Source organism: Notothenia rossii (assembly GCF_949606895.1).
Source record: "Notothenia rossii genome assembly, chromosome: 1".
In the NCBI taxonomy this organism is placed as follows: Eukaryota; Metazoa; Chordata; class Actinopteri; order Perciformes; family Nototheniidae; genus Notothenia; species Notothenia rossii.
The window spans coordinates 40,215,043-40,359,221 of NC_136912.1; the positions used below are offsets into that span (position 1 = coordinate 40,215,043).

Consider the following 144,179-nt stretch of genomic DNA (forward strand, 5'->3'; position numbering starts at 1 on the left):
CTGTCTCCCGGGTCGTGCAATTGGGTCCCACCTCCTAAGTGTCTGAGTTCGTAACAGAGAGTTACGACAGCGGAGGTCCAAAATGCTTGATCGTCACGTGGTTCATAGAGACTCAGAAAGTTCCCGGAAGTTTGTGGCGGGCCATTTGAATGCATTAATACCAGGATAGAAATGCAATTTGTGGTAATTACTGGTCAATAAAGCTTTTGATTTGCAATATTTATACAACATATCGATATTTGTATGTAGTTACATCAATATTTTGTTTTTTTGAAAGTATAATTTGCTAATATTTGAGGATTAAGATAAAATAAGAAGTACTTTATTGATACCAAGTGGGGAAATGTTTACGCTGCAGCAGCAAAAGACATGGCATTGTACATTAGACAGTTAAAAGACTAGAATTAAACAATCGAAAATGTAAACATCTTAAATGGAAATAAAATAGCAAAATTACAAAAAGTAGAAAATATACATAGTGTGAACAGCTATCTTACCTGTTAACATATACATGTTAGGCTAACGTTGCCTTGGTTAAAGAGCCTGTTGTGTATTGCTTTGAATTCTTTAACAAATATATTATCTTCTTAAACCTGTATGGTAGTCAGGAGCATCACATCCTAATGTTTATTGATATATTTAGAGGGAGGGGAGGAAGGTTTAAAAATTCTGATTAGATTAACTTCTACCATTTCTTTAATTCATTGTGGTTTCAGTAATCCCATGGTAATTGAGGACATAAGTAATCCATATGACTAATGTCATCATTATGACTTTCAGAAAGGACAGGAAACCCACAGGTGCCTATCAATGATTGTCAACTGACAGCACAATGAGTCAAAGGACTAGCAGCAGCAGCATGATGATGTTAAATGTGTTGTTTTAGGAACATCCATTGTAAATAAATGGAATTCAATAAACATTGAATAGCATGCATACAGTTTGTCTGTGCCTTTTCCTCTGTGTCGTCCTGGCATATAGTCTCCCCAATTGTTTGCTGTGCTGCCAGGGGATGCTCCAATCGTTCAGAGAAAGGAGTACAAATGTAAGGTTTCCCCACTGACACAGAGAGGAGGAAAGAATGGCTGGCTCAAGTCAACAGGAGCAATTTAACTATCACAAAAGACAGCAACAGCAACACAATATGTGAGGTAATCATATGTTTCACAAAACGAAGACCACACCATTGGGAAGCTTAATGTCTGTTTAATCAAAAATAAGGAACAGGGAGAGGCTTGCAGAACTCTGGGAGTTGAGACTCAGGTGCAGGGTGAGGGTCTCATTGCAGGTCTTCAGACTCCATTGAATCCCCCTGGGGTTCTTGTGCTGAAAGAGGGAGACAGGAGAAAGGGTTAGATACATTTAGCAACCTATAGGATAGGAAATTGCTGACCTAATTTAAACATACCTTGTGTTTTCACTCTCACTTAAGTCCCTCTCCCTTTGCCATCAATCCAAAATCAGCTGAGCTGCAACATAATACAGAGAGGTAATAATCAACAGAATCAAAAGGACATCATATGACTCTGCTAAAAACACTCGCTCATAAGTAACATTTTTGTTTACTATTTAGAAGTCTCAAATATCCACTCTAAATCCATATCAATAGCAATGTATCACAAAAATAGTTCTCTTCCTTATTATTGTGTAACGTTAACTATAATATACTAGCTTGAACTCCAAAATGGATATCCTAATTTCACCACCTCCACCCACTACAATCACATGCCCCAATGTTATATTTAACTAATATTTAACTCCCTCCACCCCGGATAAAAGCACGTTAAGAAGCCCTTTTTCTCTAATTCCACAACGTTGGATTAAATAACATTAGGAGAATGGATTAATAGGCGGTTCATGGTTAACGTGTGTTGCTAACTTTATCCTAATCTGTTATCTGTAAACGTTCCCTAAATCTACTGATTTAGGGATAATCCACTACATCCTTTAATACACATATTAATTTGACTCAGATGTGCTGGTAATATCCGCAATATAAATCTTTAAACGTCTTCTTACCTTTAAAAGTCCATCACGAACGGTCTATTATGCTGCAACTCTACTGCGCTGCTAGCCGCAGATAACCTCAATAGTTCCCCCCGGAAGTCTGCGGCAAGCTAACTTCCGGGGTACTATTGAGGGCTCCACGATCCGCCATTGCTGTAAAAAAAAACTGGTCCATTGGAGTGAACGGAGATGTCGTAACTCTTCTATCTATATGGCACTGACATGGCCCAACCAGTGGAGATATACCCGGAAATGCCAAGCAAATGCTTCCCCGACGGTCGGTTGTTATTGTCAATATTAATATAAAAATGGTTTATTTTTTAATAGTTACACTCAATTACGCCGATTTTCTTGTTGCCCGAGCTTGTTGACACCTCTTTTAGCAGAAACAAAGGCTACATTAATGTATTAAATCGATGTTAATCCATGCGTGTGGATGTGGAATTAACGGACGTGACGTTGTGCGATTGCGTTGCCAGGCAACAGCTTCGGTTCATGTTAATTTACAAACTCTTCAACTAGAACCGTAGTTATATTTAAAAACATTTTAGAAGGCCTCACTAAATACTTTAATGTAAATTCAAATGTAAATGTGAAGTAATGTGTGTGTAACAAAACATATCCGTCATAAAAAATACCGGAAACAGACGTAGGCAAGGTCCTCAGCGCGGTGATTCGATGGTTTAGCCGCAATGCACGTTGGGAAATGGTGTTTATGCGATGTGAAATCTGAATTTTTTTTTAAAATAAAATGAATACTTTATTCCGAGTGTGCTTGCTTTTCTCTTTGAAAGTCATCACATAACGGCATTGTAATACACAGTTCGGCTGCATTAAATATTAAATATCTGCCGTAGTTCTCTATTTATATAGCCCTGATGAGAAGACTTCTAGACAAACAGGAAGAGCTTCCGCCAAAACTGAAAATGTGCGTGGATCATAAATATATCGTTAATAAACAACATCTTACATTTTATTTTCACACAATACGTCTCCTTGCAGTATCAACACTAATTCGGCTGACTTTTATATTTGATCCAATTTGTAGATAGGCTGTATTTACACCATAACGGTGCACAGCTGATATAAAGGGACACCTAGTGGTTAAAGCACGTTATTGCATTTTATTATTTTATTATTTTTTAGTGTTTTTTGGTTGTTAAATAGATTAATAGTGATCTAAAAAAAAAGATTGAGTGATTTATAAAAATAAATATGGATAAAATCAGATAAATGTTAAAAATTGTACAACACACTATAAGATTGTACCCACGTAGATATGTGCAGTTGAAAATTGAAAGGTATAATACAGAAATGTAATTGCCTGAAGAAAGTTTGCATGTTGTAACTAGAGTGGGAGGTTGACAGAGACAACAGCAGCGTAGAGTTTATTATAGCTTTAATGTATTTAATTCCAATAATGATGTGGACAAACCAGACCCTTGTAGATTGGGTGAATAACACAAATATTAACAAGATTCTCAAAAGGATCTCAATACTACATTAACCAAGTTTACTTTTGTCCATTTCCAATAGTTCATATAGCTCAGGCTGCTCTTCCCTGTGACATGCTCTATAGCCTCTAGCTTCAGGCCACAGTCAACACTGTGGTGTCTGAGATTGAGGGCCGTGAGGTCACCATGGATACGTGATGACAGCTCAAGTCAGAGGCCTGACTCCTGAGGGGTCACCCAGTCTGTCTGCCAGGGGCCTGAGGCACATCAGGAAGTACGAGAGGTGAAAGAGTGAGTGCTGAGAGCAAAGAATGTGACCACTCGCTCTACGGTGCTTCTGGAGCCACGCTTAGCTTGTAGCTTCTTTATTTTCCCAAGTTTTGAAGAAGCCTTCCTGTTTATTGTGCTCTATCTTATCATTTATTTTTTCGTAAAATCATTTTTTTTTTGGGGGGGGGGGGATGTCGTGTTCTTGACTGCTAGGGTTTTATCCAAAAGACCACTCATTGATTATAGTCGGAATTGTCCAGTTTTGATTGCTGACCACCAGTTTCAGAGTGATCCAGTTTAGGCTCATTCAGTCAGTCTGCATTTTTAACTTGTGGAGGAACTTACTGCCTCAACTGTTTTATGTATTCATGTAATTGCTTGTTATGACCTAAAAGGATTACATTTAATACATGCAGGCTTGGGTAGTAACATAATACAGGATTGCGTTGTCAGGATAAAAACAAAAGCAGCTGTATTCTCTTACGGTCATAGAACGAAAATACAGATTACAATTACTTCTTTTTTTTAATTGGGATTATTAGCATTATTGCTTTTCTGTATAGGTCTAACTTTATCTGGCATTTTAAATTTACCTTTTTAAAGGTTTTTTAATAAACGATGATTCATAAACTGTAGTAGACACATATTCTGTTTCTATGAATTTGTCATTTGTGTGATTTTTGTTATTTGTATTCGGTAGGTGAACCTATATATTCAGTGTGTGTGAACTTATTACATTACAATTATTCTGTTTGCTCCATTTTTATTTTGTTTTTTAAACTGTACCTTATTTATTTTTTATTTATTTTTTTCCAAGTAACACTTGGAACACACAAAATATCTTGTTTTCTTCCTTTCAAATGTTGCATTGTTCTCTTGTTTTACATAATAAACAATATTTTAAGCCATCATATTATTTATTTTCACTTATTGAATAGATATGATATTATGTGTATTGCATTAAATATGGAAGTAATCCGTAAGTAACGGAAAGTAATCAAGCTGCATTTCTTTTATTATCAGATTCAGAAATACTTGTTTATCGTGGCAGTTGTTTCTTTGTTGAATGAAATAAAAAAAACTATATAAAAATAATGTGTAAAACCAAAAAGTTAGAATGTGCAATGAAAGGACACAATTAAAGTAAATAAAAAAAGATCTTATAATTATAAGAACTGTAAGTAAATATTTTCCACCCAAAAAAAAAAATATGGCATATATATATATATATATATATATATTACAAAAAATTGGTAAATGTAAGTAAGGTTAATAATTACATTACATTAACTTACAAATATAAAATCAATTACATGACCCCTCCCAACCCTGAATTCAGTTCATCTCTGCTGTAGAATAACATGTTCTTTCTGGTCACCCCCACACCTCCAGAAATAGCCCAGCAGTGGCAGCTCTGTGCGGCGGCAGTGACAGCGTTAAACGCGCTCCGTCAGTCTCCACCTTTTATGTAAATGACAGTGTGAGTGAGTGGGACCCGAGACGGAGAAAGCGCTCAGTGAATGAGGGGTGGGGGCGGTGGGGGGGGGGGGAGTTGCCTGCTGCCTGCTGCCTTCACGGATGTGGCCCTGCGCTCACAACAAGGAGTAGGTGCGGGTCTCTGTCTCCGGTGTTTGCATCTGTTCGGAGGACAGGAGCGCGAGGAGGCTGCTTTTGGACGCGAAAGTGCAATCATGTCAGGAGCACACAGAGAGCGTGCAACGGGAGCATCCGAATAATCCATACAGGCGATAAACCGACTATACAGGAATAAAGCAATGGGTGGCCAGATAACGCGAAATGCCTTTTACGGTAAGAAATCAATATTTGTGGCTTTATATTTTTGCGTCCGTATGATATTTGAACCTGTGTTGTTACATCCAGGTACGGTCGTTCGGTTGTAAATTGTGTTTTATTCACGCTATCCTCACAGCACTGGCTGTTATCAGGTACCACAGATTTGCTCCAGCCTATTCTTCGCTCACAGTTACGTCACTCCGGTAGCCTAATTAGAATAGGGGGCTCCAGACGCGCAGCTTAAAAAATCTACATACACACGGTTACAGTTCAATTAAAAAAAATGTTTTAAAGGAACAAAAGTTTGATCCCATTTTTCAGTATTCTGTTGAACGATATGCACCCTTTTCTGTATCATATTTTTTTCACTTTAGGTCACAAATATCTTCTTTCTGTTGCATATCAAGTTCTATAATTGGAAATGAGGGAAAACCCTTTCCCATAATATCTGGCTGTGTTCACTTTTGATTAATGTCACCACCTCCCAGGTCTTTTACAAGGACATGCTATGTATGTCCCATATTAAACTGTTGTAAACTGTTTACATTGTGTGGGCTGAAGTCAGTTTCAGTGAGGGATGGAAAGTGTTCAGGGTTTACCTCCTCTGTGTTTTGAATTCCCCTCATTAATAAAGAGACACAGCTGGGCTTTAGGAAATCAATGTACTGATTTTCTTCTGCATTATCCTCTATCGTGACATAAAGGTCGAGGCAGCATGGTGAATTGTAGCTATTGAAAACAATAGTATTTGATAGTTTGATTTAGTCTAGAAGTGGGATAGTGTTTGATTTGTTTGATAATGACAAATGGTCTTCAGGGTTTTTGTGGAATACATAACATTTAATTTAGCTGATGCTTTTAGCCAATGCGACTTACAGTCAGCGCAATAAACCATAAAGATCCAGAACAGCAAGAAACAGGCAGGTACACTGCTTCAAGCCATTAAACCATAAAGATTCAAAACAGCAAGAAACAGGCAGGTACACTGCTTCAAGCCACTAAACCATAAAGATTCAAAACAGCAAGAAACAGGCAGGTACACTGCTTCAAGCCATTTACATTAGCTTGAAATTGGCTTAACCTTGTGATACATATTGTTATTAGCTAGGCCAAGCAGGTGGGATGCAACATTCTCTAGAACTTCAGATGTATTGGAGAGCTTCCAGGGACTTGGTGGCTATAGTAAATAAACTGTGTTAGTCAAAAGTAAAGCTTCTGTCGCAGTTCTTGGGCAAACTATAGACTAGCTTCAAACTTTGTGTGTCTTGTACAAAAAAACAATATCCATGATGAGTTTTTATACTCTAAAAGCAGAGATAGAGGTTGAGGCCAACTATTATACTCGTTTTAAACACCACGCAAGAAGTTATTTGCAACACTAGTGAACAACAATAACGCACAGCACATGATCTTCAGGGGGCTGAATGTTGTGCTAATGAATTCTGATGCAACAAACAAATTACAGAAAAAACGAGATCCAAATAGTCGGTCTAATATGTTAACATTACATCCTTGCAACAAAGGTTACTTATCGTTTGTCATTATTCATCCATGCAAACAAAACCACTGAATTTGTGAATGTACACATGAAATGTAGCGTTTAAAACAATCAAAAACCATGATCTAAATCATTATCACTACAGAAAGTATCTGTGGTTTTACTAAATACTGTTGTTGTGACCCATAGGAATAGTAATGCAGGGCCATGTATTCTTCATTACCCACCAGCCATGGATAAAAGTAAAAGTCTGCCTATTATAAGTGTGTAATAGCAGTCCAGGAGATAAGCAATGATAATACTATACTTCTGAATTAATGGCTATTGTTATATAGCATGTCATGATATGTATTTGTTGTCTCAATATAAATAAGTGAACCTATGGGAGTTACAGTAAGTCCCTGTTCCTACAGCCTGTTCCGGTGTTGACCACCTTATCGTTCTAATTAAAGCCCCAAGAGTAATCCTATTAGCTAAAGAGGGTCAGATTAAGACAGAAGAGGAAGCTAGTGCCCCTTCTCCTTAGTAGGAAGGTTTAACACCTCATGGAAATTCAAACACAATATGCATTAATATGCAAATATTGCCTGGATCTCTAAGAGCTAATATTGATTTCAGCAAAATAGTGGTATGATTTGTTATGAAGTGTAAGGGTATTTAATAGTTTTTTTATTTGCATAACACCACTGAACTACAGTTTATAGGCCATTTGGTCAATTTTCAGATACAAAATGATTCCTTAGAGATATCTGGTCCACCTATTTCTGAGACCGCAGTCTGAGCTAGTTCTGTACCAGTGTACACGTGATAGGTAATCCACTTTTCCAGATCATAAACATTTAAAATGGTTACTACCCTGCCTGTTTCAGTGTATAAATAAACTTAAACTTTGAGCTGTTTCCTTGCCACCCAGTTCTGATGGAATGGGTTGTATCACAATCACCTTGTAAAACGAGAACGCCTCTACCATCACGTTTTACAGTTTGCCTTTGCAACTGATTGCCATTATCTAAATTTGGCGATGTTGTTTATCTCTGGTTCCTCCCTTTTGTTTACGTGCCAGACATCCATGACAGAGCTGTTAAATACCAATTCCTTTTATGTCTCAATGGTCTGGTTAATTAACGTTTTGATTAGACCTTCTTCTTGCCCTGCTATGGCAAACCAAAATGGCTGCTTTGAAAACAATCACTTACTTGCCCTATTTTCAGTTTAGCCAGCACCTGTGTAGTGTATTCTTGTAAACATTTTCTGGATCATCTATTGTCCCCGGTTTCGCATGATAAGGATATTTCCCTGAACTTAATCTGTACCTCAATTTTCATTGATTATTTGGCTAGCAAGTGGTTATTATAAGTTATTATTGCAACATATTTTGAACCAAACATCTGTGCTTAGTCCCGATTATTACATCACTTATTGGGAAAGTTATTTGAACGCAATTTAGGGATTAGGAAATTGACTATTAACTTAAAGGAGTATGATATTATAATAGATTCTTATACTTACTGCATTCATAGTTAAATAAAATATAGCATGCCAGCTAAATCTTGACTGGAGCTTTTGTTCTTATGACATCATAACAAAAGATATGTAGTTTCTTAGTGTTTTTAGTTATATACAGAGTGAAGTGATTATCAAACAGACAAATCTGACCTGATTTGTTCTTCCAGAGTGATATAACTGGGTATGAAGCATCCGTATCAACAGTCAGCCATTCACAACTATGGCTAGTTATAAATAAACATAGCGCTGCTGCCCGCTTTAAACCACCAAATAGAATGATCTGTTCAAAAGCTGTTGGATAATCGCTGCTGATTCACATTCAGTTGTGAATGGAAAGGGTTTAAAAAATGGTGTTTAACTGAAGTTGATATTTAAGTACAATCGTTGCTATGGTAAGCCATTCACAGAAACCACTGAATTGTTCTGATTCTTCTTTCTGGAACAGAGAAGAAAGGCTAATTTAAGAAACTCGTATTATATTTAAACCCCTCAACGAATGTTTAACTTCAAAATAATAAAAGCTACCTAAAGTGAAATCTATTTTCCAGAAAACTGCCCGTGCTGTTATTATGTACACAGTGTTTACATGTAGAAAGGTGTGACTTACTGAGGAACAGATATTGCTTCCTAAAGTCGCACCTCCAGAGGTTGTTTTGTTTAGGTGAAAAGCAATAGAGCGCATCCAAACAATGTTTTTTTTTTAATGGTTGCATAATAGAGTCTGCCGAGTATGTGGGAGCTCCACTTCTCTACTCCAGATTGACTGAATGTGGGCCAGTGTCTGAGCTGCACAGGCTGATTGGATGGAGCGTCTGGCTCGCTTGATGTGAATTGGATTCACTATTCAAATGCAAGGCTCGACTGAGCTGAAGAGATGCCACATAACAAAGTATCATTTTCTAAATTCCTAGAATCAGACACAACTGCAGTCTAGTCACGGGATATGGCCTCAGGTTATTGAATGCTGACCAACATTGAAAATACTTTCAGAAATACATTTCTCAAATTATTTAAACTTTCACCTCAGTTCACACTGTTAGATTGGAGCAGGAAGGAGTCCTAAAACCCATACATGACTTAAAGCATGAATAAAATATGTTACCAAGCCAACATTTTGTTGATTGTGTTTGTTGTCAGAAGCCTGAAAATGGTCTGTAGTTAAAACAAGCCTGAGAGATTTTCATGTTTTTGTCCGAAGCTTCTATTTTTCATATAAACTGCGGTTTCCAACTAAGTGACTAAATATATTACTAAACGTCATCACGCCGACGAGCCCGCCTTTAGCTTAGCGGTGGTGATGACATGCCTTGGGAATCATGTGAAAGCAGTTTATGAGTGCAAAATGCTGTGCTTCAAGTTCAAATTATTTAAGCTTTGACATTGATTGCCCCAACCAAATCAGATGATAGGTGTACAGTATGAGGCAAGCTAGCAGGGGAGGTAACCAAAGAACATGTCCAACTGTTTTCCCCGAAAGGCTCTGCGCCCAACCTCTATGTGAGCCAACCCTAACCCTATTCTTAAAGTAGCTTGTGAGTGCAAGAGCCAGGAAGATGGAGCTTTGATCACGCAACAACAGTTGCTAAAAAAAAATGTCTCAGGGTCTCATACATGCATCCCTAACCTTCCTTTGTCAGGCCGTGTGTGTGTGTGTGTGTGTGTGTGTGTGTGTGTGTGTGTGTGTGTGTGTGTGTGTGTGTGTGTGTGTGTGTGTGTGTGTGTGTGTGTGTGTGTGTGTGTGTGTGTGTGTGTGTGTGTGTGTGTGTGTGTGTGTGTGGTAACCAGCTCTTTCATCCTCATCCTCACGCAAGGTCACCTTCAAGGCAGCGCCCCCATTATGACTTGCAGCCAGTACTGAATAGCACCCTGCCAGCTGTCAGTCAATACACCTTGCATATCATTACGACTCTCCACCAGCCTGCTCTCTTTCACTGCCAAGGAAGCATCATTACATTACATTTCATTTAGCTGACGCTTTTATCCAAAGCGACTTACAATTACCTAGTAACTAAGGACTAAATTCCTAACTCAAGGGCACACTAGTGGTGGTGTTCCCGGCGGGATTTCTAACTCATAACCTTCGAATCTTCAGCCCACCTCACTATCCATTAGACCACCACTATCCCATCATTGGATCGTTGGATTACATTTTGCTCCAGTAATCCTGCTCGTGAAGAGAACGCGCTAACAGCCGGGAGACTAATGGTCCGTAACGGGTGACGTCAGCCAGAATTCATCATCTGCGCTGTCTCAACTTAAACTGCCATGTCATCGCGATGTGAAATATTGATAACACAGGATAAGAAACAAGAAACAGATGTTCATTTAAGGTAAAAAATACTAGTTGGTTTTGACTGTTCATAACACTCTATGAATCTAATGTAATGTAAGACCTGGAAAAACTCTCATCGAGAACCATCAAAAATATTTTCCTATGAGCGTTTAATGGAATATAGTTCTTGAACCTTACTAGAGCTGTTGAAGTATAGTACAACCAAGACGGTACCACTTTACAATAGGACTACCCTTATAAAGGATTCATAAAGGGTTTATAATTAGGTTATTCATTAGGTTGTAAACACTTTATTAATCAATAATAACCATTTATAAACCAGTTCTAACATAGTTTTCATGCATCAACACAGGCTCACTATTTGGCAAGATGACCAAGCCTTATATTGGCACTAGCTTACTTCGTCTTCTTCATCAGCCAGCATCCTTGGTATCTGTTGTTGACTGAGTTGATTCTCCAACCCATCCATCTTTATGTTTATTGGCATCTCTTGTGACCATTTATTTATGAGTTACTAACATTTATAACTGCCAAAAGGGAGCCTTATTGTAAAGTGTAAAACACATTCCCATTTATGAATGAGTTACTACCATTTATAATTTGTTTAAGTTATATTAAGACTTAACGTTATGCATAAATTAGGGCACATTGAGTCACATGTCATTCCAGGGACCACTGCTGTTAGCTTCCTGTCTCTCTGCTAGCAGCTCCATGATGTTACAGGGGCTCTGCCTGCTCAGCTCATCCGGGGAACATAACTTGAACTTGGCCGTGTTTGTTGTGCTGGTGCCTTGTGGACTATTCTTCATGCTTATATCGGAATATTCTGACTCGCTCTTTGGTTAAAACAGACGGTGCATGAATACGGTTTTGCAGTAAGTGAAATTTGAGTACTTTATTTAGGTATTGCTTATGTTTTTAGTCATCTAACGTTAATGAATATTAAGGCTGTTAGTATGTAAGCAAGTGGTAGCTACATCTGTGCTAATGATGCTAATCGTAGCCTCCAAGTTAAAACTTAATAGAGAAGTGTTAAGCATTAAGTGGGGATTTTTAGTGTAATTTTTGTGCATTTTTTTGTTGTGATTTTTGTTTTGTTAGTATGCACATGGACGCTTTGGGCATACCTGGAGAAGGAATTAATGGGTCTTCGGAATGATGGGAGTTAAAAACAAAAAGCGAGACTAGTGTTGAAACTAGTGGAGAAACGATCAAGATGCCACCTTGTCCCTCTGAATAGACGGCATGTTAAGTCAGAAAGTAGCATTATTAGTGATTAGTGGAGGGGATACAGGAAGTGTGCGGAGTAACATGGGGTAGAACCACTACACCATAAACCACAGCAGAGGCCTGTACTACGAAGCCGGTTCAACATAACCTGGATATGTTCCGGCTTACCTAATCCAAAACAAACGCGTTCTCGCTAAACAGTCCTACGACGCTGGTTATCAACTCGTTAACTCAAGCCATGATTTCTCTGTCCGGCTGAGTGCGCGTTCACACGAAAGGTGCGGGATTTTCAACATTTGACCAATCACAAACATGGAGAAGCGTACTGACAGCGCGTTGTCATACTTCCTGAATGTAAAGTAAATTATAATATTAGACAGAAGAAGTTAAACTTTAAACATCTATGACTTAAACACTTTATCCAGGATAAAAGCCACATAGCTGCACCTGCAAGGTGAATACAGCTGGTAAAAAACAAAGTGTTTGAATGCGTTCATTAACAGGTTTATGATATCACTGCTGCCCCGTCTAAGACAATAGTGGATCTGACTTTAATTACATTTGACTCAAGTGTTTCGTGAACTTAATGCGTTGCTTAAAATAGTTCTGCATAAAGTATGTGACACTGTAAGTGTTGCACGGCCAGATACGGCTCAAGAAGCTGACTCAGATAAGAACATATATGATACATTATGATGTGATATCATGTAATAGGAATGATAATGAGACATGCATCGACGACATCTGCACTCACAGTGCCACGGACTGGCTACGTAATGCTACTTTGATCCGGTTACTTATGGTATGGCAGATATTTAAGTAAGCTTTCTTAACGCTAATGTTATAATAGTCAGATTGCTCTGAAGATGGGAGGTGATATTCTATACATTTTCACGTTCACAGAGTCAGAGATTTTGGCCGGCCGTCTCTCCTGCAACGGCAGTTTAAACTGTATTTCCTCCGCACACTGAGCTCTGATTGGTCAGCAGGCGGTGCTTTCACTTTTCACTGCTCCGGAGCAGGCTAGCCGTTCAGAATAAGTTATCTAGCCTGCTAAGAAGTGAACCAGCGTCGTAGGACCGGAATTCCAGGAAGTTAGCTCGCTAAGCGAATATCCGGCTTCGTAGTACAGGCCTCTGGTTAGCCGTTAAGCATAAGTTACCATGGAGATCTAGCCCGCTAAGAAGTGAACCAGCGTCGTAGGACCGGAAACCCAGAGTTTTCCCTGAAGTTAACTCGCTAAGCAAAAATCCGGCTTCGTAGTACAGGCCTCTGGTAGTTTGTGAACCATATCCAACATATAGAAAGAGCTAGGTCGACCGTCAAAGGACATATCCGTAGACTGAGAGGAAACCGAACAGAGAGTTTGTCGGAGGAACACCTCAAGGTTCTTGAATGGTCATCTTGGCTTGGCTCTGCTCACCCTGATGGACTGCTTGGACGCTTGTTCAAGGATATACACAAAGCCTTTCCAGTCTGAGTACAATTATTTCTTACCAAGTCTTTCATTTATGTCTGAGAAAAGCTTTTATGTTTAAATATGTGTATCTGTCATACTAAACAGTCATTACTTCATGTGTGAATAACATGTTTTGCTTGGTTCTGTTGCATTTTACTTTGCATTTCATGTAAAAATGTGTATTAGGTAAGCGTGAATGTTATAACCCATTCATAGATTGACATGTGTATTAAACTTAAAAACAACCAATTATAAATGGTAGTAACTCATTAATAAATGGGAATGTGTTTTACACTTTACAATAAGGCTCCCTTTTGGCATTTATAAATGTTGATAACTCATTCATAAATGGTCATAAGAGATGACAAGAAACATCAAGATGGAAGGGGGAGAATCAACTCAGTGAACAACAGATACCAAGGATACTGGCTGATGAAGAAGACGAAGTAAGCTAAGTAGCCAATATAAGGCTTAGCAGTACAGATACATGTGTGCTCACTATTTGGCAAACAACCGGTCACAGTTACCCTTTTTATCTCACGTCTTACAAATGCTTATTAATGATTTATAAAGTGTTCACAACCTAATTAATAAATTAATTACAAACTATTCGTGAACCCGTTATAAGGGTAGTCTTATTGTAAAGTGGTACCGAATGTTTTTGTCATCAGTTTGATCTTTAGCCATCTCCTCTCCTGCTCCCTTCTCTTCTCTTCTCTTAATTTTCCTCTCCCTGCCTCCTCTTTTCTTTCTTCTTACCTGTCCCTCCCTCAGGGTAGATGGATGGCACAAATAGAAACTGGACCTTCACCTATAGACCGCTGTCAGTGTCTTGTCTGACACCAAAACTTGACACGTTAATATACTTTAAGTTATGTAGCATAATCAACAAAGAAATACTTAACATCAGTAAAATAAGTATCATAAAAACATATAATAATTTGTGTTGCCTTAACCTGAAAACAGGTCTTCTGTTTCGATTCCCAATGTTTATCACCTTTTAACAACTGTGACCATTCATTTTCAAATTCACTTTTGCAATATAAGTGCAGCTTGCCCATTTTTCTCTGTCTGAAGCAATAGAATGTGTCGTTAAATCAACTCATAACAGCCATTAAATGTGCTGTTAACATAAAAAATGGGTGCATTTGACCATTCCGGGCAGAATGTAATATGTGAGATTTTCTAAATTCCTCTCTAAAGCCAATCTTCTGCTAGACAACACAATTTCCAACATAAAGACAATGTAAGGGTAAATATAAAAAGAAAATCTAAATGGCAGATGAGCCTTTTATTTTAGGCTGCTACAACTTAAGCAACAATAAGGAAATAGTCACAAAATATCAGCTGAGCAACCTGATGCTGCTTTTACCAGTGTCATTATTAAAACCCCCCACTATGAAACATCATCATGGACACGAAACACCTACAGTACACTTAACCAATAGATTTGTCATGATGTTGCCTAGCAGCACGTCAAGCCCTTTGGTTTCCACCAACATATAGACCGTTATGAATCGTCACTATAATTGTGTGATTCATTTCCGAGTTGGTGTTGCATCTGGCTGGAATGCCATTTTGCCATGAGTCAGTGGGACTGAATACATCATCCAGACACTGCTATGTAAACATCATTAAGATGTTGTTTCTCATCTCCCTCCAGGATGATTGGCGGCGTTGTAAATGACACTGAGAGCTAAATCAAATAAAGAACTTAAGAGTAACATTTATTGAAATACATGCTTTATCCTCATGAGATGGTAATGACTGCAATTACTCAAAGAGAACAGAATTAGGGTACTTAGTAATTAGTGTAATCAGCACAAGAGTCAACAAGACATGAAAATAATGCTAAATATGGTTTCTTAATATGGTTTATTTTTTTGTTGATGGATCTAAAGTACACCAGTACATTCTAAATAATAACTAATGGCTACACAGTGACAGCAATGCAAATATTGAAGAAATTTGTATTCATCTTTCACCCAACACTAGCCTGCAGGCTTGCTAATCCCAAAAATGTGTGTGTGTGTGTGTGTGTGTGTGTGTGTGTGTGTGTGTGTGTGTGTGTGTGTGTGTGTGTGTGTGTGTGTGTGTGTGTGTGTGTGTGTGTGTGTGTGTGTGTGTGTGTGTGTGTGTGTGTGTGTGTGTGTGTGTGTGTGTGTGCATGTGTGTGTGTGCGCGCATGTGTGTGTGTGCACGCATGTGTGTGTGTGCGTGTTTGTGTGAGTTTTTGGCAGGGTTTTACCTAGGGAGTGACAGTAACAATGCTGCTGTTGTGAATAGTTCCTAAATTACAATTAATGGTTATACTGTACATGGTTGCAATCTGGGTTAAAGGGTCCACATTATGGTCATGTTCAGGTTTATATTTATATTTAGTGTCTCTACAGTGACATGTCTCCAAGCTTTAATATTCAAAAAGCTCTTTATTCTTCTCAAAAAGCTCTTTATTCTTCTCATACACCTCTTTTCACCCTCTGTCTGAAGCCAGAGCCCAGTCTGCTCTGATTAGCTGGCCTCTGTTGTGATTGGTTAACCACTAAGAGATGTCTCGCTCCTTAGTCTATCACGTACAATGTGTTGGAGTGCTAGCCAATAGGAGTGCAAGCAGTACGTAGTGATGTCACTATGTTACAGAAGTAAACAAAGGAGTCCAATAGAGACGTTTCAGGCAGGGGGGGCAGTGTGTGGGAGAGAAAGTCACTCTGGAGGGGACACAGGGATTGTAGTCTTTGCAGACCATTTACATGCACAGAAACCTATAAAACACACGACAGGACGGGGAAAACCCCAAACGCAGAATAGGGCCTCTTTAATGGTATATGCAAATACAAGTCAATAGAGTTTAGAGTGAAGAAAAAAAGACCTCCTGGTAAAACATACCAAGAATGTAATATTTGCAAATGATATTCAACCTAATTCCATATAATACAGCTTAACTCATGTGACCGTTTCATTTGGAGTTTACACTTGTTCCCCAGAACCAGGAAGTCATTTCGCAAGCAAATACTGAGCAAATATTTCAACCGTTTTTTTCCCACCAACAAAATCCTATTTGCATGGTAAACCACTTAGGTTAGTCAGTGATGGCTACACGGCTCTAGATAAAGATTACACATACAGGAACACTCCCTCTCCCTCTATCTCACACACACACACGCAACCACGTCGCCTCTGAGCCATCAGCCAAATGAAATGGTAAGAGATTAGTGTTGCTGCTCCATAGAGATATTCGTTGGCGTATGACAGGTATAAGTCTCAAACAAGCCTGTATTGTTACAAGTTGGATAAAGAACTCTAACGCAGCTTTTCACACTGTTTGTTAATAATAAAACGTCCTTGACCTTTGGCGAAATGGCTCCTGTGAGTCTGTTCAATTGCTATTTCTCTAGATAACACACGCATTAAGCCGTGTGCACAAAATCAAAGAGGTTTTTTAAGAGGCAGCTGTCAGATTGATGTTAACAGCAGCCATTTCCAAGCTGTTTACATCAAGGGGGCGCATCTCAGCTCCGTGGACATGATAGGATGTGTGTTGCTGAAGTAATTGGAGGACTGAGTGCAGGCAGCAGGCAAGAAGCTGCTTTGGTGTTTCCAATAACTTAAAACTACGGGATGCAAGAGTACATACTGAATCTAAAACTGTTTAACTGCTGTTTGGTATAAATCGATTTGTTTTCTACAAAGTAAACATAAAGCAATTTTTCTGTCACAATCGTGTAAGCTATGTTCAGACAAACAATAACCCTCAGGCTAATAATTTTTTGGGCTGTATGTGTATATATACTGTATCGTTTTGCTCACAGTCAATCAACGCACAATTCCAAGATCTAATGTGACATGTGATTGGAACAAAACGTCAGCAGCTTCAACCAATACAGGCAGTGGTGTGATAATATAAGCGAGATGCCACTAAAACGTGAAAAGTATAATATATATATGGGAAGGATCTTTACAGGAAACCCTATTAAAATGAGTAATATGATAAAGCACATCATTATAAACATATGATATGTTGACTAGAGAAGCCAGGGATAGAACTGATCATTATTGGAGCACCAGTTTTACAGTTGTCACATCTAGCAACATTCACATTTATTTTGAGTTTTGGTTTACCTGATTAATGTGACTGCTATAATCTCTTACTCTCTGTTTCACTGTCCACTAAATGCTAAAGGAAATGTTTAAGAATAAGAAATAAAGAATGTCAGAAACAATAGAGTTAGATGATACTGATATCAAAATAACAACAATAGAATGATGGGTAACTGTTTATATATATTATATATATATATATAGAGAGATAAATAATCATGGCAATTATAAATAAATGTCTGTTTATTCCTCGTAGGTAGTGGACAATCGTTTTTTTCAGATGTTTTGTTTGCTGAAAACACATCACTGCATCTCACTTTCAATTTGTCTTTGATTTATTTTTTTCAAAGTATTTTTTATAGTGTTTTTGGAAGTAATTCAACTTTGTAACAGATTCATTTTAGTCACTCAGTAAAAATACAATTATACAAATAAAAAAAGGCGAAACATCTCTGCTGCAACACATGAAGTGAAAGTACTAAGAGTTCCAGTTATTTTTACTGTAAGTGTAATTTGTCTTAAACGACCTAACATGTTTATTTTGATAGCAGAAAGGTACAACTGTGGAGTCTTTAAGATGTTGTTGGTGAAAATATTTGTCAAAAGGGTGGAAGAAAAAAGAGATCTATCAAAATGATAGAAAGGCGTTATCTCTGCTCTGTAGACGGATATTCTCTTTTGTTTGAATTGACTCCCAAACAAGCTTAGTAGCAAAAAAGGCACGATCTAAGACTATAAATATCTTGTTGTGTCTGAGTAAACAAAAGGCATCTGTCGTTTTCTAGCTGATAGCCGCAGAGTGAAAGAGTGCGCTGATCAGGACCTTTAGATACGAGGGGTTGCTAAGGAACATGAATTCACACATAGCCTGTTTTCCTCTACAGCAGCTGCACCTCTTTAGAGCCCAGTAATGCATTCAGCTCAATCTGCCCAGGACCATGTGCGAACACACTCAACAACCGCTCTCCTGTGGCTCTGCCTAAGACAAAAGGGCCTCAACGGTGCTCTTAGATCGGGGCCATAATGAATGGCACACACACGTACAGCAGGGTGAAACACTGCCAGGGTCATTACTAGATAAACACAGATGAGAGGGAGAGGACAGAGACAAAGAAAGAAAGTGAAAACAAAGCGTTCAGATTTTTAGAAAAAGGCTGCTTGGTCTTATCAGGACTCCACAGGACATCTGCTGCTGTTGGCTTTCATCAGTTTGTTTGTCAAACAGTCCTCTGGCAATCCAAAGCGCAATAAACTGAATAATAACTCAAATTTTACTTTGACATTTTCAATTATAGCCATTGATATTTATTTTGAAGTGCGCACCTGATATTAGCCGTAATGCAGCTTAACATCGTACTCTCTAAAACAACGTGTGTGTTTTTTAAAAGTGTGGCGGTAGCTCAGTAGGTTTTGGAACTGGAGGGTAGCTGGTTGGAGTCCGAGAACGGAACAGGTAGCCCAGTCTGTGTGGGAAATGGAGGGTTGCTGGTTCAGCTCCCAAAACTGACCAAGTAGCCCAGTCAGTTTGGGAAGCAGATGGTTGCCAGTTCTAATCCCAGATGGGACCAAGTACGGATAGTGATCTGGTACTAGAAAGGATATGTTAGAAGCAGAAATGCATCTCACATATTGATGGACAGTTTGTGGCCTAACATTTGGTGTTGAAATGTCTCCAACATAGCTGGCTGGAGCTTGATTGAAAAAAAAACATAAAGTAACTGATACATCAGGATAAACATTGGGTTTTCCTGATGTTTATGCTGATGTAACAGTTCCTCTGATTTTAAGCGCCAGGGTTTATTTCTAGACAGTAAATCGCAGGGAGGAATCAATCGAGGAAGAGACGGACATCCCAGTCCACTGACAGCAGCTTAGTCCATAATGCAACACAGCTGAGAGAAAAGTAATGATTTGAGTTCGGAATGGGATTCTGTTTCTCAACCTGTAATCACAGTTGCTATCACTTGGTTAAACACTCCAGATGAAATATCCAGGTAAAAAAATGTGGATCATGTAGAGCCAGAGTAGACCACGAAAGTTGAGAGAAAGGGGGCACAGCAAAAACATAAATTAAACTGGCCTCACCACAAAATACTGAAATGTTCTAACACAAATACTAAAACTTCTGGAAATCATTTAACATCCCAGAATGATGATGTATTGGATAACAAATCAAAGGAGTGTTAGAAGGTGGAGGTTTTAGAATTCTCTGTCACATTCTCCAGCTCACTTATAGAATACTAATTTAGCTATTTTAAACTGGCACTTATAGCTTTCGGGAAAATCTGTGAAATTGCTCAAATGGATGTTAATTCCAGTAGCACCTCAAGTGCTGTGGTCAAACTCATCAGCCAATCTGACACTTTTACTGGATCTGAATGTATCTAATTATAAAGTCAGTCGAGCTGTACCAAGCAAGATCACATTATTTGGCTGCTTAGTATTGGTATCTTTGACAACGTTTGAATGTAGCTGAATGGATGATTTTGTTAATATGAATGAAAGGGTTAGGGTTAGTGTGTTAACATCACTATATTTACCAGCATGGCTTCTACTAAGACTTGAGTTTACTGGTGCCAAACCAAAACTGCTTCCAGTCCACATGAAACATCACAAGGTCAAAACGTTGGTCCCTTGGTCTGAGAACTGTTCATTTTGTGATTAACTGAAGAGGATCATTTCAGTTTTTTCGATTAGTGTTGCAATCTATACCTGCATCGAGCTTTGAATTTCACCCTGCAGGGCCAAATTTGATTATGGCTGATTAGTTAATTACCCCATTGCTCACAAATAATCAGCAAAGAAGCCAAATGCAAGAACTCAGATTATGTGATATGCTATTTTCTGTGATGCTAGGTTTTTTTCAAAACTTGAAACACTAATTATAGTTACTTAACTGAACCTCCTGCTCCTAATTAGGACATTTTTGTTTCACAGAAGAGCTCAACTCCCTCTTTTTTTTTCCTCCTCAGACTCCCTCGGTGGCCCATTCCCGTCCACGTCACACCGATGCCACCACAAACCCAAGAGGTGCCTGCCTATTCAGTATGGCAGTGCTGGTGGCCCCCTTCCCCTCAGCCCACTTCTCTTTCATCCTAACGCCAAGGGATCCCAAATCGTCATGGACCTCACCCAGAAGACGGTTAAGAGGCAGGCCAGTTTCTGCAACGCCATCACCTTCAGCAACAGGCCCATAGTGCTGTATGAGCAAGTCCGCCTCAAGGTACTTAATGTCCGAATGGAGAACTTAAGCTCCTTAGTGTCTGGGAGCATTTAAACTGTCAAACTATCGGACTGCTTATTATTTTACTTTAATTCAAATATGATGTAGTAGTTGAATGTCGTGGTTGATATACAGCCTCATGTCTGTCATCATCCTAGTTTTTAGTTTATCAGTTTACTTTTTTATTTAAAAAAGTTCCCCTATGATATGTCAGTTTTACTTCCTTTTCTTGTTTTCCCGCCAGTTTTATTTTGTCTCTCCTGGCCTTATTAGTTCCGACGGTTCCCCATTAGACCTTCAATCCCCTTCTGTACACCTGCACTTTATCCCCCCATTAGTTCTGCATGCATTTCTGGTATTCTTGCCGCCTTGCCTGGATAAAAGCTGAAGTCTTTTATGTCAAAAGTTCCTCTTGCTAGTACTCTCCTGCATATGGGTCCTTCCCAGCTCTTCTTCCTGTGAAACTGTCAAAGGGCCTTACTATTTGTATCATATTTCTTGGAAATAAGCAAATAATACCAATAAAGCCATATTTGGTTCTCTTCTTCCTAGATTACTAAAAAGCAGTGTTGCTGGAGCGGGGCTCTACGTCTTGGTTTCTGCGCCAAAGACCCCTCAAGGATAAACCCAGACAACCTGCCCAAATATGCCTGCCCTGACCTGGTGGCCCAGAGTGGCTTCTGGGCCAAGGCCCTGCCTGAAGAGTTTGCCAATGAGGGCAGCGTTATCGCCTTCTGGGTTGACAAGAAGGGCCGAGTTTTCTACCGCATTAATGAGTCCAGTCCCATGCTGTTCTTCAGTGGAGTCCGCACAGCTGAGCCTCTCTGGGCCCTCATTGATGTTTACGGCCTGACCCGCGGAGTGCAGTTGCTAGGTAAGATTGTTAAAAAAACATAAAGTGAAAAGCTGAATTACCAACCAGGCAAAGCTAAACTACCTTGGGGACCCATACCCTTGGGGTCCCTTTCCCCAAGTAGTATCAGACAATTTGATTTACTGATTATATATAATACAGTACCAGTCAAAAGTTTGGACGCATCTTCTCATTACATTACATGTCATTTGTTAATAATAATAATAATAATAATAATAACTTTTATTTATATAGCGCTTTTCAATAACCCAAAGTCGCTTACAAAAAAAATTAAAAGTACAGAAAGGGGGTGAACAGGCAGAAGACAACATATTGGACAAGAAAATTGAACATGAACATTACATGAACAGGCAAAGGACAACACAGGGGGGGAGCAAGCATAGGACAACGAGCAAAAGACAACATAATGGAAAAGAGGAAAGAAAAAGTTGATGAATGTATGAATAAGAGATGCAGCGTGGGGTGAATAAGAGATACAGCGTATCTAGACACTTTTATCCAAAGCGACTTACATATATTCAGTACTGTGGACATTCCCCACCCAAGCAATTTGGGGTGAAGTGTCTTGCACAGGGACACAACGACATGCTGACTGCAGTGGGACTCAAACTTGCTACTTTCTGATTCAAAGTCCAGCACTCCAGCCACTGAGCCACAGCCGCCATTCAATGTCATTCAGTGTTCTACTTTGTAGATTAATACTGAAGACATCAAAACTATGAAATAACACATGGAATTATCTAGTTAACAAAAAAGTGTTAAACAGTACAGAATATGATTTTTATTTTAGATTCTTCAAAGTAGCCTCCTTTTGCCTTGATGACAGCTTTGAACCCTCTTGGCTTCTCAGTCAGCTTCATGAGGTCGTCACCTGGAATGGTTTTCAATTAACACGTGTGCCTTGTCAAGAGTCAATTTGTGGAATGACTTGCCTTCTGAATGTGTTTGAGACCATCAGTTGTGTTGTGCTGAGGTAGGGTTAGTGCAAAGTGGAAAACCCTATTTGACTGCTGTTGTAATCCATATTATGGCAAGAATCACTCAACTCTTTAAAGAGAAAAGACCGTCCATCATCACTTTAAGAAATGAAGTTGAGAAAATGTCAAGAACTTTGAATGTATCCTCAAGTGCAGTCGCAAAAACCATCAAACGCTATGATGAAACTGGCTCTCATGTGGACCCCCCCGGGAAAGGAAGAGTAAAAGTTACCTCTGCTGCAGAGGATAAATACAAATACAAATACAGAGGATAAATACATAAGATTTTCCAGTTTCAGCCTCAGAAACTGCAAATTAAAGCACCTCAGATTAGAGCCAACATCAATTATTACAGAGCTCAAGTAGCAGACAATCTCAGCATCCACTGTTCAGAGGAGACTGCCTGAATCAGGCCTTCATGGTCCAATCGCTTGTTTGGGCCAAGAAACACAAGGATTAGACATTAGACTTTGACCAAATTAGAGATTTTGGTTCCAACCTCCGGGTCTTTGTGAGACGATGAGGGGGGGCGGATGATTTCTGCATGTGTGATTCTCACCGTGAAGCCTGGAGGAGGAAGTGTGATGGTGTGGGGGGGGGGGGGCTTTGCTGGTGTCACTGTTGGTGATTTATTCAGAATTCAAGGCACACTTAACCACCATGGCTACCACAGCATTTTGCAGTAGCCAGCAACATATAAATCATATTCTGGATGTGTTAACACTTTGTTGTTTACTAGATAATTCCATGTGTTATTTTTATAGTTCTGATGTCTTCAGTATAAATCTACAATGTAGAAACAAATTAAATAAATAAAAAACTTCGAATGAGAAGGTGTGTCCAAACTTTTGACTGGTAGTGTATATGAATAAAAATGGGTTTGTGTTAGTATGTAGCAAGGGGAAAGGGATATGATAGGTTGATCAGAGATAACTGAGGCATCAACATCCAGGGCAACCTAACCTACATATGTGCAGGTTTCATGAAAAAAAAATGGACCTCAACACTTTTCATTTCATTTTTTTTTGTACTTAAACTTTGCTCATACTGTTGGTATTTCTGATCCGACTGGATCCAGGCATATGCATTACTAGATTATGTCCATTGCTGTAGGGTTACACATATCACATCACGCTACCATCACATAGCATCTTACTTGTTTTAAGAGCTTGTGAGTTTTCATAGAAGACAAGATGGTAAATGGACTGTACTTATATAGATAGTAAGTTAGCATCCAACATGTAAACAACGTGCAAGGAGGAATATGGAGGAATATGATATTCCCCTGGATGAACGCCCGGGCAGATTATTTTGTTTACTTTTGGTCGGACTCAGAGACAAATGTTTGAAATGATTCATATAAAAACATGTTTATTTGGAAAGTTTTAGGGAGGTTTGCCGAACTCGCTTTGATATTTGTTTTGATTTAGTTTCACATTATTATTGGGATATTTGCCAAAAAATAAAATTATTGTGTTCCAATACATACACGGTTTTTAGAGAATGCAGTCAACTCGACAGTACTTTGGGGCCTACTTACAATCCATCTCTGACAGACTGAGGAACACAAGACTTCTTTAACAAGAACATTAAAGCCTGTGGGACTATACATCTTATGTGTGATCACAAAAGCTGGTATTCTTCCAATAAAATGAGACAGGGGTCTGATGTAAAATGACCAGCCAGAGACAACATTCTTGGTTGTAGACAATTTCAAGCATTTGACCTGCAATCTTAAAGCCGATCAGTAACAGTGGGGCCAATCTAGCTTTAACCTGAACAAAGGGGGAAAAGAGAACATGCTTTTATTCCATACTTCACTACACCCTGCATTATAGATTGGAAAGATAACACTAAATTATGTTTGTTTGCTCCCAATGATCTCAGCCTCCAGAGAAAGTACATGTGTTGCTGCAGATATATACTATATACAGATATAAACTATACTATATGTGCACTCCAAAATAAAGCAGCATCCTCATAAATGCCTAAAGATAGTGTTCAATGTGTTTATATTGACAGAAACAGGTGGAGGATACGAGTTCACTGGAGGATACACACATATTGTATTGGGTAATAAGTGCACCACTCCACTAATCCATACGTGCAATACTGGGATAATCTTTAGTGTCCAACCAACAAAGTTGTATCATCTGAAAACTTCAATGCATTTGAATATCAGTTTTAAAAAAGTATATAAGAAGACTAGGGGGAGCTCACACCAAAATGGGGTGGCGTTTTTTTTGTCCCCTCAACCGCTGCAACCAACAGCCCATTGTGCTTCAAATGCCTGCTTTGCAAATGATAAGTAAATGGTGCCCTAGAAGAATACCTTTCTATACGTTTTCTGCTCACAACAACTGGACAATTAAACATTTTTTAAAGCCTCGTCTTTAACTTTACCAGATAATTGACATAACAAAAATACGTAGGTTGACGACTGCCCAGCATTTTAATCATTTGTGTCTCGTTCCACAAATTGAGATGATGTCCTGCATTTGATTGACAGTGGCCCTTCTAAGACTTGACTTTTATCCAATGGCTGTTTAGAAAGCAAGAGAGAGCAATCCAAATGAGCTGCGTCAGACGTCAATCAATCAAACAAACTCTGGAAATGTATTGACACAAGGGGTTAGCTGATGGAGGGCGATTCCCAGGGTTTTTTGTGCAATTTCTGTGCGAGTTCTTTTTCAATCACGAATAGAGGTGATGACAATTTGAAGTGACACTGCATGTGAGACTCTGTCTCGTAAAGAAAAATGACGATCAATGGATACATTCATACTAGTTGTTTGTTAGGAAAGAAATCAATTCAAACCAAGTATAATTAAGTCCATTACTTGCAAAGGTGCTGCAAACAAATCAAACAAAAGTGAAGCGTTGTTATTAATATCTGAAATCTTGTAATTTCAATGTTTATTTTTAAGGGTTAGAAGAACATTATATCGAAATCTAAACTTAGCAGCACAGTAACATTTCCCACATTGTCCCACACAAACATACTCTTTGTCCCACATGTGGCTTGTCGGCACCTGGTCACCCTAATAATACATTATGTCAGGTCTATGTCTTTGTGACAATCATATACCAAACAACAATTGTGATTATTTGTGTTATTGCCATTGCTATTTTTTCCTTTAAGGCAGTATTTGCTGTGTTCTTTTCTGCAGATGGCAAAACAGGTTTATGTGTGTCCTCATGTTTACTGTAAACAGGTCCTTCTTAGAGGTTACCCCCTCTGTTTTTGTGTACTAAAGCCTTCCATGAAGCAATGGAAGAACAACGGCTATCTATATCTGACCAAAATGTGGCCCTTATGTTTACCCAAAAGCAGCTTGGGATGGGGGGGGATGGCTTCTGTGTATTATCAAGGTATGCTGTGTGTAGTTTAACAAGCATGCCACAAAGGCATAGCTCAGGATAGTATTGCCCAGGCTTTGATGTGAGAGAATGTATACACATATTCCTTTTCCCTAGAGGTCCAATGCTGTCATCCCCTCTGCTGGTGTAAAAATAGACCATGGGGTCACATGTTCTAGAGATTTGATTGTTATGTGTAGTGTAACGATAGATTTTTTCAGGTGGATGTTTAGTGTCTTAAATATGCGGGATATTCTATTTTTCAGTTTATACCCTTCCCTTGATGACAAGTGGCACTTATAACTCAGAGTCCTGTTGCCATAATCAACAGTCCTTATAAATTATTGTTGGCAGATAGGAAAAGAATATATCAAATAATGAGACGTGCAGAAAATGGTTCAAATATCAAAAATAGCAGAAGTAAAGCTTTCTTCCCTAAGGTTGGCTCTGATTGAAGCCATGTTTTAAAAGATGTCTGACCCCTTTGAAACTCTTCTTCAAGCCCCATTTACATCAAAACTGGGGCTTCTCCTACTTAAGTCATTTGCACTGTCTTTTTACAGCCGTGCCATATGCAGGGCGGCTAACAGAGGAGTGCTCATGTTCCTCAGGGGGCCAACTGACTGACGTCTGCCCCCGCAAACAGGGCCCTGCTCAGAGGGGTGGAACGCCTCCGAAGGTCGAGATAGAAACACATCATCCAGACTATAGACACGGCCCTTTGTGACGCTGAATGGCCAATTGTGTCCGCTCTGTGCATCACGTTTCTGTGCGCAACGCTCCATGAACCTTTCCCTATCCTCGGATAAGCCCTTGGGCTTCCGCATCTGAGGCCTTTTTCCTCGCTTTTTGAGAATACTTGAGAAGCTGATGTTTTTTTATCCAGTCTTAGATTATCAATTTATCTCGGGGGGCAACATGTAGAGCATTAGAAGTGGGAAAACTGCAGCTTTTTCCTCATAACTTTATTTGTCTTTTAACACTAAATACCCATCTTAAAATAAATTGGGCTTTAGCCTTTTTTTTTAACAATTTTATCTATAAACCGTTTTTAGTTAAACTCTTTGTGACATTTTTTCTTGATTCTTCTATTTCCTTGAGCCTTCGCCTCTATTCTTTGCCGAAGTGATGATCACATTTCACCTTTAGGATCAATAACATATATATTCTCTCTGTTTCAGCATTTGTCAGCAGTTAGTGAGATTATTCATTGTGCCTCCTCGGAAATCCTTGCTACATAAAGATTGAATTACAATTCTACGCCGGATTAAGTTTCTCGATCAAAGACATTCTGTAGAGCTTGTGTATTAAGGCCTTTCTCAATGTACATTTAGGGGCCTCTGGATGTATCTCTAGTGTCTTCATTCATCAGGGATAGTACTGACACATGCGTAGCTTCCATTGCCTGTCCAAATGAGCTATTATATCGTCTTCATATCACTTAATATGCTTCTTCTTCCAGCTCATTCCATCTCATACATTTAAGTTAATGGCTCCTTTATATTTTCAGCTCACTGACAGTATTTATTTGGGGTATTTTTATTTTTGTTATTTTAATGAACTGGGTGTTTTGCTTGAATATGGTCTGACAAGTAGAAGGCAAGTCTTGTCACAGGGGCGCGCAGCATGGTATTCTACAGCTCAGTGTTTCCTCTTCTATTAAAACCCACAGGAATTTTATTTTATCCTTCTTTGTCCTTCACTAAATAAAAATTAATATGGAGCTACTAAAACACATCTATTAAAAATAAATGAGGGTTTAAGAATTACTTAACTCAAGCAACTAAAAGCAAGATGCTGGATTATAATCCTATCAGTACGTATAAAGACTGTCACTGTGATGTCACCAGTGGACTACCATTTTTTTGCCTGTTAACCTTGGCAGTCTCCACCTTGTTTTGTTTTTCCAGAAGTTACCTTATTTGGACAGGACTGTGGAGGTGGAAGAGTGAGGAAAACCACAAGTTGGTTAGCAATGTGCATTCATCATTTACATTAACTCTGATGTTCATTGGAATGCAATTTTCTTTCGCCAGCAAAAAAACATGCCTGAACAAAATGTGTTTACAGGAACAAATGAACAGCTTGCTCCTTATAAGTGTGTTTGAATAAAACTGAATGCTAAACAACATGGTAGCGAGCTCTCAATCACAAGGAAGCCCCTTCCTAGAGCATATCCTGCTGTATTGTTTAGTGAGGTAATAAATCAATGGAGTTGTAGGATCATTTCCCAATGGCATTCTACAAGTAGTCATGATCCATTGTTAATATGAAAATATCATATAAATACTTTTTTTTTATCTTGTTATTCACGTGTTCAGAGCAACGACTTGCATGTGCCTTTGTATCTTGAGATGTATCATCTGTTCAGCATCCTGAGGCTGTTCTGAGGTCAGCGAGAGTTAGAGAGCAAAGGATGAGCCCCGGGCGACATTTGAAAAGGCTTTGATGTAGAAAGATTGGAATAGTATAGCTATATCATGTGATAATCCACCCCCAAAGGATGTCACAGGGACACATCATACATGACAGGAACAAGAAGTGCAAGGATCATTTAGTGGTGTCACACCCCCATGAGCAGGATGACAGCAATTTAAGAATTGTCCCTCCTACATTCCAACCTGCTAATGAAGTTGAACAGAAAAGTTATGTGGCATTGGCAGCAACTGCATAAATGAATGAAAATAGGCAAGTATACTTGAACGCATTCATGTTTAATGCCTCTGCTGAGGTGCCTGAGGTAGCAGGTCCAGGCCTTCAACGGGTAAATACAATATTGTGCCGGTTTGGCAGGATGATCTTTGGGGCAGACTGAAGCGGTCCCCATAGGCTTGAATTCTAACAAGCCAGAAAAGCTAGCTTAATATATACCAATGTCCCGGCCCCTAAGGTTATCTGTCAGTCTCATATGTACACACACACACACACACACACACACACACACACACACACACATACACACACACACACACACACACACACACACACACACACACACACACACACACACACACACACACACACACACACACCCCCCCCCACACACACACACACACACACACACACACACACACACACACACACACACACACACACACACGCACACGCACACGCACACGCAGGCACGCAGGCACGCAGCAGAACTTTACTTGACATCGGGAGAGAGGCTGAGTTACTGAGTAATTCCAGCTGTTGTGAAGCCAGCAGGACTCAGATTGTATGAGTCAGTCAGAGTGGAGCTTTAATCAAGAGGGGCCCCGTGTGGGACTTCCCTGAAGGACCAGAGAATAAAGTCTGATTGCAAAGCCTTGAGGCTACTAACACCTTTCAACTGGGCAGATTCAGAGAAAAGCTTTGCCAATCTAGCTGTCAACCCAGCAGCAAAGCTGTTCATTTAGTCCATACAAAACATAGTGTCCTGGAAGAGAGGCCATCTCTGTAGTCCATCAGGAAAACTGTGTGTTAGAAACACGAGAGCTTCTGACATCTGCACTGTTATGAGTGATCCCCAGGTGATGGATTGAATTACACGTTAGATCTTGACAGAGGAATGAGGTCCCATTGCACCATTAGGAAGCCATTTTTTTTGCTGTCACTCTATATGATTGTCGGGCTCATTTTATGAGGGAAGTTTTGTAAAATACAAATTTTTATCAAATAAATCAATCAGAAAATAGGATGCATTTTTCTTGCAAGCATTACCTGACACTCAAAGCTCTTTCTTTAAAAATAACTCTGCCTGTATTTATGACACCCCAACCTCCTCCTCTCTTTTCATGTAACTTTTCATTGTTTGCAGGACGATTCACCATTGATTGTATCAATGTGCCTTTGTGTAAAGATGACTAATGTGGGCTAGGGGAAAAGAAAACGATTCCTGGAATCTGAAGGGCTTCAGCGAGAGTAAAACAATGTGTGAAGGCTTGATGGATGAAGGCGCGGCCGTCCCCGACTCTTTGTTTACGTTTCTCACAAGACGTGTGAGGAGAGCTAGCTTATCTCTGGCAGCGAGATGTGGTCGTCCTGTTCGAACCTTTCACAATGTGTCAGTGTTGGCGAGGCTAAAGTGAAAGATGTCATCTCTGATAGAAATGACATCAATCCCGTGTTCTCGTGGCAGCCGGTTTGGTCAAAAGCAGTTTTTACTTGTGCTTTGATGTTTCCCTTTACGGATTCTGCAGGTGCAGAAAACAGCGATCAAGAACTAATCCAATGTAGGACTTGTCAAGCAGCATTTAGCGCTGAACATGTTAAAGCCTGGAGCCAACAAATACAGTTAAACAATATAAGGAAGACAGGTTTAAATATTGTTATATACATGAAACTTCTTGTAGCAAGTGATAGTATTGCAGTCCTTTTATAAACCCTCAGACATATTATGCATGACTAGCTAATCAATCAAAATCAGCTATAGAGCATTGTTGTATTAATGACATGACGTTTGCACTAAACCTGCCAGTTAGGGTTAGCTTCCTGGTGTGAGGATGGACTGAAATGGGGTGAGATAACAGGAGAGTGTGTGAGTGACTAAGCACAGCCTTCCTCAGTGGCATAATTTGGTTTACTTTTCTCTTCACACGTCAGTTGAAACTGTTTTCTTTAGCCCCCAGCTACAGACTAATTACCATGAAAAACTTACTGAATATCTAATGACAATTAGAAGAACTTAGCAAGGGACAAGATGAGAGAAATTTTAAATTCAAACCTAATTAGGAAAGTCCCCAAGTGTTCAGAGAAACTAACACTTTTTAAATGTCACTAAATTCTAGGCTGGTAAAAAATATAGCAGGTTTTCTAAGGACACTTCACAAAGAATATTTGCAAAAAAAGAACATTTAATAACTTCTGAAATACTTGTGTTTTTGTACTTTGGGTCACTGGCTGTGCTTTGGCCCTCTCTCAGTACTATGCTCTGGCTCCTCTCCAAGGACTCCACTAACATGAAGTCATCTGGAATGTAGGAAGTCTATTAGGAACGTCTGTTGTGTTATCCAGCGCCGAGAGGGAGAGGCAGTCCAAGGTTCCCATACTTTTGTGATAAACCAATTACTTTCAGCGAAATGATGATTTGATTACTGCGCACACTTGACTGGCACTCGTGTTTAACTTGGCAGAACTCAGCCTCCCAGCACTTGCAAATCCTGACACTTCACATCGACCCTCCAAGAAAAACACACAAAGCAGGAAAGATGGTGTAAATCTTTATTTTTTGAGGAAATGTAGCTTATGTTGTGAAGGCATCAAGCAAAGCAGGGTTGGTAACGTAGTGTTTCTTGGCTCATGTTTGTCTACATATAATTTATGATGGCTGTTGGTCCGGGGGGAAAAAGGCCAAGAAGAATAAACTGCATTTGTATTGTTTGGCATTGAGAATTTAGCATCACTGTGGCTTGGCTGGATACTCTAAATTACTCTTCAAAGAATCATATCAGAAGCTATTATTGTAATAGTTCCATTTTGAACTGCACGAGTAGTGAGGAATTCAACAGATTTAAATTGGTGGTAAACTAGAGATAACTTTAGGATTTGTGTGGAGTTTCCTGTTTTCTCCCAGGCTCAACTTATTTAAAATCAAAGTTCAAAGTGTGATGTTTCGTGAAGATCCTCTGAAACATCCAGGCATTACATATCTGTCCCCCTCTTTCAGGGCAATGAATTCCATATGAGCTGTTCCTGCATTAACACATTTAGACTGAGACTAAACAAGTCACATGGTGTATTATTTTACTTTATGACTCAGTTCAAGCAAGTGGGTTAACCGTCATTAGTCCTGGTCACAAATATGATTACAAAATAAGGCAGACCTGTCATTCATGTGCTTCTATTTAAGAAGCACGTTTTATTCCTTTATTTTAACGTGGTTCGTTTTTTCATTTATTTTTGGACATCATTTCCATCCTATTGCCAATAATAATCATGTTCTCACTGAGCTAAGCACTACCTTTTGGGAACATTACAACATCAAAATAATAATCCTGATGGGGCAATCATAAAGGTTTAAAACGAACCCTGATGCTAGTCAAACTTGTATATTAGAACACATTTGAATAGAATCAACCGCTAACTTCTACTAGCTAAGCCTGCGCTATGTATGGGGTGCAAGGTCTCCAAGCAAATCAAATAAATCTATTTTTCCATTATTCCCATAAGAAATTAACCAGATGAATCTATATGTTGTAAAATTGTAAAAACAAATGTTGGCAAGTCTGAGATTACAATGTCGAAAGTAATATTAAAAGGGTTATAAAACCAAAACATTGAGCAAAAAGACTCGGTTAACTAAGGAGGAATTGCAAAGTAGGGTGACGGTCACTATCCATTGTTATTGTTGTTGACCTGCAGTTTTCTATAAATATGAATAATAGCAAAGCTGTGGACACTGTGTTGACATGTCAGCCTTCTCCTAGTAATAACTATATCAGCCAAATGGTGCTTGTGCACAGGAATAAAACAGGGGGGCTTTAATGTAAGAACCTTATGATGGATGTTATTAACGCGGAGGTCCTGGCATGCCGATTGGCAGAGGAGGGGCTGCACATGCTGTATTCTGCTGATGACCTAAGGGACAGGGCTTCTGTGACTTGACGGGCATTCAGCCTGGCTCTTTGTTGGGGCCATGTGTCGCCTCGGGGGCCTGCTGCTCTTTTCTAAAGACCCGGGTTCAAAGCTGCCGGGCCGGATCAGGGACTGGGGATTGGGCCAACGCCAGGGAATACAGAACATCCCAAACATGTAGCACAAAGACTCCTCTGACTCCATCTCTCTTTCCACCACCCTTTTCTCTGTCTTAGTAGTGTTCTGTCTCGGCCCCTCACTCGCTTGATTGGTCAATTTGCATTTCATAAACCCCTGGTTGGTCACTGAGCTATACACTGCCTGTTTCTCTCTCCCTGTGCTGTGTCCCTGATTTCTTGCTTTATCTGTTCATAGCAGCCTTCTTGTCCATCTCTACCCTCTTGATCGTTTTTTGCGGCCACTTTGCCTCTCCCTTTTTTATTTTCTCTTCCTAGTTCCAGCTATCTCTTCACCTTTGCTGACAGATAAATCCCCCAGAGACTATGGATAAAGATAAGCCCTGTGAGATAGATTGTGAGTAAATCCTGCCCTCAACCCCCCCTCTCCAACACTGGCTCAAACCCTGTGCACGTTACGTCTGCTCGGGCTAGAAAAGCCACTAAGCCAGCCTCTGCCTCTATCCAGCTCCCCATGCACAGCATTAGCTAACCTGCTTTCCTGCTATTCCCTAATCAAAAACACTTTCAGCACGAGCCAATGCATGTGTGGGCCAGAACAGACAGACCCCCCCCCCCCCCCCCCCATGTATTTGCAATGGATTAGCCCAACAGGTGCTCAATTATTCTAATCAAAAGCGGTCCGAGGAGAGAAAAGGCTTTCCAAATGGGTTTCAATTTTTTAAATGTCCGTTAAAATAGCTGACCCATATGTCTCACACTCCCCTGCATGAATTAATTAATGGTTCAGCCCAACAGGTGCTACATTTAGTTTGAAATTCAATCAGTGGATGAGTGAAGAATCAGGTGATGAATCCCCCCCTCCCCTTCCTCAGCCCACCCCAAAGGCTCACAGTGTCAGCAGCTGCATCTTCCATGGCCCCATTACAATGTCCTCCTACATGAGAGAAGTGAACACACACACACACACACACACACACACACACACACACACACACACACACACACACACACACACACACACACACACACACACACACACACACACACACACACACACACACACACACTGTGTAATGCAAAGTGCAAAGTTCTGGCTTGGGCCAATGGGAGTGAGCATCTGTTAGAGGTGGGTTTGAAAGGGACCAATAGGACAAAGGGATTGTATCAGCTAAAAACGCAGGTGCACCACGATTAGCGGGCAGCAGCTGGTGAGGTCACAAACAGATCTGAACACACACACATGAGTACACACACACACGATTACACACACTCACAAGGTTTTTCAAATGCAAGATAATGTCTGTCCTCCATGATGACAATAAGCATTAGGAAGTCGTAGTGCCTCCATCCCACAGGCCTTTGAGGAATAGAGAAGCAAAATGCACAAGCCAATATGGGTTTGAAATGACGACTCTTTGAAATGGGAGCAAAGAAAAGGGAAAGGGAAGGCTTTTTCAAAATACCTAATAAAAGACACACACACACGCAGCGAGATGATTTGAGCTTGTTTGGAAGCTCTCTCTCCGAATCATTTCAACATAAATCCAGCGTTGTCACAGGCCGCCATCCCTCGCCTCTTGGCTTTACCTCTCCTCCCCTGAGACGTGTCATCATCCTCTCAGCAGCTCTGGTCCTCTCGATGTCCCGGAGGTCTAACAGCAGCGTCTGTCCTATCGTAATCCAATTTTGGATGGAGCGATGGGCAGCAGAGAAATGGCTGGCTCTGGAAAACACTCGCACACACACAAATGCAATTTTATTGGGTGATGTCATTCAAATCCTCCAATAACTCTGAGCGAGTTGGCTGCCGCCAGCTCGGGCATCAAAATGGGTTTGTGCTTGAGCAGTTAGCATGCCCGCTCCTCTGTCTGCGGCCAAAGGAGCAGCCTTCCCTAATCATCAAAAAGCCAGAGCCACATTAAGGTTTCTCTACTTCATTAAAGGCCTCCCTTCAGCAAATGGCGTTCTGATCGCAGAACTGGCATACAATCAAGAAATGGACTACATGGAAGATTGAGCCGTTCTATTACAACTTTACAGCCATACGTTGGAGGCTCTTTTCATTTCCTCTTAGTTCTGGCGTGGGTTTTCATGCAGTCCATAAGGGAATTGATAGCAGAGGAAATAGTAGATGAAATCCAAGCTGGCTGGCCATCTTCGGCTAGCCTCTGGGACGCACGGCTAACTGCTGCACACTTCTGAGTAGAGAGGTGTTTAATGGTTGATTAGCAGTCTTTGTGAGTTGCCCTCTGCACCAAAGGCACTGTCCTCTCCAGTTGATGCCTCTCTGAAAAAATCAATTAGCACAATTACAAGGCCCTAGTTCCATTAAACATTAATCACAAAGTGCCGTGCTCGGGGCGAAGCAGCCAACATGAATTGACGGCTGACATGACTTTGAGGCAGCAGCAATACCATCTCTGATATAGAGTGTACAAGGGCTCATCAGACAGCAGTTCAGTGATGGTGCAAAACCGCAGACACTTCACTGCCATGGGATCAAAAACTTAGGATGTCGCTGTCATCTCCAGTTAAGTTGAACACATTTGCAGCTTGATGCTTGATGTCAGCCACTGTCTTTTTTTATTTAAATACCTATAGGGGACTGTAGAGTTTTGGTTTTACGACGTGGAGTTGGAGCTTTGATTCTGGAATGACTCCTCTAGGGCTATATGGTACAATGGGAATTGGTATTTCATCCAAAAGTGACACAAAATGTGTACAGAAATGTTGGTGTTATCGACCTGTTTATACTTTCCTTTCTTTATGATTTGTTGTCTAAAGACTAGTTTTGACTTTTCAAATACATATATTTGTTGTGCAGTTGCTCGTAGTTTATTTAGTTTAACTTTGACATTAGTTAGTCATATATGGGCTGGCTGCCTACAGAACTACCTTTACTCACTGAGAAGCTAAAATTCCCTGGATGTCATAAGTCTTTGAAGTCTTATTGAACACGCCCTTCAGGGTAATACCTTAGGATGAAAAATATATACATAACATTGCATTTAGCTGACGCTTTTATCCAAAGCGACTTACAATAAATGCACTCGACCAAGAAGATACAACCATGAAGAAAACAGAATCATATAAGTACATCAGGTTTCATAGAACCAAACATTTCAAGTGCTACTCAACTGGCTTTTGATAAGCCCGTCCTTTATTAGTATATAAGGGCTTTGTTAGTATTTCTTTGTTAGTACACTGAACAAAAATATAAACGCAACACTTTTGTTTTTGCTCCCATTTTTCATGAGATGAACTCAAAGATCTAAAACATTTTCTATACAGATGTAGCACTGAATTTCAGACTCCAGCTTACAGTTTCCTGCCTACAACCTGCCTAAGACCAGTATAGAGGAATGTTAAGCCCTCCCACTATTTTCCAAGAGGGCGTTGCCAGATTTTCAATTTCAGGTTTTAACCAGGAGCATTTGAACACATCAATATTTTAGATCAACTAAAGTATATCTAATCTTGTAATTCAATAATATATAGTCTTTATATATTAAATAATCATCATTATAATGTAAATGTTTACATTACACTTCTTTATTTGTTATGCTCATACTTTAGCCTTTACAATCGTTTGCTTTAATATGCAGTATATTTTTTGTATATTTTTGTTTGCTTCCTCCTGCTCCCTTTCGGACACTTACTGTATGATTTATTATTATTATTAATATGAAGATATTATTAAGATAAGATAAGATGTTACTTTATTGATTGAACATTTTAGTTTAGAATGTGCTGTCCCACGGTAATTCAGAAGGCTCACAGGTCACATTCCGACCATTATTTAAAACAATAGGTGCTTTCACACCGTCAACAGTTTGATTTGTATAGAGGGACCTCTGTGGCTGAATGGCCAGCGATTAGGTGTGGCGCATTTATCATAGGTGATCAGAGCTAACTGCCTGCCGTCAGATTTCATTTAAAAAACAGATCTGATTTTAAGACTACTTCAGCGCTCATAAAGAATGATAAGAATAAGAATAATACATATTGAACTGGTTTAATTAATTAGTGAGTTTATTTAACACTAGAACCGCCAATCGGGTCAATTTGTGTGAAGTGTGTTGTGTGTGTGCAATATAACTTTTTTTCAATAAAATATTAAAGTCTCCCAGTCCGTGACTTTTCCTGAAAGTGTGTTATGTAGCACCCTATGTTGTTAAAAATTGCATTCTAATAGCGGGATTTGACTGGTTTAGGTAGGCCTATACAAAAACCTCTGGCGGTTCTAGTGTTAAGGTAATTAGGTACAGTAGAAGCCCTTTTTTATCAGTAACGAATTTAGCAGTTGAACATAAAAGTCAACTAACTGAGGGTCACTTGCAATGACAGTGTTGTGTCTAACTGTAAGCTTGTCACTCAGAGTAACCTACAGTTAATTTAGCTGCTGGAGAAGAAAGATCAGGGGGGGAGGGGGGGAGAGAGCTGTGGTTAATGGGCCATTAGTTGTGTAAATACACAGCTGAGAACTGCCGTTTCATTCAGACTGTTTAAAAAACGGTAACAACGGACTATTTTTCTTAGCGGATGCATTACAATTTAAATCAACACATAGGCCTACAACTATTTTTTAAATCAATAAAAACATTTTCTAAATCCATAAAAGCATTTAAATTAATATTGGGAGTCATGTCGTTACTTTGTTGAGAATGTGGCCATGTAATAAGCGGGATAATTTGCAGCGACTTGTTCCTTATGGGGAAAATAACACCCGTCATGTGTTTGTAGAGGTGTGTGTGGTTAAAACACTTTCATGAAGTGAAGGAGGTTTTCCTTCTATAAAACAGCTGTGTGCAGCAGTGAGTGTCACGGACATGAATTCATAGATCATGGCAGACTGGTGCACACACTCTCCTGTCCCTCCAGGCGACACGCCCGTTCTAAGCCGTGTCCCTCACTCCTCACATCCCAAGCTGCATCCCCACAAGTGTATTATGTTGTTACATCGTTTCAGATGTTATGTTTCAGTTGTGCTCTGTCTATGTTCAGTGATGCAAACTTGTCACCTTTCGGCGAAATTCGCCGTTTTGAATCCAAAATAGGTCGTTTGTGTGATTCATGTAGATCTGCAATAAAAATATTTTTGGGGTATGGGGGGGTCTGGGACCCGGAGTAATCTGCGGCCATGAGCTGTTATGTGCCATCATGACACGCATGGTGTTCTTTTTTATATATATTATAATGAAGTGCGAGCTGTGTGCACGAGTCTTCCTGCCTGTCGGCTCTGCTCATGGTGGATGTATAATAAGGCTCTGCTGCTCCAACATGATGGTCTAGCTTCAGCAGCTACATTACCTACGGGTGCGTTCGTTAATATTAACTGTGCGTCCGGAGTCACTGTGGCACAGACTGGACCGCTGGTGAACAGCTGCTAGAACGGGCCGTTCAGGTGTTCAGAGCAGAGCTCCCTGTTGGAGCGGCAGAGCGTGATGTGAACTGAAAAGTTTTTCTGTGGCAATATTATTTAAGGAATCGTTGAGCTAGCTAGCTAGCATACATTGTCACTATCTGCTAACGTTAACTTTAGCTTTCTATTTCTAATAGTTTTTTCATAGGCTATAAACAGAGGTGGTATAAGTATATATATATATTGTACTTGAGTAAAAGTAGAAGTACTCAGATCTTGTACTTGAGTAAAAGTAGAAGCACATAGATCTTGTACTTGAGTAAAAGTAGAAGCACTCAGGTCTTGTACTTGAGTAAAAGTAGAAGCACACAGATCTTGTACTTGAGTAAAAGGAGAAGTACTCAGATCTTGTACTTGAGTAAAATTAGAAGTACTCAGATCTTGTACTAGAGTAAAAGTAAAAGTACTCAGATCTTGTACTTGAGTAAAAGTAGAAGTACCAGAGTGTAGGAATACTCTGTTACAGTAAAAGTATTGCATTCAAAATGTTCCTCAAGTAAAAGTAGAAAAGTATTCTCATCCAAATATAGTGAAAGTAGCAGTGACAGTAAAAGTAGTCATTGTGCAGATTGGTCCATTTCAGAATAATATATATGATATGTTTTATAATGATTGATCATGAAAGTGTTCTCAAAGCTGGTAAAGGTGCAGCTAGTTTGAATGACTTTGTATACTGCAGGGAAGCTTGTGGATTTGCTCCAGGAGGAACTAAAGTCTGATTTAACACTTGATTATATTTCACATCATTCATCCACATCTGTAAAATAACTAAAGGTATTAAATACATGGAGTGGAGTAGAAGTACACCATGTACCTCTGAACTGTAGTGGGGTAGAAGAATAAAGTAGCAAAACATTGAAATACTTAAATAAAGTACAAGTATCTCAAAATGGTGCCCAAGTATAGTACTTGTTGAGTTTATGAACTTAGTTACTTTACACCATGTGGCTATAAAGATAGAAAGACTAAGCCTTGCACAGAGGCATGAAAATACATTTTCAAAATGCTCAACAGTGCTGCCAAAATTATAAACTGACTGCTCCACAATTTAAAATAAATGCTTTTATATATTTGTATTAGATGTGAGTCTTTGGCGTTTCTGTTATTATTAACACTGCTGCTTTAGTTGTTCTGACTGCTAAAATCCTCTGTCATTCCGTGGGGTGGGGGAGCCGGGGGCTCGGATCCTTGTCACCTTTTTCATACCTGATGAGTTTGCATCCCTGTATGTTAAAAAGCCTCAGTCACCTTAATTCATGTAATAAAAACATCTCAGGTCAGTAACACTCAAAGCTAAATGTGCAATACCATGTTCAGCTATGTTACTATTTATAATGTTATTGTTGTTACATCCGAAGATGTACATATTGGAATGATTTCTTAACTTACAGTAGGCTATTTTTTACAATGTGTGTTGGAAGGATTTATTAAATTACTATGAATATTGTCATTGTTGAAGGCTTTTAGAGAAGGGTGAACTATAAGCCTGAATTACATAACATGTTATACCTAAAAACATAAAAGCCACAATAAATGAATCACAATTATTCTAGTTATTTTTACCTCCCGTATTGCTTTCAACCCACCAGCTTTTATGGTGTTGTTACGTCACTAACTGTAAGCTTGTCACATACAGTCTATGGTCACTCAGAGTAACCTACAGTTAATTTAGCTGCTGGAGAAGAAAAATCAGGGGGGGAGGGGGGGATAGAGCTGTGGTTGATGGGCCATTAGTTGTGTAAATACACAGCTGAGAGCTGCCGTTTCATTCAGACTGTTTAAAAAAGGGTAACAACAGATTATAACTATTTTTCTTAGCGGATGCATGTCAATTTAAATCAATACATACAACAAGTTTTTAAGTCAATAAAAACATTTTCTAAATCCATAAAAGCAACTCAATTAATATTGGGAGTCCTGTCGTTACTTTGTTGAGAATGTGGCCGTGTAATAAGCGGGATAATTTGCAGCGACTTGTTCCTTATGGGGAAAATAGCACCCGTCATGCAGATCAGGATCCATCCGCCACGCTTTGGGATCCTGATCTGCCGACGAGGCTCCATTAAAATATACATATTTTTAGTGAATTACTGAGTTTAGGCACGTTAATAACGTTTTAATGAAGTTGAATACAGTATATTCATATGTGTCAGTGATTTCATGTCAATTCGGCGAACATAAGCATAAATGATCGTGGTGAAGATGATGATTAAATTAGGATTAAAAATCGAGAGCCGGGCTGCATTTCCTCCTGTTCGTTTTTTTCGACTAAACAACATTATTTTGTTAAATAACAACATGGTGATGTTTTGTAAATGATTACATGTCTCTTATTTAGCACATTAGTATGATACCCGTGACATATGGATCTTAACAAAGTTCCACTGGACATCCAGCGTACTGTATCTGACTTTATTTCACATGAGCTCCAGTATGGAACCCCACTGCACCCCCTGGTGGATCAATGATCCATTGCAGCTGGCTTCATTATAATTACATTTATCTATCACGGGGCGGTCTCAAGTCAAGCTGGAGGTTTTCCCTTGAGCGAGGGCAGATCACGTACCAATCACGGCCCTCGCGTTTCAAACTGTCTGAAATGAATCGCTACATCTGTATACACAAAATAACCATTTCTCTCAAATAATGTTCACAAATCTGAAAAAATCTGTGATAGTGAGCACTTCTCCTTTGCCGAGATAATCCATCCCACCTCACAGGTGTGGCATATCAAGATGCTGATTAGACAGCATGATTATTGCACAGGTGTGCCTTAGGCTGGCCAAAATAAAAAGCCACTCTGAAACATGCATTTTTGCTTTATTGGGGGGGTCTGGGGGGGTCAGAAAACCAGTCAGTATCTTTTTTTAGGGTTAGGATTAGGGTTAGGGTTAGGGTTAGGGTAATTTTGTGAATCGAGTGGCCTGTGTTCATCTTCCATAACATACGCCTGCCCATACCATAACCCCACCACCACCATGGGCCACTCGATTCACAACATTACCCTAACCCTAACCCTAACCCTATATAAAAATAAAAATCCCTCTTTGCAATGTTTACCAGCCTCCTTAGGCTTTTCAATCACAATCATTAAACTGGAATAAATGCAATATTGTTAACATGAAAATATGATTTTATGTTCGTTGTTTAGAGTTATTCTAAGGCTTTACTCATTGGGAACTTGGTATGAGAGAGCACACTGTTGAGATGTCAAACCTGCCTTTTTTACACACTTTGACCAACAGGGGGTTTGTGTTCAGATGAAGCCCATGATGATTGGCTGGAAAGCTGGAAAGCTTCAAAGCTTCATAAGGCTTCATCTCGCCATCACTGTATCATCATTGCAAGTAGCAGGGAGAGTTCTAATGTGTTAATAAAATATAACTTACTGTGTTAGTCAAAAACAGGCCAGCAACTGAATTTCATCCAACACAAACTAGGAATACTGAACAAAGAAAATGTAAAAACTAAAGAGGATCATTAGGCACAAGATTGCTCAATACACAGCACAACAATCAACAAAGGAACTGGGCTAATGTGAACAGTGAGTAGGGATGGGTATCGTCTGAAATTTACCGATTATCGATTCCGGTTCTTATCGATTCCCCGTTTCGATTCCAAAATTATAAAAGAAAGAGGTCAAACGTTTAGATAACAAAAATATCTTTATTCTTTTAAGCTTTAACTGACATATTTACAAATGAAAAAATACATGCAATACAAATGTATTGCACAATAGCTGTGCTTTATTTTAACTGAGTTATGCCTGTGGCAAGCTATTAACAGGCATTATACTGTGCCTTGTCTTTTTCTTTCTTAGTGTAGTGGAGCCTCACTTTAGAGCGTTTACCGCGATCCATCTTTGGTGTTATTAAGTGACTGAGCTCGTGAACTGTCTACAGGAGGGTGGGGGGAGCCTCGCTGCGGGGCAACTGTGGACCCCTGCCGCCTGTCAGCACAACTTACATGAAGCCGCTAAAAGAAACTAAGGGCGGTGTCGGCCATCAGCGAACCGAGCCGGCCGTCAACGGCCCGCTGACGACCGGCCGTTCTGTGATTCTCCAGAACACACAGATGGCCAGTCCACCCCTGTCACCGGGTCACCGCAGCGCAGACGGACCCGGTGGAATACAGGGTCTACCACGTTTAGGAACTGTTAAGCAGAACCGAAATTGTGTATTTTGTATGGGTACCCGGTACCAAGCATTTTCTTATCGGTTCTCATCTGGAACCGAGTTTCGGTTCCCAACCCTAACAGTGAGTGACTAATGGGGGAGTGGGAGCAGGTGTGCAGGAGGTCAGGTGACTGCAGGGCTAACGAGGGACAGGTGGGTAACCCCCCCCCCCCCCATGCATACCCACTGTTAATTGAAACTAAGAGGTTTATGTTGATCCAGGCTCTCAATTCGTGGTCAGATAGAGGGGCCTAAAGTTGACCAGGACTCCAGAGACTCTCCAGAGACAGTGAGCGGCTGGTCGCTGTCTTTCATCATTCCCCCAGCCTCCCCTTTTTTGGTCTCAATCGCTCTACTCCATCTCTTGCTTTGACTGAGGAGGGTCTCTTAGTATCTCCATGACCTCCTGTGTGGGGGGGAGAAGAGGTCATCATCTCTTTTGTCCCCGTCTCTTGGTTCCTCTAGCTGGCAGTCCTTGAGTACATTCATCACACAACTCACTCCCACCAAAACTCAGAGTAAGTGGGGTCTCTGTGAGAATGACAGGCTAATTTTACCCCCGCAACCAGGCCCAGAAGGGGGAGGTGGGGCCGTGAGGGAGAGCACATTTAGAGTTGTTATTTTGAGCAACTGTGTCGAAGCGTAGGATGAGTTTTTAGGTAACCTGAGGGTAGCTTTATCAGGGGTGAAGTCATGTGTGTGAGTTTATTCCTGTGCAGGTGACTCCTACTCATGCTATTACAGGCTGATATCATTGGGTAGCTGTAGAGTGATCCGTACTATGGATTGCCAATAATGCAATCAACACTCACCTTAACATCAGTGACAAATGTATTTTTTGCTAATCGACACCACGCAGCTTTTTCTGTCTCAAACTACTGTCTACGATTCAGCCCTCTGCAGGAATAGGAGCAACATATTTTATCTTTAAACACACATTCTGACAGTCTCATTTGCAGCAGCACTTGGTAATTACAAGTAGACAACTCGTGCGAGTGAAGTTAAATTGCTCTCTCTTTTTTGATCATTATCTTCTTGTCAGACTAGCAGCACTTTCAGCTCTTCTTAGAACTGTATGCTCTCTATTGGGATTCAGCTGACTGCTAACTTCATCATTCGCCACAGGGCTCGGGCAAATTGCTAATCAAAGTGAAACACGGAAAGCAATATTAACTGTTGTTCTTGCTCATTGCCATGTCCTCTTCTCTTCCCTCTCTCCAGACAGTGAGATTGTTCCTCCCGACTGCCTACGCCCACGCTCCTTCACCACGGTGCGCTCGTCCTCTCTCCGCCGAGAAGCAGACGACTCCCGCCTGTCCGTCAGCCTATGTGACCTCAACCTTCAGCAGGAGGATGGACGCAACGGCCACAATCACTCCCACCGCCACACCCTCCACCTGGCCTCAGCCTCCACATCCTCCACCTGCCCCATACCCCAGAACTCCCTCAACTCCCAGCAGTCCTCTCTGCTGCCATCCGCCCTGGAGAGCGACCTCCACTTCCACCAGCTGCGTGGCGCCCATATTAAGACGCTGGACGAGCAGACGGTGGCGCGATCAGAGCACACACGAGAGGAGCGCACCCTCGTCTTCACCAACCGGCCCCTGCGCACTGGAGAAACCGTCTTCATCAAAGTCACCAAGTCCAGCCCTGCACGTTCAGGGTCTTTGTCCTACGGCGTGACTTCCTGCGACCCGGCGGTGCTGCGGCCCAGCGACTTGCCCTACAACCCCGAGGCTCTGGTGGACAGGAAGGAGTTCTGGGCGGTATGTCGGGTGCCCACGCCCCTTCAAAGCAGTGACATCCTGGGCTTCTTGGTCAACCAGGAAGGGGAGGTCATCCTCAGCCACAACGGCACCAATGTGGGCATGCAGGTGTGTGTGGACAACTCCCGCCCACTCTGGATGTTCTTTGGTCTCCATGGGGCTGTGACTCAGCTGAGGATTCTGGGTAAGCAAGCATCACATGATACAAATTAGATACTAAACTAGGGCTGCAGTCGAATAGTCAGTTTAGCTTAGGAACCTTCCTAACGGAGTGAAATGACCAGGAAGTACCTCAGTGGCAGCCATGATAAGAGCCGTTCTAATTCTCTAGATCAGGGGTGGGGAACCTCCGGCCCCCGGGCCGTATACGGCCCGCGAGACCATTTGGTGCGGCCCTCAAGGTAATTTATAAACACACGCAAAAAAGAAAGAAATGTAAGAAATCTAGACTGCAAAAAAATTAAACAAGCGAGTGCCTGTTTTTCCTGGCCAAGGTCAGGGTTCTTGAAAACAACACGAGCCCGTCCACACAGCGGCGTGCGTTGAAGCTTCAACGCTTCGGCCCATTCACTTTGAATGGGGTGACGTCACGCTTCGCCGAACTGCATTGTGGGGAGCGTAGCTACGCGTTGCTCAGAAGCGTTGACGGAAGCGTCAGCCAATCAAATCCCGTTTATGAAAATCTGCCAGTACAACTGCTAGCCAATCAAACCCCGTGTATGCTGCGAGTAGTGAATCACCCGGTGCTGTATGATCAGTCTCTGTTCATCTACCGGGATACAAACCGGAGGAACCAGGCATGGAGGGAGGTGGCAGAGATAGTGGGTGAAACTGGTAGGTTTTCGCCTGTTTGGGGAGTTTATATCCAGTGTACCTCGTTTAAACATTGAATGGACAGCTAGCAGGCATAGACAGTATATATAGCTAGCATGGAATGCTAGCATTTTGCTTTGTATGTCGGGGACGGGAGATTCATGTGATTGGTTGTTGGTCGCGTTGCTCGCGTTGACTCCCCAAGCTTCAGACACGCCCACCGCCAAGCGTCAACGCACGCTGCTGTGTGGACCAGAGTTCCCGTTAGAATATTTTTTCGCCGGTCAACATGTCCGTTAAAGTTTAAATCTTCCGGACTAAATGAGAAAAGTGCCGGTCAAAGGTCTTCTTTGTTATTTATTGTGCTTTAAAACAAATTGATATGATTCGATATTAAACAAACTAATTATAGTAGATTAACTACATTATTCAAAAGTGAACAGTAACTTACAATAACACGGGAATAATAAACGGAGCGCTCTCTCCCTCTCCTGACAGCCCGTCAGTATCATGCAGCTCGCGGATCAGTAATAAGTGACCCGACAGTAAAACTAAACATATCTATAACTAGTTTAGGTAGTTTGAGAGGTAATTAAAATAGCTACGTGTGATATTCTAACCTGAAGTGTGTGTTTTGTTCTGCTCACCGCTGCATGTGATCATGCAGGGCTGCGTGTCGACTCGTCAGCAGCAGCTGATCTCTCTCTCCCGTCAGATTAGACTTCACTCGCGTTTATGTCCATATCGATCAGATCTAGCTAGTTCTAGCTAATGATAGGACTACCTGCTTATCAAAAGACACCTAAACAATAAGCGTCGCTATGCAACCGGGTGAGGCCGCAAAGTATAGCGCAGCATTATGCATTTGTTTACATGCCCACCTGAAACCCGAGGCATTACCAACAGATCAGCATATTTTACCGGTCGTAGTCCGGTAATTACCGGCTAAAGGGAACTCTGGTGTGGACGCTCTGTAACGTGTCATCACGTGGTATATGTCTCGTCTGACAGGAGTGCAGTTCTGCCGGAGAGCACCAGAACGTCGTTCCGCCACTTCCAAAAATTGCAGTACCCATAAGGAGCCGTACACATGCCGCAGTGTTTGCGTGGCTGTGTCTTTAGTTGAAAGGCCATTGGCGATCTGTTCATCTGTCATACTGATCATACAGTCAATAACTTTGTTGTTATATTAGCATCTGGTTAGCTAGCTATGCTAACGAATATAAGAAGCTTTTTCTACAACCAGTGAGGAAAAGGAACATCTTTATATGATCATTATAGTTATAAAAAAATAAGAGAATAAAGTAAACAGGTATAAAATACTATATGAGAGTAAAAAAAAGATGTTATAAATAAACAAGAATAGAGTTTAAAAGGGGAGTGATTTCTAAAATATCCATAAATAAAAATAAATCTGCTTACAGTTCTGTTTCATATGGATGTTGAGAGATGTATCCATAGATCTCCTAATGTTGCTCTCAAAGTGCACCAGATTGATGCTTTTAACTTCAACATTTAAAAAAAAATCACCTGAATCTCCTCCTAGAGCACCATTTTGTTCTTTTTAACCAACTATCTCTCAGAGAGGTGTGGGGAGAGGCTCCTTATTTTCATCTAAAGTAACAGACACAGAATCAGCTCTTTTGAAACAGGGCTGAAACAGAGGGTTTCTACAATGATCTGTTTGGTATTGCGAGCCAAACACTTCAGAGACATGTTTTGTATATATCTGAGACCTATAATATACTGATGAAAAACAGTATAATAGGGGACCTTTAAAACATGATATAGTTTTGGATTGTGGGGGAAAGTAAAAAATGGTCAATATCGATACAGAAGAGGCTAAGATATCCAGACATTTAGATAAAGGACTGAGTTACACACTCCCCAGAATGCAACCACTAGCTTGTGTTTGCTATACCATCTCTGCCTGATAAATGCCTTGCATCTGTTAAACTCCCTTAGTGGCTTTCTAACTGTTAGTTTATTCTGTTCTAAAGCCTGTTAGAAAAATGTGCCAGATATTGGATTTTAAACACACAAATATTGATCGTGAGCTTCTACAAATCCAGGATCAGTCAGGCCATCTGTTGTTACCAAGCCCAAGCTAACATAACCCTAAAGACATCATCATGGGTTATTTTCTCAAACTTTAGAAAGCTCCTCCAGAGTCACAGAAAACATTATATAATCTCCTTATGTGGTATTCTTTCGGAAGAGAAAACGTTTAAACTTTAACACACTAAGGCTGGTTAAAACGACCCTGACAGCCCATCCATTTCATAAGGGGTGTTTACCACCAGAGACTCAACTTTTGTATACATCCGCGTCCGTGCATATGCGTTGCTCATCTTGACTAGTTGACTTGACCCATAACATTATTATTATGTTTAGTTTATTTCTACGTAGCATAAAGGTGCAAAACCTGCATTTTGTTTGAAATACTTTGTTCTACAATGAACATTTAACCTTGAACATTCCTGCCTGTAATAGAACAACTTAATTGTTTTGTTGACTTTGAGACAGAGGTAGCACAAAGTCAGCCCACCCCCCTAAATTGGAGGCAGGTGTATACACAGACGAATAAATGACCCCAAAGTAGTAGTAGCATTGAAGAGATGTTTACATTCTACTTACAGTATAATGCTCAATAGGGAATAAAGTAAAGTTTTACTTGAATGTTGCAAAGCAGCAAACAGAGATAAAGTCAGTTGGAGCAGTCTCATGATGATAAATGTCAGACACAGATTAAGTAAAGTGAAACTCTTGTAGTGTTAACTTCCTTTGATATACCCCTTCTGTCCTTAAATGAGTAATGAGCCCCTTTTAGTTCCTTAACCACATGTTTTATCGTGTGATTAATTCCTCTTCAAAGAGTGATTTATTGTGAATATAATCATCCATTCAGCCAAGGATGGATGGGGTCAGGAACCAGCAGATCAGGGTATTGATCTTTATGTGGCTGGTGAACTTTGCTTAATTTGCTTCAATTAAATGTTTTTTACTAAGTGTTCATTGTTTTAAAAGAATGCCAATTGAGGCCAACCATGTCTTCCCATTTAGAAAATACAGCCACGGACAGGACAAAGGGGTCAAGAGGTTGTTACTTTGTTTGTCTCAGTATTTACCGCAGGTGTCTTGAGACAGGAAGCGTCTACGCACATTAGTAGAGAGAAGTAAAAGCTCACGAGATGAAAAACAGGAAACAGAGGTGGAGAGGCTGCAGGAGGGAGGGCTGTGACCCGCACACAACAGGGACAACAAGATGTATCTGCAGGGGGGGACACTTTGCCTGTCAGTGGTGGGCTGTGATGCTTCATTCACGCCCCGCCAAGCATATTGCCTCCCAACCAGGTGCAGGCAGCTGTTGGTGATCCTGCTATGTTCATGTGTGCCTTTCTGAATTTCAATTGTTACGTTACATTACTGTCGTTAAGCTTGAATCCAAGGCGATTTACATAATCTTCAATAGCCTACTGTAGAAATGCCTACTGGACCAATATGGGGTTAAGGACAATTTGACATGTTGACTACATGGCTGGTGATTGAACCACCGAACCACTGATTGGTAGATGCCCATTTATCCCAGAGTTTGAGAAAGTCTGTAGAATCCTTTTTTATTGGCTGTTTTGTAGGCACTTTTTTACACATGCAAAAATATTCTTGAATTTCTTAACATTTCTTTTATATTCAGTGACAGCAAAGGGTTGGCAGTAACAAGGCAGTATCTTTGTCAGCTCTATAATGCAAACTGGCATGCAACAGTGAATGCCGTCTTCTATTAATGCAGCTCTTAAGGCACACAACAGCTCCGGCCTTTTAAAGATGTCACAAGTGTTTGTCTGTGGAGGAAGAGGCATCTATAAATACATCCTGTGAGTCTTCAGTGACAGCGGAGGAAAAGGAAGCGGAGGTTAAAATATGTTAGAAAGGAACCATCTTAGCTTTAACTAGACGTGCAGGAGAGAGAGAGAAACACTTAAGACAAAGTAATTACACTTTATCTTGTTGCAGGTCTTGCAACATAGTGTGCAAGGATTTTAAACATGGCCCTTTGCATGTTAAACAAGTTAATTCACTACGTTCATTTTTGGGCTAATGCTACGCTATGTTAGCTTGCCCCACTTAACAGCAACTGGCAGAATACTATCCATGCAGCCATTTCAATAAAAACTAAGTCAGTAAAAATGTGTTGCAACATAATGTGAAAGGGGTTTAAACTTGGCCCTTTGCATGTTAAATAAGTTGATTCACTACTTTGAAGTTGGGCTAATGTTACGCTATGTTAGCTTGACCCACTTAGCATCAACTAAGAGTAAAGTGACCATGCAGCCACCTCTATAAAAATGACAGTTAGCTTTAATGTACACTTTAAATGTGCAACTCAGCAATTCAGCTTTTAAGTGTTTTCTCACCTAAACCTAACATCTTTTCATTTGCAAAGCTAATGTCTCGGTTGCACCGCTATCACACAAAGAGATCATCTCTTTTACCTTACTGTTAAATTACATTTTGGCTTGGCAGCCGTGCATCACAGACCACCTGGTTTTTCTCTGTACATTTCTAACAATCATTACTGAAATCAAAGAGCCTTGGCAAAACACCAGCGCCGGAATAGCAGAACAATGAAAGCGATCTGAGGCACATCTTCCTTAACAGAGCAAAATCTTGGAATTTCCACTGAGGTGTGAATCATCTTTACTTTCTGGCTGCTTTGAATTAGGAAGCATCTCTAATCTCGCCTTTGCAGCTCTTGATCTATTGCTTTGTGTTGACTGGAGAGCAATTTAGCTTTCAGTTGAGCTGAATTGGACCCTCAGACTTGGAGTGAGGGATGTTAAACTTGAAGGCTCGCCTCACCCAGTGGGCTTCTGCTTTCAGGATGGCAAGATAAAGCGCTCATCACAGAGGCCTCTCACTTCAAACAAAGCATGAAGTGAGGGGGCTTTGTAATAGGAACAGGCAAAGTGAACATCAGGGCAGCCAAGAGTGCTGGGACAGGGTAGTGATATTGATACTTCATTATTAATACCTACTTCATCATGGTGAATTAAAATGTCTGGCTTATTGCTTGAATCTATTTGAAGAAAAGTATTCTGTATGATCTGCGGACTGAGGAGAACAGGGTGGATAAACAACCTGTATTACCCACAAGGCCATTGTTGTGTCTGGTTCAAAACCAAAAGTCACCATTTACTTTTTTAAATGTGCTGGAATGACATTACAGAAACAAATATTTCTTCTTATGTTTTTAGGATCAATTTATTATATTTTATCCCACTGGACATTTTACTTTATCAAATCAAAACGTTAGTGGTATTTTACTTGGATTGGAACGTAGTTTTAAGACATTGTCGATATACCAGCCCATTGTCTTCAGTCTGCGTACAAATGACACAACTTTGCAAAGGCGTGCAATAGATACGCAGAAGTCCAATTTTGCGTGCATATGATACTCCCACGTTACGTTTGTTATGAACGCATGTCAAGTACGTTTTTTTTTCTACAATTTTCTCCCACGTTAAGTTTGTTATGAACGTATCTTAAATGAGTTTATTTTCTACATATCTTTGCCATTTATTTAACCCTAACCATAACCCAATAAGCTGCTGTCTCGTTCATTGCACTGCAAACATTAAAACTGTCATTGGAATGGCCTGAAGCCACAGAGCTCTTTGTTTTCATGTTTGAGGTGCAATATCAGCGTATCATATGCACGCAAAATCGGACTTCTGCGTATCTATTGCACGCCTTTGCAAAGTCGTGTCATTTGTACGCAGACTGTGAGACCGGGTTGGGATATACTGTAGTGTATGACTTAGGGGTATCATGTTATGCCAGTGTTAAAGATAACTCTGAAGTATTTGTTTTAGCTAAATCAAAAACGCCAAAGTATATTGTCATACTCAATTTAGTTTTTATTTTGACAGAATTTAAGATTAGTCTTTCTAAAAGGTAATTCCTCAGCCTCAGATTTGGTTTGAGCAGAATGCTAAGTGAACATTAGCTGACCTTTAGCTAGTGATGAGAGTGCCAAACACACAATATACTGTGTGTCAGTGTTATAAATCATACACACATACAAACAGGCAGAATGTGTGTTTCCTAAACTCTCCATGCATGTGACCTACAGTTTAACCCTGCGATACAGCAGCTAATAGACTGCATGGCACAGTTTTGTTTGGCCATATCCAAATATCTCCTATTAGAGTGATTATAGCACAGAAAGCTGAAAACAGTGCGGCTGAACTGTGTGCCTCGTTGCGTAGAAATAGGACACCCATCCAGTGACCAACTTCGCGTGTATTATAGATTCTATTAAAATGTCAGCGCGCTCATGCTGAAGTGAAACGTCGCACCACCCACATCCTTATACACTGCAGCTGCCACGCTCCTCTCTTCTCTTCCCACCTTCTGCCGTCTTGGCTGGTGTCTTCTCTTTCAAATGTTCCTGTTTTTACTCAGCATTATGGTCGTTTATGTACAATATGTCTTAGTCGATTATCACACATGTATCCCTGCAAAAATACATATTGGAATCCCGCACTAACAGGCTCACTAGACATCTATAATCAAGCCTAAGGGGCAGCATTTATGACCTGATCATTTTGTGTTGTCTGCTATTCTCAAATATTCTCATAACTTTCTGCTATGTGTGGATACATGCACACATACACATTTAAAAAATGTAATTTAGATATTTATTTAAAGCCAAAAATTGAAATACTTATCAGGTTTTCCATTTTGTAGTAGTTTTGAAAACAATGTAAATTGCTTTATTATTAATGGACTAACATTACTTTGAAGTTTACCTTAGCTAATACTTTATGATACATTTATATTTAGTGTCTCCTTTCCTGTATTGCCCTATCTTTGACTGATAATACAGAGTTAGTACCACTCTTACATCCCTAAATAGATTCTTTCATTTAATTTAATTTCAAACCTTTATTTATGCAGGTGAATCCCATTGAGATCCTTGATCTCTTTTTCAATGGTGACCTGCTGCAAGTAGGTTCCACATGAATACATATAAACATAACAGAAAAACAAAAAGGACATCATACAGCATATTTACAGCGACTACAATTTACATAGCTAGTAACATTTACAGGTTACAACAGTTTCCGACTGGATAGCAACTATCCTTGCTTTAAAGACATTTTGTGGAACCAAATTGCTCAGCTTCCATTCCGCAGGTGTTTCAGCCTGAGAGGTGAAACCCAGATGAAACTCACTAATCCTTTTAAAGCATACTGCAATATGAATGTTCCTGATTCAATCAAACTAAAGCCTTTTATGTGATTGAGACACAAAATGTTATTCTGAAATGTGAAAGAAAGAAACATTCAGAAACATTTTCCAATACCAACAACACGTATATTTCTATTTCTTTAACTCCCTCTATCATTTTCAGAAAGCTGCATGCATGCCATGTATACACATGTTCATACAGCACACTCTCCTCTATACACATGTCGAAGAGATAAACAACTCAGGGATGAATGGCCTTGTCCTCCCTCCTAAACAGCCCTTTTGTCTCTGAAGATAGTATCTCCGTCGTATACAGAAGGAGACTTTTAACATTTAATACAGCATGGTAAGCCATGACCTTAAACTAGTTCCCTCAGAGCCGCTTTCCTCTCATCCACTCTAAACACACATACAAAGAGCCCAGCTAAGTGCACATTTGAGCTGATGGCACTTCAGAGCAAGAAATCCTCTGCAATCAGATGGACAGCCAGCTGTTTCGAAACGATTTGTGATTGTGGATAGTGTTTCATCAATTTAAATGTAAACTATTTTCAATAGAGATTTTGCTCCTCTTCTTTTGTTCTTGCTATACAGTGGTGCAGGGATGACGCATCTTTGTTGTCCGATGGGAAGTTAGAATCAGAAGGGGTCCGTCAACAAGGCCACGGGATTGTTCCACATATTAACACAACACTAGGGACTTTTGAAGCGTAAATGCAATCGACAGAAGTTGAAAGCATGTTGCATGACTTCATGTAAACACCGCCAAGTTAAAGGCTACTAATATTTAGCATGAGGCCGTTTAGTAGTTTCATTTAGTAACTTGTTAGCAACCGCGGTTTTAATGACACGTCTAAGATATAAAAGAAATTCTCCAAAAAATATTTACCACCACTTCTATGATTCTTGAAGTGTTATGCAATCACCACAGGTAAAATATGTGTATATATATATATTTATTTATTATGACACATAGAAGCTTTGGACATTCACCAGTGGGGTAGTTACTGAAGTATATTATGCAATAGAACAGACGTGAACATCTCATTTCAACTTGTGAAGTGGCTGAGGTAAAGTGTCAGTGGGGGTCCCGGGGCTTGTTGATGAGGCCGGTAGCGGAGGGGAAGAAACTGTTCAGGTGAGAGATGAGATGCCTCATTTATTAACAGGCCTGGAAGATGGCCATTCAACCCCTCCCCTCACGTTGTATTTCAGAAACTACCCAAATATGTGCCTCACCCCAATATCTGAATGCTATCAAATGTGATCCTTATAGACGCTGCCCCTAACCCGCGCCTTCCACAGTCCTGCTTCATCCTCAGCCACCTCCCTCATCACATACTCTGCATACCTCCCCAGCCTTCTCCATAGATATACTGGTGTGCTAAAGATTGATGGATGGTAGTGAGCTGCAGAGATGTGTCCACAGAGAGACAGCCTGCCGCTCACAGCTGTTCACACAGGTCCCTTTAATCTAGTGGGGAACAGGCTGGATCAGGGCTGGGCACCACGGATCCTGCCTATGCTGCCCGCCTGCCATGGAGGATTACCAGGGAGGGAGGGACAAAGTGAGGGGAGGGATGAGGGGCGTGGGGAGGATTCAGATGGGAAGCAGTCATGCTCCAGGGCTGCAGGGTGATCAGGCTTGAGTAAGCCGATGATTGGTGAAACGTGGCGACTGCAGTAACACCTTGAAGGGTTGGCATGGTGATTTACTGATCAACACTCAAAGCAGGATGGTTTAATCTGGAGCCTTTGTATTGTTAGGGTTAGGGTCACAAGTTGTACGAGTGATTGTTGGGTCCTTCTGTGGAAGTTGGGGGCTTTATCCAACCATTTGCATTACCTTCCCAAACAATCCTACAATCATGCAACCTCGACTGGATTGCATATTTGAATCTCTCTTTGCCATTCTTTGCTCTTTTAGACACTTATGAGTGCAGCACCATGGATGCATTCATAGCAGGACTTTAATGAAGCTTGTGTCCTAATATGAGTGATTATCGCTTTTCTGTGAAAGCGGGTTTACCCCACGTTTGAGGTAGCCATAGCTATAAGAAGTTTTGATCAGAAAAAGAAAGGGAAAGAAAAGAGCTAAAACATTTTGGTCTTTACACAACAAAATCAGTTTATGGCCCAGAAATACATACCATAGTAACCAAACTAGATTTTCAAGTATTGTAGTTCATGTTGATTGGTCAAATGTGGTAGTCGGAGAGGCTAGCTACAGAACCCTATCCTTCAGATAGTTTTTTTATGGTTTGTAACGAAAACATTTATGCTTGTTAGCATTACTAGCTTTGGTGAGTACTGTGTTAATATAACTGACACATGCAATGGCAAAACAAATATGACTGAAACTTTAATACACAGTTGTTTTCCTTAGGTTCGCCAAAAATTTGTTCAGGTTTACCCTAGAACAAATATTATTTGAAAAGAATCATTTTGAATTCTAAGTCACAGACCCTAATTTAAGCATTTGCTTGTGAGGAAGTAGGAATGCATCGATGGTTTTTCCTTTCCTTATGCACATTATGTGCTTATACTGGTGGCCAGACTTGTATCTATACATAGACAATGGTGTAGAGCATCTCACGCACACCGCCTGGATAAGGGGTGCCCGGGGCGTACCCTGCTAAAAATATGTTCACTACAGCTGCAGATCACATGTTACATCATCACTGAACATTGAACCGTACACGCGTTGAGGCGCCAGGAGCACCAGGGCAACCCCTGGTATGCAAACAAAATATATTCTTGATTACTCCTCCCCCGACAGCACCACCCTGCAAAATGCCAAATCAGACAGCTCCTGATAGTGGAGAGTCATGAGCAGCGGTGGTGTAATGACACACCAGCTGAGACCAAAACACTGCTACTGCTTATGACCTGCTTATTGGACATTTTCCCTAAAATCCAATGACCCTGTGCCCTAGAACGAATTGGGCCCCGGGGCATCAGTCTGATTGATCAGAGTGCCGGTGCAGATGGCAGATGCAGACTGAGCGAGGCTGCCATAACCAAGTTTTACTGGTCAGTGCCACAGCAGATGACTCCGATTTCACTCCTCTTTTTCCTCTGTCAGCTGTCCAGGAGAACATGAAGTGTTTCTCAGTGTGGGTATGCTTTGAGAAAAGTAGCCATTCCTGAAATAGCACGGTTTAATATATAATGTGCAGACAGCAGCTGATTTCTGATGCAGTTGTTAGTGTGCTATTTTTTGACAGCAAGCTTCAGGGAAGGTAATTAAAGTAATCTGCATTTACGCTGAGAAGCAGCAAAGCATTTGATGGGAATTCTTTGTTGCTGATTAAACGCTTGCTCTTCAAGACAGCTAATTTGCATCTTAATTTGTTGGGTATTTTTGGCATTAAAGCCCTACCTGTGATTGTTAACTATAACATTGTTGTTTCCCCTCGCAATGTCCTCCCGATTACTATGCACCTTGTGCCCTCTGGGGTAAAAAATGACCCCATCTGGCTTGTTTGATATTTAATGCATAAAGTATAAAATGTGAATAAATGTTGTGTTACACCTTTAGTTCTACTTCAGTACGACCCATTACCACACATGTCTCCCTCAGTTTGGGAATTTAGTGCTGATATACCCTTATTTATATGAAATTATACCATTTTCTGATAAAAAAAAAAGTGAAACAATGAATTAATTTGACCATATTGTATTGTGACTATTTGTCTTATCAGAGACTGGTATATGTCAAAGTTTAGTAAGGATGCCCTTTTTGAATAATTTATATATTTTTAATGACAACACATTATCACACCTTGTGACCTCTGGGGTCATTTTTGACCCCGTCTTGCTTGAATCTTATTTCAAGCATAAAGTATGAAATGTCAATCCATTTTGTGTTACACCTTTAGTTTTGCTTCAGTCCAACTCAATACCATACATTTTTCCCTTTGTTTTGGAATTTAGGGCCAAATGATCTTTTTTATATGAAATGTTACCGTTTTCTGAGTTAAAATATAAATGAAACTATTTAATAATTTGAACATATCGTATTGTGACTATTTGTCTTATCAGAGACTGGTATATGTCGAAGTTTAGTAAGGATGCCCTTTTTTAATAATTTATATTTTTTTAATGACAACACATAATCACACCTTGTGCCCTCTGGGGTCATTTTTGACCCTGTCTTGCTTGACTGTTATTTCAAGAATTTAAAGTGGAAACCTCACGCATTTCTGTGTTACACATTTAATGTGCCCTCAGTTGTATGCAGGGCAGGTAACAATGGTGTGATCTTTGCAGATGTATGCATTGCATCTTTGGCACATTTTCTTGGTTTTGACATCAATCTGGCGAGGGCAGAATTTGCACCTGCTCCTTTTGGGTGATGGGTCAGGAGGGGGAGCTTGGCGAGCGGGAGCTGGGCAAGTGGGAGCTGGGTGACGGGTAGCTGCTGCAGAGGTAGAGCTGGATCAGAACTGCTGGACCTCCATAACCAAAATGGCAGCGGCTGGCGTGCGGGGAAGAACCTGTCAAGTCAAGTCAAACTTTATTATAATAAATCATAGTGCAAATACAAAAAGTACAAATTGTGAGGACACTACAGAAGGAAGAGCAACAGAAATGAAGCTTAATGCTGACCTTGTGTCGCTGGATGTGATCACAAGTTGTCGTCCAAGCTCCTCCATGAACAGCCTCCTCTTGTTGCACTTCCCCTGATTCCAGGCTGGGTTGATCTCAGACCACAGGACAAAGGAATTGTATGCAGACACGTCGAGAATGTTGAAGAAGACAACTAGGGGCCAACGGGCTGTCATTCTTTTGCACGTGTACACACTGGTAACCTTGAAACAAAATAAACAAACCAAAACATATTCAGAAATGTATGTTTATTTCCTACTCACAAATTCAATGCATTATCCTTTCCATAAATAATATTATTAACATTATGAACAATAAATGTGAAATACCTTGTCAAGGTTATCGACACCCCCTTTGTTGTGATTGTAATCTTCGATGATTTTGGGCTTTTTTGTCATCCCTGTCGCTCACAGCTGCATCCCGATGCAGAGTGCTTATCAGAAGAACATTTATCTGTTTTTTGGGGAGATAGGACACCAGAGCATGGGTCTCGGTGAAACCAAACTTCGATGAGAAACGAGCCCTGTCCGCTTTTGACACCAGTGCAGGGGGAAGCTCAGGTTTATTTCTCCTTACTGTTCCCACCATGAACAGCTTTATTTTCAGCAGCGCCAGGCCAAGGGCATGTGAAGTAAAGAAGTTGTCACAGGTTATCATTTTTCCCTGGAGGCCTTCTGTCATGTCAAGGACAACTCGCATGCCCTGATTTTTTTCTGAGATCCCACCAGCAGGTTTGCCAGTGAATATCTGCATATTCCATGCATAGCTTGACCTGGCATCGCATGCTGCCCATATTTTTAACCCATATTTCCCTGGTTTGCTTGGGATATACTGTTTGAATGGACAGCGACCTCTGAATGGGACCAGGCGCTCATCGACAGTCACATTAGTGCCTGGATTGTACATCATTGGCAGGAGAGACACCCACGTGTCCCAAACGTCTCGAATTGGAGCAAGTTTGTCTCGTGCCCGGCGATCTTTTCTTGTGTCTTTGTCATCAAATCTTATGACTCTGGAGATTTTATGAAACATTTTAAGTGTCATGGTAGCACGGAAAATTGCCCTACCAGACTCTGCATTCCATAGACTTGCTGTAGCCTCTTTGCTGGATCGGTACACTACAGCTAGAACCAACAAACCCACGTATGCCTGCAGGTCCATTTGATCCATCTTTCTCCATTTTTTCCCATAAACACACTGCCCCTCCTTGTTAGTCATGTTCAGCACTGACTCTTCGATGGCCTTGGGCAGAAACAGATAAAAAGCGGACCTTATGTCCTCAATACGAGACCTTGCATACAGGGTTGGACCCTGGCGGCTTGTCTCTCGCTCTGCTTTCTCTGCTGTTACCATGCGACGTCCGTCACTAGGAGGGATGGAAGACCAGATCATTTTTTCATTCTTAGATTGGAAATATTCTTCCATCTCTGGGTCCTCTTCCTCAGATTCTTCCTCATCAGTGGATTCTTCTACTTCCTCAAAATAAGTGCGGTCCTCCACTTCTGGCACTTCTTCCATTTCTGATTCTACCTCTTCATATTCATTTTCCTCCATTTCAAAACCTTCTTCCATTTCAGAAGTGGGCGATGTGGGGGCTTCTTCAGAGGAAGAATTTGGTCTGTAACTTACATCGATCACCTCTTCATGAGTTTCCTCCTCTTCTGACCCTGAATCCTCCTCATCGGTTGATCTTTCCTCCATAACACGGTTAAAGATTAGCTCATGAACCTCCTCCACAGTCAAATGTTTCTGCCTCCTCATTTTGCTGCCTGTCTCTCTCAGAATAAAATGTGAAATGCCCCAACATTTGTGAGAAAAGGCCTGTTTGTTTTTGACTTGACAATTGATCGATCCAATACATCGTGTGTGTGTGTGTGTGTGTGTGTGTGTGTGTGTGTGTGTGTGTGTGTGTGTGTGTGTGTGTGTGTGTGTGTGTGTGTGTGTGTGTGTGTGTGTGTGTGTGTGTGTGTGTGTGTGTGTGTGTGTGTGTGTGTGTGTGTGAGCAGACAGGGGGTTGTTGCAGCATTATGCTGAAGAAATGTGCCCCATTGCTCCACTTTGTCCTGCGGGGTCATTTTTGACCCCAGAGGGCTTAAGGTGTTATAAAATGCAATAAAACACCCATGATTCAATGAAATTACTTCAAATGTATTTTAATCGTTAAAAGCATAGTATTGAACCACCCCTATAATTTTCAGACCATTTGATGAATTAAAAACCTATTTTTGACAGCAATAGATTTCCTTTTGGGGTCAAAAATGACCCCAGGACAACAGGAGGGTTAAATAACAGAGCACACCATAGGATCAGTGACATTAGACGCCACAAGAAGAAAACACTTACAGTAATGGTGTGTTTTATTATGTTTCCTAAAGCACCGATATTGCAAATCCCAGATACTACCAGTGTGCGTATAATTGACTGTTTACAAGCTCCTATAAATATATATTTTTTGTTGTTGTCACTTTAGTACAGAGAATCAAGCTGAAACTACCATTTGAAAGATTAATATAAGGCTGTTATGTTTGCAAGTAGTTTTAACACATCCTAAAGACAACATTAGCATTCATATGGAGTTGTTTTTAAAGCCACATTACACATTTTAGGTCCAATATTTACTCTACTTTAGGCTTTCTTTTAGCCTTCAACAACCAAGATAAATATTGGCTTTCCAGGCGCTTAATGTTCAACTTATCTTTATTAAGCTAGCTTTTAACTTTGCCTTTTTGTTGCTAAAAATGAAGTATACACCAGCAACATTCTAGCTTTTTTACTATAAAAAATGCATCTTGTCAGAAGATCAATGTGTTTACAACCAAAACAATGGGATTAAAGTTCTATAGAAAAGCAGGGTAATGATTCCCCGTGGATGCACCACTACGAGTGATCCCTTCCACATTACCCACAGTCATTTGATCCATCGTTAATTTATAAATATTGATTAGTGCAGCTTTAAAGTCACATTCTGAACTTGTGTTGTCAGTGACTTTGATGGCAGTCCCTGGTGTCGGTCATATAACAGCCTGAACAGTTTCTAGGCATCGCTGGCATTTCAACATGTGTTCCCTAAACTTGCTCTTGGAATTCCCATTTGTTTCCCCGACCATCATGTCAAGAGAGTATATGTGGAAACGAGGACTCTGCTTTGAAATACACAGGAAGAAGTGATGAATGTGTGCACGCTATAAAAGGACTGCCCTCACAAAGTGGAAGACTCTCGCTGTGCTCTCATGACTATAAATGTAACGCCTGGATAATAAAAAAAAGAGAATCTTCATTCTTTGCTGTTGTGTCTTGTGCCAATATATCGCTTCAGCCTTTAAAATACTTCATTTGTTTTGACTTTACCGGGAACAGTCTAGCCATCATGGATCCAAAGTTCTGTGCTCTACACAAATATAAAAATGAATATTCAAAAGTATTTCACAGTGTTTTTGGACAGAGGACAATTAATGTTCTTTTGGCTACAGCTATCGTTAGATTGACAGGACTCCTTTCTGTGGATTGATATGACTGCACATAGCCCTTTATCAGAGTGTCCCTAGCAATGTTATTGGAAAAAAGCAGAGTACTGAATTTACAAATTGACAAATCAGAATCAAGTACTAAACTAATTAATGTAATGATGTTTTATTTTAACAATGTATGTATTATGATTACATTCAGACTATTATAACTTTCAAACTTTCTGTAATGTCACAGAGACAATGTAATTGGTCCTGAAGTAATTGGAGTTCTTATTAAAGCAAACATCTAATCCCTTGCCTCTTTCTGCTCACACTAGGATCCACTCATGTAGGGGATCCTCGAGCCACGTCGAACCCCAGCTCGCCCCCCTCCTCCCCCCCACACCCCCCCAGCGCCCTGGGCAGCGGCAGCTCTGATCCGGTGCTGAGCGGAGGCCTGAGTGGAGTCCTGAGCTTGGCCGCGTACTGCAGCTCAGCAGGGGGTAGGTACACGCGCATAGGGAGATACTGTCTGCTCCAGAAGCTGAGAATCAATCACCCCACAGGGGACTTAGTGGAAGTTATTATGGGATAGTGAGCAGATGTCTTTCTGCAGTAGTTAGGAACAATGGCCAATGCTCTATTCTCCCAGTGCGGCTGCAGCGGCAGCTGGATGTAGAAGAATGTTTGGCACGTGCTCTTGTCTCACATGTTATATAAATGGAATTGATATTTTTTACATGGTATACGACATAAACCTAGCAACACATTTGTAACTTTTCAATTATTTATTAATTGAGCTGGATTCTGGTTAACCAATTTCTTATGAGGTGTTTTGCCTCTTAAATGTACTTGAAGTGTACTGCAATGGCCTGAAAATGATGTTGCCAAGATGGATGCATCACTTGCTGTTGACTGGTAAAGGCTAGTAGCAAGTGAACATGTTAGCTTTTATAATGGCTTGGTGTCAAGGAAATTATTAATAACATCAACAAAGCAAAATAGAAGATACATTTTGATGGTGTCTCGCTCTATGTCCAATTCAAATACATATACTGTAAGTTGTTAAAAAAACATTGTCTCATTGGTTCTGTTTTTTCGAACCACAAAACTTGTTTTTTGCCACCATTTCAACACAGCTGTGTAAAATAGCAGTATACCTTGTCAAGTTTCAATTGATTTGGCTGCATTACTTTGACCATTTCCCTTATATAATACTTTATTTCAATTTCACCACAGGAACAACCCCAAACTCACCAGTGAGCCTGCCCAAGTCACCGACGTTCCCATCAGGCCGTGGGCCGTGGTCCGATGAGTGCTCCATCTGTTACGAGAACACGGTGGACACGGTTATCTACGCCTGTGGGCACATGTGTCTGTGCTACAGCTGCGGCATCAAACTCAAGAAGATGTCCAACGCCTGCTGTCCCATCTGCAGGAGGCAGATCAAAGACATTATCAAGACCTACCGGAGCACGTAGGACGCACCGGCTGACAGTCTGCAGACGGACGGCACACAGTGGGCCGGCCTCTTGGAATAAAACAGCAAAATCAGGGGAAGACATTTCTAAGTTCAGGGAAAAATAACTCGGGTACTTAAATTTGGTATTTTCATACAATTGGTTTACTCCCATTACCTTTTCCGAGGGGGTACCGCCTGGCTGGGAGGGTCTCTGGAAGGTTCCACTGAGAACTTGATAGAAGTGTTTGCCCTCTCCTTGGCTCTCTGAAGACTTTTACGGAGAGGTAAAAACTGAAACAATTCCAAAATGATTTCATTTGATGAGCCATGTTGTGAGATTTAGGGACTGTCCCCCATCTGCACCGAAGCTAACGAGTTACTTCAGGGCCGAATGTCTCAGTAATAGTCTTCTTAGAGGTGTCTCTGACCGACAGGTAATCATCTCAGAATGTCACAACTTGTGTCTGTGTGTTACTGAGCATCGGAGAGGATTAGTAAGCCTGGCATCGTGATTATAAAGTGATGGGTTTCTGTAATTGTCGTGGTGATTATCAGTAGGTGATGTGCTTAGAGATGCAAGGCAATGCTGAGCAAATTAAGTAGGATTGTAACATCTCTTGTACTCGTATAATCTAATGTACCTTTATGGTAGTACTATTGCAAACGACGGTGGTAGCTATGTTGTTGTGCTAGCTAGCTGCTTGCTCTGCAATGTGGTATGTTGCACTGAAATCAGCCTCTCAGAAATGCCCCGCTATAGACGGAGAGGGTAAATACATTCAATCTACAAACCTACGTCCAGTAGACTCAGCAGCGCCGACTCTTTAAAAGGAAACAGGAAGTGGTAACAAGGTGGAAAATAAATTTGGATTCTCCTCAGGGCCAGATATCTTTTTTAAGAAGATGTGGACTATTTCCCAAACGTCACCTACAACCATGCCTGATACACTGTGAGCATTCATGACAAATTAACAGGTCCTTTAGAATAGCTCTCATAACAACACATGAAGTCAAAGGATTGTTGCCATGGTATCAGCAGCCACCACAGATACAACACAGCCTCCTGCCTTAATAAACCAGAGAAGGTTCATTTGTTAGCGGCAGATGTATCATATTCTGTGATTGCTGCCGTTTTACAAAACCCTCAAAACGTTACCAAATAATGTTCGGCACAAACTGTCATAAAACTCAGAGGAAAATAAAAGCACACACATTTAGAAATATTTTTGTAATATACTTTCCAATACTTCATATTAAGGTTTAATACTCTTTGTGACAGGCCTTTCACCAGCAGCATATAACCTTTATATAAATCAGTTCAGGGGCAGAGTTTAAAAAAATTAATTGAATATTGTATATGATTCCAAACCCCTGAATATCAATACAAATATGTTGATACACACCTCAAAAAGGTAAAATACAGCATTTCAGCAGTAAGCCATAGCTTATTACAGGACACCACTGGAGCTATGAGGCTGTTTTTAATGACATTTGTAGATAATTAACAAATGGGGCTCAAACCTTTGCTGCTATGGTGTTTGCCAGCTGTCTTTGTCCTTCTGGACTGACGGTGATGTTTCACACGTCCCGCCTCCCACATACAGTTTGATTACGCTACTGCTTGAAGTTTTAATTCACAATTGAATGTTAACTTATGTATTTAGAGAGATAAATATGCTTGTGCTTGAATTGAAAAAAACAAACAAAGAAAACAAGTTTTGTCTGTTTTTTCTTTTTGATTGATAATCATGATTCTAATATTCTGTTCATCCTAAACATTTAGAATACAAACGTATTCTTGTTTTCTTATTGTGACAATATAGAGAGTTTCTTGTACCGTGCAGCAATAAGATAAATTGCAGTACACAATCAGACGATCATTGCTATGGGGTGCAAGATATAAAAGCTCTTGGTTTTATTACAATCCTTGAATTGAGTTATTATTTGTAATGTATCTTCTTGTGTGTCAGCCCATGTTATCCCCTTTCTGTATTTATATCTGTTATTATTATATGTTCTGAAAGCCATCCCTGTATGGCGAAGATAAATGTCACTTTATAAAGCTACTGATTGTAATCTTGTAAATGTTTAGGCCAGCGTTGCTCTCCCAGACTCAACCATGGCATATTTTACTTTACACACTCAGACCAAATGTAATAATTCATTTTTATTATATACATTATACACATTTAGCAAAACCTGAATTAATTTTGGACTTTTAATAAGTGATATCAATTCTTTACAAAACACAAATTCAAAGTGAAATTATTTGGCTAAAGATTTTCCTCAGTACATCATTAAATACATGCCTTTTAATGAAAGGTATTATTATTATTTCATATATTTTTTTGCATCCAGGATATACCACATGCTCCTTGAATGTTATTGATCCTGTATTATACTATTTATTTGTCCATGTATGGACTTATTCCTCCATATTTGCTTCTCCTGTGTGTTTGCTTTCTTTACATTGCCACCACAGGGAGATGACTCCTCCGTCAGCACACAGTCAGAGATCCTTACCTTAGAACTTTGTGTCATGCATGAGTAATCTGCGTGGACATCGGGACCAACAGTAGACGAGCATCAGAGCGGGAACGCTTAATTAGTGTTCATGTAGACTGTGGCAGCAAATACTATATATATTGTATACTGTATATGGCCATTGTTGTGACACAGCAAAACTGTATTTTCTTTCTTTTTCGTTTGAAACAAGTGTTTGTTTGTGAACTCTATTCAGTGCGAGTCGGATGTTTGTTGTTAATAAACTTTCCAAATGTGTTATAAAATGGTTTGTTTCATGATTGAAAAGAAACATTTACACGGATGATATTAAATTATCTTTACGTGAAAGGGGAATGTCCTTTTTTCCATCTAGACTTAGCTAGTTAGCAAGCTAATTGTATTTACAAACTCCTGAGAAAAACGGCCATTGAGGTAATTGAGGCCCAGCTCCGATGACCGCTCTGGAGAGGCAGTCCGCGACCACGAAAGCCTTGCCAGCGATGTGTCGTATGTCCGTGGTGTACTCGGAGATGTACGAAAGCTGGCGTTGCTGTCGGGCGGACCACGGCTCGGCCACCTTGGACATGCAGAAGGTCAGTGGCTTGTGATCCACGAACGCTGCAAATTCCCGGCCTTCCAGCAGGAAATGAAAGTGGCGAACCACCAAATAGAGACCAAGGAGTTTTCTGTCAAAAGCGCTGTACTTGCGCTCCCTGGGAGTCAACTGGCAGCTGAAAAAGGTGAGCGGTTGCCAGGCGCCGTCGACCCATTGTTCATGCCCTGCGCCCACCGCGTATTCAGACGCGCCGATGGTGATAGCGATGGGGGACCTGTTTGACGGGTGAGCCAACATGTCGACTTTGCTCAGGGCGGCTTTGGTGGCGTTGAAAGCGACCTCACTTTCAGCCGTCCAGTCTATGGCCGGGGGACTTGTCCTTGAGGGCCTCGTACAGCGGACGCATGGTGTGGGCTGCCCGGTGGATGAACCGGTGATAAAATGTCACCATCCCGAGGAACTCTCGGAGCGCCCGAGCTGTAGGCGGTCGTGGAAAGGCAGACACGGCCTACAACTCCTGGGCTAAGCCCCGGATCTCCTACAATCCTAAATCCGCCACTGGCAGGAAAGCCTTGAACGCTGCATATTTATCCTGGGCAGGAGGAGATTTAATAAAGCCCACCGTCCGGGCCGCAGTGGAGCTCCCCAGTGCCAAAACGACGTGAAAATAGCGTGTTGCGTCGTCAGTCACTCCGCGGAGGGCGAACTGAACCTCCGCCTGAACGAACCATGCAGCCGCAGATGTCTCCCAAAACTCCGACAGTTTGAAAAAAAGTTATTTGCCATGCTCGGTTCGGTCTCGGATCCTTCAACAAGACTTATGTCAGGGTCACCAATGTGGTGCCGAGAGACGGGAGTCGGAGGCGGGGTATCAAAGGTACAAGCTAGACTTTTATTTAGCATCTGAAAACACATGTAAACAACTTCATGCCCGGGAAGCGAAGACCGGCGGAAACAGGAAGTCTGGTTCACTAAAATGTCCGTGCGGAACAATACCACAACCCATAGATCCATGGGTGAATAATGCCAATCACCACAACAGCTAATATAACACAACACATTAGTTGTATTTTCTTTAACTGGTGGATTATGGATATATAGTTGCTGATCGACAGCTGGAACACAAACCAAATACAAAACATTTATTCAGATCCATTCGTCATGACTCCACTCCGGAGGGATTCCCCGATCATTTCTTACAGATTCTCATCAAGGGGGTGTCTCCTGTCCCCGGTACAAACACACTGCCTGAGGAAGGTTATGTGTATTTTCTTTGTCATTAACCTTTTTCAGACCACTTATTTATTTATTTTGGTGACGATCCTGTTATGCATGTGTCACATCAGGTGTGACTGTGCCTTTAAGATGGCACCGGGAGTTTGGGGATGTGTGAACTGGATACAGTTAGTTGTTGTTGTGTTGTCATGGCTTCGTGTGCAATAACGTGTTCAATAAACGGTCAACCTAAATGTCGTAGTCCATAGTCTAGACCAGGGCTATTCAACTACACATTCAGTTGGGCCAGATTTTATAACTACAAAATTCAGCTGGGCCAGACATTCAGCGGCCTGTAAAAAGCGGGTAGTGACACATTTTAAACCAACACATATTACTGCGATGAAAAACATGCAATTTTTATTCATTGTTCATCTAACAAAGGTAGGTCAAAAAGTGCATAAAAACACAACAAATTAGCATTAATTTAACAGAATCTGGAAAAAAAAAGTGCACAGTTGTAGCATTACATTTGTTTGCTTTAGAAGTCAAATATTCAGGTTATGTTTTTTGAACCAGGCACATCACAAAGTGCATTTACTGAATACAATAATAGCAGTCTTAATAAATGTCCTCACATACAAAAAAAATGCCTAAAGAGCTCCAATGCAACACAAAGAGGTAGTACTGTAGTAATACTATTTTTTCACTTTTCAAGTAATAACAAAAACATCATACGTTTTGGTCACATTTGACCCAGACACATTACAAAGTGCATTTAAATGAATACAGAAAGAACTGTCAAACCCTTCAGTGCACAAACCCATAACAAGGGATACGGGCAGGGGCGCCGCCAGGGATTTTGGGCCCCATGAAAAGATATCACAATGGGCCCCCCCACCAGGCCCAGGCCACGCCAACCAAGCACAATGCTGTAACCACACCTCCAGAACCCAACCGACTCATTTATGCTTTAAATAACTCTACCTGTATAGGCTTGCATCTATCTAGTAGTCCAATATTTACTGACACTCAGCGGTGAAAATATAACACTGTGCAGATGTGCAAAATTCTGCTGCAGTAGAATTCACTATTTTATATAACACTAACATTCCTGACAATAGACCTCAATAGTCATCTTTTATGGTGTACATGCCTTTTTAATGATATTTTTGAATGGAACATTCAAAAATTTAAATATATCTAACTTAAATATACATGACCTCTTACATTAAAATAAAGTGAACATTAACACCAATATTATCATTTATAAAATGCTATAATAACATAAGCAGCAGATTTTTAATTAAATATACATACCAACTAAAAAATAAGTGGGTATTAAAGTGTAAACGGACAACAAAACGGAAATGGAAATGAAAAGGCCTGATGGTGGTGCTAAATCAGAGCCTATTACCTGTTCTCAGTCTTTTTCTCATCATGCATCTTCTGTGTAGTGATCCAATATCGTTACCATAGCCTTGCCCTTTAAAGAGCATCTTGCAGGTTGTTTTTTTTTCTACATTTATGCTTTAACTTTCTTGAAAATTACAATTAAAAAAGTGAATGTAGGATTTGATATGTTTTACGAGACATAAGGGCAGGAATTCAGAGGGAAAGGAGCAATTTTGAGCTCTGCTCTTAAAAACTGCTTTTTTTTTAAGGTCATACGTCAAACGCGTCATATTACATAACAAAGGGGAAACATCTCCGCTCTCTGACCGCGGGTATAGTTAGTAGTTGCGTTGAGTTGAGCGGTTGTGTTTTAGTGAGCTGGTATTTTTCGGTAGTTTTACATTGTATTTCACCATTTGTAATCATGGTGCATCCACCTCCCTGCAGCACATACTCTCCACGGCTTTATCAGGAAACCGTATTACATCTCTCTCCCCCCCTTCTCTGCTCTCTCTCTCTCTCCACTCCGGTACACGGCACCGTAAGACGTAGTGTGGAGTTGCATTAGGTAACGCTGTGGTGGCTGTACTGCTCCAGCCGTCTCCTTTGTGTTTGCTTGTTTCCCCCTGTCTGTGTTGTTTGTGTGTGCGTGGTGGCTGTCACTCCTGGCTCCCGGCTCAACCTCCACTTACCTGCTGCAATCAGCTGTGCGCCCTCCCCGACTACACACCTGCTTTCCATCAAGCCATTTACAACGGCATATCAACGGAGGCTCCACAACCTTTCTCCGCCAGATCGTCAAGTATAAGCCGTATCTCGCGTCTCCCCTCCGGTACACAGCACCGTAGTGTGGAGTTGCATTAGGTAACGCGAGATACGGCTGATACTTGCGCATTAGTTTCTGTTATGGATCAGTATCAACAGTCCTGCCAGTAACGTTATTATATTATCAATGCTACTTTAGTTATAGCCTGATATATGATAGCTAACTTCACAATGTTGTGATGTGACGTTAGCTAACATTCTGTAGCTAACGCCGGTCACTCACCAAGATAGCTGCCCAGTTCTCCACTGGTTCTCCTCACACCACAGCTCAATTTCTCTCCGATGGCCGTTATTTCTTCTAATCCTTGGCTGCTCCTGGTCTCTTGGACGCCTAGAGGCTCATAATTATAAGGTTGTGGTCCGTCATATGCATTCGAATATTCATGTTCAACTTCTTCTGTGTCTTCTGTGTCGAAACTAGCATTTGGATCCATGTTTATTAATACTTTAAACTGGCCGCTCTCCCCCTTGTTTCCCCCATGTTACGTCACACGCGGGAGGTCACGTGCCGAGGCTTTTTTATGCGGAAGTGAAAATGTCTTCCAAAAACGACGCCAGATGTCACTGTAGTGTATATTTCTGTATATTCTTTTGAAAATCTAGTGTATTCATCATTTTCCTACACATTTATTCACAGGTGTCTTTAACCTGGAAGTTGCTCTTTAACAGTTATTACGAGCCCTGGCTCAGCCTTACTCACCAAGAGCCCAGCGCCTTGCCTTCTTACAGGCAAAGTCACTGATCAAGTCCTTGAAGTACAGCTTTCTAGCTAACTGTCTTTCAACGGACAGCATGGCAAGACTGCAAAGCCTTATGGGGGGTCAGGGCTGCGGAACCTAAAGATGGATCTGTTGGTCCTGGCACCAGGGGGAGGGACAACTGATTTAGTATGAATAGCTGCTAAAAATGTACCTGCATTTACTAAATGTCAGCTAAAAGAGGAGTGAAATGAAAAACCTCTGAATTTTCTGTGAGGATATTAACAGTACTTAAAGGTGGGGTAGGTAATTTTGGAGAAACCAGCTCGAGTGCTAAAATACACAACCGGAAAAAATCTGCCACTTCCTTACAGAGCCCCTCCTCCAACACACACGAACGCGCACATGACCAATGAGGGCATGAGAAAAGTTTGTGCACGGCTGACAGGCAGGTAGGCCATCCAGTTATTTTAGCCGGGCCGGCTAAAATGAGTGGTCGTGCTTTTTACAGCGCCACGGCTTCCAGAGATGACATTTTTTATGGATTTTTTGTCAAAGCACTTAAGATATTCATTGCAATCGTGATGTTAAGAGCATTCCATGGAATATAACAAGTGTATCTCGAGCCGGTTTCTCAAACTTGCCTACCCCACCTTTAATGTCAGCAAAACATAACAATTATTATTATTTACTAACAGACTAATTTCCACCACTCATGGACCACACCCAACTTTTCTTTTGAAAAACTGGGTGACATACTGTCGCCCTTTAGTCCCTCTCTCTTGTCTTTCTCTTCTTTCTTTTCTTTCTTGAAAGTCTGACTTTGTTAGTCGTTGAGACATCGTACACACGTAAGTACTAGCATCCCTCCACACATGTTCTCACTAGTCTTTCTGCTAGAAAGGGCCGGTGGTGCTTCACAGCCTTTGGAGGCAGGACCAAACCATTACATGTAAATAGAGGGGGGTGTTCGATGCTTTGGATAATTAACTTTTGGAAGAAAATAAGTTAAATGAATCATAAGTTTAGTGAGTACATCATCAATATGACGTTATATTAATGTTAATTATTGATGATTGATGAAAGGTTACTTAACATTTTTTTCTTAATGTTTTAACATTTTTTGGGGCCCCTGTCAGTCACGGGCCCTTAGAATCATCCTAACTTTTCACCCCCTTACGGCGCCCCTGGATACGGGTAACTATATGAATGAATACTACACTACACGTCTACTATAGTAAACTAGGTGCTTACTATCACCTCATTTGTGATTTGTCATCGCTGACTTTCTCAATGGGAAAAGGGACATCTTTTGTTTTGAACAAGAGCAGTGATTTTTGGCTCATAGGATGTCAATGCAATCCTAAGACAATGGTGAAGAGTGCTGTCAGTCAGGGAGCAGCGAGTGCTACTTTTGATTGAGTTCATGTGTGAAAAGCTTGATTCACATGTGTATATTGATCCAATCATACTGAGCACACAGATCGCTACTTTCTGAACGTTAGGGAACTGCTGTTTTTTGACATCACTCCAAAACTTCGCTGTTCCGTTAGTGCGCTGCATGTCAATAAGTTCTAGTGTATATTGCCCATGGTCGATGCAGGGGACCACTTCCTTTGCTCTGGTTGATACGTCCCCCTCTATTGCAACAATGAAGGGGATTCTGGCAAAGCCCATCATCACCTCTGTGGGCAGAGCAAGTCCATCCAATCGACCTGCAAAGTTCTCTTTCAACCTCGCAATGAAATCTGTCATTACATCCGTGATTTGTGCCGGAGATGTGATGTGTTTAGGGAGCGTCGGAAAATGCAGTATCCGACCCGTGCTCAAGTCGGTCGCGAAAAGGTCCAGCTTGACTTGGATCTGCTCCACAAGATCAATGACCGTTTTGTCTCTGTTTACGCTTCAGAGTTGAGAGAGACATGTTTTAGAGTTGCTATCATAGGAACACCGTTACTAGCACCACTAGATGCACTTTCAAAAAAACGTGCTGCGTTGTGGTTTGGTGGTTTCTATGCAACGCGGAGTGTTGCGTTCATGGTCTGTACTAGTGTAGGAATTTGGCTACGGGAGGCTGGGCCACTCGGGAGTTGGTTCTGGGCCTCATCTGGCCCGCGGGCCACCAGTTGAATCGGCCTGGTAGTCTTATATATACAACAGATCCGACCTCCATGCTGCTACTCTGGTTCAAACTGCATCCACAAAACAATATGATTTATCTCGACCTCCCCAAAATAACAAAAATCTGACACGGTGTGAGCAGCGCCGTATAGACTGAGATTTACGTCATCTCCGTTCAATCCAATGGACCACTTTTTTACAGCAATGGCGGATCGTGGAGCCTCTCAATCGTTCCCCGGAAGTTAGCGCCAAGGCTAGCAGAGCTGTAGAGTTGCAGCATAATAGACCGTTCGTGACGGACTTTTAAAGGTAAGAAGAAGTTTAAAGATTTATATTGCGGATATTATCAGTACATCTGATTCAAATGAACATGTGTATTAAAGGATGTCAGTGGATTATCCCTAAATTAGTAGATTTAAGGAACGTTTACAGATAACAGATAAAGCTAGGATAACGGATCAAGTTAGCAACACACGTTGAACAGCCTTTTAATTGTAAATTCCGTTCTCTTAATGTCATTTCATCCAACGTTGTTGAATTAGAGAAGAGGGGCTTCTAAACGGGATTGTATGCGGGGGTGGAGGGAGTTAAATATTAGATAAATATAACTTTGGTGCGTGTAAGAGTGAGTGTTTTTAGCAGAGCCATATTGTGTCCTTGTGATTATGTTGATTATTACCTGTCTCTATAATGTTGCAGCTCAGCTGATTTTGGATTGATGGCAAAGGGAGAGGGACTTAAGTGAGAGTGAAAACACAAGGTAAGTTTAATACTACTGTTTTATATAAGTAAGCATACTAAACATGTATTCTATCACTGTATTATATAAGTAATCTTGTTAGTAACCTACTGTATAGCAGGTGGAGGGGCAGTGATGTTACAGGTGGAGGAGCAAAACTGCAAGACTGCAAACTCACAAGACAGAGAAATCAAAGTTTGTTCTCCAGAGAAGAGGTTGATTTCACTTCATTTATTTCATATTTTCTAAAGATGTGGAAATGGCAACAAAAAAAAACTTGAGAGCTGTAACCAAGACAACTGTAACAACATGAGTAGAGAGCCACCAAGGTTTTTCAAGTCCCTCTCTTACTCCATTTTGCCAACCCAAACTTCCAGGTAGATGACGGGACACCTTGCTTGTTTTTGTTGTTTGCGCTCCTCTGGCTGGGTGCTGGCAGGTGGAGGGGCAGTGATGTTAGCTGTTACACACCAGGCTCAAACTTAACACATTGCATCCTTCTTTGCAGTGTCCTTATTCCTGGAAGGGGAATCTGCAATTCCTGCAGAGTTTTGTAACCCGTTGGTCCGCACGCAAAGCACATTTTTAAAGCCTTCTTAATTGTCTCATTGCTCCATTTCATCCCCTTTGTGGTGAGTCTGCCTAATGCCTTAAGTTGGTATTTTGAAAACGTTTTCTTATATTTGTTGTCCCTAATTTTCATTGTTTTCTTGAGAGCTGCATTTTCCTTCCTGATTTTTTTTAGTGCAGACTTAGATTTTTTGGGGATTCCTTCTTGGCTCTTTAATTTTCTCTTACATTTTTTTAATAGATCTGTTTGACTGGCTGCTGGTTCCCTTGTATGCTGACTGGCTGCTGGTTCCCTCGTATGCTGACTGGCTGCTGGTTCCCTCGTATGCTGACTGGCTGCTGGTTCCCTCGTATGCTTACTGGCTGCTGGTTTCCTTGTATGCTGACTGGCTGCTGGTTCCCTCGTATGCTGACTGGCTGCTGGCTGAGTGGGTGATGTCCACCCTCCCTGTCTCTCCTCACTAGCCATGTCCTCTCTTTCTTCACCCTCACTTTCCTTTCTCTCAGTCTCCTCATCCCTTCTTCCCTCAATCTTTGAGACTAATGTAAGTAGAAGACATGGCACTGTAGATTTTCGAACATTTAAAATATTATACCACTTAAAAATAAGAAATATTACTTTTGTTACTAAGAGTTCATACTTATTATACATGTGTCACCTTTCACACTATAGCTGTGATCATGAGCTATGGGCTTTGTAGATACAGGTCCCGGGGTGAATCGTGGTGCAGGGGCCCTTCTCTTTTTGACCACAGGGCGATGCACGAAGATGGTGGGTATAGCCTCTGCTCTCAGCCTAGTCATGCCCTTTTTTGTCTTGACAAACTGGTCTGCATCAAAATGTGCCTGCGGAGTGACTTGAGGTTACTTCACACACAGAACAACTCAGTTTTGTCTGCCCACATACATATTTCATAGTGGTTGAATACAGGGTATTAGGAAACACTTTAAACTTACTGGACATGTTATACTCATTACATACTGTATATAAAATATGACCAAGAATGTGAGACAACTTTATAGAAATTCATATCACATCTGTTACTGATGCCATTTGTCATACTTTGTTAAACTCTCAAATAATAAAGTTCCATAACTTCAGTTGGGAACAAAGACCACACCTTATCTCCCCAAGGCAATTTCCCATCCAATAGGTGTGCTACATAGGTGTGTATAACCCTTTCTCCTGTCTGTTACTCCCTCTTTCAGCACAAGAACCAGAGGGGGATTCAATGGAGCCTGAATACCTGCACTGAGACCCTCACCCTGCACCCTGATTCTCAACTCTGTGTTTTTCAAGCCTTTCCCTGTTTTTTTGTATTAAACAAAACATTAAGCTTTCCCAATGGTGTGGTTTTCGTTTTGTGAAAAAGTGCAAATGCAGTGTTTGTATACAATAACCTCACATATTTTTTTGCTGTTGGTCGTGAAATTGCTCCTGCTGACTTGAGCCAGCCATTTTTTCCTGCGCTCTGTGTCAGTGGGGAAGCCGTACATTCGTACTCCGTAAGGCACAGACAAACTGCATGATATGCTATTCAATGTTTATTGAATTCCATGTATTTACAATGGATGTTCCTAAAACAACACATTTAACATCATCATCATCATGCTGCTGCTGCTGCTGCTGCTGCTGCTGCTGCTGCTGCTGCTGCTAGTCCTTTGATAGTCACCTGTCGGTCTCCTGTCCTTTCTGAAAGCCATAAAGATGACATTAGTCATTTAGATAACTTGTGTCCTCAATTACCATGGGATTACTGAAACTACCATGAATTTAAGAAAATGGTAGAAATGAATCTAATCTGAATTTTGAAGCATTCCTTTAGATCCCCTCCCTCTAAATATATCAAACATTAGAAAGTGATGCTCCTGACTACCATACAAGTTTAAGAAGATAATATTGGTTTTAAAGAATTCAAAGCTATAAACAGCAACAGGCTCTTTAACCAAGGCACTGTTAGCCTAACATTTAAACTAGTTGTTCACACTAATCCTAATATTATCACTTAATATTAGCAAATTCAATTTTATTTTTAAAAACATATTGATGTAAATACATACACATATGGATTTGTTGTATAAATATTGCAAATCAAAACCTTTATTCACTAATAATTACCAAAAATCGTAGTTCTATCTCCTGTTATCAATGCATTCACATTGCCCGACATGAACTTCCGGGGAACGATCCTCGTCTGCATGAACCACGTGACGATAACCGTTTTTGGACTTCCGCTGTCGTAACTCTTCTATCTATATGGCGCTGGGTGTGAGGTGTCTTTTTAGCTGTTCTGTCGTCATTTCCTGCGATCTTCTTCATGCAGTCAGTCAAAATGAAAAATGAATGAATTGGCGTTTATTTGACTATTTATAGGCAAATATGGGCGTTACGTGAAGCCCGCAAAAGCTGCGCCGCATTTCGAGTTGATTGTGATTTATAAAGGGAAACCGGCGTAGGATGTGCCGTACGCAAGTCCTGCGCCGGTACGCAGTCTTTTATGAATCGGAAAATGGCTCTGCGTAATTATTTTCTTTGTCCTATGTAAGCAACCTTCCCACGTCAATCCTACGCAAGGCTTTATAAATGAGGCCCCTGCTCACTGGAAACTGCTGCCAGCTGCATCTGGAAACATGATTTACGATGTTTAATACTTTATTTAAACAGGTAGTCTCATTGAGATCGGAATCTCTTTTTTCAAGAGGGACTTGTGTACCAACAAAATAAACATATACAGTTGAGCATAGACAGGCTGACAGATGATTCAAGAAAATTCTTTACAAGTGTTTATGGCTCAAGTGAAATAAGAGAATGTAAATTCATATCTTTTGGAGCTTGTTTTAATTGGATGCAGTAATTAAACCCCCTTATATAAATACAATGCAACGTAATAGCATATAGGCATAGCTTGTATTAAAATGTCCTGAAAGTAAATGTAAACAGAGAGTGGAGGTAACTAGGCATTCAGTAGAGCCATATACATAAAATCCATACAATGCTTTTTACTTTTGTTTGAAAGAAGGAGTATCACAATATAGTGTCAGAAGCACGGGTTGCTAACATCTATAGATCATATCCCCAATATTAAGCCCTGTCAAGAAATGTGACTTGTCTATATACAAATTTAGTTTTGACCTTCAGTCTGCTTGATAGGTGTTAAAGAATGCTAAAGCGCTGTGTAGAACTATGGTAAACTGCAGAGTAAGTTGATCATGTTGTGGGTTTGTCACTATAAGCGATGCCTCTCACAATACACAGTTTTACCCATTGTTAATACAAACATATCGATTAACTGAGAGTAGTTTGTAAGTCTTTACATCACCTATAGAGTGACCATATAATAATAATAATAGATTTAATTTGTTAGCGCTTTTACAGGTGCTCAAAGACGCTTTCCAGATAATAGTGAAGAAAAAAAAGAAAAGAGAAGAAAGGAACAACAAATAAATATATAGTTAAAGTTAAAGTCAAATAATACAAAAACAATCACACATGAAAAGCCAGATTGAAGAGGTGAGTTTTTGTGAGTTTTTTGAAGGTGGTGAGGTCGGTGCAGTCTCTGATGGGTTGTGGGAGTGAGTTCCAGAGGGAGGGGGCAGCGACGGAGAAGGCTCTGTCCCCCCAGGTCCGGTGATTGGTGCGGGTGGGGATGGATAGGAGGTTGGCTTCTGATGAGCGGAGGCAGCGGGAAGGGGTGTGGTGGTGCAGCAGGTCTGTGAGGTAGGGGGGGGGCCTGGTTGTTGAAGGCTTTGTAAGTTATGAGGAGGACTTTGAAGTGGATTCTTTGACGGACAGGGAGCCAGTGGAGGTTCTGGAGGATGGGAGTGATGTGGTCTCGGGAGCGGGTGTGGGTGAGGAGGCGGGCAGCAGAGTTCTGGATATGTTGGAGTTTATTAAGGAGGTTGGATGGTATGCCATAGAGGATGCTATTGCAGTAGTCGAGTCGTGAAGTGATGAATGCATGAATCAGGATTTCAGCAGCAGAAGAGGAGAGAGATGGGCAGAGACGGGCAATGTTTTTGAGGTGGAAAAAGGCGGTCCTGGTGATGTGATTTATGTGGTGGTTGAATTTGAGCTGACTGTCGAAAATGACTCCGAGGTTGCGGATGTGAGGGGGGGCAGATAGAGTGTGGCTGTCAATGGTGAAGTTGAAATTCTGGATGTCTTTGATACGGGATGGGGGGCCGATGATGATGATGTCTGATTTGGCACTGTTCAGTTGGAGATAGTTTGTTTGCATCCATGCTTTTATTTCTGAGAGACAGTTGGTGAGAGTGGAGTGTGTTGTGGGGGTGATGGTTTTTGTTGAGATATAAAGTTGGATGTCATCGGCGTAGCAGTGAAATTGAAGGTTGTGGCGACGAATTATTTTGCCAAGGGGGAGCATGTAAAGGATGAAGAGGAGGGGGCCAAGCACCGAACCCTGGGGGACGCCTTGGGACAGAGGAGCAGTGGAGGAGGTGCAGTTGTTGATGTTGATAAACTGATGTCTGTCGGTGAGGTAGGATTTCAGCCAGGAGAGTGCAGTGTCAGTGATGTTGAGTGATGATTCGAGGAGGGACAGCAGGATGGTGTGGTTGATGGTGTCGAATGCTGTGGTGAGGTCGAGGAGGATGAGGATGTTCAGGTTGCCGGAGTCAGAGGAGAGGAGGAGGTCGTTTGTGATTTTCAGAAGAGCTGTTTCTGTGCTGTGTTTTGATCGGAAACCGGATTGAAATGGCTCAAAGAGGTCATTGGAGCTGAGGTGGGATTTTAGTTGTGAGGCAATGACACGTTCAAGTATTTTTGACAGAAAGGGGAGATTTGAGATGGGCCGGAAGTTGGACATGATGTCAGGTGTGAGTCCAGGTCTTTTGAGAATGGGTGTGACAGCAGCCAGTTTGAGAGAGGGGGGAACTGATCCAGATCTGAGGGAGGAGTTAATGATGGTGGCGATGAGCTGGGACATGGCAGGGAGGCTCTCTTTAACAAATTTGGAGGGCATTGGGTCAAGTGTGCAGGTGAAGTTAATTCCAGTCATGAAGTTGGACAGTTGCATGGGGGTCACAGGGGAGAAGTGGGACAGGGGCTGTGAGGTGAAGGGGGGGGAGCCAGGAGAGGAGGTGGGGGGTGCTGATGAGGGTGTCAGATTGCTGTAAATGTTGCTGATTTTGGTTTGAAAAAACGAAAGGAAGGAGTTGCACTGTTCGGTGGTGAAGGACGAGGTGGCGTTGTCACAGGGTTTGAGAAGTTTGCTGATGGTGGAGAAGAGACGCTTGGGGTTGCTGGAGCCAGACTGAATGAGTTGTGAGTAGTAATTAGACCGCGCTGCTATGAATGCATTACTGTACTGCTGGAGATAGTCTTTGTAGATTTGAAGATGGACTGTTAGTGTGGTTTTCTTGTGTTGGCGTTCAAGTTGACGTTTCCTTGATTTCATTTGGCGGAGTTCGGGGGTATACCAGGGGGCGGAGTGTATGAAAGAGACATTTTTAGTTTTTGTGGGGGCCAGTTCATTGAGACAGAAGGAGAGGGTGCTGTTATAATAGTCCACAAGTTCAGATGGGTTTCTTTTTCATATGACTGAGTAGCAGTCAAGTGGTCAAGGTCCAATAAGAGAGTCAGGCCATAGGGACTTGACTTGGCAACTGGAAGGCCACCAGTTCAAGTCCCGGCAAGACCAAGTGCTACCGAGGTCTTCCTGAGCAAGGCACCGTTCCCTACACTGCTCCCCGGGCGCCGAACATGATAATGGCAGCCCACTGCTAACACTAGGATGGGTCAAATGCAGAGAAACCGTTTTGTTACTAGTACCTGTACTATGTAATGACAATTAAAATAAAAAAAATAAAAAAGAGTTTGATCCCCCCCCTGCAGTCAACATGTTAATGTGTCATAATACTTAACCCCAAATTGGACCCAAAGACATTTCTACCGGGCTGAATGGAATGATAGTCACTTTGGATAAAATTACGTAATTTAATGCAATGCAATATTGTACTCTTAACGGGACTAACATTTAAAATAACACCATGTTGTAATGATGTAGAAACTATTTACATTTTTCTCATAGACTCCTATAAAAACTGAACATTTTGCAATTTTGGTGCCGGCCCTTATTGGCCATTAGAAAGAACACAATTGCGTTAACTCAAGAGGCTTCACTTTATACCCAGAGGTTGCTCCTTGGGAACGTCTTTAAAAGGCTCAGGACATTTTTTATTTCTTCCTCAGTCTCATGAAAACCAAGAACACTCCCTCTTTTGATGAAGATAAAGCGATAGTTAAAAGCTCTAGCTAGACCCTCCAGAAAAACGTGGGCTAAAATCCTTGATTATGCGATTAAACATGCAGGGTTTTTATGGGATTTTATGCGGTGAAATTGCGGGAAGTTGCGAAATATGCGGAAAGTTGCGAAATATGCGAAATATGCGGGAAAAAAGAATAACAATTTTTTTAAATATTGGGCTGTCCCCTTTACTATTCAATTAAACACATTCAATGTTTATTTCTTGTAAAAGCAATTGGGCTATTTTCATCTCACACCCCCCCCCCCCCCCCCCACACACACACACACACTTCTCCGCCTCATTCTGTTTTCATTTACTCGTTCGTTATCTGACCAGCTTCAATCTTGTAGGCTACTCACTTCGTTTCTTGTAGCCCTCGAAAGCGTTTTGGAGGTTGATGCCTCGGTGAACGTGAGTTGTTTGGCTTTCTTGTCCGCAGCAGCAGAACGCATTTTCGAATGTTTGAATGAATCAAAGTGGGTCGCCACCGTCGATTTTCTCTTATGCTCCAACACACAGTTGCACGTGGTGCAGAATAGTTTCCCCCCACTTTTTGCCCGGTCTTTAGTAGAAATGTTCGTCGGTAAAGATGGATTAGTTCGTCGGTGAGATGGATTAGATTTTTTCATCTTGGTGTTTTCTCTATCGTGTGAGCTCCACACGTTCACTCTATACAGTGTTGTTTACATTCTGTGATGCGCGAGCTGATGACGTCACGTCAAGATGAGTTAACTTTTTTCTTTCTCAACTTTTTGTTGAAAAATGCGGGGATTATGCGGCCTTTTGATAAATATGCGGCCTTTTAAAATCTGCTCCATTTTGCTGATTATGCGGTAAATTCTGCGATCGCAGAATCGCGTTTTTCTGGAGGGTCTATCGAGCTAGCGAAAGCCGGTTAATGAACCTTGTTTGTGTCTTTAACTATTGATTTCAAGGTAAAGAAGCAACTGTCACGATCAGATAAGACCACTCCTTTGACTCCATTGGTATTCATCGTGTGGGTCTTGCAGTACAGTGCAAAGTGTTGTTTTTTCTTTCTCAGAGGTTTGTTATAAATAAACATATGACATTGTGTTTACAGCATGTTTTCTGCAACAGTTGTTCCCACTCCACATTATGAACTTTCTTCCTAATTGGTGTAATACTGGAAGTTCTAAAAGTAGTTTTAATAGTGTTTGTATGCACTTGGCCTCTGAAACTGAGACCTAAAGGATCTGAAATGTTAGTTGGCCTGTAATAGATGTAGCCAGCAGTGCCCTTTGAGGTCCCGGTGAAAAACAATGTTAAGTCATGTGGGGGGGGGGCCCAGCCCAATGTTACACAATGTGCTGTAGCCCCTATCCCAGCCACAGCTGCTGGGGGACTTCACAGTGACAGGCAGGGGATAAGGAGATCAGTGGAAATACCTGCACACTGCTGTGAGACATAAAATGTAGATGTGCTAAAATGACTGCACTATAAATTCATGAAGCACCTCTTCCAGATGTCTCTTCAGAGCGACTTGATATCCATCTGTCTGCAATAGACCGACTCCTGACATCTCCACACAAAGGAAGTGACTGAGGCATTCAAATTAAATGAGTAATAATGTCATGAAAAGAATAATCCAGACAAGTACTTGTTATTGTTCATCTGAGCATTCATAACCCTGCCAAAGATCTTCCTCCTTCAATGTTCAAAACCAATGTTAGTAGTTATGGTGGAAGAGAGAAAAATACCATTCATATCAGAATTTCATTACGACACTCAATGACAACGTACTTATTGAGTTGGTAATATGCAGGTCTATTCATATGGAAATGTCTCCGTCCCATCAGCACTGATGCTGTCTGCACGGAGGCTCCAGACCGCCATCTAGTGGAGAGACGCTGCTACACCTCCACCCTGTTAGCAACATATGAAGGGTTTCATTACACTGAACAAAAGATTGACTTTGATGCAATGTGTATATCAACAAATTACAAATTGAATAAGGTTAATTGAAAGAAATATTATTATTATTATTATTATTATTATTATTATATATTATGTAATTAAAGTAAACGTTTCAATTTCTTCAGTGTAGGACAATGGAATTGTTTTGTTATATATTTGATAAAACATCTTAATATTCACTTTTTCAGGAGCCAAAGGTCCTCTTTGGTGGGTGACCAAATGCTCTTATGTTGTTTCTTTTACATTTGTGACAGCTCAGCACTTGGTTTTAGATGGTTTAAACATCTTTAAGCTGCACTGATGAGTGTTGTTACATTAAGGATGTGTAAACTTGCAAAGTAGTGTTATTTTGTATCATATGTCAAAGGTTCTTTATTCTATAAACTAATGATTTCATATTACTGTTGTGTGTTTTAGTAGGAGCTTTTTGAAAATACCCGTATAGCTTGCACATTTTTTGTACGCATGGACCCAAGTCGATAGTCCTTGTAAGATAAATACGCAACATGAGGTTCAAACTGAGAGGGACTCCATATTCTGTTAGTGTTCAGAAGCTTTTGACATCAGCCTTCTGTAATAACCAAGCAATGTTAGAAAAATAACATTTAGCATTTAAAACATTGGGTAATGTGATGTGAAACTCTGCCCATACAGTCGGTTAAATAAAGAACAATCCCAGCAGGAACTGCATCCACATTGTTTGTTGTCCCGACTCCTAACTAGAACCTGACCCTAGTTGTATTTCTCCTTTTAACAGAAAAATAATTTGAATGTGAATTCCTTTTTTATAATTTAACCCCAATGTGACGGGTGCGGCTCGTAGTGAAAAACCTACAGAAAATGATCACCTGACTACCATTTCCCTGACTTTTTTTTTTCCCGAAACGTTTTAGCATTTTTTTAGCTAATAATAGGCCTATCGTTTTTGAAGCCCTGCAAATTTAGTGTATTGATTAACTCTTACCTCTCTCATCATTGTCATTTTACAGCTAGTGAACTAGAAGAGTATTTAGCAGCTAAAGCAGGGGTGGGGAACCTTTTTCCTCTCAAGGGCCATTTACATTTTTTCAACATCCTCAGAGGGCCGTACAAATTATTGACCTCTGCTTAAAAATACTAAAATCACAGCCCATTCATTTTGCCTTTCTTTCACGCTGTGCAAAGAAAAAGCAACCTCTTAATCCAGGTATATCTTACCATGACTCGCATATGCAGTTTTGTTTTTTAAACTTTGAAGTTAAAAGCATCAATCTGGTGCACTTTGAGAGCAAAATTAAGAGATCTATGGATACATCTCTCAATACCCATATGAAACAGAACTGTAAGCAGATTTATCTTTCTTTATGGATATTTTACAAATCACTCCCCTTTCAAACTGTATTCTTGTTTAACAACTTTTTTTTAGTATCATATAGTATTTTATACCCGTTTACTTTATTCTCTTATTTTTTTATAACTATAATGATCATATAAAGATGTGCCTTTACCTCACTGGCTGTAAAAAAAGCTTATATTCGTTAGCATAGCTAGCTAACCAGATGCTAATAACAACAAAGTTATTGACTGTATGATCAGTATGACAGATGAACAGATCGCCACTGGGCTTTCAACTAAAGACACAGCCAGGCAAATACTGCGGCATGTACGGCTCCTTATAGATTGGCGAAGTCACGCCCATCTACGTCCGGTCCATGGGACCTTATTTCCGAAAAATAATGTAATGATGTCAATGGAGAGAGAAAACTTATCTTTCGATCCCTTTTGAATTGTGCCATGAATTACACATATGATGTTTGTCAATTAAAAAAAAAAAAATCCATGTAAAAAAAGTCACAATTTGTCGTAAAACTGTTGAAATATAAGACTATGAAAAATACGCAACTAGAAATACTACAAATCCCAGAGTCACGTAAGTGATGTCACAATTGTTTTCCTCCACTACGAGATAGCTAAAATTAGCGCCATATAGATAGATTATATCCAGTGGCGGCCGACCCATAGGGGCGCTAGGGGCGTCGCCCCATCTCTTCCAACATGATAATAAAAAAAATAAAAATATTTGTTAAAAATATATATTTTTTTTAATGAACAAGGTAAATATTATATAATTGGTATCAGTAAAATGTATAATCTACAATAAAATATCGTTTAAAATTGTGTTACGATGTCTTAAGTTACTGATAAGTCACATGTTTCCTGCCTGGCCTTGCCATGTATCATTACCCTCTCTCTCTCTCTCTCGTCGTCTGGGCGCTAAGAGAGGAGCCCTCAACCAGTGCAGCAGCAGCCACTAGCAGCTGACTGTTGCTATCATTAAACTATGCCGCCAAAACATAATTTCAGCCTATCAGCGTCGTCAAATCTGATGGTCACAGGGCGCCTACGTCAGCGCCCGGTGCACTGTGAGTTGTTTGGACTCGTATCCAAGGAGACAAAACAGGAAGCTGTCAATCACTCTGGAAGCTATCATAAGCAGCTAATGAAAACTCAGTTTTTGACATAAAAATTGAATTATCAATACTTTTTTTTTCAAAGCGACAGGCACATTGGATTAACCTATGGATTAACCTTCAGCTACGTTGTTCTCGTTTTTGATCAGAATAACAGCAAAAGGTGAGCATATCTCCGTGTTTTGCTACCTAAAGCTACGTCGTGTGATGTCTGTATTTGCTTCCCCTGTCGCGAGTTCTGATCGCTCAGTGATGATACTGCAGTTTGACAGAGGATTAAAACTGTAATCAGAGCCCTCTCATCTGAGCTCTGTTACACACACACACACACACACACACACACACACACACACACACACACACACACACACACACACACACACACACACACACACACACACACACACACACACACACACACAGGAGCGGGACATCCTCCTCAACCTGTCCGCCATAAATGCCTCAGAGGACGGATACCTGAACCGTAGCGTCCAGCTAGCTTAGCGATAAATACACACAGCGTTGTATTCTCCTCCCCCTGTCGGCCCTAAAAGCTTCAGAGGGCGGATACCTGAGCTCCATAGCGTCCCGCTAATGTGAAACACACACACATACACAGCGTTAGCGGGACATTATCCTCCCCTGTCGACCCTAAAAGCTTCAGAGAACGGATACCTGAACCGTAGCGTCCAGCTAGCTTAGCCGCTAGCTTAGCGATAAATACACACAGCGTTGCATTCTCCTCCCCCTGTCGGCCCTAAAAGCTTCAGAGGGCGGATACCTGAGCTCCATAGCGTCCCGCCAATGTGAAACACACACACACAGCGTTAGCGGGACATTCTCTTACCCCTGTCGGCCCTAAAAGCTTCAGAGGGCGGATAGCTGGGCTCCGTAGCGTCCCACTAGCTTAGCCGCTAGTTAAAGGTAAACAAACATAGATGGGTACATAGAATATGAATAAATCGTCACCGATGTAGAGGATATATTTTTGTATTCACTTTGAACTAGGCCAAATGGAGTTTAATGCTTTGGGATTTAAGTTAGGCCACATAGTACGTGCATGAGTTTGAAAGTATAACGTGCTAGCCTGCTGTAATACATCGTATAGTCAGGCACACATTTATGAGATTTAACCATGGATTTAACAATGGCCAATTATATTTCTTAAATAATATGTAGCCTATTCCCAGAGCATAATTCATGGGGCAACAAGGTGAGGTGTAAAATGTGTTTACTTTTAATATCATACATTTTACGCCAGCAAACTTCTTGTACGGACTTCGACAGTATTGAAGACTCACTGAACGAATTAAGTACAAAGACGAATCGTTCGCAAACGTGCAAATCACCAGAAGTCGTTCGTGAACCGGTGAACGAATCAGTGAACAAATCTTTAAAGTGAACAGAATCAAAAGATTCGTGTCCCCGAAGGGATTCGAAATGCCCATCACTAATTTCCACAGCCCCACCGAATATATTTTCCACCAGCCGCCACTGATTATATCTATATGACGCTGGCTAAGATAAGATAACTTTAACAAGATGCCTGTGTGCTTAGTACCAGGTTGTTATCATACCAGCAATGGGTCTTGCTCGTTCTTTCGCTTCCCGTATGATCAAAGGACCAGGAGTGGCTGGATCAAGTTAGCTACCTAGCTAGTAGCTAGCACGTTAGTTAGCATTACAGCCTTGTCATTTTGATTAGCCTTAATATGAAGTAACATTAAGTAACCCAAAATGTTAAACAGTAAGAATAGTAGTCATATTTCGTGAACCCTTTGAAGAGTACTGTCACCGGTGTGATCATCCTATAATACACAATTTAAGCCCGGGGGAGAAATGCGAACGCTAGCATCGGCGATCGCCAATCTTTTCTACTTCATGCTATCTGCACAAATGGTTGACATTAAACATAAAAAAAAAACAGGCAGTTCAGAGAGAATCAAAAGAAGGCAGGCAGGCAGATTTGCATGACATTCTTCTGGACGTGTTTCATTGTGGTGATAGTGAGGGTAGTCCATCGTTTTGTTGACAAGACAGTAATGACGGCCATCTTGGTGATGTGTGTTGTTGTGGGAGACCAGAGATGTAGTTCATTGAGCGTTTCACACAAACAAATGTGTTACTTCACAGTTTTACGACACATTTTTTTTTTTTGACTTGCAAAATTATTTTTTAAATTGACAAACATCATATGTGTAATTCGTGGCACAATTCAAACGGGATCGAAAGATAATCTTTCTCTCTTCATTGAATTCAATACATCATTTGTTATGTATTGAGGTTCCCCACCCCTGAGCTAAAGACTTATCTGTGAAGACCAAAAATTAAGCTAGCGCTATCTTGATATTTGTGTATACTAGGGGTGTAACGGTTCACATCATTCACGGTTCGGTATGTACCTCGGTTTGGGGGTCACGGTTCAGTACGTGTTCGGTACAACAATAAAAAGCTAAAAAAAAGTCCCAAATGCATAATTCCAGGTTTGTTGTTATTTATTTTTTGAACAGTAGTGCAAATTTCGGTATAAAAAGAAGGAACTCTAACATTTTGAATGATTAACTGTATTACACAGTTAAAAACAAACCACAAACAGTACCACACACACTCAGATGGCCACATTATCTATAATGGCTGATGTCAAACAAAAAGGTGTCATCAAGCTGTAAAACAAAAAAGAATGTCTTGAAAATATTACAAAATAAATAATAAGACAGTGTTTCAAGGGCGTATAGCCATTGAAATATATATGCCAATAGCTTCCGTTATTTATTTTGGTCTCTTGGCTTTCATGTCTATTGGCTTCTTCAACGGGGATAAGTTGTTGAACTGCTGTTGTCTTTCGCTGGGCTCCGGTGATTGGCACATCTGGCTGATGCCTTCTGATATCATTTAGCATGTTTGGCGTGTGTTACTATTAGCATACCGCACTGCTGTCGAACAACGCCGACACAACAACCTCCCGATCCACCGGCCTCCCGATCAACCACACACACTCCATCGTTATTGTAGTCCACAGGGAACCCGAAATGTTCCCACAAAGCTGATTTAAAAGAAGCAGGTGGGTCTTCTAGCTCCTGTGTGTTTTCTGTGTCACTACCCGATCTGCATCCCTGCCCTATCTGCAGTGCGCATATGCGAGAAGGTCCGCCATATTGGACAACTCCATACGGCAACTCAATAGGACATTTTGACATCTAGACGGCTGCCCGATTTGCATCGTGCATGCGCGAGTCATAAACGTCTCAAATATCTATCTATATATATATATATATCAAAAATCTTTTGTTATTTTATTTGAAATAAAATGTGCTTAACTCAATATAACAAAATGACCAAATAAAAGGAGTTGTTAAATAATAGTGAAGTCACATTGTAATAACAATAACTCATCTCTCTCGTTCAGATGAATATTGTCGGGTTTTTTGAGTGTTCTTTTTCTGCTTTGCCAAACGCCACTGTGTCAAGTGTCCTATTTGGGTTGCTGTACGGAGTTGTCCAATATGGCGGACCATCTCGCACATATGCACTAGAGAAGGCAAATCCGGATCCTTTTATGGACACGGAGTCTTCTGAGTCAGTCATTGAAGAGATCTGGATCATACGAGTCCTTTGAGTCATATGAGTCAGCGTAGAAATCCAACCGGTGAAACCCAAAAGTTGTTGCATTTCAAGAGCATATTAAACTAACGTTACATTAACCTCCGCTACACAGTGTATTTTGCTTTAATAAAAAATGTTGATCACAAAAAAAAGGGTTATTTTGCGATTTGGCGAATCTGAGTCTGCTGTTGACTCGTGCATGATGACGAGTCTGCTGGATCTCTGGATCTACTGCTAAACGGTTACGGCTCTGAGTCCGCACGAGTCGGCTATGTTTTGCACAGTGAGTCAGGATTTGCAAATCTCTGAGTCTGCTGTTGACTCGTGCACAATAGCTGCGGGAAGAAAGTATGGAGTCAGATTTGGGTCAATATTCTAGCGCGCAAAACAAGCTACTCACGAGCGGAAAATGTGCTTTTACACACGCATGAAATGACCCTCGCGCGCAGACAGCCCTCTTGCTCGCTCGTGGGAGTGTCAGCCTCACTCGCTCGCGGAGTCTGTCTGCGCGCATGTGAAAAGTTTCTCACACTTTGGGGCAGAGCCACTGGACTTTGATTGACAGCTGCCAGGAAGCCCAGAGTTGCCAGGTTGGATAAATGCCTGAACTATCAATTAATTTGATATAAAAAAACGACACATCAATTCTAGGAGTGTAATGCTTTTACAAACACTATAGTAATAATATGCATTCATTATGACAATAGCATACTATTACTATAGGAGTGTTCTATAGTGTGTTCAAAAAACAACTACAGAAACACTATATATTATACTATGCTAGTACTATTTAAAATAATGTAGTCTTAATACGGAAACACCAACAAAAACCCTATAGTAGTACTTTTACAAACACTATAGTAATAATATGCATTCACTATGACAATATCATGATATTACTAGGAGTGGTCTATCTATAGTGTGTTTAAAAAACAACTATGAAACACTATAAATATTATACTATAGTTATACTATTTAAAATAATATAGGAATACTAAAAAGATCCATACATAGTAGATACTAGATACATAGTATTACTATTGAAATATTATAGGGCTACTATAGCTAATAAAATGGCACTACAGAAAAAACTATAGTAATACGATAGCAGGTGAAAAAACTACAGAACACTACTTACTATAGGACATTATACAACTCTTACAGTATACTATATACTATAGTTAATTTATAGTTCATTTCGTAAGAGGTGCGTACAGCAGACAGTAGCTGGCAGTTTTCGACAGATACAGCCCACTCAAAAATATATGGTTTTATATAAAATGTATTAATATATATATATATATATATATTAGCTGTACACTTTACGAATATAATGTTTTTTTATGGACATCTTTACCATTCAATCTCGTCCAACTGATATTGCTGCTGTCACTCCTCCGCTCTTGGTAGTTCAGGCATTTATCAAACCTGGCAACTCCAGGTTTCCTGGCAGCTGTCAAAGTCCAGTGGCTCCGCCCCAAAGTGTCAGAAACTTTTCACGCGCGCGCAGACAGACTCCGCGAGCGACACTCCCGCGAGCGAGCAAGAGGGCTGTCTCTGCTCGCGGGGGTTTAATCTGCGCGCGAGGCTCATTTCATGCGGGTGTAAAAGCACATTTTCCACTCGTGAGTAGCTTGTTTTGTGCGCTAGAATATTGACCCAAATCTGACTCCATAGTAGGGGTGCTGGAGGCGGGGCTGCGAATGGGGAACATTTGAAAAACGTCATGTTACTATTGTTGAAATCTCTCCCCACTTTTGTCCGCACCCCCTAAATAAAAGGACTTCCCAGAATGTAACTTCTGTTAGACAGCTATCATAGGCCTACTGATTAAATATTTACTGTGAATGTATGCAAAAATGTATAGCTGTATAGCATATAGCTGTCTAACAGAATTTAAATCCATTTCTCACTTATTCTGACAATGTAGCCTACTTAACCCCAAATAAAAGAACCCAATAAAAAGAGTTGTTAAATAATAGCGAAGTCACGTTGTAATAACAATAACTCATCCTCTCGAGTTTTCTTTTTGAGCTTTGCCAAAAGCCACTGTGTCAAGTGTCCTACTTGGGTTGCCGTACGGAGTTGTCCAATATGGCGGACCATCTCGCACATGTGCACTGCAGATTGGGCAGAGCCGCAGATCGGGTAGTGACAGTAGAGGTTTCTCAATTCTTAAATGTCCCCTCCTCGACTCCCCTCCTCGACTCTTATCCTCAATACTTAGTCCCGCCCACAGGAGATGCGAGCGGAGGACTGAGGAGGGGAACCGAGGAGAGAGGAGGGGAAGCAGCAGGTGGCTAGAGAAATGAGAATTCCTCTCCTCTGAGCGGTCATTTTAAAGAGACGTCCTTTAATGATGACAGGAGGCACAGCAGCCCTCTGTCTGATGATGGGGGAATGGGGAATTTAAATTAACGGCCAAAATAACAAGTATTACAAGTAAGCAGAGCACACCAAACCAACTGAGACCCGTTTGTCCGCCGCATCTACGCACTGTACAACACACACACCTACACACTGTACAACACGCACCTACACACTGTACCACACACACACCTACACACTGTACCACACACACACCTACATACTGTACCACGCACACACCTACACACTGTACCACACACACACCTACACACTGTACCACACACACACCTACATACTGTACCACACACACACCTACACACTGTACCACGCACACACCTACACACTGTACCACACACACACCTACATACTGTACCACACACACCTACAGCTCCTAAAGCATAATCAGGCTACAGCCGTTGTGTATTTTATTATGTGAAGCACTAAATGGTCTTAGAAAAATATCGACTCTTTGTTTGTAGATATCTACTAAACTAAAGCAAATAAAGAGAGTAGGCCTGTTATACTGAGTGATATATATTATACACACTGCTCTGCTTTCTGCACGGACCTCACAGCTGTTCTCTCTGGAAACATCGCGACACGATGAAAGCAGTTTCTAAAATAATATCCAGGGGATGCATGCAGAGCTGTCATTGGCTGAGATAAGTCCGGCCTTGCGTCACGACTCCACTGTTCCCGGAAATGCATCCGCGAAGGAGCCGTGGAGGACCCATCAGTGTATCCTCGGTTATAGCTCCTCCAGAGAGCCTCCTCGACGCTCGATCCTCGGTCCTCGATGTGCATTTAGAGAAATTAGATGGAGGACCGAGGAGGGGAAATTTGAGTATTGAGAAACCTCTATTGACAATCTGAAATCGCCATACTAACTTCTCTTCTTGTATTTTGTTCGTTTTGTTGTTTTTTCTTCTTGTTCTTCATTTGTTGTTAAAGGGCGGCAGGCAAACAGCTTTTAGGCGGAATACCACCTCCTGGATTATAGTGTATGGATACTGCCCTGAGTGACAGACTTTTTTCCCTTCATAAAAAAAAAGGCGTATTCGTCGTGTGACTGCATGTGCCGAACCGTGACGGTTCGGGACGAATACCGATACACCCCTAGTGGATACTAAAACTAAAACTAGTGCTAAACTGACTTGCTAAGTACAGTAAATATTGGACTTCAATTTGTCGTGATAGACAAACAACTGTCAACCGTATGCTAACTTACGTACTGTATGTGAGCCTATATCCATAACATCTTATATAGTCATAATATAGCAATGTTAACCCGTTGCTAATGCTTTAAATGCTAAACTTTATGAATGAACCTCCTGAAACCTGTAGCTTCGTGCTTTAAGAGGTGAATGTCTGTGGTGATTCTTTGGGATGCAGGTCTGAGCGTGTGCTGAATTTCTTCTAACTTTCGACAGAAAGGATAAATCTCTCCACACACGTTTGTAAACAGGGGAGCAACAATTCTTGTCTCTCCTCTTTAGAAGGAAACTGGGTCTCCGAGAGCTCGTTCGTCTTCATTCGTCCACTGAACCCGCTCTCACTTTCCTCTCATAACTCATACCTTTCTATATATAACCAGCTGCATTGTTCTGCTCCTCCCACATCTAAACTCATTTAATATGCCAAGAACAATAAGGAGAATAAAGATAAATGTCTCAATCTGTAACATTACTGTCACATAATATCTAGCCATGGCAGCGAAATGGGGTTTTCGGCTCTCTACCTGCAGTAAGTGACATATGTGACTGGAAGTGTGAGATAAACGAAAAGGACCCGGTCTAAAACAACAAAGATAATACATTTAATATTGTTTCTCTTTTGGGCAATGCGAGATACAATGTAAACATGTACATTACAAGATACAAAAAAAAGGATAAGGGTAAGAAAATGTCCTGTTTTCAAAAGGAATGCACACGTGCAAAATGTCTCCAATCAGAAAGGAATTTGGACAGTCTTTTAGATGTCATTGTTTTTTGTCCTAGTGTAACGATGCTTTCAACAGATCCATGAGGCCTTGTCACCATGAGGACAGACGACTCTTCATTGGAGGATACATTCACTTTAACAGTGGCATAAAGCTCCTCATGGCATACCTTTTGAAAACAAGGAGCTTGCAAGAGTTAAACACAATTTGCATAACAACAATGGCAATACAAAAATAAAGAAAACAGAAATGAAAGAATAGCACCTCCTTTGGTCCAACTCGAGGCCTGTAGTTCTTGTTGTGTTTGACATGCTGGTAACGGATCGTTTTAGTCAGTGTACAGATCAAGAGCGTGATGGCGTCGGGCTTCCAAGGTTTTGTTGTTGTTTGGCACACTGCTCTCCACAGCGGGGTGGTGACAGATTATATTCTATAAATTCAACATCCAGGCTAAAAACAGTCTCCACTTTCTCATAAATCGACCTCAGCTTTAACTCCACATCAATCACTGGTGACAGCTCAGCTCCAACGCTAAAATATGGCTGAGGCCCCCGCGCAGGATGGCAGCCGCCGCAGCGGTGTTGGCGATTAGGAGGAAGCTGTTAGCGTTGGAGTATCGTCTGACTGGGGAAGGTTAATTAAGACACACTGTTGTGCTAATTAGAATCAGGGATTCAAAACGAGACAAAGAAAAGAGTTACAGAGACACAGCTGCGCTCCTCCCCCCCCCCCCCCCCGGAGAAGGCTCCCGCTGATGCCCGCCAGCTCCTCAAACAACTGCATTCTGTGCGGAAGTTTTCAGAATGACATAAATAATCAGCATACTCTGATGTAAGCGCCTGGGATTTTTCATTTTTTTACCCCAAACCCTGCAGCTTTACTCATTCTTTTCCTTTCTTCCCTCACACTAACTCAAACAAAAGCAACTAATTAATAAAAAAACATACATAATCATCTTCCTAAATACCTCAAACACACTTGCTAAAACTTTCTTATCAAACCTACCCCTCCTTCTGTCAACCTTTATAACTCCATCGCTCTATTCCAGAGCTGGGTGACTTTCAAAGCCCTTTCTTGATTTATTTTGATTTTTAATTCAAGCTTCATTAGATTTGAACAAACACTTCCAATCCTGTGATACACTTCCGCAACATTACATTCTTTTCTCAACAAAAAGACAAGGCAAAACAAATAAGAATCCACCATTTGAAGCCTGTTTTTACCGTTGTATTCCAAAAGACTTTCTTCCAACACTGAGCTTGACTCTCACCTCCTCAGGGCTACATAAGATCTGAGCACTCTGACAGCAAAAAGGAGCTACGATAAGACGTGGGATCACTTTTTAAAGTTATTCTGTGGATTGAGAGTGAGACTGAGAGGAGCTTCAGAGCTGAGAACTCGCCCGTCTCTTGCTGACTTGCAGTTTCTCGCAAAAGCAGCTTCGAGAACTTAAAGTGCTGCAATTACAACATCGTTTGGAGCAATGAGATCACTGCTAAGGTGGGGAAGCTGAGAGCTCATTACGTTGCGTTTTGTTGAAGGAGGGTAGAAGGAGTTGGATGAAATGGGTTCCCTGTCAGAAGGAACTATTTTTCATAGTTTTCAGAGCGGAAACATTACCCATTAGCCTTCTCCTTAAAGCAGAGCTTCTCTCATATTGTCTCCTTGAATCCACTTTCCGATCCTTCTCCCTGCGTCCTGCTCTCACAAACTTCTTCCTTGACCTCCAAGTTCCCTTCTTCTAAGTGCACCTGCAAACTATCCATCTCATCATGCAAAAACACACACACCCCACTCGAACCCTTCTCGATTTCTCAATGGTTCCACCGGGACCGCTCAGCTGTGTCGAGGAAGGACGGATATGGAAATAAGTGTTGAGGGAAGAAAGAAAGCGGAAGGTGAGACAGGAGGAATACGCAGCTTGTGTTTGGGGTTACAGGGTTTAAGGTGTTTCACGCCTGAGGTGCCATCCATTTGTTAAAATAAAAAGAGAGCAAGGAACAAAACCAGAGTGCCGGTGCAGTGAACCTCCGGGGATTGATCAATAAACTGGTTTTTCATCATCATAGTGTGTTGGCATGCGGGACGCAGAAATATTACCACTGCCAATCCCATTTCCATTCTGCCGTGGGGGTGCACTGAGGTTTGAGAGTGCATGTTGTAGCTGAACGAGGCTGAGCTTGTATGAAAAAGAAGCCTGTAACCTAAAAGAACACTTAGTCGTTTCGGTTAATAAACGTATTTGCTTTTTTGAGAAGAGTTTGATAAGATGATTGAGACAACTCTCATGTCTTGAGACGCTAAATAAAAAGCTAAAGGCAAGACATAATTAGCTTAGCAAAACAATTAGAAGGATGGGTAAACTTAGCTAGCAAAGTTCTATCTAAAGGAGGAAAAATCCCACCTACCGTTGCCTAAAGCTCAATAATTATATTATCTGGGTTTATGCCATTGATTTGATGGCTACAGAAACCAAAGATTAGGCAGAGAAAATGTGTGGTTGCAGCCGGGATTATCTCTTGGCCAGGTGCAGTGATTTATGGCATTTTGTTTTGTCAACTAAGTGTAAAATCAAAAATGTTGTGTTTGATGTCTTAGGTATTACATATTACGTTTTATTTCATTTTCAGGGCTAGTTGTTTCCCACTACTCTAAGTATGCTAAGCTAAGATAACCGTGTAGTGTCTTAACTTCATAATCCAATATTTTCTACAGACCTGGTTTAAGACGTTTAAAAAATACATTGTTTGAGTGATTGTCTGATTTAACAAAACACTTTAATTACCTTGTTAAAAATGTCCTCTAATTGCATCTACTTTTTCTGGTGCATTGAAATTCCAGAATATATGCATATATATAGTTGGAGCATAACACAATGCTTATTATTCACTAAACTCTTATGTAATTCTCAGTTTATATGAATGGGAGGCTTTAATTTTCCACATACAAAATGTATGGGAGGAGCTAAACGTTCCACGCTGGAGCCGATTGGCGCATACACACCTTTAACCCTAATTTAACTAAGTTTAGAAAAGCACTCCCCTAGTAATTAAAGTAGAAAACTCACTTATAACGTTTTGCGAAGTGAAGCTCAAACACAAGAGCTACATATTTGTTGGAGTTGAGGGGGCTTATGTTTTAACAACAAGAGTAGGCCTTTTCTTCTCATATAACTCTCAGCAAGAAAGCGATCAGGGTATATCCTTTAAGGTGGAGACAACCAGCCGGACAAAAGCATTTGTGGACACAAGCCCCCCTAACAGTAGAGGGAACAATGTGTATTGGCCTGTACACGCAGTAAGTCTTTAGCACAATGACGCGTTTACCTGTAGCGCATGGATAAGGCCTGCCTGGGGCTGAGCACAGAGAAAAATAAAGCTTTTTCTATTTTTGGGGTACAATCCTGGAAGCTGATGGATTGAACTGAAATGGCCTGAAGAAGCATTCATCCCCCTGCTCTCTTGTTTACCGCAGAGACGGTTCGAAATGTCACCTTCCGTTATGGTGATTGGTGAGGAAGAAAATCTGACTTGGTTTGACAATGGTGGGCTAAATGTCAAGAGAGGCTTCTGCGTAGGTGCTGAGAGGACACACTAGGGGACAAACAAAAAAGGAGAAAACAACAACACAAAAACAAGAAGCTATCAAAATTCCATTCAGGCACGAACGTGACAGGCCGCTGAGACCCCTGATGATGGGCCCCTGACTCTCCATCCGTGAAGAAAGACCCAAGATAGCTGTAAAGTCAGTACAGAACGGGTCAGTGGGTTTCTGCCATGCCATTCACAATCACTGTCCAGAGATTCTCATGCGAGTTATTATAAAAGTCCGTCCCGTCCGGAGATAATGAGATGTCACCTACGACGGCTTTGGTCCGATTACTTTTCCAACGCTAACACATCTGCTCTTTGATGTCCTCTTGAAACGATACACTTGAATGACGGTAAAAGCTCATGACTGGCAGTTTGAAGGGGAGCATCTACTCCCAGCAGATTAAATGGCATTGTTGACGGTTTTCTTTCTACACCTGTAATTCTCATCCTCTTGTTGAAGCATGATGATGTTTCTTATCTATTGCACACTTCCTCGCGGTACATTTCAGAATTTGACAAATAGGGTAAAAAGGACAAGAAAATAAAAAGCATGAATAAAGACGCTACACAGCTAAATGTATGCTCGACACAAAACGATTCATTGCTATTTTAGCCAAGTAAATTCAGCTCAATCAATAAAAGCAATATGCAATAATAATAGTGCAGGAGCGAATTGTACAAAGTGATTTAACACATTTACATAATGCCTTCGTCTTGTAGGGAAGGGAACTGCATACAGCGAATCAACTGATTAGTTCTAAATTGTATTATGTATCCTTACATTTTTTCATATACTTCAACAAATGCAATTGCTTCACATACTCAATTAAATGATGATATTTTGCATATCAATGTGAGTGAAGTCCAATTCCTTTAAAAAGAATGATCTGTATAAGCTTGACAGTAATATTTTGAGTGGGGGAATAAGGTGATTGTCAAACCAAAATTAGATATAAAACTATTCATAATAAATATGTATAAATCAGGCATTATGTAAAGCACAATAAAGATGAAGGAAGTGCCCTTTTTTTGCTAAAATTGCAGCATACAGCATAGATAAAAAATCTGTTTTTAATTTTCAAAAAAATAAATTATTGCCCAATCCAAAAAAATGTGTTATAAATTATTTTAGCTGCACCGAGATTTCAAATTAAGTAAAAACAATGCGTACAGATTCACTGGCCAGCAGTGCATTTCGTATTGCACTGAGGTAGGAAGGCTGGGTAAAATCATGTTTAGTACCACTGACCCCCCACTAGAGGTCTCTATTTATCCAATTATACTCAAACTCTGCAGGTTACTGTCTCATTTGAGGTGATGACAGAAGAATAGATACATAATTGATTGTATTCAATAAATATTATGCTGAGTATTGACTGCATCTTCACATTAATGCACCATAAAACAACAGATTTAAAGTGCACTAATTCACAAAACAGAACCACTTCGTTCCTCATTATTGTCACTGTGTGATCACAGAGTAACAAACAAAAACAAATAAGGTTTCGCTAAAATAGATAACTGCGATCTAGCAGGTAATGCACTTGGTTTAATATTGTGATACTGTCCAGCAGAAACATAATGAAAAGCTAGTGCTGCCTCATACCGAGAGCTCACACCGCTCAATAGAAAATGTATTTCAGCAGTCTTGAACATCAGCCGTTTGAATTTAAAGTTGGATTTGAGCTCAGAAGGTTCAATTCAAATGTTTCAGTTCTGTTTGTGAGTAGAATTATCTCTAACTTCTTTACATTATCTTTTAACATATGGTAAGTAACCAAAAAACAATTGGAAACAACTCTACACACTATGTTGTTTTGTTTAATATCAAAACTTACTTCTAGTTTAAAAATGGTATCAAGTGCTTCCAGGTATTGATTTTTCAAAAACTTGTTTAAGGTGTTTTGTTGAATACACTAGGCCTACGTACACTACACTATATTACTTTTACCATATATCATTTAAAAAATCACAAAAATAGCCAATGCAATCTCTTTGGTTTGATCACATTTGGGATAAATGCTTTGAAAATATGTCCCTGGGATTCAATTATTTCACCACATTTCCAGTACTCAATACATCCCGCAACAGCGGTATTATTACATGTATAGAAACAACTAAATATTTACAATCAAATGTTCCTGGAGCCAAAAGCACTACAGTAAATCAAAAATATGCAAACTAATTGTTTAAAGTTATTTGCTACCCAGATACAGTATGAGGTGGGTTTCTTCTGGAGAGCAAATTACAATTTTCCAGAAAAGTATAACGCGTCTGTTATTTTCAAGTTTAACAGGTTTTACAGAGCTGTTATCCCAGTTACAGCTGGGATTAAAAACATACATATTAACATGTTTTTCTGGGGTTTAAGAATCTACTACCAAACTTTGCCAATTATTGAAACCTGAGCATCTCCTGCATGTGTTCCAGGAATTTAACTTCCAATTCAAGGCTGTCGGTGGTAAACAGATGTCACAAGAAAGCAGAAATAATTCCCTACGAAAGACTTGGATCAACATGAGACATTATAACATACAATGATTTAAAGAATACTTATAATGAGATTAAAAGGTTTCAGTTTGCTTGTGGCTTAAAACAAATATAATTCTCTGCTGACTGAGTCTAAACCTCAGTTACTTTCTTTAATCTGTGTTGGACCAATCAGAGCACTCTAGATGGAAATCTTGCACTTTGTTTGCACTCTATAGTGGAGCTCTTAACTGGTTATGCAAATTGTCTTGGTGGTGTTCGTAGGCCTATGGCACTCTTAAAAGATTTGGTTGATTTATTGTTTTTCGCAATCCACCATTTAGGACCTCCATTCAGGTGATCAACAAAAGGCACTTATCGGCCATCAGAGTCAGCGATGGGCAGGAATAAGCATAACCGTTACCCTGCTCAACTTCTGTATTACATGATGCAAACCTCTTTAAGAGGTTATCACTCCCATTCATACCATTTTATATCTCAAAGACATTACCTCTTCAGATTTCCTCACTCGAGGAGGACCAAACCGACATCCTGTCTCTTAGCCAAAATATTTTAAATCTTTACACTCCTTTTCGTATACATTTTAGTAAACCAGCACTAAAAGTGTCTTTCCTTTTCAGATTAAAACATCTTTCTTTTTTACAATCTGTCATAAATGTACATTGTTCAAGGACATATTGCTTACGGGTGATTGCGGGTAACATTCTTAAGGAGCCACCAACGTCCTTGGAGTCATCAAAAAGGGGAAAGGTAGAGGAAAGGGTAGGGGACGGATGTGGGGTTTATTTTTTTCGCTCTAGATAGTTGGACGGGACCCAACCCTTGCGTGGAAGCAGGCTGTCCTGAACCTGGCAGTACCACCATCCATTGGGGTTTCTTTCCAGCACCTCCAGACAGGTGCCCTCCGTGAAGCCCATTGTCTCCTCATCGCCCCGGTAGTCGGCGATGGACACGTACACATCCCTGCCCAGGTTGTTGTGGATAAGCTGGCTCTTCTCGATGGGCTTGGGTCGCACGGTGGACACAGGGATGCCGTTGCGTTGGTTGACGTTGCTTGTGCTGAACGCGTTACCCGAGGATCCCAGGCTGGAGCGCTCTGCGGGCCTCGTCTGACTTTCCACAACGACATGTGGCCGCACGGTGCTGAACGAGGCATTTCGCCGGACGCCAAGGGTGGCGGAACCGGAACCGTAGTGATCGCTTCTGTGGAGCGTGTCGTTTCGCCTCAGAGAACCCGTCATGTAGTGTCCATCCTTTGATGGCTGTGATGTGGTCACAAATACAGACTGAGGCCTCACTGCCACCTGGCGTACCCCGTTCCTCATCCGAACGCCACCATTAACTACGGCTGAAGGCTTCGAGAAGCCGCCGGGAGGCTTGGAGGGGATTGGCGGAGTGTTCCTTCTCAAGCCTTGATGCTGCTGATGCTGGCTCAGACCCTGAATGTTGATGTTGTTGAGGGCCAGAACGTGCTGCTCGTTCTTCTCCAGGCTGTTGGACTTACTCCTGCCACTCCTGTGTCCTTCTAGTTCGAACCCACCCACATCACCCACTTGTCTGACAGGCTCCAGGTAGTATGAGGGAGCCCAACCCTCTTCGGATACCCAACGGATGTACCACCAACCGCTCTCCTGCTTCTCCAGAACCTCAACCTCTACCCCGGCTGGAAAGCTGATCTCAGAGTCCTGGACCTTCTTATAGACATCCAGGGAGCGGTAGAGAGTGGGGCCTTCCACGTCCGAGTCACCGCGGCTCCCTTTGGAGTATACTGAAGAGAGATCTGAGGTGCTGCGCGAACACATGGAGTCCTCGGATGATATGACAGAGCCTGTTTCAGATTCATCGCGAGTAGGTTTGAGGCCATGAGGCCGATACTGACTGGTAGGCCTCAGCTGCCGCCTCAGTGAGCTGATGTCCATCCTCTCAGGACTCTGGGGCTCAGATTTGGTCAGGAGAGGTTTAGGTCTGACAGAAGGCTTAGGCCGGGTGGAGGGGCTCTGACCAATTCTCTGCTCCACATCCCGGCTAAAGGGAGCACCTTTCTTGGAACCTCTGGTCAATTCATCTGATGAAGAGTGGGGGCTGTTGTCCTGAGAGCTCAGGCTGATATCTATGTGTCTGCCCAGGGTCTGGCTTCTCCGTGTCATCTCTGGTGTCATGGTCTTCATGGGTCTACCTGCTAAAGGCGAGGATCCGGAGAGTTTGCGAGGGACTGTGGAGGAACGATAGCTCCTTGGGGAACTCGGCTCACTGGAACCTTTGAGTGAAGTCCTCTCAGCACCACTGCTTGGCCTGAAGTCATTCTCATAGATACACTCCTCTTTGGAGACCTCCTCCACAGACCTGAAGGAAGTTCTCCGACGAGTGAACACAGGGGACGCCTTGCAGACTGGAGGGGAGGCCTTGCAGGAAGGAGGGGAGGCCTTGCAGGAAGGAGGGGAGCTGCGGTACTTGTCGCTCACCACGCTGCTGATCTTCACATCCAGGGCACGTTCATCCTTAAGGGAATCGGTGTCCGATTCACCTTCACATCCCACTGCAGGAATATCATATTCAGGCTCCTCATACACGGGCCTGCTCACCGGCTCTGAGACTTTTGCAGCAGAGCTAGCAGGAGGGGGGGCCTCCTCCGGTTCTAGCTTCTTGACAGGCGGAGCTGGGGGTGGGACTTTGGGCCGGGTCAGGGTGCTGGTCCTACGACTGAGGTTGGGCTTCTTGCGCTTGTCAATGTAGGAGCAGGGGGCCCAGCCCTCTTTCTCTCCGATCTGCACATACCACCAGCCCCCGGGGTTCTTCTCTATCACCTACACAGCAATAAATGGAAGATAAAAGCTATGTCAATTAAAGTAATGGAATCTGTCAGAAGTGTTTCATGTTTTTTATGAGGCCCATTTATGCTTTTTGGCCTTACCTCTTTCCTTTAGTGTGTGTTATAATGTTTTGTGCATGTAAATGCTCTGCAAAGACTAACATCCCAGAATTTCCTCCAGAGGGATTCTCCCCCCCCCAGCCCCCCTGCCTCTAATGTCTCAATTGGACTACTTCGTTTTTCCTCCGTAACATAATGACATCACTATGTACTCGCGCTTCTATTGGCTACAAATAGGGTGCGACAGACGTCGTGACTGGTTTCAGACAGAGGGTGAAAAGAGGAGCTGCAAAACAGGCATTATGAGAAAAATAAAGAGCTTTCTGAACATGAAAGCATGGAGACAAATACAAATACAATTATCATAAAAGGGCCACTTTAACACTTTGTAGAATTTGCAGCACAACATAATCGGAAAAAAAACCATATAGGAATCTATGTTATCTTCATCTCTATCCTAAATTCAGCGCAGAGCAAATTCTGACTCCATCATGAAGTTAAAAAAACAAATCTCAAGGTTGCATCTCCTTTGCTTCTCTGTATCTTGGGAGTATACAGTTGACACACATATTCAGTGAGCCCTGGCTGTCTAATCTCAATGATGGCAGTGTGGATCTTACATCAGCCTTTTGTCCTCCACGGAAACTGATGCCATCAGAGATGGAGGACTGGAAATCTGCTATGGTGTAATACTCTGCTTCCACAGCAGGGGGTGCTGGTGGCTTTGGTAACTGGAGTCCCTGTGCAGAAAATGGGAAGAGAGGTGAGCAGCTGACATCATAAAAAGCTATCATTATCTGACTATATCTTATTGTTCAATTATTAAGTGATGTGCTGTATGGCTGCATATGAAAATATTAAACATATTTATTAGTGTGTACAGTATTTAAGTGTGCAGGGATGGATTGAGATGATCCAGGACTTGCGGAAATAATACTGTAGTGTTATTGCTGTGCTTTCATGGTTGCTATGGCAAGTCTCACAGTAACTAGGGAGCCAATTAATAATCGTTCTTCTTATGTTGTTATTCTAATTCACTGTATTTACAGATGTAGCACTGAATTTCAGACTCCAGCTTACAGCTTCCTGCCTACGACCTGCCTAAAACCAGTATAGAGGAATGTTAAGCCCTCCCACTATTTTCCAAGAGGGCGTTGCCAGATTTTCAATTTCAGGTTTTAACCAGGAGATGGCGCTTCATTCACAAATACAGAAAGACAAGTTTCATGGACTTTCAGTTGTGTTTTGAAGAACATTTGAACACATCAATATTTTAGATCAACTAAAGTATATCTAATCTTGTAATTCAATAATATATAGTCTTTATATATTAAATAATCATAATTATAATGTAAATGTTTACATTACACTTCTTTATTTGTTATGCTCATACTTTTACCTTTACAATCGTTTGCTTTAATATGCAGTATATTTTTTGTATATTTTTGTGTTTGCTTCCTCCTGCTCCCTTTCGGACACATACTGTATGATTTATTATTATTATTAATATGAAGATATTATTAAGATAAGATAAGATAAGATGTTACTTTATTGATTGAACATTTTAGTTTAGAATGTGCTGTCCCACGGTAATTCAGAAGGCTCACAGGTCACATTCCGACCATTATTTAAAACAATAGGAGCTTTCACACCGTCTACAGTTTGATTTGTATAGAGGGACCTCTGTGGCTGAATGGCCAGATTAGGTGTGGCGCATTTATCATAGGTGATCAGAGCTAACTGCCTGCCGTCAGATTTCATTTAAAAAACAGATCTGATTTTAAGACTACTTCAGCGCTCATAAAGAATGATAAGAATAAGAATAATACGTATTGAATTGGTTTCATTAATTAGTGAGTTTATTTAACACTAGAACCGCCACTCGGGTCAATTTGTGTGATGTGTGTTGTGTGTGTGCAATGTAACTTTTTTTCAATAAAATATTAAAGTCTCCCAGTCCGTGACTTTTCCTGAAAGTGTTTTATGTAGCACCCTATGTTGTTAAAAATTGCATTCTAATAGCGGGATTTGACGGGTTTAGGTAGGCCTATACAAAAACCTCTGGCGGTTCTAGTGTTAAGGTAATTAGGTACAGTCGAAGCCCTTTTTTATCAGTAACAAATTTAGCAGTTGAACATAAAAGTCAACTAACTGAGGGTCACTTGCAATTACAGTGTTGTGTCTAACTGTAAGCTTGTCACTCAGAGTAACCTACAGTTAATTTAGCTGCTGGAGAAGAAAGATCAGGGGAGAGGGGGGGGAGAGAGCTGTGGTTGATGGGCCATTAGTTGTGTAAATACTAGGGCTTCCCCCGACCAAAGATTTTCCTGGTTGACCACTGGTCGTCAGGTAAGGCCACTGGTCGACCACTGATCGACCAGTGGCGCGAATGAAATCGCACGCAGAGACAAACCGCCTTTTTCGCGCAACCGGCAAGTAATTAAATTATGATTCTGAATGTGTTGGAAAAATCAACAAGGAGACTGTCTTAACATTTTGTTAATTTATTTCAACACACAACACACCATATAAAAACATCACACAACTTATGAACTTTTAAAACCAACACAATAACTTTATAAAACAAACAAAACAGTGTTCTGTTAAAAAACTAAATTTAAACTATATTTTTCGTTTCTTTTAAACATGTAAAATAAATATAAATTATATAAACAAACGAATAAATAAATATAGGCTCAAGCCAACTTAAATATTTAAATATCAGTGCAAAAGTAAACAGGCCTACGGAGAAGTATTCTCAACATGAATGCAAACAAAAATTATAAATATACCGCAAAACTTAACTTAAACACTTCAGTTGAACGAACGAAGAACGAAAACTATAAACTACAAAACTATGGTGTTATATTAGGCTAGGCCACTATACAGTTGCAAGAAAAAGTATGTGAACCCTTTGGAATTACCTGGATTTCTGCATAAGTTGGTCATAAAATGTGTTCTGATCTGCACGTTTGAAGTTTAGAAAAGAGCACCTGGATGTTTCACAGCACTACTGGCAAAATATTCTGTGGACAGATGAAACCAAAGTTGAGTTGTTTGGAAGGAACACACAACGCTATGTGTGGAGAAAAAAAGGCACAGCACACCAACATCAAAACCTCATCCCAACTGTGAAGTATGGTGGAGGGAGCATCATGGTTTGGGGCTGCTTTGCTGCCTCAGGGCCTGGACAGATTGCCATCATCGACGGAAAAATGAATTCTCAAGTTTATCAAGACATTTTGCTGGAGAACTTAAGGCCATCTGTCCACCAATTGAAGCTCAACAGAAGATGGGTGATGCAACAGGACAACGACCCAAAGCACAGAAGTAAATCAACAACAGAATGGCTTCAACAGAAGAAAATACGCCTTCTGGAGTGGCCCAGTCAGAGTCCTGACCTCAACCCAATTGAGATGCTGTGGCTTGACCTCAAGAGAGCGATTTACACCAGACATCCCAAGAATATTGCTGAACTGAAACAGTTTGGAAAGAGGAATGGTCCAAAATTCCTCCTGACCGTTGTGCAGGTCTGATATGCAATTATAGGAAACGTTTGGTTGAGGTTATTGCTGCCAAAGGAGGGTCAACCAGTTATTAAATCCAAGGGTTCAAATACGTTTTCCACCCTGCACTGTGAATGTTTACATGCTGTGTTCAATAAAAACATAAAAACATATAATTGTTTGTGTGGTTTTAGCTTAAGCAGACTGTGTTTGTCTATTGTTGTGACTTAGATGAAGATCAGAACACATTTTATGACCAAATTATGCAGAAATCCAGGTAGTTCCCAAGGGTTCACATACTTTTTCTTGCAACTGTATATGCTGCCCTCCAGACTCCCTGTGAGCTCCCAAATTTCGTCAATTGCCTCTTTGATTTTTTTCTTAACTGCCTTCATGGTCGTGCTGTCATCATCACGACTCAACAATTGGCGCCTCTTCATGTTGACGAGCATCGGCAGCATAGCAGACAGAGATGCGTTTATATCTTGTGAGAGCAGCTCGGTGAGGGTGATCATGGGCCTCAGCACGGAAACAATGTCCTCCGCTGTCCTCCATTGGGCAGTTGTGAGATCCAGATCTCGGTCAGACCGGTGGGTGGTCCCGGGTTCTGAAAGCACAGCTGTAACCGGACATCTCTGTTCCAGAAGACGCTCCAGCATCGAATAAGTGGAGTTCCATCGTGTGGACACATCTTGTATCAGTTTGTGTTCAGCCACATTCTGTTGCTTCTGTTTCAAAGTGAGAGCTGCTGTTGCCTTGGCACTTTTTTTGAAGTGTCCCACAAGGCGTCTGGCAGCAGCAATCACTCGGCAGATGGGATCTAATTTAACAGCCGCGTTTATGCACAACTGCAAGGTGTGCCCCGCACAACGAATTCCCTGGACATTACCCCAGCACGGGTTTTGAGATAGCTGTTTAGCGCACAACACCATATTAGCGGCATTGTCGTGTACCACAGTGACCCTCTTTTCTGGCGGAATCCCAAACTCCTCCATCACTTCGCTGAGTCGCTCTGCTATGTTGGCAGCTGTGTGGCTCACCTCCTGCACTTTAGTCTCCAACACGAATGAATGTAATTGCCATTTTTGGGAAATAAAGTGTGCCGTCACAGTCATGTAACCATCCATTTGGTTGGAGGTCCATGTGTCAGTAGTGAAGCTGACTGCTGTGCAGGCTTTAAGTTTCTCCAAAAGTACCTGTTTGGTCGTGTTATATTTGTTTTTAATGGCGTGAATTACGGTGTCACGTTTGGGTACAGTGTAACCCGGTTCGATGAATTTCATCATCTGTTTGAACCCTTCCCCCTCGACAATGTTTACAGGTCTCATTTCCAGTGCCACAAAATCTGCAATTTTTTCAGGTGATGTCTCTCTTCCTTTTCTCGGAAAGAGGGGGCTTCAAAACGAGTGTTGTCTGTGAGAGTTTCAATGGCGGCTGCGAAGATGAAGTTGAGGTAGATGCGGTGGCCCTATCAACGTATAGTGGATGAGCCTATTGAGAGAAATGCACATTAATTTAAGTTTACACTAAGCCTAATAGCCCATAATATGACAATACATTTTATCTAACAGGCTTTTTATTAAGGCTAGAGCCGCAGAGCGTCCATCTTTTAATGGCTTGAACGGTACTTACATGTTTCAGGTGATAAGTCATGTCTGTAGTTGATGAATGATAGGAGAATATTTGCTTGCAAAGTTTGCATATCACCTTCTTCGGGTTGTCTGTTACTTTTTCGAAATGCTCCCAAGCTCTTGATTTTACGCCTGACATGGTTAAAACTATCAGCTTATCTGACGTGAAAACAAGTGACTGACTGTCACCTCCTGTTTCTGTGTTTTTGCTGTTGTTTTTTTTCTCCAATTTTTTTTTTCTTTTTCGGCGACCAACGACCAATTAATTCTTGACCGACCAAAGACTCTTTGGCTGACTAACCTTTGGTCGACTAATCGGGGGGCAGCCCTAGTAAATACACAGCTGAGAGCTGCCGTTTCATTCAGACTGTTTAAAAAACTGTAACAACGGACTATTTTTCTTAGCGGATGCATGTGAATTTAAATCAATACATACAACTATTTTTTAAATCAATACAACAATTTTTTAAATCATTAAAAACGTTTTCTTAATCCATAAAAGCATTTAAATTAATATTGGGAGTCATGTCGTTACTTTGTTGAGAATTTGGCCGTGTAATAAGCGGGATAATTTGCAGCGACTTGTTCCTTATGGGGAAAATAACACCCGTCATGTGTGTGTAGAGGTGTGTGTGGTTAAAACACTTTCATGAAGTGAAGGAATTTCCTTCTATAAAACAGCTGTGGGCAGCAGTGAGTGTCACGGACATGAATTCATAGATCAAGGCAGACTGGTGCACACACTCTCCTGTCCTGCCAGGCGACACGCCCGTTCTAAGCTGTGTCCCTCACTCCTCACATCCCAACTGCATCCCCACAAGTGTATTATGTTGTTACATCGTTTCAGATGTTATATTTCAGTTTTGCTCTGTCTATGTTCAGTGATGCAAACTTGTCACCTTTCGGCGAAATTTGCCATTTTGAATCCAAAATAGGTCGTTTGTGTGATTGATGTAGATCTGCAATAAAAATATTTTTGGGGTATGGGGGGGCTGGGACCCGGAGTAATCTGCGGCCGTGAGCTGTTATTTGCCATCATGACACGCATGGTGTTCTTTTTTTATATATTATAATGAAGTACGAGCTGTGTGCTCGAGTCTTCCTGCCTGTCGGCTCTGCTCATGGTGGATGTATAATAAGGCTCTGCTGCTCCGACATGATGGTCTAGCTTCAGCAGCTACATTACCTACGGGTGCGTTCGTTAATATTAACTGTGCGTCCGGAGTCACTGTGGCACAGACTGGACCGCTGGTGAACAGCTGTTAGAACGGGCCGTTCAGGTCTTCAGAGCAGAGCTCCCTGTTGGAGCGGAAGAGCGTGATGTGAACTGAAAAGTTTTTCTGTGGCAATATTATTTAAGGAATCGTTGAGCTAGCTAGCTAGCATACATTGTCACTATCTGCTAACGTTAGCTTTAGCCTTCTATTTCTAATAGTTTTTTTCATAGGCTATAAACAGAGGTGGTATAAGTATATATATATATTGTACTTTAGTAAAAGTAGAAGTACTCAGATCTTGTACTTTAGTAAAAGTAGAAGCACACAGATCTTGTACTTGAGTAAAAGGAGAAGTACTCAGATCTTGTACCAGAGTAAAAGTAAAAGTACTCAGAACTTGTACTTGAGTAAAAGTAGAAGTACCAGAGTATAGGAATACTCTGTTACAGTAAAAGTCCTGCATTCAAAATGTTCCTCAAGTAAAAGTGGAAAAGTATTCTCATCAAAATATAGTGAAAGTAGCGACAGTAAAAGTAGTCATTGTGCAGATTGGTCCATTTCAGAATAATATATATGATATGTTTTATAATGATTGATCATGAAAGTGTTCTCAAAGCTGCTAAAGGTGCAGCTAGTTTGAATGACTTTGTATACTGCAGGGTAGCTTGTGGATTTGCTCGAGGTGGAACTAAAGTCTGATTTAACACTTGATTATATTTCACATCATTCGTCCACATCTGTAAAGTAACTAAAAGTATTAAATACATGTAGTGGAGTAGAAGTACACCATGTACCTCTGAACTGTAGTGGGGTAGAAGAACAAAGTAGCAAAACATTGAAATACTTAAATAAAGTACAAGTATCTCAAAATTGTGCCCAAGTATAGTACTTGTTGAGTTTATGAACTTAGTTACTTTACACCATGTGGCTATAAAGATAGAAAGACTAAGCCTTGCACAGAGGCATGAAAATACATTTTCAAAATGCTCAACAGTGCTGCCAAAATTATAAACTGACTTCTACACAATTTAAAATAAATGCTTTTATATATTTCTATTAGATGTGACTCTTTGGCGTTTCTGTTATTATTAACACTAATGCTTTAGTTGTTCTGTTAATATCCTCTGTTATTCCTCATTTTAAAGCCGATATTCTGTGGGGTGGGGGAGCCGGGGGCTCGGATCCTTGTCACCTTTTTCATACCTGATGAGTTTGCATCCCTGTATGTTAAAAAGCCTCATCACCTTAATTCATGTAATAAAAACATCTCAGGTCAGTAACACTCAAAGCTAAATGTGCAATACCATGTTCAGCTATGTTACTATTTATAATGTTATTGTTGTTACATCCGAAGATGTACATATTGAAATTATTTCTTAACTTACAGTAGGCTATTTTTTACAATGTGTGTTGGAAGGATTTATTAAATTACTATGAATATTGTCATTGTTGAAGGCTTTTAGAGAAGGGTGAACTATAAGCCTGAATTACATAACATGCTATACCTAAAAACATAAAAGCCACAATAAATGAATCACAATTATTCTAGTTATTTTTAGCTCCCGTATTGCTTTCAACCCACCAGCTTTTATGGTGTTGCTACGTCACTAACTGTAAGCTTGTTACATACAGTCTATGGTCACTCAGAGTAACCTACTGTTCATTTAGCTGCTGGAGAAGAAAGATCAGGGGGGGAGGGGGGGAGAGAGCTGTGGTTGATGGGCCATTAGTTGTGTAAATAGTAAATACACAGCTGAGAGCTGCCGTTTCATTCAGACTGTTTAAAAAACGGTAACAACGGACTATTTTTCTTAGCGGATGCATGTCAATTTAAATCAATATATACAACTATTTTTTAAATCAATAAAAACATTTTCTAAATCCATAAAAGCATTTCAATTAATACTGGGAGTCATGTCCTTACTTTGTTGATAATTTGCAGCGACTTGTTCCTTATGGGGAAAATAGCACCCGTCATGCAGATCAGGATCCCTCCGCCACGCTTTGGGATCCTGATCTGCCGACGGGGCTCCATTAAAATATAAATATTTTTAGTGAATTACTGAGTTTAGGCACGTTAATAACGTTGTAATGAAGTTGAATACAGTATATTCATATGTGTCAGTGATTTCATGTCAATTCGGCGAACATAAACATAAATGATCGTGGTGAAGATGATGATTAAATTAGGATTAAAAATCGAGAGCCGGGCTGCATTTCCTCCCGTTCGTTTTTTCCGACTAAACAACATTATTTTGTTAAATAACAACATGGTGATGTTTTGTAAATGATTACATGTCTCTTATTTAGCACAGAGTATGATATCCGTGACATATGGATCTTAACAAAGTTCCGATGTACTTCCAGCGTACTGTATCTGACTTTATTTCACATGAGCTCCAGTGTGGAACCCCACTGCGCCCCCTGGTGGATCAATGATCCATTGCAGCTGGCTTCATTATAATTACATTTATCTATCACGGGGGCGGTCTCAAGTCAAGCTGGAGGTTTTCCCTTGAGCGAGGGCAGATCACGTACCACTCACGGCCCTCGCGTTTCAAACTGTCTGAAATGAATCGCTAGATCTGTATTCTGCTTTTTATTAGTAACTCGTGTTTGTAAATGTGCTAGAACATTATTTTCTGTGATTAGGGGTAGTTATGTGTTGCATACATGTTTCTGCTGAAGTGTCTTACCAAGTTGGGTTCTCTTCGTGGGGGAGGTTTTTGTCTCAGATTTGGAGACCCTGATAAACAAAGAAAGATCTCATTAATACATATGTGCAATGCCCTTAACCAACATTCAGCAGTTACAGGAATTATTGAGTTATATTTGAGCCTCATTCCTCTGTATGCAAAGACATAAATTGTTCACTGTTTATTGTTCAGCAGGTTGACCTCCACATTTGAACATCAATTTTATAATTTTGAAGAGTAAAAGCAATCGCCTGAAGTAAAATGTTAACGTTAGGCTATAAAAAGAACGACGTCACGGTCACATGACTTAACGTCATCACCGCTATACTACAGATAGCTAATGTTTGACGTGATGACGTTTAGTAGTCTCATTAAGCTACTTGTTAGCAACCACCATTTTGATGTTGATGACATCTGTATGCAATATATGGTAAATACATGGTTTATACATGTAATTACTGGGGTTACCTAATTTGGGCGTGCACATTTGCCGCGCGCAAACCTAGCTCTTTTGGATTTGGAAAGGTTGGCATGTATGGGATACCCAAAATCTAAATATTATATTGGATATATGGATATATATATTTAAGTGTTGTAGTTGTAAAAACAAGTTTTGTACTTGTAACAAAAAGTGTTGTAGTTTTAAAAAAAATGTGTTTACTTGTAAAACCTATGCTGAATTTGTCTCTGAAACATGATTTATTAGAAAAATGGTATGTGTTTATTTGATAGATACATTTTTTCTTTGCAAAACTAAATGCATTCGTTTTTAGATGGTGTTTTGTATTTGCAAACCACATTGTGTTTGTTAGTGAATCATGAGGCATTTGTAAAACCTGTTTAGTTTGTTTGTGGAGTTATGGTAGGAAATTAGCTCCATAGACCTCCAGCCCACCTCACACAAAATAATATAGATGGAGCATGAGGAAAGCTTCAGTTGTTTTGCAGGGTTTTCCCACACATAGACTTTTTTTTTTTATTCGTCCGTGACCACTGCGATTGATTAACTTGTGGACAATGATCCCTCGCTCCCTTGCTCTGATCTCGCCTCCTTCTGGTCTGTTAAGTGGTCTGCCTCACACAGGGTGACTGGTTGTCCACATGATGTGGCCTGCCGACATGGCCACTGTCATACAGATCATAAATCAAAGCCCTTGATTGGTCTCTGTGTGTCATTCAAGCTCGGGATAACCTCAGCTCAGGTGAGGTAAAGGACTCTCTGAGTGTTTAGATAGTTAGCTTAGTCTAAGTTCTCAGTGGGTCTCAAACGGTGTGGTCACCATTTATGTAAATACATATTTCCATTTGAGAGGATAGTGATTGGTCTAATGGATAGTGAGGTGGGCTGAAGATCGGAAGGCTGTTAGTTCTAATCCCGCCAGGAACACCACCACTAGTGTGCCTTTGAGTAAGGCACTTAGCCCTTAGTGACTCCAGGGAGAATGTCCCTGTAATCGGTCATTATAAGTCGCTTTGGATAAAAGCGTCAGCTCAATGAAATGTAATGTAATGTGATTAGTAAAATATGCATGAATAAATAAAGAAAAAGTTAACTTGGTGAAAAAAGGTAAGATACACTTTTAAAACTTGTTGAAAACTAGTCTTTGCTGCTGCCTCAAAGAGGAGCAGGGAGGAGAGGAGAGAGACAGGAGAGGCTGATTCAGGAGCAAAGACACACTCATAACTATAAATGAACCGAAAATAAATTAATAAACAAGTTTCAGTGTTTTTTTCATATTGGAAATGGTATGTTATTGGTTATGGCCATGATTTTATGATTATTGAAATGTATACAGTTCTGTTTAATATAGGTGTTTCCATAGATCTCGTCTCTTTATTTTCCCCTCAAAATGCACCAGATTGATGCATTTAACTCCAAAATTAAAAAACTAATCTTACCCCCCCACTACCACCACCCCTCCAAGTATATTTCAGATCTGTGGGAAACACTGAACAGTATTATTGGTTACTAAAAAGGAGAGGTAAAGCAATCGAAGAATGTAATGCAGTTTCACAGCTTCATGAAAATCCTTCATAACTTATGAAGCTTTTTGTCAATCTGGTTGAACGTGTATTTTTTCTGTTGCAGCCAAGCTGTCTTGGTAGGTTGCTATGTAACTAAGCAAGTTGTTTTCCTTGATGATGGCCAGCTACATATACTTTAATTTATAATCACCCATGTGCTTGACAAATAAAACTGCTTTATATAACTGTCTGAGTGTAATATTTAAACTCTGTAAAAACGATTATCACTGTGTGGATAGAACACACACATTTTTTAGCCCAAAACATATTTTTGTTTGCTTTATCAACAATGTAAGATACTTTCCCTACAATTTTGATTATGCACATGCAAAACACACGCTCAGGAATGAGGCACTAATGTAACGTCATAAGTAACATAAGCTTGAAAACAAAATCCACACAGTTCTTAGTGTGTGAGTAAAATAAAAATCCACACACCAAACCCACTGTCCCATGTTAAACACTCTCACAGATTAGTGTGACAATGCTATTAGATTACACCACCATCACCATTAGATACACCATCAGTGACGTAGCTTACCTATAGAGTCAAAGCCTACACAAAAGGAAAATGAACGTCTTAATGTCTCATACAGAGCTATAAATCCTCCTTGGCTGCAATGCATTTATTGCTCAATTGTACTGACACGCTACAAATACTCACCAATTTCCACTCTATGCGGGGCCACTCTAGCAACAGCTGGGGACCCTTGCTCTTCCCTGGCTAGACTTTTTTTGAGTGCAGCACTTGCTGCTATCCCCAGACAGGGGCTGTTGGTGTCACGGCCAGCGCTCAGCCTCCGGCCCGTCTCCGCGTTGATCTCAGAGTTGTACGGCATGGGCAGGCTGATCTCGCTCTTGGAGATGTGGCGCTCGGGGGTGGTGCTCCCCTCCCCCTCCGACTGGATGTCTTTCTCGCTGACGGACTTCTTCTGCAGCAGGTTGCTGATCTCCATGATGTTGCCGATGATCTCCACGGGGCCTGTCAGGGTCTTCTTGCGGGGGGAGAAGTCATCTTTCACCTTTTGCAAGTAGGAGGCAGGGGCCCAGCCCTCTTTCCCTAAGTACCTGTGGGTAGAATGCAAAAATACGGAGTTTTTAAAGAGGGCATATATTTGTAATTTGTGTTTCTACTGTTACATGTATACTTGGTTTATTCTTCAAAAAGGTCTTTATTTTTCTTCAACTGCGCAGCACCTCTTTTTTCACCCTCTGTCTGAAACCAGAGCCCAGTCTGCTCTGATTGGTTAGCTGGCCGGCTCAGTTGTGCTTAGTCAATCTTTTAGAGATTTGTAACTTCTTTGTGTAGGAAATCTCCCTCCCCTTAGCCTATCACACACAATGTGTTGGAGTGCTAGCCAATGTAAATGCTAGTGTAACTGTACATAGTGATGTCATATTATGGAAGTTAACAAAGGAGTCCAATGGAGGCGTTTCAGGTAGGGGGGGAGTGTGTGAGAGAAAAACTTCCTCTAGGGTGAACACAGGGATTTTAGCCTTTGCAGACCATTAACATGAACACAAACCTTTATAAAGCACTACAGGAAAGGGAAAATCACCATAAGCATAATCGGGCCTCTTTAAAAGAAATGATACACATATAGTAAACATCATGTTATGGTAGCATTGAGTTTAAAAGCTCTGTACAAATTCCTTACATGGATTAGGGATTAAGATATGTTTACAGCGTGACGCATACAAGTCACTAAATACATCTAGTAGCTTCTGCTTCTTGTTTTTGACCACTGGTTTTCTAAAACGGCCTTCAGGTTCAAAGCAAAATGTACTTACTGACTAGATCACCACTTTTAAATAAGCACCAATAATATCTTGACTGCAAATCATACCTAGAATGAATAATCAACTACATTTCCATATTAAGTGGTATTTCAGAGTGTGATAAAATAAACCAAATAAATCCTGCGTATTGAAAACAGAAAACTGTTCTAATTCTAGTGACGCAGATGTAGCCAAGGGGCAAGTAAACAGCCTCAATAATATATGCAGAAGAGTATCATCTTCCCCACATTGCAACAATCATTGCAAAGCTAAATTAGTCATTTTAGAGTGCTTTGTGAAACAATAAGTAATGTTTCAAAATGCAACTATGACTCATTTGCCTTTAGGTTGGTCATTCTCTGTTTCGAAGAGATGTGATCATTCCAGCTCCCCTGTTGTACAACTCTTACTGTGACCACAAGGAGTCACCATAGCAGAGAAAGCCCCATGCTTAAACCTCTCTAAGCAAAAACATCCAAATAGTATTATTTCCTGTTGCACAACATGATCTGGAACAACTTATTGTGCATTGCAATGAGGGCCAAAGTACATTTTATGTATAAAGCTACATATAAAATGTATTCAAAGTGTTTTAAATCTGTACAGCACCCTGTATTCTTCGACCCTCCATTCAAACACAAAATGCTGTTTCACATATTAGCCACAAACATCATGCTAGCACACATTAACATCTTTAACATTGGCTCTGTCTGTGTGTATGTTTGTGTGTGTATGCACACCGCATGTGTATGTCACATGCCACGGTGTGCATATGATAGTAATCAGCTGTGCAGTGGAGCTCCACTCTCTTTAGCCCCCGGGGGTATGAGGAAACAAACAACTGGCAGGAAACACACACTGGCTGGGTAAACAACACACATATGCACAAACTGGCAGAGACACACACACATACACATTAGTAACCCAACAAGGGACATGCAATTGACCTGTGGAGAGCGCCATGTGTGGATCTCAATGTCTTTATGCAAATACAAGCTGCAGGAAACAGCAGCGTTCCTCACAGCACTAAGCAAAGAGGACTATCACTCAACCACGCCACTATTCTCAAATGACATGTTTACTTAGAAATTGGATTTAAAAAGTCAATAATGCTCATCTTCAGCTTTCATAATTGGATTATTTGTGTCTCTACTGTAACATGTTTACATGCTTAATTATTCAAAAAGTGCTTTATTATGTGGGGGGTGAGTCTGTTGTGATTGGTCAACCGCTTAGAGATGTGTCGGACAAGTCCTGCACCTTAGCCTATCAAGTACAATGTGTTGGAGCGCTAGCAAATAGAAGCGCAATGTTACAAATTGAAGTCACTATTTTCGTATTAAGTAAACCAAGGAGTCAAATGGAGGGGTTTCAGTCAGGGGGGAGTGTGAGGGAGAGAAACTCCCTCTGGGGGGAACTTACAAACACCACAGGAAAGGGAAACCCCACAAAGAATATTAGGGCACCTTTAAAAACATAAAAACACTTTTGACGGATTCCATTAGTCTCCTTTAGCTGCTATGCGTTGATGAGCTGAGCCCCTTTTACTTAAGCCCCCAGAATAATAGATCTGCTCCCTGAATCATTTTATAAAGATGTTAGTTCTTTGTTCATTTGAATCCACAGATAAGAAGGCTAATTCACTTGCTCTATGGGCCCCACGGATGCAGAAGATCCAGGTATTTTAATCTCAGCAGTCCAACCATTTTGGTGTCACTGAGCAACTGTCCTATCCAGTCCCCTTAATACGCCCATGCTTTGACTATTTAGCATTTACTCACCTGATGTACCACCAGCCCTCCAAGTTCTTCTGGATGACTTCCACGGTGACCCCTTTCTCAAAGCTGACTTCATCCTTCCCTTGACTGGCGTGTGGCTGTATCGTCAAATATTTCTCCTCTGGATGGCACGAGGGGCGAAAGAAAGACAGAGAGTAGCCGAGTGAGTGAACTGTTATCGTTAAACATTGAGGGGCTGGACCACCGTTTAGTTTACATCTTTCCAGAGGGCCTTATGAGGGGGGGAAATAGTGAGTGTGACCTACTTAAATCGACATTTCCCAACACAAACACAACCCAGCTTGTCTTACACAATATTAACAAGGGGCTCCCTCTGCTGGTTGAACCACCCCCTGGTTATTTACAACAACTCAAGCTAGTTGGACCCTGATTTAGTGTCCATCTTGCTGTAAAGGGAGATTCCTCTTATGCAGCAGGCCTCCCTGGAGGAGATAACATATTTGAACAAGGATCTCCCCACTCAGACCCCTGTCTGGCCGCTACTCCTCTCTCACGCTTTGCTAGGCTTCACAGGACCCTGTAGGGAGGGAAGTTCTGCAATGGGCTTAGTGGGGATTTGTAGATACCAAGGAAAAAGTTAGGAGCAGAGGGGGACACCAAGATTGGCAAAGGAACCAGCTTTCTGAGCAGAGGTTGAAATGTTCAGTGGGCAACAGGATGGTTTATTTCAGTGGGTGATGAATTGGTATGGTATGAAGAGGAAGAAAAACATATGCTGTTTGATGTTAAAAACAATGTATAGACTTACAAAACACTTCATCTCAATCCTCAGTTAGGACCCACCCTAAAGTGTGCACTGGTGTCTGTGCCTGTAAAGTCCCAACCTTTTGAATGGATTTTGTCTTTTCCATGGCTGTAAGAAAAGTGATTGTTCACCAATAGGAAGGTTGGGGGTAGGGCTGTGCAATTAATCGTATTTTAATCTCAATTACGATTTTGGCTTGCAACGATTACGAAAACACGTCATCGAAATAAAACGATTATTTTGCTGTATTCCCTTTCGCAATGATGCTCTCAATTTGTCTTGCGTTATACATCCTGCCCGCGCGTGCGCTGTCACCCCTCCCTAAAAGCCCTCTCGGCCAGGTTGTGCTGACTTGCAGTCTGTTTAATAAATCCATATAAATTCGTTACAAGGGAAGCTTTAGTTGCCGTGTCTCTATTCTCCGGTCCTCCATGCAAGAATAGCCTCCTAGCTCGCTACTTCCGGTTTCCAGATAAGGGGTTACCAAAATAAGAGTACTGTGTGTAGCAGATTAATAAGCATGACAGGTTGTGAGTGACATTAGTTATCATATTTATATTATGTTTAGTAGGTTGTGGAAGTACACTCCAAAATATTTGTTGATATTTTTTTATTGGTTTTTCAGTTGAATTATAGTTAAAGTTCAGGGTAATCAACTGTTAAAAACATACTGTTCAAATTATTATTATTTATTTTTTAAAAGTTCAATAAACGGATGTTTTCAAAGTCAATGAATAATCGTATTTAATAATCGGGATATAAATATTGACCAAAAATAATCGTGATTATGATTTTTGCAATAATCGAGCAGCCCTAGTTGGGGGTTCAATCCCCAGCCCCTGCAGTCAACAGGCTTGTTTGAGACAAGCGAGACCTGCGCAGACTTGCGCAATTTCGATCAACGTCTTGCTCGTGCGTTGCATGATGGTTAGTCATTTTGTCCGACTTGCTCTGGAGGCTCACTCACATGAGACGTTGAAATCTCACGGGACAAAGACGACCGCAGCCTTGAGAGCGAGGCGCGGCGGCGCAGTTCCTCTCCACGGGCTGCGGAAGCTAAATGCTTGATGGGAAACGACTCGCTGGTATCTCGAGCTGAGCGCTCATTGGTGGTTTTTACCCCGTGCTGCTGATGAAACTCTCCAATTGGCTCGGCAACAGTTTGTGGTTTTGTGTCAGTTTTACCTCGCCACTTCCATTCACATTTTTCATCATTGTTCCACAATGTTTATCATCATGAAATTAATATCTATATATTTTATACTATACTTGCACTGCTTACCGTTTTCATACTTTATATATCTTAGCATATTCATACACACTGTTCATACTGCTCACAGGCTGCTGTGTATATCTAGTGTATTCATACCCCTCACTGTTTATTCATCATTCAATTAATTCTATCTTTTATTCTGTAGATTGTGTACATTACTTTTCACTTTACTGCTTGTTGCACTCCTGGTTAGAAGCTAAACTGCATTTCGTTGTCTCAGTACCTGTAATCTGGGCAATAACAATAGAGTTGAATCTAATCTTGAGCAGGAACAAATGTATTTACTTATTACATATCTGACATTAACGATTAAACACATGTGTGCATTCTTTATAAATGCAAACCGAGTCAAGCCGACTCCGGAGGTGGCGGTATGCACCTTAAAGTTGTTTGCAATCCGCCAAAAAACCGAGAGAAGAAGGCGAAGCAGCAGAAGAAGAAGAAGAAGAAGAAGAAGAAGAAGAAGAAGAAGAAGAAGAAGAAGAAGAAGAAGAAGAAGAAGAAGAAGAAGCCGATTCGGAGCTGTCCGACTTCAGGCAAGCTTTTTGAGACCTCCCCCGGCTGCGATCGGCTACTCTCGTCTACTTTCGAGGCGAGCCGCAACGCGTCTCAAACAAGCCTAACATGTCAATGTATCCTTGGGCAAGATACTTAACCCCAAGCTGCTCCCAATGGGCAACGGTGTGTAAGTATAGGAATGTTAGTCTCCTGAGCAGGTGGCACTTTGTATGGCTGGAAAATATCTATATAAATGCTGACCATTTTTATTTTTGCACTGTTGGGATAGGTTCCAGATGCGTCCATAAGGAAGCTACAAAAATGGAGGACATACGGTTGAAAATACGCATATATGTTGAGTCATATTGCTAAGCGGTAAAGGTTGTTTCAAAACGATAGTAAATCTAATGTAAGCTCTAAGGCAGACAAGCTTCTGGTGTCATTCGGCCTAGCAGAGGGGCCAATTTAGCATGTTTACAAACCCCAACCGAAACTCAGACCAAGCAACAAATCCTATTTATTCTGCCTTCAGGCGCCAAAAAGGAAGGGATCTTTACATGTGCATTAGTTAGACAGGAGAGAATGTGACCTTAGATGGCTGAAGGTAATGAAGTAAATGTGAGGGGCAGGGATGATATCCCCGAGGTATCTGTGATCATCTGAATGCATGCCTTCAATAGGAGGGGTACGTACAGACGGCGGGATTCAAGTTCCTCTCCTGCCTGTCAGGGCAGAGCAGCTGAGGTCGATAATGTGGAGCGAAGTGGAATGTCTGGCCCCGAACCTCAGCTCGCAAAGCATGTTGGGATGGCCAAACGGGATGGCCTACAGAGGAATCTGGAGCGCTACCTAAATGTGTGTATTGTTATGTGTTTGTATTAACAAACTCTTTGGCACTTCTGTGTGTTGTTCTTTCTCTTGTAGTCACTTTTAATACCCCAAAGGAGTGGAATGAGAGATGAAAGATTTAATTAATCGCATCTATTAATCTCATCTGTGTGTATGCATGAGCATGCCTAAGTATCCATCTGTGTGTGTGTGTGTGTGTGTGTGTGTGTGTGTGTGTGTGTGTGTGTGTGTGTGTGTGTGTGTGTGTGTGTGTGTGTGTGTGTGTTGGCTCCAGCGTCACACTTCAGGGACAGAACAGTGAGTTGAGAGAGCAGTCAGTGGGATTCTATAAATCAGATTAGGGACCTGCTGTAAGTGATAGCACTCTGTGGAGGGAGGCGGAACCTCGGAGAACAGAACCCCACCAATGAGGTCACTCCGCCGTCAGTAGCCAATCAACACCCCCAGAGAGGTCAAGACCCCCTGACCTGGCTTTGAGTCAGACTACAGAGAAGCCAGAGAGAGATGTGCTGTCATTTCATTTGATTCGCGAGCGCGCCCTTATTTTATTTTCGAGATCTCTGGATCACGCCCCTGTCTTCTTTATGAAGTGTAATGTGAAAGGCAAAGAAGTCTGTGTCAACAAACAGGCCACGGAGTATACGACTGCTCTCCTCCATTAGCAAATGACATCCTGCGGGGACATCAATCCTGCACGATGGCTCTTTGTTTTTTGTCCTTTGCCAGTGCTCCTAAATCAAACTGTATCTCGAGTGTCTGCGCCGAGCTGTAAAACCTCACTCAAACGTTTCTTATCGCTAGCTCAGCAATGCATTATCAGGCAGGCACAGTAGTGTCTCCATTCTCAAAACAAAAGAGGGAGGAACGGGGATGAGAAGATTGTGGGATGGATAAGATCAAGAGGAAGGGGCAAAGATTGAAGTTTGGAATGGGTGAAATATTCACTGCTGTAACTTTTTAGGATAAAATACCTCTGAGTCTTTTTAGTTTTTATCTTATACTCAATAGCAAACCCAGGCCATTTATTGTGCCGAGCCATTCATCACTAACACAAACAACTGGTCTACCTGCACATAGAGGAGTTTCATCTTGGACTAATTGATTCACAGTGAAACCACAAACTGGTCAGAAAGTAAAGAGTGGTGCTACTGATTCAAAACGTTTGAAAATCTGTAGATATACCTCTATTGTATCAAGAGAAAATGGAACTGAGCATTGAAATTACAATGGAGGAATGAGTCAACATGGGCCAATCACAACACAACTCATGAGTTTGGATGGAAAAACCTCACAAGATACTTCATAACTCCTAAAATAAAGAGTAAACAAACTGGTTCACAACAAACTGGTTCACAACAAACATGTTTGCGGTTATGTGGGAATAGAGATACAAATCACACACACATTGTCAGGGAATGTCATATTCTAAGTTCCTTTTTGGGAAAATGTGCATTCTACTAATGGAGACATTCTGGGTTATAGCAGCATTTAAACTTTGGAAATATAAATGATTGTGTGATTGATATCCATGTTATTACCAAGCAAAAAAGCAATAACAACAAACTGGTGTAAGGCTGAGCCACCTTCTAAAGAGCAGTGGATGGATATTATGAGAGAAGTCTATATAAAAAATTACTTACCAACTTGGAGTGAGAGAAAATATTTGATAGTAAATGGAACAAAATTGATAATTTATGACACAGAGGAAAATGTCTAAGACAAACTAATATATGCTTTTCAAGAGACTATACAATATATGTATGTATGTATGTATGTATGTATGTATGTATGTATGTATGTATGTATGTATGTATGTATGTATGTATGTATGTATGTATGTATGTTTGTATGTATGTATGTATGTATGTATGTATGTATTTATGTATGTATGTATGTATGTATAGTAAATACATCACACCTAGGATGTGTCACGACATGCTAACAGGGATCAGTAAACATTGCAAGTTAGCTGTGCCCTGTGGAGGCCTGAGGGGTCTGCACGGTTGACCTTCAATAAATGGGTCCCAGGATATTATGATTATAAAATGTAGTAATGAAGGTCTTCAAATGCTCACTAAGCCTGAAGCTTTTTTGGGCGCTGGAATTCTTGGGCGTGTCTACTACCTAGAACCCCACAAAATGAATGGTACATGACTAACAAATTAAGTGTTGGAATTCAAGAACATGGTCTCCAACGAGTTTCATGCCCTCATTCTCTGGTGGCGACAATTAGCCAGGTGACTCATCCTCGCTCTACAGAGGTTGAGGTCTGTGTGATTAAAACCAGTGTGCCGATTGGGCGGCTGTCCCACTTTCACACTTTCCACCGGCTTGTTGGGGCCAAACTTTAATGTTCTGTGTGGGAGACATGTCTAGTTAGGAAACATTCCTGAAGACCTGCCTAACACTGTTCCCTATCCTGAGACACTTCATATGCTTTATTCCAGTGTATCCATGACGATATACTGTAAATGCTGACACTTGCCTGTTTAGGTTCCTGAATCGGTGATAAGTAACTAAGCACATTTACTCAAGTACTGTACCTAAGTACAATTTTGAGGTAGTTGTACTTTAGAGTAATTCAATGTTTTGATACTGTGTACTTATACTCCACTACAAATCAGAGGTACATATTGTACTTTTACTCAACTACATTTTTGAACACCTTTAGTTAGTTTACAGATTTGGATGAATGATGTGAAATATAATCAAGTGTTAAATCAGACTTTAGTTCCACCTGGAGTAAATCCACAAGCTACCCTGCAGTATACAAAGCCATTCAAACTAGCTGCACCTTTACCAGCTTTGAGAACACTCATTATAAAACATACCATATATATTATTCTGAGATGGAACAATCTGCACTTTTACTTTTGGTAATTTAAGTATATTTTGATCCTAATACTTGTATACTTTTACTGGAGTAACATTTTTGAATGCAGGACTTTTACTGTTAACAGAGTATTTCTCCATTCTGGTACTTCTACTTCTACTTAAGTACAAGATATGAGTACTTCTCCCACCTCTTGGATTACATAGGTTAGTGACCATGTGTGTAACTTACCCTTTGTCAACTGACTGAGGCTTTGGACCGTATGGATACTGCTGTATGTCAGTGTGCGTTTTTAGAATGAGACGAGTTGTTTTTACACCAATGCATTTCTCTGCTGTACAGTTGCTAGAGTTGACGCAGGAACACATTAGACCTAAACCGTGTCTGTTTGAAGCTCTGACTAAGCCTGGAGCAAGACAGGTGCCTAACTGTGGGACTGAGAAAAGTTTCAACTAGAAAGCGCCGACTCGCCCCCCAGGAGAGGTGATTTTTCAGACATAGACTCACTTTCAGCATTAAAGCAATAATGACTCCATCAAACCACAGATTACTTGCCAACGAGGATGCCAGAACACTTTTATGTGTAAGCAAAAGTCATTAACAGCATTTTAAACATAAGGGAGCTTGCTTTAATTAGCAGCAACTCTGTTATACAATCATCTATGTTCACATGGCTCAGTGGCCGTCAGGGTTGTTGCGTTTGTGTTGTGGGATCCCAATAGCTTTACTTATCCAAATGTATTTAGTGCAGTCCAATTATTTGTGCTGCTCTGTGTGAGCTGAGGACAGCTCCAAGTTTGATGGAGTGAGATTTTAGTGTCAGAGCTGACTCATGGCCACCCAACATGCAGCTCCCGCTAGATGTCTCAGTTGCTGTTGGCTTGCTAGTGACCATGTAAATGAGGTTGTTTTCCATGTGGCCACAAAATATGTGAGAGTGCAGAGGAGAGGGGCCATGGGAGGGACTCAGCTGTGTACTGAATGTTTGTTTATGGGGGAGATGTGTAGGGGTGAGAGAGTTTCAGTCACTGCCAGGGGTAAGCCTGAAGGGAGATCATGCATTTGGTCGTGTGTGGTTGTTGTGTACATGTCTCTCTCTCCAAGGTTATTCTTGCATAGTGCACGACACATCAGGGCAGGCTGAAATAATTGTTTGTGAACACTTCTGAATGTTTGCTAAGGACCCCTAATGGTTGTTGTTTTTCCCAATCTGAACATACCAGGGGGCCGCAGATCATTAACAACTGCTTCAGTAGCAAAAGGCATTTTCAGCAATCAGTGATGCTTAAAAAAACGCAACATTTTGATATTTGCTGTAGGGCTGTAAAAATGATATTAAATCGTCCAGCGTATATATTTTCTTATTACATTTCTATTCAAATATCGGCTAGCTCTATTTAAATGTGTGCTCTTTATTCTACTTTAAACTGTTGTGTTCATTATGGACATAAGTTGTGATTTATTTTTATTTCACAAAAACTATTTTTGAAACATGCTATATCAAGATGTTGTCATGATCTTTTTTTTTTGTGTTTCCTTTTTTATTTAGAAAATGTCTCTCTTGTTGTATCTAGCCTGGTTTCACTTCCTGTCTGTTTTGTTACCGCCTTGATTGTTTGCCCCGCCCTGATCTATCAACCTGTGTGTTCTCACCCTGCTGCACTTGTGTTTTTGCCTGCCCTCTCCATCTTTGTGTGTATGTCGGTTTGTCCCAGTGTTCTCTGTCAGTTAGTAGTTCCCGTAGATGTTTCCCCTGGTGGGGTTCTGCCCCTCAATGTTTTGCATGTGTATTCCTTGCATTATCCCTAGTGTTCCTTGTGGATTTGTTTCCCCGTTTTTCTTCTGCCAATCTGAGCTGTCCCTAGTTTCTTTTTTTTGCTGTTGTATTAATAAACCTCCTTGCTTAGTTTTGTGTTTTTCCAGGTTTTGTTCCAGCTTTCATTTCAATACAGCTCGCCTTTATTTAATTATACCTGCCTCCTTTGTTCTACTCTGTTTGGGTCCTGCTCTACTCACCTACACATTGCCACAGAAAAAAAAAGACCAAATTGGGATGGATGTAAGGTTCTTGCCATTTCGACGATCACTATTTTGTCATGGTTTAAAAACTGAAAATGAATCCCACACCTGATATTTATGTGCTACTAACAATGTGCACAAATCTAAGTAAATCAATTCAGTTGTTATCTTCTCCGCCATTTTTTATTGTCAAAAGGCTAGGAGGGACAAATAAGTGGGATTCAACTCAATTTTTATAACTTCACTTAAAGGTGGGGTAATTTTGAGAAACCGGATCGAGATAAACTTTTTGTTATATTCCATGGAATGCTCTTAACATCCCGATAGCAATGAATATCTTAAGTGCTTTGGCAAAAAATCCATAAAAAAATGTCATCTGTGGAAGCCGTAGTACTGTAAAAAGAGAATTAGCTAACAGTAGCTTCAGTTTGGTTTGGTAATGACGCTTGAATACACACACTAAAGACAAACACTATATGTGTATATGTTCAAATGAATGAGGGACTCAGGGTCTTTTATGGGTACGTCTGTTGGTTTGTGGGTTTCTCATATTGTTGAATGTGTATGAGTCCACTGTCACTGTTTAATGTGTGTGTGAGTGTGTGTCTGTTTCCACCTTCACCTCTGCTCTGCTGCCGGTTGACTATCCCCCCCAGGGTCCAGCGGCGGTCCAGCCTCTTCAGATGTGCCTTGCGTCTCTTTGTAACTGATGATGATTAAGGTGCAACCAAAAGGAAAACAAGGAAACAAAAGTGGAGTTTGTGTGAGAAGCAAATATTATCAAAAGAAAAAGCAGTTGTTAGCAGCATAACAATAGTTTCTAAGGGACAATGGCACATAAATGGAGTCAACAAATCATCACTTGGAATGGTAAGCTGGGTTTGTAAGTGTTTTAGCTAAGGATATGTTAAAAGTAAAGTTAGCTGCTGGGGGATGATGCAATTGTTTACAGGCAATAGATATACCAGTCAAAACTCAAAAATGCATGTAGGGTTCATTTCGAGGGCTTACTCTTCCTAAGTTATTTAAGATGGATCAGGCTAGCCAATGCGAGTTATACTTTAATGTTACTTATAGATGGATGTGTACTGTGCATGTTTAGTATGTTTTGCATATCAATTTTAGAAATGCGATGTATTACTTTTTTAAAGATAAAAAAACAGGCCTTTCCTGTTAAATATTTGTTTGATGAATGTATGTGGTCTGCAAATGCTAAAATCGGATTGGATTGGTGCATCCGTACTTAAAAATCACACAAAAGTAAATACTTTCTGTTTTCTTGTACTCTGCTCCACCAATAATATCATTCTTTTCAGACTATGAAATGTTTAAATGGGGTAAAATCCTGTTTACAATTCCCCAGAGTCCAACTCAGCATCTAGAAATGAAGTGCTTTAAGTTTTATTTATAATGATATCGACAGCAAAACAGAGAAAAGCAGCACGATTGTTCTGGTTACTTGACTCCTAAACACCACACATCCATAAATAGGGAAATCCTTTTTAGCACCTGATTAAGATTAAGCTTGATGTTAAGAAAGGATCAATGTCTGTGTTCACTGTCAACCTACATCTCATAAAGCCATCTCTGACTTGAATTGATTCCACTAAGAAGTAAGACAAAGATGGTAGTGATATACATTGATAAGGTCTGCACATAGTTGCCGCTGCAGTGTGATGAACTTGTGACCTCTTTCACTCCTTATTACTTCAGAGCCTCAGTAATAACATGATGAGTAATATTCCTATCTTGTATGAGGCCACATGAAGAGCAAACACATTAAATGGATTACAGCACTTGTCTTTCATCTCTCTTGGTACTCTGATTCCTTCTCCATTTCCTGTCCTCTCTTACCCCTCATGTCCCGCCATCTTTCCTCCTACTCCACAGCTGTCCTGTCTTCCTTTGTGTGCCTATGCTACTTGTAATTTCCTCTCTCCTCTTGATTCCTGTCTGCCTTCCACCCATCCCGCTGAGCACCACCCTACTCCCGCTGACCTCTTAATTGAAATATCAGCTAAAGGGAAGGCACAAAGGGAAATGTTATTTTGAGGTAATTCCAGCGGGGCCGGCTCACCTGTCGGTTCCTCTCCAGCGAGCCGAGCTGTCAGTGGAATTAGGTTACAGACCACGCAGAGATAATGAGATGTAAGGGACGACAGGAAGCGGGAAGGGGAGATCAGAAATAAGAAGTGACGATGTGTGCAAACACAAAGACACCAGGCCCTAATGGGAAAATGGGGGCCACTGACGGAGGATGGGGGGTGGAGGTGTGTGTGGTTGTGAGCTCAGGCACTCCCCGAATAAATGGTGCATTGGTTAGCAGATACAATATAAAAAACAAATGAGAGTGTGTATCCACAGGCTTAAAGGATGATTCTGCTTTATAATAACCTGGGTGTTATTTGGTAGAATATGCCAAGTTTCCCAACACTAATAAGCAGATTGCCCACGCCAAGTACATAGCTTTGATGTGGCGCAATTTAGATGAGCACACACCGTTTTATTGTCCATCAAGGGATTATTATCAGAAGGTCACCCTTGAAATAGAGATCAATGATCTCAATGGGATTCACCTGCATAAATAAAGGTTTGAAATGAAATGATGATCCACATTTAGTTTTACTAAGATTTTACTACGACATACTCATGCCTGCGCACGACTCTTCCAGAGAAATGTTTTAAATGATCAGGTTCTAGTGAAAGTGCATGTTTGTGAAGTAGTGAGCATGCAAATGAGACTTAAATTAACCTTTATTTGTATTGCAGTTTTTTTTTTTTGTTCAGCATGGGGATTAAACAATATATTTTTTAGATTTAGTAATTTAAGGAAACACAGGGGAGCAGTTGATAAAAAATAGTAATTTATTATAATAATTATTGCTTTAACTCTCTGTTTTAAGATTTCAGCTATACAAATAGTAGTCCACCGATTAAAAAGTAAAAAATGAATGCCTGGCCGCTGCATTACCCAGAATGCAATTGGGCAACTGCTGTTTCAACAAATATAAGTTGTGTGGTAGATACAGTTTATTTAGCTTCAAGCCTACAGCAGAGATGAGCAGACGGCTACAGAGGGCTGCTATACAGTGGTGCAGTGACGAGTCCTAAAACCCGGAAGTGAGTTAGCATTTTACCACTACCGGTTCCCTCGTCTCAGAGTCAATGGGATTTCTCCATAGGGTTTTGGAAAATAGCTGGAAATAAGGTCTGTGGTTGACACAAATTTAAGAGACAGATCACATTTTGTTCTACGACATTAAATACATCAGCAGTGACCCCACTGGTGATTTTTGAAGAGTTTACGTGTCGGAAAAACAATGGTTGTTAACATGTGGCTGAATAGGACTACAGAAGTTGTCGAGGAAGTTGTACATCATAACACCGAACACGAAAACACTCCCGCTAAGTTTGTTTGCCTTGTTCTGCTTGAAAGCAAGTACCTGCGCTCTTGCAAACTGTTCAAACAAACGCTTCAACTTGTTCAATTTTGAATCTGTATTTTTAAGTTGGCGTGTACTCGTCTGTAGTACGTTTATAGCATGACGTTAGCACTTAGCTTCTGGCGATTCGATTTATGATTCAAAAATTATAAAAGTAGGGTAGACATGTGGATATCATCAGGCTGAACAAAACATTTATCAAACAGTTTCGTTTTTCACAGACCTTATTTCGAGCTATTTTCCAAAATCCTATGGAGAAATCCCATTGCTTTTTTGTCGAGGGAACCCATGCACAGCTTATTTCCGGGTAAATACGTCATCCCTGCACCACTCTGTTGTCCTTTTCTAAGTCAACAACTTCGGTTTTTTTCATTTTTCATTTTGAAGTCCCAACATGACGCTGACTCAAGTCAGGTAGATCCGACGTAACAGCAGTTTTTGCAGTCTTATTCCCTATTAATTTTAAACCGACTTTAATGTGTACAATTGGCACTATTCCTTGATGATGAAACGGTTGCATTAAAAAAGCATTAACATGTTCAAATGGTGCGCATGTAAATGTTTGCATCAGAAAAAGTAAAAATGACAAAAAGACATAAACAAATCTACCTACGGTCATAGGCTCCATAGAGGAATTATGGGATAGAGAAAATGCTTTTTAACCTGGAGAATAGTTACATTACATTACACAGACTATAGGCTACATGCACTGCCATTTCCGACAGTTTGCACCTTTTCAGAACTTCATTTATAATAAGAGGTGGGAGCAGATATCTTTAAAGAGGAAATATTATGGAATATTTCAGGTTGATATTTATATTTAGTGTCTCTACTGTGACATGTTTCCATGCTTTACGGTTCAGAAAGCTCTTTATTTTTCTCATACTGCCTGTGCTGCAGCACCTCTTTTCATCCTCTGTCTGAAACTAGAGCCCAGTCTGCTCTGATTGGTTAGCTGGCCGGCTCTGTTGTGATTGGTCAACCAATCAGAGATGTCCCACCCCCTTAGCCTTATCACGTACAATGTGTTGAAGCACTGGCCAATAGAAGTGCAAGTGTTACCTAGTGATGTCATTAAGTTATGGAAGTTATGCATCTTTGGGATTTGAGCCTTAGCAGACCATTAGCACTAACATATACTGTAACACACTACAGGAAAGGGAAAACCCTAAAAAGCATAATAGGGCCTCTAAGGTTTTTAAGGGGCTTTATAAGGAGAGCCTGTTTCTGCAAAACGTAAAAATAAGGTATCCCACTACTGTTATTTGAGTGTGTTGCCATGTAACTTTAAAAAAAAGGGGTTGTCGCCTAAATAATGCCAAGAGCATATCTGACCCTAACCCAAGCGGCAAACTCTGGGGCAGAGCCGGGAAGCCCATAAGGAAGTGCCACAAACTGCAGTTCATCTATTGGCCAATTGGGGATGGCTGCAGAAAGGAGCTATTTCCATAGACCACTATGTTAAAATGCCCAACTTTACAGCAGAAATAAACATGTTTCTGCCCCTGGATGCAATAACAAATATTCTGGACATAGTTAGATTCCACCTTTATGACAATGGATTGGGGAGTGAATTTTTTATAACGCACCCCTTTTAGTTATATTAGGTCTTAATTTGTTTGCATAAATTAGGGCGTCGTCACTTTGATGGACAGGTATCTGTAGTGACTGCTGCTTCTAGCTTTCTGTCCCTCTGCTAGCTCCGTTAGCTCTGTTAGCTCCAGGATGTCACAGGTGCTCAGCTGATCCGGGGAACACAACTTGAACTCAGACGTGTTTGTTGTTTTGGTGCCTGGTGGAGTATTCTTCATTTAAATATCGGACTTATCTTATGCCGCCCCGGCTCCGCCTCTTTGCCCTTATTTGGATCAGGCTGCAGCAGGCCTGAGTTAGGCTCTGACGTCACTGTCGAGACGGCAGCGGCCGACTCCGCCTACTAAGGGCTTCTCAGCAACTCTGCAGAACCCTATGGGTGACGTCACGGACACTACGTCCATTTATATATACATATATTTGTACGTTATTATTATTCACAGATAGGCTAAATAAGGAAGTGTGTGTTATATGAGATGGCAGAGAGGTTTCAGCTCCGATTATTAAATCAAAGAGGCTTAATGTTTTTGATTATATTATTTCACTATAGCTATGTGGACGTTGTCAAGGTCCAATGTTGACAACATTAATCAATAGCGGGTGTAATTAAAATACAAGATGTCTTTCTTTATATAAATATTATTAATAATAATAATGATAATAATATAAAATATTGTATTTGCGTGCATTTCCTGTTCGGAAAGTGGCGCTGTACTGAGAGTGGCGACTTTATTTTGTAATTATATAATAATGGTGCGTTCACACCGGATGCGATGCGAATAATCGCTCGAGCTTCACGCCGGCTGTCAGCTGTGTTTACTCGCCTCATTCATCTGAGTCAGCTTCTCAAGCCATATCTGGCCGTGCAACACTTATAGTCACATACTGTATGCAGAAGTGTTATTTTAAACAACACATTAAGTTAGCGAAACACTTGAGTCAAATGTAATTAAAGTCAGATCCACTCGTGTCTTAGATGGGGCAGTGATATCATAAACCTGTTAATGTACGCATTCAAACACTTGGTCGTTTTTTTGTACCAGCTGTTCTGTATTCACCTTGCAGGTGCAGCTATGTGACTTTATCCTGGATCAAGTGTTTAAGTCATGGATGTTTAAAGTTTAACTTCTTCATATTTGTCTATTATAGTTTACTTTTAATTCATGAAGTATGACGCTGCGCTGTCAGTACGCTTCTCCATGTTTGTGATTGGTCAAATGTTGCTCACCCTGTCCCTTTCACGTGAACGCGCTCTCAGCCGGACAGAGAAACCCTGGGTTGATTTACCGAGTTGATAACCAGCGGTATACGCATACTTGCCAACCCTCACGATTTTAGTGGGAGACTCCCGATTTCATTGCACTCTCCCAGTTTCCTCCCGGGGTCATATTTGTCCCGCATTTCTCACGATTTATGACTAAATCTGATTTATTCACGACTGTTTCCACTCTGACTTTAATACAGGTACACCATTGTTTGGTTTCAATGGTAGCGCGTCTCTTTAGTAGTATTGAGCGCAACTGAAAGTCTGAGAGGGTGTTCAGCATGGTGAGGAAGATAGTCACAGAAAAAAGAACAAGAATGGACAACGGACAGCGCAAAATGCGTACATGAAGCGCTAAGTCATGAACGCAAGAAATAATACCCTCTTGGGGGCCCGCTCATGTGATTGGCTTAGAATTGAAGAGACATCTGATTGGCTATTGATAGTAAAAATTACAAGTACGAATCGGGTGACCGTCAGGGGAGTCTAAAAAAACCCACACATGAATGCACAGCGATCCATGCACAGAAAGCCGTTTGTGTTTGCAGGTGCAGTGGTTTTAAACGTAAAACAAATATGTGAGGATAAAAAATACATATGTAAAACCTTTTTCTGCATTTTGATTTTATTTACATGTACAGTATATGAAACGGAACACATTTGTGTGTGCATTGAAAAACACAAGTGTGGATCCGGAAATACAAGTGTGAATCCTTCTGTGTGCATGCGTGTATTATGAGACTGTTCTGAGCCCACAGTGCTCAGGCAGTCAACACTCAATGTTGTTTCACCTCCAGGATTGTAAGAGATTCCACTGTTACAGGCCCTGACAACATCCATTAAGTATCTGTGTGTGTGTGTGTGTGTGTGTGTGTGTGTGTGTGTGTGTGTGTGTGTGTGTGTGTGGAGAAAGATCCAAGAGAGGAATGAACACTGCAAATTACAGCGAGTGTGGCAGCTGTGCAGGAGCTGTCATCCTTCTAGCAGAGTGTGTGTTTGTGTGTGTCTTACAGAATATGCACCGATCAATGAAGCATGGAGGCTTGCATGTCTTAACGATGGATGAAAAATGTGTTGGATAATCAATGTTGCTTGTATATCTTAGCATGTATGTGAGCACATTTGTGTATTTGCACTTAATTTACAACAATTGGATCCCCCTTGGTCTAAAAGCCTGAAGGGGCTTATGACACAGTGATGAAAAGCTCCATCCCAGCAGTGAGACTGAACACTAGGGTCACAACAAAACAAGCCTCCTGCAAGAGTTGCAGCCTCCCGGGGGATCCGACAGGAATTTTCTGTGGTGCCAAAATATTGCAAACCCTTTTGGCTGCAGTCTGGTACTGTTTCACCATGGGGCTGCAACTGTGGTCTCCAAGGCTCCTAGTGTGTGAATGGAAGTGTGTTTTGAGTCTGTGTCTAGGGCTGACTCCTGTGACGTGTAAGCATAGAAAACAAGCGCACCAAAAACCATTATTGAGAAACCGCATTGCATGTTACACACTGATGATTTGGGCAAGAATGAGACAAGTGTTTCTGTGTTTTATGAATCTATCAATGTGTGTGTGTTTGCGCTAACCTTCTCCAGTCCTGGAAGTGCCCAGATCCAAATCGTCTCTGGTTACATTTTGGGAGTCCAGGTATGTGGCTGGCACCCAGCCCTGCTCCTCTGCTGTGCTGACAAACCACCAGCCTGGAGAGAGAGAAAAAAGGGAGAGGGAAAAAGAGAGATGAACATATTAGTATTGCTAACAATACAATTGTGCAGGAATGAGTGCTTAAACCCGGAAATGAGTTAACATTTTACATTTCGGGTTCACTCGCCTTTCAAAGTCTTTTTTGAATGCCTGAAATAAGAGTTCTGGTTAACACAAGCTGAAGAGATGTTTACGTTTTGTTCTACAACATCAAATATGGTAAATACTCCTCTCATGAATGCAAACTTCCGGATTGGCACACAAACTAGTCATCACTACACCAGTCTTTAATCATGGCATGAAGAATGGCTGTGAACATTGTTCCTAGATGTTTACAACTCATTGCCACACATCTCTCAAGTTTAGCACTATGTACTGAGTGTAGATGAGCCAGCAGTTATATAGCAAATTCAGTGTGTGTATGGGTGGTGAAACTGTACATCTAATCAGGCCCGCCCCTCCCTACACGCAGATCACGCAGACTGCATGGAGCCTCACCTCGCAGAGGGTGCCTCATCTTGCGGAGGGAGCCTCATCCGAAGCGCAAATGCAAATGCGCTTATGTATGTACAGTTTTGCCACTGCGAGGCTCCGGAGCGTGCACCATCCCCCCCCCCCGTTGACGCTCGTGACACAGAGGGCCTCATCATCACACAACTTTGCGTGAGGCCACAAGTTGGCCAGAGGCGGCCCTGCATCTAATATTCATGTACAGTACATCTAATACCATTGGCGAACCATGTCTATCACAACGGGACCTTCTGTAAACACACACACACACCCCCCGCCGTTATAATGTCCATCTTTTCATTGAATTGTCGTCTTGAAAAGGGTACTGACAACAATTCCGAAACAACATCATCTTCACCTGTTGCCATTTTAACGTAAACAACGAATACAACTTCAAATGAATTGCTACATTGCATTTATCTAGATCCTCTGTCTCGAGCCAGTGAACTATCGGGCCTTCTAGAATACCCTGGAACCGAGGGAAACTCTGAAAGAACATGCCCATTGGCTACAAATCAATATATGATTGGTTGATGAAACTGTCAATCCAAACATACGCTCTCATTCAGTGTGAGGACCAGGGCATTCGATCAAGGATATAGAATACCTTGGTTGAAGGATATTCTACTCAGAGACCCAGAACAAGATCTGATTGGTTGCTTTCTTTAACACAAAACCACTGAAATGCGTAGTGCATGGACCGAGAAGGACAAACAAATCAACGTAACACTGTAATATTACAGATCAACAACACAGACACGATTCTCATTTATTCATTTGATTACATTTTATTTATATAATTAAATCAATTTTTTTGTTTTTTTTATCTGAGTGTTCCACGATAGAGAGATCTGATATGAGCTCACAATGGCTGGACGTTTCACCAACTTGGAAAGCTCTCATCAATAATAACCAGACACCAAAGAAAATCCTGGAAAGAGGAAGATGCTGGAGATCTCCAAGCTCATCATACAGTAGATCAACAGAAGTTAAAGGCTCTTGTTGCATGAAGGAGGTGCTTCATTTTTTCCTATTCCTCAATTTGAAAGTTGTTTTACCTCTGCTGTTTTAGCTAGAACTCCCTTGCATCCCTGAGCTAAGTGTCTCCAAGTCAAACAAAACAAGGGAAAAAAGTCTACAGCGATGAAAATAGCAATTTGAGGTTGTACTTAGGCATTGAGAGAAAGGCTACTATCAGCATGAATCAAAGTAATAATACTTATTTGGGCTAACCCAAGTTTAAACAGTTACCCCAAGGGGAAGATGAATATTCACAACAATCCTATGGTTGTTTATCCAATAATTGTGGGGACATTCAACTCAAAAACAAAAACAGGCCTTCTCCCGGTGATATTGGACTAGCCGTGACACCGTATCAGACCAGGGGAGGAAAGTAGGGGATGAATCGGTCCTTCCTAATTTCCTGACCTCCAACACCAATCTTCCAACTGTGCCCTTATTTTCTCACAACAACATGATCTTGTACCAACTTGTAATGTGTTGCCAGTTTGGGTAGAAGCCACCAATAATGCATAGTCTTTTGGCAAAGAACGTGCTAAGGGTAAGGTATTAGCATGTGACCAAGCATTGTGAAATTGTGACAGTTCAGTCAATGCGACAAAACTTCTTAGTGATGTAAAAGTGTGGTAAAAGTAAGTACATTTGTAACGAAACTTAAGCTACGGAGGTTGACAAAAAAATAAATAATGTTTCGACACAGACACAAGTCCCCTGGGTATAAATCCTGTGATGTATAGCATTATCCCACTCCTGTGTATCTCAGGATTTTACTTTTTACCATAGGAAGTTGTTCAACAATATTGCACGATAATTTATTCAGGATGGGGCTGCAGCTCCACTAAAGCACTCATGGTCAGATTGTGTATAGATGTGTAATTGAGCTGTAGAAGTGACAGAATAAGAGCAATGGGTGGAGAAAGACAGAAAAGTAGAGCAACAGTGGCAACCATTCTTTCTTTCTTTCTCCAAATGATTCCAAAGATTAGGTCATCACTGCTCCAATACATTTACAGCCACATGGCTCACTCTCTAATGTGGCTGGGGAAGCCTAGGCGGATTAACCCATCACGTCCTTTTTTTATTACCCGGCAGGAAACCAATCACATGAACACATATTAAAGGTGACCTATCATGCAAAATGCACTTTTGTACGTCTTTTATACATGAATATGTGTCCCCGGTGTTCCAGGGAACTCACCAAGTGTCAGAAAACACAACCCTCTCTATTTTCCTCCATACCCAAATCTCTTAAAAAGGGGCTGCAACGGATCTGATACAGACTGATCCAGATTTGAACACTTCTGTGACGTCACAGAAGTGGCGCTACGGCTATTGGGCCAACTCCACCAATCAGAAGGAGACAGCCACGGACATTGCCGTTCGACAGCGCTGGAGACGCTATAGTACATATGCCAGGCCTGTAGATGGTGCTGTTCTCACAGAATCAGCCCATGCAAAGACAGTGTTAAATTGAGCGAAATGAGGAATGGCTAAAATGCATGATCTGTTTGGTATTTTGAAAAATAAAAAGTATAAATATGCCTTATATAGGTATGGTCCTACACTATATTATTCAAATATAGCATGATAGGTCCACTTTAAATGAAGTGTGGAAGACCTGCCTGACAATGAGCTGTATTATATGTGTGTTTGTTGTGTTTCAACTGTATACGCAACAGCATTATGAGCAAATACATACCCTGGCACCAGGGAAGCTGAGAGTTAATGTGTACAAAGAAGGATCATTATTTTTAAATAACCATATATGCTATAAATGAAAACACATACTAACAAGGATAAAATGTAAATCACTAAAAACGAAATTGTGAGATCATTTGCATTTCTAAATAAACAATTCCTTAACAACATTTTGATCACTGTTACAGGCCACAATATTATCAGTATAACCGAGATGGAGTAGTGTGGTTATCAGAAAATAATGCACTTCCGTCTACTTAAGCTTGTATGCGTTAATTTATTATAACCGTGCACCTCTTCTGTATTACTACTGTTTCACATATTTAGAGCTGCTGGCAATGATCACTTTGATTATATCCATTATCGATGTTCTCTATATCACTATATTATTTATAACTATAACTTTGAGGAAATATACTTAACATCTAATCAAACAGATAGACAGAAACACATCTTTGCATTCACAATGTACTTATTTGGGAAACTGGCAATGATTGGTGATACATCTATGTTGATCCCTTCATTTAAAGGTAATCTATAGTTATTTTACAGGAAATCTGAATATATTAAGAAAAATATAGGAGCTAAAACAGTAGCACTAAAGAGATCTGAATGTTCCTCCTACGAAAGTAGTGATGGAATCAAGTATGCCAGAATATAACAACACCTATAATAACATGCATTCAAATATTATCGGGTGGGCACTTAACAGACGGCACCAGAGGACCTGCTTACCTCCCTGAATGCCACTTCATCCCTCCCTATACACATATAAGCACTGTGAAGCCTGAGCCACCCGGACTCTGACAGCTTATGTGCAGCATGAAAACACCTTCATGCAACAGACACACTAAACCAAACTGAAATACTGTCTCTCCTGAACTCTCCCACAGCGGGTCACGTCTAGCGGTCAACACAGGAGTGAATTCAACCTGAGGGCTGATACACATGGGGGTGATGCACAGTAGATGCAGTGTAGCCCCTGTTTGAGCTTTCAGACACTCAGCTTTCTGTGAATGTGCTGCAGACTGCTGCACAGGGGGGTCAGCTTACTTCAGTTTGGATCCGTCAGAAGCAATTAGGGACCCCAATTGGCCTGGTTGGAGGTTGTGGAGGTTGTGGAGCTACTCCTCTCCTCCTTACGGAGGAGAGGAGTAGCTCCGCACAAACTCTTCATCTCCAAAGCCCACCTGACACACAGTGGAAAAACTGAAAGATAAATCTGTGGTGATAGAGGATTAGGGTGACTGTTGTCAACAGTGGTGGAACTTATCTTACTTTCAGTAAGAAGAGATTTATACTCCGATATGTGTGTGGGCCTATAATACCTATTTCAGGTGTCACAATTGTATTTGTGGTGCTTTTTCTGTGACATGTAACATTCTTTAATGTTCAAAAAGGTCTTTATTGTTCTCATACTGTCTGTGCTGCAGCACGTCTTTTCACCTTTTGTCTGAAACCAGAGCCCAGTCTGCTCTGATTGGTATGTACATAAGACACTACATTGAAGGGCAAACTCCCAAAACATAATAGGGACCCTTCAATATACTCTGTCATTCACAAATCAGTAATGATGTGACTTGCGCGGCAAAATCACAGCTGCAACACTGTCCACAATGTCTAAATGTTTGATTGATGCCAAAATGATGAGGTTTGCTGGATATCAAGCGCGGGGAATTAAACTCATGAATAAAAACACATATACTGTATGACTTTTTTGAAATTGTACTTGGTTGAAGTGAAACAGAGCAACAAAGTGAACACTATCAATTGGTTGTAGCCATACTGGGTTTTTTTTCTGGGTTTTTATATTTTTCACACATCGTATACACAACAAAAACAAAACATCCCAAAGCCCAGAAACTCTTTCTATTACTCACACACGACAAGCTCCAACTTCTATCCCGTGCACACATGCTAGTGCAAGGCAGGGTTTTGACAGGGCCCAATTCCTCTATAAATCCAGCTCTGGTCAAAATGTGGGCACAGTAAAAGCAGATAAATGAGAACCAGAAAGGGCTGGAACCCCTCATAACTACACTCTGCTCGCACAGAGGGTAGAACAGACAAGAACAAACTAAATGGAGAAGCAGATATGGATATAAGAGACTGAAAGAGGAATGTTAAAGGCTCTTACACACCAAACTGACACCAAAGAACACGTCGCCTCACGTCTCCTGCGTCTTGGCCATGTTTCGCACTGGAACACACCACAAAGACTTCAGCCGTCGGCCAAGTTGCACGTGCGAACTGAGAATCAATTAAAGCAAAGCATAACTTTGCTCAGCATATGCGTGGAATGATGCTAACAATGATCGGGGAAGCTCGGGCTAATTCCTGGACGAGTGAATATTATTATTCAACATATTGAATATGAAGGGTAAACGTTGTTAGTGGAAATTCTGAATGTCTCACACATGTATGCCTAATGAACAGTCATATCCTTTGAAGCATACTGACCCCTTCAAGTGTTCAGACCTATATTAGACAAGTTAGGGAAAAGAGCAAATTAACTTGCATTGGATCACCTGCTTTGAAAGTTATCAGCCAATGAATGGATGTTATCAGTGGTTATCAGCCTCAATGATATGGGTTAGAAGAGACCAGCTACAGTACACCTACTAGTAGGTTCAGAAAGCTGTAATTACCGAAAAAAAAGAAAAGAAAATGCAGCCCTTTCGATACATTAGTAATTAACTCAGTTTAAAAAAGGCTGACAAAATCTCTGTAGGAAATACGCTGGAGTGGGCGCTTGTGTCAAACAAACACTGGACTTTCAACCCCCAGAGACCACAGTTCATGAACAATGTAAAACCAAATCTAATATATAACATTGGTTACACAAGTTACATAACCAACATCTTAACCCAAACCATGATATTTTCCTAGATCTTACCAAGTAGTTTTGCTGCCTAAACCTGAATAAACACTTCTGCTTCACTAACATATCTTGTAAAGGTTTGACCTCATGAAGCATTATAATTGTAGTGACAACATGTGATAATTGCCATTAAATGGGCTGATCACACTAAAATGGTTGCATTGATTTAGGGTGCCAAAACAGAAGACTCATGTATTCAACATCATCCATTGAATACATGCAAGATCACTTTCTTAGCAGATTAGTGAAAAGGAAAATCGACTTGTTACCCTGCCAAACATTTCCCTCATAGTTTGAACTATAATAACTCTTCACACTGTTGGATTTACTACTCAAATCTGCCTTCTTAGATTGTATTTCGTCATCTTACTGTAAACCAAAGCAACATGCCGAACCCTTTTGTGGGATTTATTTGAACTCAATGATGTAATGCGGTTGGTTTAGTTTGTAATTTTCCTGTAGAACCAACATACAATTAGGCCAAAGTCTCATTATGTGCATATAGATTGCTAATCTTTATCTGACAGTAACACAGTCCTTAACTTTGCCAAATATTTGTAATATCCCATGATACTGGTTATCAGCTTCAAGACTACATTAACATTGATTCCAGACTTTATTTGATGAAAATAAAGGGCCGCGAAATAGCTGTGAGTTTATCGTAATATTTGCAGAATTATAAATATATAAAATTATTTTATCAAAAAAATTCAATTTTTTTAATTTATTTTATTTTATACCAGTCATATTATTTCATCCAAAACATCCAAAACAAATCAAAATGTGTTAGCATAAGGTCTCAGATAAAGTTACAGGTGGTGCGCCAAGTGGAACATACAGGAGACAACCGTTTAATCACAGACTGTTATGTTTGTGGGGAAATGGCAGTGCATACATTATTTTAGATATATTTCGAACTCGGACTTCATTTCTAAGGACATTGCGGCCAGGGGTGTAGAGCTATTTTTTTTATTTGTAAAGCCTCCTTCACTTCATGAAATGGCTGCAGCATCAGGAGGCAGCCTCTGAGAAGTGCAGCACCAGCGCGTACACACCGCCTTCACTGTGTTCCTCACTGCAGGCTGCTACGTTTCAACCACACACACCTCTACACACACACACATCGAACGGCCCGATTATTCCACCTATTACTCGTTGTATGAAGGAAATGTCCGGTCACAAAGGCGCATGATGTGTGTGCAGCGACGTGCAGTCAGGGGAGGCATACTCCAATGTAACGGAAAAACAACTAAAGAAAAACTAAATAGTAATAATAATAAAATGTCTCCACTGATCTGTGTTGTAAGTGTGATTTCTGTATGATTCCAATCGCTTTTTATAGTCAAAATCAGCAAATTGGCCGAGCTCCGCTACAACTACATGGGAGCGAAGAGGAGTGAGGCAGGGACGAGCTCTGCCTCACGTACGCCCACAGTAACTTGCTGGAGCGCGGCCACTAATGTAGCGCAGGCACTTATTTTGTGAGCGCTCTCAAGCCTGTTACTGTGGGGTGAGGTGAGGCACAGATGAGATCTGCCTCACCTCAGAATGTGTCACGCCACAGAAACTGGCTGGAAAGCGGGCCCTAAGCGCATGCCTGTTACCATCTCACTGTATGTCACCAATGACATTTTTGTAGATCCCTTTATTACATTTATCTTCACCATCCATAGTCTCTAAATAACTTATTTCACGTACAGTGGGGCAAAAAAGTATTTAGTCAGCCACCAATTGTGCAAGTTCTCCCACTTAAAAAGATGAGAGAGGCCTGTCATTTTCATCCTAGGTATACCTCAACTATGAGAGACAAAATTAGAAAAAAAAAATCCAGAAAATCACATTGTCTGATTTTTAAAGAATTTATTTGCAAATGATGGTGGAAAATAAGTATTTGGTCACCTACAAACAAACAAGATTTCTGGCTCTCACAGACCTGTAACTTCTTCTTTAAAGAGCAACTTCCAGGTTAAAGACACCTGTGAATAAATGTGAAGGAAAATGATGAATACACTAGATTTTCCAAAAAATATACAGAAATATACACTACAGTGACATCTGGCGTCGTTTTTGTAAGAAATGTTCACTTCCGCATAAAAAACCCTCGGCACGTGACCTCCCGCGTGTGACGTAACACGGGGGACAAAAGGGGGAGAGCGGCAGGTGTAACGTATTAAACATGGATCCCAATGCTAGTTCCGACACAGAAGACACAGAAGAAGTTTAACATGAATATTCGAATGCATATGACGGACCACAACCTTATAATTATGAGCCTGCTAGGCGTCCAAGAGACCAGGAGCAGCCAAGGATTAGAAAAAATAACGGCCATCGGAGAGAAATTGAGCTGTGGTGTGAGGAGAACCAGTGGAGAACTGGGCAGCTATCTTGGTGAGTGACCGGCGTTAGCTACAGAATGTTAGCTAACGTCACATCACAACATTGTAAAGTTAGCTATCATATATCAGGCTATAACTAAAGCAGCATTGATAATATAGTAACGTTACTGGCAGGACTGTTGATACTGATCCATAACAGAAACGAATGCGCAAGTATCAGCCGTATCTCGCGTTACCTAATGTAACTCCACACTACGGTGCTGTGTACCGGAGGGGAGACGCGAGATACGGCTGATACTTGACGATCTGGCGGAGAAAGGTTGTGGAGCCTCCGTTGATATGCCGTTGTAAATGGCTTGATGGAAAGCAGGTGTGTAGTTGGGGAGGGTGCACAGCTGATTGCAGCAGGTGAGTGGAGGTTGAGCCGGGAGCCAGGAGTGACAGCCACCACGCACACACAAACAACACAGACAGGGGGAAACAAACAAACACAAAGGAGACGGCTGGAGCAGTACAGCAACCAAAGCGTTACCTAATGCAACTCCACACTACGTCTTACGGTGCCGTGTACCGGAGGGGAGAGAGATAGAGCAGCAAAGTGGGGGGGGAGAGAGAAGTAATACGGTTTACTGATAAAGCTGTGGAGACTATGTGCTGCAGGGAGGTGGATGCACAACGCACCCAGGAACGAACGCTAGCTCCGGTCCTTTTTACTGTGGTCTCGATGTCCTGACAGGCTGGTATTTGTGCAACCTGCACAAACACAATACTGCACCATACAAATGGTGAAATACAATGTAAAACTACCGAAAAATACCAGCTCACTAAAACACAACCGCTCTACTCAACGCAACTCTACTATACCCGCAGTCAGAGAGCGGAGATGTGTCCCCTGTGTGATGTAATATGACGCATTTGACGTATGACCTTAAAAAAAAGCCGTTTTTAAGAGCAGAGCTCAAAATTGCTCCATTCCCTCTGAATTCCTGCCCTTATGTCTCGTAAAACATATCAAATCCTGCATTCACTTTTTTAATTGTAATTTTCAAGCAAGTTTAAGCATAAATGTAGAAAAAATTAAAACCTGCAAGATGCTCTTTAAGAGCCTCCTCTGTCCTCCACTTGTTAACTGTATTAATGGCACCTGTTTGAACTCGTTATCAGTATAAAAGACACCTGTCCACAACCTCAGTCACACTCCAAATTCCACTATTGCCAAGACCAAAGACCTGTCAAAGGACACCAGAAACAAAATTGTAGACCTGCACCAGGCTGGGAAGACTGAATCTGCAATAGGTAAGCAGCTTGGTGTGAAGAAATCAACTGTGGGAGCAATTATTAGAAAATGGAAGACATACAAGACCACTGATAATCTCCCTCGATCTGGGGCTCCACGCAAGTTCTCACCCCGTGGGGTCAAAATGATCACAAGAACGGTGAGCAAAAATCCCAGAACCACACGGGGGAACCTAGTCAATGACCTGCAGAGAGCTGGGACCAAAGTAACAAAGGCTACCATCAGTAACACACTGCGCCACCAGGGACTCAAATCATGCAGTGCCAGACGTGTTCCCCTGCTTAAGCCAGTGCATGTCCAGGCCAGTCTGAAGTTTGCTAGAGAGCATTTAGATGATCCAGAACAGGATTGGGAGAATGTCATATGGTCAGATGAAACCAAAATAGAACTTTTTGGTAAAAACTCAATGCTGAGTTGCATCCAAAGAACACCATACCTACTGTGAAACATGGGGGTGGAAAAATCATGCTTTGGGGCTGTTTTTCTGCAAAGGGACCAGGACGCCTGATCCGTGTAAAGGAAAGAATGAATGGGGCCATGTATCGTGAGATTTTGAGTGACAACCTCCTTCTGCCCTTTCAGCAAGGGCATTTAAGATGAAACGTGGCTGGGTCTTTCAGCATGACAATGATCCCAAACACACCACCCGGGCAACGAAGGAGTGGCTTCGTAAGAAGCATTTCAAGGTCCTGGAGTGGCCTAGCAGTCTCCAGATCTCAACCCCATAGAAAATCTTTGGAGGGAGTTGAAAGTCCGTGTTGCCTAGCGACAGCCCCAAAACATCACTGCTCTAGAGGAGATTTGCATGGAGGAATGGGCCAAAATACCAGCAACAGTGTGTGAAAACCTTGTGAAGACTTACAGAAAACGTTTGACCTCTGTCATTGCCAACAAAGGGTATATAACAAAGTATTGAGATGAACTTTTGTTATTGACCAAATATTCCACCATAATTTGCAAATAAATTCTTTAAAAATCAGACAATGAGATTTTCTGGATTTTTTTTTCTCATTTTGTCTCTCATAGTTGAGGTATACCTAGGATGAAAATTACAGACCTCTCTCATCTTTTTAAGTTGGAGAACCTGCACAATTGGTGGCTGACTAAATACTTTTTTGCCCCACTGTATATGATATTTAGGCCCGCTGGTCTCATCATACAACGGCAATGAAAAAAGCACCTGGAGAGGCAGCCATAACCTCTGTCGCACTGAAGGGGGCGCACGTGAGCGCACACAGGTTCTTGTTGCTACTGTTATTCTACTCAGAAACGGTAGACGCAAACAACAAACTAGACTTTTGTTCTATTTCGTATATGGCTTCGCCCTCTAAGGCTATCGCTATTGGGTAATCCCCCTGCGTCCCCGCGCAGCACTGAAACACTTGTAGTCCACGCCCACCCGCACGGTGGGCCCCACCCTCAGGCTTCCTTCCGGTATAAATAGGAAGGAGGCCCGACAATCTGCTCCCTCTTTTCTTCAGCAAACCACGGCAGTTATTGAAGCACAGAACCATTAAACATCATGAGCAACAACTGCGTCCGAAATTGTCCCTCATGTGGCTCAGGATATATCATGAGCTATGACCAGCACGCAATGTGCGAATCCTGCCTGGGGCCAGAGCACGCGGACGCGGCTCTCAGCCAGCAGGACGCTTGCTCACATTGTGCCCGTCTCCCATCAGCCGACAGGAAGCGAAGAGCGGACGCTCTAGCTGCTGCGGCCGACGAGGACGATTGGCCCGTCCAGGTGCCCATGGACGGCAGCATGTCCCTGGAGCCGAGTGCCGGGCAGGAGTCGGACGACTCCTACCCCGTCTCCCTCCATGGTTTACTGTGCGGTTCTCCCCTCCCTCCTCTCCCCCGGATGGGGGAGACAGAGTCGGAGCAGGGGGCTGGTTTGGCGGCCGAGCATGCGGCCCCCTTCTCCGTCGCCACAGGACGGCGCCCTACGTTGAGCTCCCCCAGAGAGTATGTCGCCCGCCAGGCCGACCAGTGTACCTTTCAGGCGGCGGCGAATATCACCGCGCTGCTCTCCAATTCGGTGGTGACACTGGTAGAGCGGTCCACCACCGAGGCAGAGGAAATCAGCAAGGCGGCCAGCACGGCGCTCACTCTGTGCGCGTCCGTCGCTGTCTCCCAGGCGAGGATTTCCGCGTGGGTGACACAGATCCAGCGCCACCTCTGGCTGCAGCAGGCGTCTGTTATGGAGACGGCCAGAAAAGTGCTACTGGACGCTCCAATCAGCCCGTACGGGCTGTTCGGACCCCAGTTCCACGCCATGGTGGAGTCCATGAAGACAGCTGCAGGCGGACGGCATTCGCCAGCATGTCCGCTGGCTCCAGCCTGCTGAGAGCCCACAGCGGCACCAACGCCCGCAGCAGCCGCAGCAGCCGCAGCAGCCGCAGAAGCCGCGGCGTCCACGCCGGCCACAGGAAACCGCAAGCGGAGAGACGCCCACAGCAACAGCCTCGGCGTCAGACTCGCCCTTCGGCGGCTCCAGGGGCTCCGTCCCACGTCTCCGCTCCCCCGCCACCCCAGAGACAGGGTCTCCCGGCGGCGAGTCAAAGGGGAGTGAGGCTCCCCCGCTCCTGGTCTGCTCCGCGAGAGCCTCTGAGGAAGCAGAGCCGGTAATTAAGCCGGCTGCCACTAATCTGTTGATTAAGTAGACAGCAGGGCTCCATGCAGAAGCCTGCTGGTTTTAACCTATCGGTTAATAACCTGCAGAGCTCAGGGCATTCCTCCGTCCGAGATACGCACGGTCATAATAACCCATGAGCGCCGTTATAACGCCTCATGTGGACAGCACTGCACACACCTCCACTCATCCCCTGAGCGTGTACACGCCTCATGATGACAGCCGGAGTGAAACGCAGCGTGTGGAGGCTTCCTCGCAGCCCTTTCGCCTCACGGGCAGCGGCGGCGAGGGCAATGGCGTGGCTCATCACCATGACGACCATTACAGCACATCACAGAGAAGCCAGAACGGGGGAATGAGCAGTATTCCAGGCTGAGTGCCCCCAGCGGCAGCGCCCGCAGCGCCACGGCGCCAGGGCTTGCTGCAGAAGCCTGCTGGTTTTAACCTATCGGTTAATAAACTGCAGAGCTCGCTAATTAAGCCGGCTGCCACTAATCTGTTGATTAAGTAGACAGCAGGGCTCGCTGCAGAAGCCTGCCGGTTTTAACCTTGGTTAATAACCTGCAAAGCTCGCGCCATTCCTCTGTCCGAGATACGCCTCCTACACACGGTCATAATAAACGCATGAGCGCAGTTATATAACGCCTCATGTGGGCAACACTGCACACACCTCCATCCATCTCCTGAGCGTGTACGCGCCTCATGATGAGAGTCGGAGTGAGACGCAGCGTGTGGAGGCCCCCTCGCAGCCCTTTTGCCTCACGGGCAGCGGCGGTAATGGCGTGACTCGTCACCATGACGACCATTATGGCACATCACAGAGAAGCCTCTCCCCAAAAGCAGTTCCATGGGATACAAGAAACACTCCTGTCATCCCAGGAACAGTGTCTAGCGCGGTTTTTACTCCGCTATTTTCTAAATCGAGGAAAAAAACGGGGGAGTCGCCCCGTTGCTGTACAATCAATGTGTTGATTCGCACAGACAACAGGCCACGGCTATGGAAGCAGCCTACCTCAATCGCCAGGGAGGAGTACGATCTTCTGAATGCATCCAGGCGGCTGCTGTTCTAGGCGCGCACACACGTTGCTCTCATCAGAGCAATGTATATTCC

The 144,179-nt window shown here is 41.3% G+C and overlaps 3 protein-coding genes and 1 long non-coding RNA gene across 17 annotated transcripts in view; 2 read left to right on the plus strand and 2 right to left on the minus strand.

Annotated features, from left to right (window-relative positions):
* The first annotated feature begins 5,275 nt into the window (after window positions 1-5,275).
* Window positions 5,276-64,470, plus strand: neurl1aa (neuralized E3 ubiquitin protein ligase 1Aa). The gene is made up of 6 exons (XM_079676542.1): window positions 5,276-5,540; window positions 20,582-20,832; window positions 21,385-21,706; window positions 43,557-44,285; window positions 60,564-60,728; window positions 61,465-64,470. Exons 1-6 carry the CDS (start codon window positions 5,507-5,509, stop codon window positions 61,704-61,706), a joined length of 1,743 nt encoding a protein of 580 aa, XP_079532668.1. The 5' UTR covers window positions 5,276-5,506; the 3' UTR covers window positions 61,707-64,470.
* On the minus strand, window positions 56,819-60,547 carry LOC307036326 (piggyBac transposable element-derived protein 4-like). Its single transcript, XM_079676551.1, has 2 exons — window positions 57,109-60,547; window positions 56,819-56,982 (listed from the first exon to the last, which is right to left on the minus strand). Exon 1 carries the CDS (start codon window positions 58,538-58,540, stop codon window positions 57,119-57,121), a length of 1,422 nt encoding a protein of 473 aa, XP_079532677.1. The 5' UTR covers window positions 58,541-60,547; the 3' UTR covers window positions 56,819-56,982; window positions 57,109-57,118.
* A 6,225-nt stretch (window positions 64,471-70,695) lies between the features above and the next one.
* LOC307030590 lies at window positions 70,696-73,652 on the plus strand. Of its 4 annotated transcripts, none has more exons than XR_013805706.1 (4): window positions 70,696-71,311; window positions 71,702-72,373; window positions 72,553-73,083; window positions 73,521-73,652. It is a non-coding gene; the product is annotated as an uncharacterized lncRNA (long non-coding RNA). The 4 variants fall into 4 exon arrangements; XR_013805707.1 differs by lacking the exon at window positions 70,696-71,311 and having other exon boundaries at window positions 71,363-72,118; window positions 72,250-72,373; XR_013805709.1 differs by lacking the exon at window positions 70,696-71,311 and having other exon boundaries at window positions 71,378-71,762; window positions 71,863-72,373.
* A 17,075-nt stretch (window positions 73,653-90,727) lies between these two features.
* The window catches only part of sh3pxd2aa (SH3 and PX domains 2Aa), a 172,623-nt gene continuing 119,171 nt past the window's right edge, over window positions 90,728-144,179 (minus strand). For 3 of the 11 annotated variants that reach the window (XM_079645423.1, XM_079645429.1, XM_079645433.1), the window contains 9 exons: window positions 130,574-130,687; window positions 124,772-124,798; window positions 123,317-123,400; window positions 114,460-114,577; window positions 111,564-111,967; window positions 111,441-111,455; window positions 108,875-108,924; window positions 100,445-100,564; window positions 90,728-99,759 (listed from right to left, as the gene is read on the minus strand). In XM_079645423.1, coding sequence (XP_079501549.1) covers window positions 97,738-99,759; window positions 100,445-100,564; window positions 108,875-108,924; window positions 111,441-111,455; window positions 111,564-111,967; window positions 114,460-114,577; window positions 123,317-123,400; window positions 124,772-124,798; window positions 130,574-130,687 — 2,954 coding nt within the window. In that variant the 3' untranslated portion in view covers window positions 90,728-97,737. The remainder of the gene's footprint in view (window positions 99,760-100,444; window positions 100,565-108,874; window positions 108,925-111,440; window positions 111,456-111,563; window positions 111,968-114,459; window positions 114,578-123,316; window positions 123,401-124,771; window positions 124,799-130,573; window positions 130,688-144,179) is intronic. The other 8 variants (XM_079645430.1, XM_079645427.1, XM_079645431.1 and 5 more) reach the window with 5 other exon arrangements.

Coding starts and splice junctions, on each gene's coding strand:
- neurl1aa (XM_079676542.1), top strand. CDS start 5,507: ATGGGTGGCCAGATAACGCGAAATGCCTTTTACG. Junction 5,541..20,581: donor AACGCGAAATGCCTTTTACG/GTAAGAAATCAA, acceptor TTTCCTCCTCAG/ACTCCCTCGGTGGCCCATTC. Junction 44,286..60,563: donor GACTCAGCTGAGGATTCTGG/GTAAGCAAGCAT, acceptor TGCTCACACTAG/GATCCACTCATGTAGGGGAT.
- LOC307036326 (XM_079676551.1), bottom strand. CDS start 58,540: ATGAGGAGGCAGAAACATTTGACTGTGGAGGAGGTTCATGAGCTAATC.